The following is a 120,793-nucleotide window of genomic DNA, read 5'->3' on the forward strand; positions in this document are numbered from 1 at the left end:
GGAGCGGGACCCCCACGGGTGGGGGGTGGGGGGGGGTGGGGAGCAGCGGGACACGCACCTGCGGGCTCGGGGGGCACGGGGACACCCCCACAGCACAGCAGAAGGGGGGCACACAGACCCCCCCGGGACCCCCGGGCAGACCCCCAGGGTATGGCCGGGACCCCCCTGCACCCGGGACCCCCCTGCACCCCCAATCCCGGCGCCCCCCCGGCCCCCCCCTACCTGCGCCCAGCGCCCCGCGGAGCAGGCAGAGCACGAGGAGACCCCCCCAGCCCATGGTGGGGGGCGGCGGGCCCGGCGGTGCTGGGGGGTCGGGGGGCTCAGCGCCCCGCCATGGGCCGGGACCCCCGGGAGCCGCGCACCGAGCGGAGCCGGAGCCGGAGCCGGGCGGGGCCAGGGGCGGGACCGGGGGCGGGGATGGATTTGGGAAGGGTTGGGAAGGGATGGAGCCGGAGCCCGCAGCTGGACCCCCGTGCGCCCGAGGGGGCTCGGGAATGTTCGTCCAGCCCTGGGATGGGATGGGCTGGGCTGGGCTGGGATGATGGGATGTCGCCCCCCGCCCCGGAGCGACATCTCCGGGGGGCTCACCCCTCCCCGCCACGGGTTTTTGGGGGCCCACTGAAGACACCAGCGAGGGTCGGGGTCCCCCGGGATGTCCCCACTGCGGGCAGCTCTGGGGTGACCCCGCTGGGGTGGAGGAGGGAGGGCTCTGGGCTGAGCCCACCGGCCCCGCCCGGGTGCGCTGCCCCCCAAGCCCCACTGCAGCTCCCTTATTTGGGGGGCCTGCGCCCCTTCCTCGCCCACCCGGGGCCGCCCATCCACAGTCCCGCAGGGGAGGGGTCCCCACAGCCGGAGGGTCTGTGTCCTTCCCAATCCCCCGGGTTTTCCCTTTGGAGAAGGAAGAGCGGACATTGGGGTCTGGGGGGGCGTGGGGGGCAGGGCGTGGGGCACAGGGTGGGGGGCACAGGGTGGGGGGCACAGGGTGGGGGGCACAGGGTGGGGGTCCCGCTGGCACCAGAGACCCCCGGAGCAGCCCGAGCCTCCAGCTCCCACATTCAGCCAAATCGACTCCTGGCCGCGCCATAATTTGGGCAGCGTTTTGGGGGGCTCCGGCTGCACCCCAGCCCCTCAGCCCGGGGTGCCGGGGCCGGACGAGGCTGCACGACCCCCAAAATGTGCTCCGTGCCCGGGGCCTGCAGAGCGACCCTGACCCCCCATCCCTGCCCCCCGTCCCACGGGCAAAACCGGGGGGCGCGGGGACAATGTGGGGGTCCTGCCGCCCCGCGACTGCTCCGAGCTGAGGAAGCAAACGGGAAAGCAACATTTTTTGGGGATCCCTGAGAGCCGGGTCCATCCCTCTCCAAAACAAAGCAGCGGCCCCAGAGCCGACAGCCGAGGCCGGGGGAGCGGCGGGGGGCGAGACGCGGCCTCCCCTCGCTGCCGGGGGGTGGGGGGCAAACAGAAGGGGTGGGAAAAATACAGTGGGGACCCCCCAAAAAGGTGAGGGAAGAAAAGAGGGGGCACCCGGATTTGAACCGGGGACCTCTTGATCTGCAGTCAAATGCTCTACCACTGAGCTATACCCCCGCTGTGGAGCCGGGCCTGCCGGGGCTCATAGCACCGGTACCGAGGGGACACCGGGGATGGTGACATCGAGGGGACACCGGGGCTGCGGGGACACTGTGGGGACACCGGGGCTCATAGCACCGGTACCGAGGGGACACCGGGGCTGGTGGCATCGAGGGGACACCGGGGCTGATGGCACCGGCGCTGCGGGGACAGCCGGCCACGGACACCCCGTTACCAACACCCCCTGTCCATGGACACCCCGTGTTACCGACACCCCCTGTCACCGACACCCCCTGTCCAGGACACCCCGTGTCACCGACACCCCCGTCCACACAAGCACACACCCACGGACACCCAAAATCCAAGACACTCCCGCCCATGGACATCCCCCACCCACAGATACCCCTCAAACACGGACACCCCTCAATCCGGACACCCCCAATCCCGGGCACCCCCAATCCCAGAGACCCCCAAACACTGGCACCCCCCACCCACGGGCACCCCACAAACACGGACACCCCTAGTCATGGACACCCCCACTCACGGAACCCCCTCCCACCCACTGACACCCCCCCTACAGACACCCCACACCCACGGAACCCCCAAGCACGGGCACCCCACAAACACCCCGCACCCACGGACACCCCCCCAGGGACTCCCCCCCCACTCACGGACCCCCCCACACTCGCTGCCCCACACCCCCCGTGTCCCCAGCCCCCCGTGGGGGGACACGGCCCCCCCAAAACCCCGAGAGCGGCGTGGGGCAGCCCCCACAGGGCTTGGGGGGTGCGTGGGACCCCCCCAAAACTGCCAGAGCCGCCGTCCGGGACCCCCGCGGGGTTGGGGGGATTATCCGGAGGTGCCAGCGGGGGACGGATGGGGACAGTGATGGTGTCCCGGAGCGGGGTCAATATTTGCTCCCAAAGCCGCCGGGCAAACAGGCGGGGGGGCGAGGGGGGGCCCCGGATCCTGGAGACCCTTCCCGGGCACTGAGAACTCCCGGAGCACCGGGAGAAAAGTTTGGGGTCACCCCACTGTCCCTGTGTCACCATTCAGCTTCCCATCTCACCGCTGGGGAAACTGAGGCACGGAGGGACTCGCCCAGGAAGGGTCGCCGGGGGGGGCAACCGAGGGGAGGGGGATCCCCACATCCCTGGAGACCCCCAGCGCACCCCATTCCCAGCTCCTCGCTGCTCTTGGGGACGAATCCCCCCGGAGTGATCCCCCCACCCTCCCCCTCCTCCAATCCCCCCGGGAGCCGGGAATGATCCCGGCCTGGACCCGAAGTGTATTGGGCAGGTCTGGGGGGGCGCGCTGAGCCCCCCGCGTGTTTGGGGACACGGAGGTGACACTGTCTGGGGGATGCGCTCGGGGGGGCCCGAGATAAGGGCCGGGCGATAAGGGCCGGGCTCGCACCCCATTCGCGGGGGCCTCGGGGAGGTGCCGACCCCCGCAGCCCGGGCTGGGCAGGGGGCGGCGGATGGGGGGGGGCACGAACAGGGGGGTGGATGCCAGCCCTGTGCCCACCGCTGCACGTTTGGGGGGTCCCGGCCTTTGTCCCCCCGCTTTTCCCTCTGCCTCCCCCTCATCCTCGCTGTCCCCGCTCTGTTAAAGGGGGAATAAAACCAGGGAATTGTAGGGCTGGGGGGGCACACACCTCAAACTGCACCCAAAATCACTCCGAGCTGTGTGGGGGGCCACGGGACACCCCAAACTGCCCCCACCGCCCCCCTGAGCTCTGGGGGGACACGGGACACCCCAAACTGCCCCCACCGTCCCCCTGAGCTCTGGGGGGACACGGGACACCCCAAACTGCCCCCACCGCCCCCCTGAGCTCTGGGGGGACACGGGACACCCCAAACTGCCCCCACCGTCCCCCTGAGCTCTGGGGGGACACGGGACACCCCAGGCTGTACCCACGGCTGGCGCCGGAGCCAGACTGCCCCGGGGGGGGCTGTTTGCTGTGGGGCTGGTGCCCACCCCGAGGGGAAGGCTGGCAATTATGGAAATCCCTTAACCCCTGATTGCCTCCTCCCACCCCATTAGGCGAGCAAACAGTTTTAGCGGCGGGGGCCGAGATAGCCCGCGGCTACATAAACCTCGCGGGCCGGCCGAGCTGCCACCAGCGCCAGCACCATCATCATCATCATCATCATCATCATCATCATCATCATCATCATGGTGACATCCCCGGCCGTCCTGTGCCTCCTGGCCTGGCTCCTGCCCCCCGCCGCCGGACACCTCTGGGCATGGATGTTCTCCCTGCCCCAGCACTCGCCCGATGCGGCCGCCCTGGGCAGGAGCCCCGGGGCGGATCTGGAGGAGGTGAGGGGGGTCCTGGGGGGCGGGAGGGGACAGCAGGGTGCGAGCAGGGAAGGGAGACAGCCAGGGTGGGCTCGGGGTGGGCACAGAGCAGAGATTGCTGCACGGGTGGGGGCAGAATTTACAGCCAGGGTGGGCTCGGGGGTCGGAGGAGGGGTAGGAGGGTGGTTTGGAGCCAGGGAGGGCTCAGGATTTGCAGCGGGGTGGGCACGGGGCAGGTGCAGGAGCTGCAGAGGGGGGTTCGCGGTGGGGTGGGCGCAGAATTTGCGAGGCACAGGGGTGGAAGGGGAGTTCAGACCCAGAGTTCTCAGCTGGGGTTGCAGCGGGGCGATGAGACCCTCGGAGAGCCCACAGTGTCCTGCTGGGGAGAGGGACACGGGAGGGGTCCGGTTCCGGCCGGGGGTGACACGGGAGGGGTCCGGTTGTGCACGGGGGGGACACCGGGGGTCCGGCTCCAGCCAGAAGTGGACACGGGGGCCCCGGTTCCGGCCGGGGGATGGACACGGGGGGTCCGGTTCCGGCCGGGGGTGGACACAGGGGGTCCGGTTCCGGCCGGGGGATGGACACGGGGGGTCCGGCTCCAGACAGAAGTGGACACGGGGGCCCCGGTTCCGGCCGGGGATGGACACAGGGGGTCCGGTTCCGGCCGGGGGATGGACACGGGGGGTCCGGATCCAGCCAGATGTGGACACGGGGGGTCCGGTTCCGGCCGGGGGTGGCACCGGGGGTCCGGCTCCAGCCAGAAGTGGACACGGGGGGTCCCGCTCCAGCCGGGAGTGACACCGGGGGTCCGGTTCCGGCCGGGGATGACACCGGGGTCCGGTTCCGGCCGGGGGTGACACGGGGGGTCCGGTTCCAGCTAGAAGTGGACACGGGGGGTCCGGTTCCGGCCGGGGGTGGCACCGGGGTCCGATTCCAGCCGGGGGTGACGCGGGGGGTCCGGTTCGGGTCCGGTGCGGCGGGGCCGGCAGGGGGCGCGGTGGCGCCGGGCGGCCCCGGGCGCTCCAGTGGCGCAATCGGTCAGCGCGCGGTACTTATAGGGCGGTACACGAGCGATGCCGAGGTTGTGAGTTCGAGCCTCACCTGGAGCAGGACTTTTATAGGGGTTCGCGCCGCCCCCACCCCTCTATTGCCCCGCCGCCCGGTTTTCTTTTCCCGAGGAAAAATATCCTGGAACCGCTGCGGATGGAGCTCCCCAGAGCACTGCCGTCAGACTCGGCCCCCCAAAATCACCCCAACACCCCCCACACCCAAGCTTGCTTTGCTTTGACGGGGTTTTGCGCCGTTTCGGGGTGGGGGATGAGGTGCGGCCCCCCTGACCGGCCGTGTCCTCCCCTCCGCAGGTCACCCCGTGCAGCCCGGCCACCCCCTGCGCCCAGGGACACTTTTGTGACGAGCACTTCGGGCTGTGCCTGCCCGAGCGGCCCGAGGGTCACTACTGCCGCCAGGACCCGCACTGCGCCCGCGGGCTCGTCTGCATGTTCGGCAAGTGCCAGCAGCCCGTGCCCCCCGGGCAGGACGGTGAGTGGGGGTCTGCGGGGGGGGGGGGGGGGACACGAGGGACAAGCTCTGCGAGCCGGGGGGATGCGGTGCTGAACCCCAGGCCGGGCTCGGAGCGTCCCCTGAGGTCGCTTTTTGTGCCGCCAGGAGCGCGGTGCCAGCGGGACGAGGAGTGCGGGGCCGGCGGCTGCTGCGCTCGGCAGCACGGGGAGCGCGTTTGCCAGCGGCGCCTGGAGCTGGCCCAGAGCTGCCACGTTCCCCCCGGGGGACTCGCCTTCAGCATCAACCAGGTGTGCCCGTGCCAGGCCGGGCTGGTCTGCCGGCCCTCCGTGCCCGCCAGGGAGTGAGTACGGGGTGCAGGGCTGGGCGGGGGGCGTGGGGGGCAGCCCTGGGTCGGGGGGCACAGCTGGGTGTAACCCTGGGTTAAGGGGGACAGCTGGGTGCAGCCCTGGGTTAAGGGGGACAGCTGGGTGTAACCCTGGGTCGGGGGGCATGGGGGACAGCCCTGGGTCGGGGGACACAGTTCAGTGTATCTCTGGGTCTGGGGTCACTGCTGGGTGCAGCCCTGGGTCGGGGGGCATGGGGGACAGCCCTGGGTCAGGGGACACAGTTCGGTCTATCTCTGGGTCTGGGGTCACAGCTGGGTGCAGCCGGGGGGTGTGGGGTGCAGCCGTGGGTCGGGGTGCAGCCCTGGGTCGGGGGGCACAGCTGGGTGCAGCCGGGGGTCGTGGGGTGCAGCCCTGGGTCGGGGGGATGGCGCTGTCACAGGGACTGAAGTGTCACGGATGTCGCCGTTCTCTGTCCGCAGGAAAGCGTTCGAGTACCGGCCGGAGAAGAGCGAGTGGCGGTGCCGGCAGCCCTGAGCTCCCACCCTGTATTTATTGTCTCTGTAAATAAATATACTGTCCCGATAAAGCCGGCCCAGCGCCGCGCTGAGCCCGGCGGGTGCCGCCGGCCATCCCCGGGCTGGGGGGGCTGGAGCCCCCCGAGCGCCCCTTCCCCAGAACCGGGCAGGTCCCGGCTCCATCCTCACCTGAGCCCCTCTCCGGGCCGAGCAGGGGTCACTCCATCGCTGTGTCCTCCCAGCCGGGCCCCCCCGTGTCCCCCCAGGAGGCTCAGGCGTGGGGCAGGTCTCACCGAAATGTTTATTACAAAGAAACCAAGCGAGCGGGGCGAGTCCCCCTCCCCTCCCCACACACACACACACACACAAACCAACGAGAATAAATAAATAAAATACATTTTTGTCGGGTCTTTAAATTAAAAGTTTGTGGAGTGACATAAATACGGGACGTCCCTCTGCCCGCGGGGGGGGGCCCCACTGCCCGGGTTGTGGCCGCCGGGGGGGCGAGCGCTGGGGCAGGGGGGGCTCAAAGCACTTGGCAGGCAGTGACACCGAGTTCCCCCCCCCCCCAACAAAACAAGGGGGGAAACTGAGGCACACGTGGGTGGCGGCTTGGCAGCGGCAGAGCTGGGTGCCCCCCCAAGCCCCCCGACCCGGGCTGGTGATCTGGGTAAGGCAGTGACTCCCGGCGTTGCCCCCAGGGGTGGGACATAAGTGGGACAAGCCCCCGTCCCAGAGGGTTGGACATGGGGTGTCCCCGGCCCACCCTGATGTGGTCACCCCGCAGATTTGGTGGGGGGGGGGGGGCACAAGGGGTGCCCCGGGGCGGGCACAGGACAAGGCAGTGCCCCGGGGGGGCCAAGGGGGGACGGACAGAGGCTCACAGACAAACGGATGGACGGACACGGCTGGACAGGCACGGCGGGGGGGGGTTGGAACGGGGAGGGAGGGGGCGCTGGGGAAGGGGGGGGGCCGGGGCCTGGCGGTCCCAGGACAGCGGGACCCCCCCGCGGCAGGCCAGGGCTGGGCAGCTGTTAGCACAGGTTAGACCCCCAAAACTGGCTCAGATTCACCCCCCACCCCCCCAATTCAGGCAGAGCCCCTCCAAGGCAAACACATGCAAACCGCCCCCCCTCCCCCCGGGCAGGCAGCACCTCGGGGGGCTCAGCCTGGGGCAGCGGGGAGCCCCCAAAGCCCTGCACACACCGCACACGCATGCACCCCTCCGGCAGCGCCGGGGGCTCTGGGGGCAGTGCCGGGCACTGCTGGGGTGGGGGGCAGCTGGCAGGGACCCCCCCCCCACCGCCACGGCCGGCTCCGGGGGTCCCTGCGAGAGCACCATGGAGAAGCGGGGGGCACCCGGCGGGCAGGGCTGGGGACACGCCCGGGGGACGGGGACACGCCGGGTCCCCTTTGGTCACTTGCTGTCCCTGCGGGGCAGGGAGGGCCCGAGGCACCGCGAGATGCTGGGGGGCTGCGGCAGGGGGAGATCCCCCCTCAGCCAAGAGTGGGGCAGGGGGAGCCCCCCGGGACAAAGAGGGGGCTCCCCGTGGCACTGCTGGCCGGGCTCGGGGGGGCACAAGGGCAACCGGCGGGGCTGTCCCGCCCCCCAAAACCAGCGCTGGGGGGGGACCCCCTGCCCGCACCCCCTGGTCCTAACGCATGTAAACGTCCCGGCCCCAGCCCTCCCCCTCGCCCCGGCCCAGCGGCTCCTGGCCCTTGGCTCGGCCCCGCAGCCCCCGGCCCTCCCGCCCGGGCTCGGCCCCGTCCCAGGAGCCGGGGGGCGGCTGGGGTCCGGCCCCGGGGGTGCCCGGCGGCTCCTCCTCCACGGGGTCCATCTCGATGTCCATGCAGCAGGAATCGCCGGGCTCCGAGTCCCGGCTGCCCGGCGCCTCCGAGTCGAAGGTGTCCTGGCGGGACAGGCTGCGGGGGCCCGGGCGGGCGGGCGGCGGGGGGGGTCTGCCCTGCCCGCGACCCCCCGAGTCCCCCGGGCCCTGCCGGAGGCGGCCGTGCTCCCCCTCCGGGTACGGAGCCTGGGTGCGAGAAGCAACCACACCATGCGGGGACGGACGGGCGGGGGGTTAGTGGGGGGTTAGTGGGGGGCAGCCGGGGATGGAGGGGGGCACACGCTGCTGCCCAGCCCTGCCGGTGACACGGTGGCAGCGGGGCACAGCCGGGGGAGGGCACCGGGAATGGGGAGGGGGATGCGGGGCGGGGGGCTGCAGGGCAGGGCGTGGAGCACCAGTCCGGCTCGCTGGAAGATTTAGCGACAGACGACACAGGAGACGTGTCCCCCCTCTGTCCCCAGCCCCGGGGGCGGCTGCAGGACTCCCGGCTCAGCACCGCAGTGGCCACGGTGGGATGGGGCTGTGCCCCCCACCCGGCCCGCCCAGGACACCCCCAAAGCCTTGCCCCCGCCACGGCTCCCCCAGAGAGGTGAAATGGGGGTCTGGAGCCCCGGCAGCCCCCCGGAAGGCACAGGGCGGGTCTTGAAGGGAGCAGATCCTGGGGGTTCCCAATCCCCAGGGCAGCTCCAGGCCTTGGAGGGGGCACAGATTCCCAGGAGACCCCGAATGTGGGGCTGGCACCAGTCCCAGGCAGGGAGAGATCCCCAGGGCTGATCCCAGTGCCAGCCCCAGTCCAGGAACGGGAGCAGGTCCCTGGGGTGACCCCAATCCCAGGAACTGTCCCACACCAGGGGCCTGCAGTACCCCAGGGAGGGGGGCAGAGGTTCCCAAAGGAACAATCCCAGGGATGGTCCCACTCCTGGGGGGGCTGTGGTTCCCCATGGTGACCCCAATCCCATGGGCTGCCCTAAACCCAGGGTCCCCAGGTGACCCCACACCTCGGGACCATGGTCCCCTGGGGTGACCCTGACCCGAGGACAGGTGACCCCAGGGACAATCCCACACCTGGGGAGGGCCACAGTCCCTCAGGGTGACCCTGACCCCAGGACAGGTGACCCCAGGGATGGTCCCACACCCGAGGGGCCGTGGTTCCCCAGGAGCCCCCAACCCCAGAGTGCAGAACAGCCCCCTGGAGCAGGTGACCTCAGGGACCGCCCCACACCTGGGGGGGCTGTGACACCATCCCCGATCCCAGGAGTCCCCCGAGCTTTGGAGGGGGGGAGATGTCCCCGCCGTCCCCTCCGCCACCTCACAGCGCGTGCTCCTCGAGGGGTCCGGGGGGGCTGGGGGTGGCCTCGCGGCCCCAGAGGTTGAGGTTCCTGCGCAGGGAGGTGAGCACCTGTACCTGGAGGTTGGAGACGGGCGCGGGGCTGGCGGCCAGCGCGGCCGTGGCCATGGTGCGGTTCAGCAGCGGGTTCGGGGGGTTGCTGCTGGGCGGGTGCGTGGCCTTCCAGTAAGCCTCCAGGTACTCGGCCAGGTGCTCGCAGGCCTCCTCCAGCTGGTTCTCGTCCAGCACGATGTCAAACATCTCCTGGGGAAGGGATGGGTGCGAGGTGGGGACGGTGGGGCAGGGTGGGGCGGCTGAGTGTGGGGCAGGGACAATGGGACAGGGTGGGGTCCATGGGACAGGGTGGGGCAGGTGGGTGTGGGGTAGGGCCTGTGGGGTTGGGGAGGGGTCCATGGGACAGGGTGGGGTCACTGGGACAAGGTGGAGCAGCTGGGTGTGGGGCAGGGACAATGGGACAGGGTGGGGCAGGTGGGTGTGGGGCAGGGCCTGTGGGACAGGGTGGGGACAATAGGACAGGGTGGGGTCACTGGGATGGCAGAGCCTATAGGACCCAGGGCAGAGTGAGGTCAGGGCCAATGGGACACAGGGTGGGAGCAATGGGGCAGGGCAGGATCTGTGGGGCAGGGCAGGGACATCGGTATGGGGCAGGATCTATGGGGCAGGGCAGGATCTATGGGGCAGGGCAGGATCTATGGGGCAGGGTGGGATCTATAGGACAGTGTGGGCAGATAACGGGCAGGGCGTGTGTGGGGCAGCTCAGGGTGGTCTCAGGGCGGTCTCAGGGTGGTCTCGGGGTGGTCTCGGGGCGGTCTCAGGGTGGGTTTGCTCAGGGCGGTCTCAGGGCGGTCTCAGGGTGGTCTCGGGGTGGTCTCGGGGTGGTCTCAGGGTGGTCTCGGGGTGGTCTCGGGGCGGTCTCAGGGTGGGTTTGCTCAGGGCGGTCTCAGGGCGGTCTCAGGGTGGTCTCAGGGCAGTCTCAGGGTGGTCTCAGGGCAGTCTCAGGGTGGTCTCGGGGTGGTCTCGGGGTGGTCTCGGGGTGGTCTCGGGGTGGTCTCGGGAGGTGGCACCGCGGTGCCAGGGGCACACTCACAGGCGGGCACTGTGCCAGCTTGTCCGAGGCCACCATCTGCACGTTGAGGTGCTTGGCCTGGGACTTCCCCCTGGACTTCACCAGCCTCTGCAGCACCTGGGCAGGAGGGGACAGCCCCGGTGGCCGTGGGGACACGGCTGGACCGTGCCTGGCCCCCCCAGGCCGGCAGGGAGGGGCTGGCGCTGCCCCCAGGGCCCGCACCCACCTTGGGGGAGGTGATTTTGATGTAGACGATGATGGGCGCCAGGGAGGTCTTGGCCAGCTGGGCCGGGTGGTTGATGGTGTCGGCGTCCAGGGCCACCAACTGCAGCGTCCGGGCCAGCTCGAAAATCCGCTCGGTCTCGCTCTGGACCTCGGCTGGGGTGGGGGGGACACGGGACAGGGTGAGGGGACAACGGCTGGGGGACGTGATGAGGGGCACGGGAAGGGGACAGTGGTGCTGGTCCTGGGGCTTGGCCGCCTCGGGGTCACCGCAGGAGGGAGGTGGCACCGGCTGGGCAACCCCCCCACCCCAAAGCAGGCACACGCCGAGGGGACACTGCCACCACTGCCACCACGGTGTCCCCAACCCTCAGACTCTGTCCCAGCGCCTGGGCGGGGCCAGGTGGGGAGGACGGGGGGTCCGAGGGGTCCCCGTTACGTACCCAAGACATCTGTATCAGGAGCAGGGGAGGAAGGAGGCAGCACGGAGGGGAGGAGGAACCCCAAAAGAAAAGAGAAAGAGGAAAAAAAAAAACCAAAACCACAAGAGAGAAGATAAAAGAAGAGGAGAAGGAGGAGGAGGAGGAGGAGGAGGAGGAGGAGAGGCACTGAGTCACAGGGTTGGGGGAGCACAGAGCCCCCCATTAACCACCCCCACCCCCCAGGAGCGGGATGAGCACCCCGGGTCGGGCTGGGGGCTGATACAGATGGAGGCTTGGGGGGTCCCGGGGGTCCCGGGGGGTCCGGGGGGGTCCGGGGGGGGCCGTACCCAGGCTGGAGCGGGTGCTGGAGCGCTCGATGATCGTGTGCTTGCTGGGGTTGTTGAGCACGGAGCGCTTGGCCAGGGAGATGTCGGCTGTCACCCGCGTGATGGAGATCCTGGGGACACAGCGGGGGGACCCCCCCACATCCACAGCCACCCCCCGGGACCCCACCGGCACCCCCGTCCCGACCCCCCACACCCGCGGCTGCTGGAGCCGCCCCCGTCGGGGTTTGCCTGTGGGTTTAGGGGTCCCCCTGTTATGGGATTAGGGGTCCCCCCATGGGGTTTGGGGTCCCCCCATGGGGTTTGGGGTCCCTCCTGTGAGATTTGGGCTCCCTCTCATGACATCAGAGCTCCCCCCCATGGGTTTAGGGGTCCCCCTGTGGTTATAGGGGTTCCCCTATGGGATTAGGGATCTTTCACAGGATTGTGGATCAGAGTTGGGGGGTCCCTCCATGGCTTTGGGGTCCTCCACAGGATTAGGGGCTCTCCACAGAGGTGGGGTCCCCACATGACTTCAGTTTCCCCCCTGTGCATTCAGGGGTCTGCCACGGGATTTGGGGTTTGGGGTCCCCCTCGTTAAATGAGAGTCCTCCCCTCATGAATTTAGGGGTCCCTCTATGGGGTTAGGGGTCCCCTCATGGGTTTAGGGGTCCCCATTATGGTGCCCCCATATGGATTTTGGGGTTCCTCTATGGGGTTGGGGTTCCTCTGTGGGGTTGGGGTTCCTCTATGGGTTTGGGGGTCCCCACTGTGGTGCCCCCATATGGATTTTGGGGTCCCTCTATGGGTTTAGGGGTCCCTCTGTGGGTTTAGGGGTCCCCATTATGGTGCCCCCATATGGATTTTGGGGTTCCTCTGTGGGTTTAGGGGCCCCTCTGTGGGTTTAGGGGTCCCCATTATGGTGCCCCCATATAGATTTTGGGGTCCCTCTGTGGGTTTAGGGGCCCCTCTGTGGGTTTAGGGGTCCCTGGCCATGCAGCCCACCCCCCTCACCTGCCATCAAAGCGATGCTTCAGGAAGTCGAACAGCGCTTTCTGCATCATGTCCGTGACCTGGGGGTGAAGGGACAGCGGGGACAGAGGGACAGCGTGGGGCTGGGGTCCCCCCCGAGCCCCCCCGAGCGCTCCCCCCGGCCCCACTGCTCACCTCGTACCCCTTCAGCGACGGCCCCACGAGGATGATGGGGCGCATGGAGGGCACCACGTCGTACGGGGGCACATGCTCGGTCTGGGGACAGAGCCGGGGGTCACCGGGGCCGGGAGGGGGACGCGGGCCACGGGGGCGGCTCCGGGGTTTGTTTTTGGGGGGCTGCAAGCGGGGGGCGCCCCCCTCCCCCCCCCCCACTCCCGGGGGTCCTGGCGCTACTCACCGACTTCTGCTTCTGCTTCGCTACGTCCCGGGGGGCCGCGGGGGCCGGGGGGGCGAGAGGAGACAAACAAGGCATGCGTGTTACCCGCGGGTAGGGACACCGGGGGGCGCGGGGACACGGGGGTGACCCCCGGGGTGAGCCACGGACACGGGGGTGACCCAAGGGACACCCCAATGTCACATGTGTGACCTACAATGTCACAGTGACAGGTGTGTGACCCCCGGGGTGAGCCACAGACAGAGGGGAGACCCCTGGGGTGACCCAGGGACACACATGTGACCCAAGGGACACCCCGAGGGACACGTGCATGACCCTGTGGGACACCCCAATGTCACACGTGTGACCCAGAGGTGACCCAGGGGACACGGGGGTGACCCAAAGGTGACCCAGGGATGTGTGTGACCCCCAGGGTGACCCAGGGGACACACGTGTGTGACCCCCCAGGGTGACCCAAGGACATGTCTGAGACCCAGAGGTGACCCAGGGACACCCTAATGTCACATGTGTGACCTACAATGTCACGGTGGCACATGTGTGACCCCCGGGGTGAGCCACGGACATGGGGGTGACCCCTGGGGTGACCCAGGGACACACATGTGACCCCCAGGGTGACCCAGGGACAGTCACACACCCTCTCTGGGGTAGATTTGGGTACAGCGGGGCTTGGGGGGTGGCTGGGACCCCCCAGGCCTGCTGGCCCCAAAAGTCCCTGCAGACCCCCCCTGCCCCGCGGAGTGGTTGCGCCCAAAATCCCCCCAGCTTATGGCCAGTTATGGGGGAGGAATGGTCCATTCTCAGTCGTGGGGGGGATGAGACACCGGTCGTGCTGGAACACACCATGCGCACACTGCGGGGGGAGGCAACCGGGAGGGGGGTGGGGGCACGGACTGGTCCATCCCATGGACCGGGGGGGGATCACAGCCATGGGCTGACCCATCCCATGGACCGGGGGGGGAGGCATGGACTGATCTATCCCATGGACTGGGGGGGATCACAGCCACGGACTGATCCATCCCACAGTCCATGGGGGGACACAGCCACGGACTGATCCATCCCACAGTCCATGGGGGGAGGACACAGCCACGGACTGATCCATCCCACAGTCCATGGGGGGAGGACACAGCCACGGACTGATCCATCCCACAGTCCATGGGGGGGATCACAGCCACGGACTGATCCATCCCACAGTCCATGGGGGGGACACAGCCACGGACTGATCCATCCCACAGTCCATGGGGGGACACAGCCACGGACTGATCCATCCCACAGTCCATGGGGGGACACAGCCACGGACTGATCCATCCCACAGTCCATGGGGGGGGACACAGCCACGGACTGATCCATCCCACAGTCCATGGGGGGACACAGCCACGGACTGATCCATCCCACAGTCCATGGGGGGACACAGCCACGGACTGATCCATCCCACAGTCTATGGGGGGGATCACAGCCACGGACTGATCCATCCCACAGTCCATGGGGGGAGGACACAGCCACGGACTGATCCATCCCACAGTCTATGGGGGGACGCAGCCACGGACTGATCCATCCCACAGTCTATGGGGGGAGGACACAGCCACAGACTGATCCATCCCACAGTCCATGGGGGGGATCACAGCCACGGACTGATCCATCCCACAGTCTATGGGGGGATGCAGCCACGGACTGATCCATCCCATTGACAACAGGGGGAGTCAGCCCCGCGTGGGCACAGAGCTCACCCCGTGCTGCAGCGCTGGGGCAGCGCGTGTTCCCCAGCTCCCATGGGGTGGCCCCCCAGCCCCAAGGGGTGCCCCCAGCCCCCGTGGGGTGCCCCCAGCCCCCCGGCAGTGTTAGGGCAGGCAGCGGGTGCAGCAGGCGAGGCGGGGGCCGGCGGGGGCCGTTACCTTCCTAAAGAAGGGGATGCGCTTGTTGTGGGCGGGGGGGGTGGTGACACTGCTCACGCTACTCTTAGGGGAGCGCTGGGTCTCCATGGCCTCCTCCTCCTCTAACTCATCGGGATCAAAGGCAAAGCTAGGCATGTCCAGGCCACCTGGGGACGGCCGGAGCCGCGAGACGGCAGGGAGAGAAGAAGAGCGATAATGGCGATGGAAGAAGGCGAAAATGGAAATGGGGTGGAAGAGGAGAAGCAGAGGAGAGGGGTCCCGGGGGGAAAGACGGGTCACCCTGCCTGCACCCGGGGCGGGGGGGGGGACGGAGGGGTCACCCATGGGGAGGTGGGGGAAGGACCCCCAGGCTGGAGCTGGCGGGGCCGGGGGGACCCGGGACACTCTTACCGCTGGCCGGGGGCGTGGGCCGGCGGGTCCCCGTCACCACATCGCCCAGGCTGGAGCTGGAGTTGTCGGTCGATTTGCTGCGTGGGAAAAGCGCCGAGAGAGCGATGAGGGTGGGATGGGGGGGGGGTCCAGGGAGAGCCGGGCGGGGTCGGGGTGAGCCCCACCTCGAGCTCAGGCGGTTCTGCCTCATCTTCTGCTCCTGCAGCAGCCGCATGTTCTCCAGCTTGACGGGGCTGGGGATGAAGCCCACCTCGCAGCCCTCCTTCACCAGCCGCCCGATCCACCAGTCGTTGTTGTACTTCTGCTCCCGGGAGGGGGGGGAAAACACCTTAAAACCCCCCCGCACCCACCCCAGCGCTGCCCCCCCGCCCCTCCCCAACCCCCCCCAGCCCGCTCCCACCTCCTTGATGTGCAGGAAGTCCTTGGGCTCGAAGCAGATGGCCATGCCCTGCACGGGGACGTCGTCGGTGGCCGAGGGGTTGTAGCCCACGTTGGTGCGCACGGCGAACGCCACCGGCTTCGTCTGCCAACGGGAGAGGGGTCGGCAGCTCCTCCAAAACGGGGAGATCCCACCCTGTGCCACCCCAAACTGGGAGATTCCACCCCTGGTGCCGGGGTCACCAGCCGGGCTCGGCTCCTCAGCAGAGTGGCCACAAGCCCGGCCAGGAGCTAACGAGGGGTTCATTAGCTAATTGCCTCCCCGCAATGTGGCGGACTCTCAGCCAAGGTGAGAACCCAGTTCCACCCAGTAACCCCCACTGCCTTCCCAGTGACCCCGGGGCTCCAGAGGACGGGACACGGCAGGGATGGGGAGCAGGGGGTACCGGGGGGTCCCTGTGCCGGGGCAGGGGGCGCTGGGGGGGCTCCGTTCCCAGCTGTCCCACCTTGGCTTTCTCCAGCTGGGCCATGGCCTGGCGCTCGGCCTCCTTGCGCAGCGCCTCGCGGTCCTCCTCCAGCGACACATCCGAGTCCGAGGGGCGGCTGGTGTAGGACTCAGCCGAGCCCTGGGGCAGCGGGGAGGGGGCTCAGCCCACCCTGGGTCCCCCCAGGACAGCGAGCCCATCCCCGGTTCCAACCCTCCGAACTCCCGGCACGCTCTCGCTGGTGCCGGTGCCCATCACGGTGGCCACCCAGAGCCACCCGGAGCCACCCAGAGCCACCCAGAGCCACCCAGAGCCACCCGGTGCCACCCGGAGCTGTCACGGTGGGGTCACGGCAGGAGAGGGACACGGCAGCTGTCGCCACCGCTCCGGCCGGGAACGTGACACCGGCCCAGCACCCGCTCCCATCCCGCTCCCCGGGGCCTCTCCGAGAGCCGGGAAGGCAGAGGGGACCCCCCGAGTGTCCCCCAGCCCAGGGGGACAGCGCTGTCCCCACCGCGGGAGCCCAGGGCAATGGGGACAGGGCGCTGTGGGGTGACTCGGGGTCACCCGGGACGGGGCTGGAGCTGGAGTGGGATTGGGGACCCCCTGCTCACCCCCCAGGACCGGGGCCAGGGGGACAGTGGGGACACCCAGGGGACCCCCTGCTCACCCCCAGCCCCAGCGGGGACACCCAGGGGATGCCCCAGCCCCGTCACGGTGAGTGACACGTGGGACCCCCCAACGTGGGACCCCCCGGGGGTTTGGGGGTCACTCAGCCCCTCTGCACAGCCCCCCACCCCCAACCACGGGGCTGCGGACCCCGGCAGGGACCCCCTCCCCAAACCCCACGGGGCACAGCCCAGCTGCCCTCTCCCCCTGCCCCACGGAGGGCACTTTGGAGGGGGTCACCGCAGCCCGGGAACGACCCCCTCACCCCACAGATCCCCCCCAGCTGCCGGGACCGACCCCACGGAGCCGAGGGGGACCCAGCCGTGGGGACGGGGGGTCCTGGAGGCTGCGGGGCGGGGGTCGCTCACCGGGGCAGCGGGGTGGTCTTTGCCGGGGATCTCCATGGTGGCAGGGCCGGGGGCGAGCGGGGCGGGCGCAGGGCTGGGCACGGGGGGGCTCAGGTTTCAGCCCCGGGTATATTTAGCCCGGTGCCGGGTAGGGGGTGGGGGCCGGGGCTCAGGGAGGGGGGGCCCTGCCGAGCCACAGCGTTGGGGAGGGGGGGGGTTTGGTGCCAGCCGGGGCTGTGTCCCTTCCCTGTCACCCCAAAAGGGACAGGGGACCCCTGGAGGGGGGGGGACACCCCTCCAGCACCCACGGCAGAGCAGAGGGGCCGAGGGCACGGCCAGCCCTGGCTCGGTGTGACCCCACCTCAGTCCCCGGGGGACAAAGGACCGCTGGGACCCCCCCAAAAGTGCCGGGGGCCCCCTCACCTGGCGGACGAAGCTGTTGGAGGTGGTGTCGGACGAGGTGCTGCCGTCCGAGCGCTTGAAGCGGCTCTTGCGCCTGCTGTACTTGCCCTGGGGACAGGGGAGGGGGCGAGGGGGCAGCGCTGGAGCACAAAACTCCCCCCAAAACTCGGGGGGCACCCCCAGACCCCCCTGCCGGGGATGCTTCAACCCCCGCCACCCCCACCCTGCAGCCAAACCCCGCTCATGGGGGACTCGGGAAGGGGATGGGATGATGGGATCCATGGGATCCATGGGATCCATGGGATAATGGGATGGGATGGGATGGGATGGGATCCATAGGATGGGATCCCTGGGATGGGATGGGATGGGATGGGATGGGATGGGATGGGATGGGATGGGATGGGATGGGATGGGATGGGGTGGGATGGGATGGGATGGGATGGGATGGGATGGGATGGGATGGGATGGGATGGGGTGGGATGGGATGGGATGGGGTGGGATGGGATGGGATGGGATGGGATGGGATGGGATGGGGTGGGATGGGATGGGGCTGCCCCTCCCCGGGGGTCACGGTATTGGGGGGCTGCGACCCCAACCCCACGGGGAGGGACAGGGCAGGGCTGAGCGTGTTCGGGGGAGCAGCCCCCAAACTCCAGCTCCCAGAGCCCAAACGGCCCCCCGGGGGGGGGGGAGTGACACCTCCCCACGCCCCCCTCCGCCACCCCAGTGCCCCAGACCCCCCCAGCATGGGGGGTACCCACCCCAACTCCCCCGCTCCCTTCCCAGGGATGGGCTGGAGGAGGTGGGGGTGTCCCGGTGCCCCCCCTGTGGCAGCTCCCTCCCTTTGAGGGGGGGGGTAATGGGGGGGGGGGGGAAACGCTGGGGGGGGCGGGGCTGTCACCCCCCCAGTGTCCCCGGGGGGCAGCTGGGCCCACCTGCCACCCAGCCCGGGGGTGGGGGGGTCCCCACGCTGGGTATTTTTAGATCCAGCACCCCCCAGGACCCCCCCACATGCCACCCACAGGGCTGGGGCTCAGTGACGAGGCTCCCTCTGCCCCCATCCCCCGGGAGCCCCCACCCCAAAAACTGTCACACCCCCCTCAAGAGCGAGGGGGGGGGGGGTCTGTGCCCAGCACCCCCCACCCCTCTGGGACCAGTGAGGGGAATGTCCCCCCTCCCCCCCAAAGCAGAGGGGACAGGCCGAGGGAAGGGGGGGACCCCGAGAGTTTTCCCAATTCCTAAAACTTTCCCGGTGGGCGCAACACCCCCCCCCCCCAAAACCCACCTGCCCCCCTTGGTGGGGGAAGCCCAGGGGATTGGGAACCCGGGGGGGGGGGGGGCTGGATTTGGGCCCGAGGCTTATGGGGGGAGGACACCCCTTTATTTTTGGGGTGCTGGGAGGGCGGCATCCCCCCGTTATCAGCGTCGGGATTCGGGGGGGAAGCGCTGAGCCCCATCTGTCGCCCCCAGCCCCACGGGGGAACTGCACGGGACGAGCCCCCCGCCCCCTCCGTCCCCTCTGGGGGTGCGGGCGGTGCTGACACCCCCTGGCAGCACCCCCAAATCCCCGCGGGTGTCACCTGGAGCGCGGCGTTGTCCAAGACGTCCATCTGGATGTCCTGCGTGGAGCTGTAGGGGGTCCGGGCCATGCCGCCTTCCCGCACCATGGAAGCGCCGGGCTCGGCGGGATTTTGGGATGGGTGGGTGGGAGGATGGGGGGGAAACCACACAGAGGAAGATGATGACGATGACGATGAAGCTCAGGCCTGGCCCCCGCGGTGACGGAGCGGGAGGAGGAGGAGGAGGAGGAGGAGGAGGAGGAGGAAGGAGGAGTGGGGATGGCGCAGGGGGGTGAGGGATGGGCGGCCGCTCCCGCACCGCCTTCCCGGGGGGATGGGGGATGCGGGAATGCGGCACCCCCGGAGCGGCTCCTTCCCAAAAAAAAGGGGGTGCTGAGGGTCCCCCTCCTCCCCAAATTCGGGGGAGGGGGCTGTTTTCCCCCCCACACCAGCCTTTACCTTTGCGGGACCCCAAAAAAAAGCCGGGGGATCACGGGGACCCCAGGCAGGAGCAGCCCCCATGCCCAAATCGTCAGAGCCCGGAGCGGGATCTGCCAGTTTGGGAATCCAGCGCTGCCCCAAAAATCCGGCTTTTCCCCCCAAAGCCTCCCCTGCGCCACAGGGAGGGACCCCCACACCCCGCTGGCTCTGTGACACTGTGCCAGGCAGTGTCCCCTGTCCCCAGGCGCTCTGGGGACAATCTCCCTGCCCGGGGATGGAGGCACCGATCCCCCCCGGTCCCCAGCAGGACCCAGCTGAGTCCCCCCCGGCTCTGCTGTCACCGCCGGCTGTCGGAAAGTTCAAAATTCCTTTGTGCCCACCCCTCGCAGCCCGGCCCCGCTCCAGAGGGGATTTTCCTGCTCCCGGGACAGCTGAGAGCCAATTTCCACCATCGGCCCCCATCCATCAGCGCTTCCAGAGCGAAGGGAGCTTTGGAGGGGCGCCAGCGGCTCACCCCGGAGCCCCCCGACCCCAATCCTGCTTCTCCTAGGTGGAGATGAAATCCCTGGAGGGTCTGTGGGGAGCCCAGGGGTGTTTTGGGGGGCTCCTTCCAGCCGGGATCCTGCCCGGGGGCGGAGGTGAGCGCAGCTCTGCCTGGCACTGCGTGGGAGAGCAGCAAAATCACGGCACCTCCTCCCCTCTGAGGAGCTGCTGAGGCTCCCCGGGCTCCCCTCTGCTCCCAGGACCAGCTCCAGGAGCGTCCAGCCGTGGATATTCCCGGGAATCCACGGGATGAGGGATGGCAAAGCTCCCCCCGGGGGCAGCGGCAGCATCCCTACCTGAAACTCCTCAGATTTGGGCTCAGGGTGGTTTCCTCCTCCTGGGATCCTCGGGAAGCACCGGGTGGCACTTCCAGAGGGTTTGGGGACACGCTGGGTCCCGCTGTCACCGGCATCGTGCCGTCCCCATCCGGGATCCCAGCGGCGGAACCCCGGGGCTGGCAATTCCCACCCCGAGCCCTCTCCCGCCTCGGGAGCCTCCGGATTTGGCTGTTTGTTTAAGGAAAATGATGAGTCAGTTTTGAAACAGCAAGAGCCTGTGTTTATCCGTGTTTTTCTGGCAAAACGAACCAAAAATCTGTCGGCAGCGGCTCCTCAGCTCGCGCCATATGTCGGCTGCGCCACGGCCGCCAGATCCCCGCGGAACCGTCGGCATCCTCGCTCCAGGGGGGTTCACCAGGTGATTTTGGGGGATAACCAGGTGATTTCAGGGGGTTTGTATTCTCCAGCTGGTGGGAAGGAGGGAAAACAGCTGCAAAACGGTGGATTTGGGGATTATGGGAGGTTAAAAAGCAGCGTTTTGGGTTTAAGGAGGGAATTCGGTCACAGAGACGCTGCTGTGTTTTTAGGCCAGTCACAATCCACACGTTATCGTTCCCCAAGAATTCCCTGTTCTAAGAATCCTTCGACAATCTGTTCCCAGCACTTTTCTGGGTCACACTCGGGATTCTGAGCGGTTTTGGGGTAGGAAAAAATCATCCAGCCTGGCAGTGCCTCAGTTTCCCAACTGCAGAATTGTGCCATGGATACACCTGGACCTGGCTTGTGTATCCATGGAACACCAGGAAGGGGGAATGTTCTCTGACAACTCTCACCAGCCTTATCAAGAGCTTATTTCCCAGGAAAACTTGAGTTCTCTTTTCCCAGCAGCACCATAACCGCTGGAAAAGAGGTGGGACTTGATCCTCAGCTGGAATCCAAGAGCCCAGCTCGTGCTTTGGGGTGAATTCTCGAGAGAGAAGGGAAGACAGAGATCCCACTCCCTGCTAGGAGAAATAAAGTGGCAAAGCTGGTGTTAAACTCGTCCTGAGGAACATCTGGGAGGGACAAACTCTGTCCAGGTGTGTGCAGGTCCAAGGAGGGCAAACATGGGATGGGCCAGGACAGGGCCAGGCTGGTCCCAGGGCAGGGACAGACCTCCCAGCATGGGCCAGAATGATTCCAAAGCAGATTCAGGCCTCCCAGTACAGACCAGTGAGGCACAGCACAACCCCAGTCCTCCCAGTATGGGCCAGACTGGTCTCTGGACAGGTCCAGTTCTCCCAGGAAGGGCTGGGATGAGCAATGAATCCTCAGCCCTGCGCTTCCCAGTGGGGCGGGATGATCCTCTAATCCCATCCTAATCCCATCCCAGTCGATCCCAGTCCATCCCAGTTCATCCCAGTCCATCCCAGTCCCACCCCCCACATCCCCTCCACGTGCCGCCCACGTCCCCACCACGCATGCGCAGCTCCCGCCCAGCCCTTCCCGCCATGCACGCGCTGGCTGTACCATCCCTCTACAGCGGAGGGGGGAGATCGGAACAACCCACGTCTCTCCCACGCGTTCAGGGTGGGTCTCGGCGCCACGCGTGTCCTTCAGATGGATGGTCACGCGTGATTTCACCGCGGTTGTTCCTTTACCTCGTTCCGAGCTGCGCCGAGGCCGCGGGGATGGGCGCGGGGGGGAGGGCAGGGTGGTACGTGCCGCTCTCAGGGGGCGGGGTCAGCGCCGCCGCTGCGTCTCTCCGGTCCCGGCGTCGCCGCCATGAGGTGGGAGCGGGGCTGCGGCCGCTGTTCTGCGGCTAACGGGGGTCGGGAGGCACCGGGGAGGACTCGAGGGGAGCGGGGGAGTGTCCTCAGAGCCGGGGCGGCGGCCGGGCCGTGCTGCTTGGCGGCCCCGGGCGCTGTGATGCGGCCGCGGCTTCCTCGGGCCTCGTGGGAAAATGGCGGAGGGGCGCGACGGCCGCGCTGAGGGGCCGGGGGGGCCTGAGCGGTGTCTGGGGGTGCGGCGGGAGGTGGGGAACGCTGAGCAGGGTGGGCTCGCTGGTCTCGGGCACTGCGGTCCTTGGATGCGCCCCTTGAAGCAGCTCGGGGTGTCCCGGGAGCTCAGGCCGGGAGCCTGAGGGGGGTGAGGAAGTGTCTGAGGGGCAGAGGGGAGCAGTCCCTGAGGGGGGTGAGGGTCCCTGAGGGGTCCCAGAGGGTGTTGAGGGTCTCCTGAGGGGGGATGCGGGACCCTGAACGGATGATGGGGTCCCGTGAGGGTGATGAGGGTCCCTGAGGGGGGTGCGGGGTCCCCTGGTGGAGGTGAGGACGCTCCCAGAGAGGTGCGGGCTGCCCTGGGAGGGGTGACGGTCCCTAAAGGGGGGGGTTTGGTGTCCCCTGAGGGGGTTTGGGGTCCCTGAGGGGCTGCAGACCCCCTGATCCGTGCCCACCCATGTGGCAGTATGCTCCGGCTCCAGAAGAGGCTGGCCTCCAGCGTCCTGCGCTGCGGCAAGAAGAAGGTGTGGCTGGATCCCAACGAGACCAACGAGATCGCCAACGCCAACTCCCGTGCGTGAGGGGCTTTCGCTGTGGGAAAGGGATCCGGCTGGAGCGTGGGGAGAGAGCTTTGGGGAAGCTCGGTGACCGGGAAATTGGCTGAGATTTGGTGAAGTCATCGAGTCTGGGAAAGATCTCCCAAAACGTTTGGTTCAGCCCTTGGTTTAGGTGAAATAACAGTTTGAAGTGGGGTTTTGCACTGATGAGGTGCCCAGTGGTGTCCTCTGAGGTGATGAGTGAGGGAATGGGGATCACTGGAGGTTCCCTGGCAGAAACAGGAGGGAGAACAGGGCTCTGAGGAGGGGGCTGCCTTCTTCCTTCCCCTTGGGGCCGGATCCTGTCCGTCCCCGCGGGGTCAGCGCTGGCCTGGCAGCCCCACGGGAGGTGCCGGACGCTTTTGCAGGGCAGCAGATCCGGAAGCTGATCAAGGATGGGCTGATCATCCGCAAGCCCGTGACCGTGCACTCCCGCGCCCGCTGCAGGAAGAACACGCTGGCCCGGCGGAAGGGCCGGCACATGGGCATCGGTGAGTGCTGCATCCCGCTGGGAATGGGGGGAAATGCCCCCTCTCCCACAGCTCCTGCCGCTCACACACCCCGGGGAATCGTCCCCCTGAGCTTGGGACGGCGACAGAAAACCCCTGGGTTGTGTCTGTGGTTGTTTCTTTGAGCTGAGGAGAGCGATGAAAGGCTTTGGGATGAGTGTGGGGTTGAGCTGGCAGGAATTTGGGCTCCCTCTCACCCCGTTCCCCCGCTCCAGGCAAGAGGAAGGGCACGGCCAACGCCCGCATGCCCGAGAAGGTCACCTGGATGCGGCGGATGCGGATCCTGCGGCGGCTGCTCCGGCGCTACCGCGAGTCCAAGAAGATCGACCGCCACATGTGAGCCCTGTGCCCCATCCAGAGCCCGGAGTCCTGCCCTCCCTGGGCAATCCCAGTCATTCCCTGGGCAATCCCAGCCATTCCCTGGGCAATCCCAGCCATTCCCTGGGCAATCCCAGCCATTCCCTGGGCAATCCCAGCCATTCCCTGGGCAATCCCAGCCATTCCCTGGGCAATCCCGGCCATTCCCTGGGCAATCCCAGTCATTCCCTGGGCAATCCCAGTCATTCCCTGGGCAATCCCAGTCATTCCCTGGGCAATCCCAGCCATTCCCTGGGCAATCCCAGCCATTCCCTGGGCAATCCCGGCCATTCCCTGGGCAATCCCGGCCATTCCCTGGGCAATCCCAGTCATTCCCTGGGCAATCCCGGCCATTCCCTGGGCAATCCCGGCCATTCCCTGGGCAATCCCAGCCATTCCCTGGGCAATCCCAGCCATTCCCTGGGCAATCCCAGCCCTCCCTGGCCATTCCCAGCCGTTCCCAGCCTCGGGAAGGCGGGAGCTGGGCAGGAGTTGATGTCCCCACCCCGCCGGGCCCCGCAGGTACCACAGCCTGTACCTGAAGGTGAAGGGCAACGTGTTCAAGAACAAGAGGATCCTGATGGAGCACATCCACAAGCTGAAGGCGGACAAAGCCCGCAAGAAGCTCCTGGCGTAAGCGCTGCTCCAGACTGGAGTTGGATTGTCAGGAATAATTCCCACTGTGGGTCATTCTGGGAGGGTTCTCCATGGAATCCATCCCAAAGTGGGCAGGGCTGGCCGGGGAGCAGAGAAATGTGGGGTTTGTGCTGGGGTTTTGTGTTTCACTGAGGGTTTTAGAGAGGTGGGAACTGGGAAATTCCCCGTCAGCTGCTGGAGTGGGTGAATGATTGACCAGGGGAGGGGAGGGATTGCAAAATCCTGCTGTGTCCTTGGGGGGGAAAAGCTGAATCTCTTCACTTCAGCAGAGACAGGTGAGCCCAAAACAGCTGCAGGCAGGAGTGGGAGAGGCTGGGATGGGCTGTGGGCAGTGGGGCAGCAGGACCCCGGGGGGATCAGGGACAGGCTGCTGTGAGGTTGTTCCGAGCGTTCCTCACGGCCCCGACCCCGCAGGGACCAGGCGGAGGCGCGGCGCTCCAAGACCAAGGAGGCGCGGAAGCGCCGGGAGGAGCGGCTGCAGGCCAAGAAGGAGGAGATCATCAAAACCCTGTCCAAGGAGGAGGAGGCCAAGAAGTGACCGCGGGCTGTGCCCTGCAGCGAGCGTTCCCCAGCCCCAGGCTCCCAATAAAACATCCCGGACTCTTCCCGCCGAGTCTCCGTGTGTGCAGCGGGGAGGGAACAGGGAATTGCTGGAAATCCCTGGCTGGGACCCTTCCCCACAGCCCCGGGACCCCCCAAAGGCTCAGGGAGGGTGTGGGGGAGCTCTGGGGGGCTCAGCAGAGGGGAAGGACCTGGGGCTGGGAGGGGCTCACAGCAGGGACCCCCCCAGAGCTGGGCCCAGCCCCCCAAACTCCCCCAGCAGCTCCTTGGCAGCTCCATCCCACGCTGGGAACGGCTGGACAGACGGACACGGCCTGGCCTGAGCCCTGCCCCTCCCCGGGGGTCACCGGGGGGGTCACCTGGGGGGGGTCACCCACCCCGGGAAACAGAGCTGAGACCCTCGGGGCTCATCACAGTGATGGGACCACCCGGGCTGGGGGCGCTGGGTGCCCCCCCTGTGTGACACTCCTGTGTGACACTCCTGTGTGACATTCCTGTGTGACACTCCTGTGTGACACCCGTGTGACACCCTGTGTGACACCCGTGTGACACCACCTGTGTGTGTGACAGCCCCTGTGTGTGTGACACCCTTTGTGTGACACTCCTGTGTGACACCCGTGTGACATTCCTGTGTGACACTCCTGTGTGACATTCCTGTGTGACACCCGTGTGACATTCCTGTGTGACATTCCTGTGTGACACTCCTGTGTGACACCCGTGTGACACCCTGTGTGTGACACCCTGTGTGACACCCGTGTGACACCGCCTGTGTGTGTGACAGCCCCTGTGTGTGACACCCCCTGTGTGTGACTCCCCCGTGTGACACCCGTGTGACACCTGTGTGTGTGTGACACCCCCTGTGACACTCCTGTGTGACACTCCAGTGTGTGACACCCCCCGTGTGTGTGACACCCCCTGTGTGTGACACCTCCTATGTGTGTGACACCCTGTGTGACACCCCGTGTGACACCTCCTGTGTGTGTGACACTCCTGTGTGACACCCGTGTGACACCGCCTGTGTGTGTGACACCCTGTGTGTGTGACACCCTGTGTGTGTGACACCCTGTGTGTGTGACACCCCGTGTGTGTGACACCCCCTGTGTGTGTGACACCCTGTGTGTGTGACACCCTGTGTGTGTGACACCCTGTGTGTGTGACACTCCTGTGTGTGTGACACCCTGTGTGTGTGACACCCTGTGTGTGTGACACTCCTGTGTGTGTGACACCCCCTGTGTGTGTGACACCCTGTGTGTGTGACACCCCCTGTGTGTGTGACACCCTGTGTGTGTGACACCCTGTGTGTGTGACACTCCTGTGTGTGTGACACCCTGTGTGTGTGACACTCCTGTGTGACACCCGTGTGACACCGCCTGTGTGTGTGACACCCTGTGTGTGTGACACCCTGTGTGTGACACCCCGTGTGTGTGACACCCCCCGTGTGTGTGACACCCCGTGTGTGTGACACCCCCTGTGTGTGTGACACCCTGTGTGTGTGACACCCCGTGTGTGTGACACCCCCTGTGTGTGTGACACCCCGTGTGTGTGACACCCCCTGTGTGTGTGACACCCTGTGTGTGTGACACCCTGTGTGTGTGACACCCTGTGTGTGTGACACCCCCTGTGTGTGTGACACCCTGTGTGTGACACCCCGTGTGTGTGACACCCCGTGTGTGTGACACCCCCCGTGTGTGTGACACCCCCCGTGTGTGTGACACCCCGTGTGTGTGACACCCCGTGTGTGTGTGACACCCCCCGTGTGTGTGACACCCCCCGTGTGTGACACCCCCCGTGTGTGTGACACCCCGTGTCATGTGACAGTGTCCCCCCGGAATCTGACAGCCCCAACCCCCCCGGGGGGGACACAGCAGCCTCCCACCCCCACCGTGACCCCTGGGGCTCTGCAAACGCCCTTTTCCTGCCCAAAAAGAGCCAAACCTGGCAGAAATTGAGGGGGTTGAAACGGGGGACGCACAAGGGGGGGGGACAGAGGGACTGGGGGAGCCCTCTGGTGTCCCCCCATTGTATGGACAACAAACGGTGCCCCTCCCTCGCCAGTATTTACTGTCAACAGCCCAAACTGGTCCCAACTGGGCCAAACTGGGCCCGGCCCCGCTCACGTCACCCCTCCCGGTGCCGATAAAATGGGGGTGGGGCCGCCCACCTGTCCCTGTCCGGTGTCACACTCTGCTCGCGGGGTGTCCCCCCCTGCTCCCCACACCATGCTCTTCTGGCACGGCCAGCCCGACCACTACTGGTCCAACCCCGGGGACATGTTCCCCCTGCCCAGCTCCGGGGTGCTCAGGTACCCCCCACACCCGCTGCCTTTGGGGAAACTGAGGCACGCCCGAGCGCCCACCCTTTTCGGGGGGTGTTTTCCCGCAGGGACCCCCCAGTCCTGCCCTACCTGAAGCAGGAGGAGCCCAACGGCATCTCCACGTCTCAGCCGCCGATCCCGGCGTTCCAGTACATCCTGAGCGCCCCCACCTCCCCGGCCGTGCGGCACCACGAGGAGACCCTCACCTACCTCAACCAGGGTGAGTCTGGGGGGGCTGGGGAGGAGGGACCCCCTCGCTGAGCGCTCAGCTCCTGCTGCGGGCCCCCTCCCCCAGGACAGTCCTACGAGATCCGCATGATGGGAACGCCCCGGGGGGACCCCGCCGAGGGCCGCAGGATGGTGAAGGTGAGCGGGGTGGGGACCCCCGGGATGCGGGGGAGCCTCGGGGCAAAGCTCCGGGCTGAGGTCCCGCTTCAGTCCCAGTCCGGACCCACCACAGTCCCAGTCCAGCCTCATCTGAGCCCCAGCTCAGTCTCCTTTCAGCCTCAGCCCCAGTTCCACCCCAGCCCAGACCCATCTCAGGCTCAATTTTGCCCCAGTGCAGCCCCAGGCACATTTCAGCCTCATAGACCCAGTTCTGCCCCAGTCCAATCCCAGTTCTGCCCCAGTCCAATCCCAGTTCTGCCCCAGTCTCATCCCAGTTCTGCCCCAGTCTCATCCCAGTTCTGCCCCAGTCCAATCCCAGCTCTGCCCCAGTCCAACCCCAGCCCAGCCGCGCTCCTGCCCGGTGTCCCGCGGGGCCGTGGGCTCAGCCCGTGGCCGTGGCCGTGGCTCCGGCCGTGGCTGACCCCTGTCCAGAGCGTGGTCCGGGTGGTTTTCCATGACCGCCGTCTCCAGTACTCGGAGCAGCAGCAGCTCGAGGGCTGGCGCTGGAGCCGCCCGGGCGATCGGATCCTCGACATCGGTGGGTGCTGGGGCCGGGGGGGTCCGGGGGGGGCTGCGGGGGCAGCGCTGACCCCCCTCCCGCAGATATCCCGCTCTCCGTGGGGATCCTGGAACCCCAAATCCACCCCACGCTGCTCAACACGGTGGAATTCCTCTGGGACCCCTCCAGACGCACATCCGTGTTCGTGCAGGTGGGAGCCAGGCCCGGCCGGGGCTTTGGGGGGCTCGGGGGGGTTCTGGGGGGGTCACGGCGCCCGGTCCCGACCCCACTGTCCCCCCGTCCCAGGTTCACTGCATCAGCACCGAGTTCACGCTGCGCAAGAACGGGGGGGAGAAGGGGGTCCCCTTCCGCATCCAGATCGACACCTTCGGGGCGGGGGGCAAGGGGGACCCCCCCGAGCACCTGCACTCCGCCAGCTGCCTGGTCAAGGTGTTCAAGGTATCGGGGCGGGGGGGAACCAGTGCTCCCAGTGCTCCCTCCCAGTGCTCCCAGTGCTCCCTCCCAGTGCTCCCAGTGCCCCCCCACTCCCGGGATCCAGCGCTGAGCGTGGTGCAGCGCAGGGGGGGTGGGGGCTCGGCGGGCTCCGAGTGCCCGCGGGGGTCCCGGGAGGTCCCGGGGCCGCCCTCACCCCCCGGCACAGCCCAAGGGGGCCGACAGGAAGCAGAAGACGGACCGGGAGAAGGTGGAGAAGCAGCCGGCGGCGGAGCGGGAGAAATTCCAGCCGGCCTACGAGAGCACCGTGCTGGCCGAGGTGGGGCCCGGCCCCGGCCCCCCCATGGGCGGGGATACCCCCGGGACCCTGCACCCATCACCCCCCTCCCTCCTCAGTGCCCCCCCTGGCCGGACGCTCTGGGTGCCCCCCGCAGCCCCCCGGGCACCCCGGGGCTGCCGTCCCCGCACCCCTTCAAGCTGCTGAGCCCCGAGAGGTGAGCGGGGACCCCTGGATTCCCCCATTTCCCCGCTGCTGGGGTCCCCCTCTTATCCCGGCCACCCCCGCAGGGTGTGCGTGTCACCCGCCGGCGCTGCCGAGGGTCCCGCCGAGAGTCCTGGCGAGGTGAGGGAGCCGCCGGTGCAGCCCCAGAGCCTCCCCCGGCCCCGCCAGGAGGGGCTGAGGATGTGCCCGCTCGGGTCGTGCCCCTCTGAGCCCCCGTTGAGCCCCCACAGGCGCTGAACCCCTGCGCATCCCCCCTGGAGACGCAGCAGTGGCTGCTCCGGCGCCGCTTCTCCGCCTGCGCCCGCGTCTTCGCCAACTTCACCGGTGAGACCCCGGGCCGGGCTGGGGGGCAGAGCCAGACCCCCCCTGTGCCGCCCCCTGAGCCTCGCTGTCCGCAGGCGCCGATCTGCTGAAGCTCTCCCGCAGGGACCTGATCCAGATCTGCGGAGCCCCCGACGGGATCCGCCTCTGCCACGCCCTGGCGGGCAGGTGGGGCTCCCCGCCTCTTTTTGGGGACCCCCGGGAGGCTCCGTGGGGCCCGGCCGCGTCCTGCGCCCCCGCCAGACCCTTCTGTGCCCCCTCAGGTGCCCGCGGCCCCGGCTGACCCTGTACGTGGCGCGGGAGCCCGGCGGGGCCGAGGGTGCGGAGGATGCGGGATCAGGTGTGGAAGGGCTCAGGTGTGCGGGGAGGGGGCTCAGGTGTGCGGGGAGGGGGTTCAGGTGTGAGGGGACGGGGCTCAGGTGTGCGGGGAGGGGGTTCAGGTGTGCGGGGAGGGGGCTCAGGTGTGCGGGGAGGGGGTTCAGGTGTGAGGGGAGGGGGCTCAGGTGTGCGGGGAGGGGGCTCAGGTGTGCGGGGAGGGGGCTCAGGTGTGCGGGGGGGGGGCTCAGGTGTGCGGCGGCGCAGGGATGGAGGGTGGGCACTCCCAGCCCTCATCCCACGGATCCCATGGATCCCATCCCTCTCCAGGGCTGTACCAGGAGCTGCACCTGGAGCAGCTGACGGTGGCCGAGCTCACCGGGAAGTTGGCGGAGCTGCTGGGGCTCCCCCCGGGGCAGATCCTGCGCCTCTCCCGGCAGGGACCCGCCGGCATCCACGTCCTCGTCAGCGACGCGGTGAGGACACGGGGACAGCCGGGGAGGGGCCGCACAGACCCCGCAGCCATCCCGGCCCCTCGGGGGTCCCAGCGCTGGAGCAGGAGCGGGCCCAGCTCCCCCCGAGCCCCCCCCGAGCTCCCCCCTGTCCCCCGCAGATGATCAGGAATCTCCAGGACGAGACGAGTTTCGTGGTGGCGATCGGCAAAGGTAGCGCGGTGGCCGCGGGCGAGCGGGGCCGGGCAGGGGGCGATCGGTGGCCCCGGCTGAGCCGCGTTCCCCGCAGCCCCCGGCCCCGACGGCTTCCAGCTGCTGCTGCGGTAGGAGCCGGCCCCGGAGCTGCGTCCCCCGGCCAAGGGACATCGCGGCAGCCGGAGCCGAGCGGGGACCGAGAGGACCGAGGCTGGCACAGTCACCAGAGCTGTCCCCCCGTCCCTGCCAGCGCGGCCGAGCAGGGCCCGGGGGCCGGACCCGTCCTGTCCCCGCAGCCGCCGCGTCCCTCCCCGTGCCCCCTTGGTTATTAAAGGATGGGGGAGCGGCCCCGAGCCTCGTCCCTGCGGCGCCCGCTGGGCTTTGGGGTCCCCAGGGTGGATTTGGGGTGCGGGGACACTCCCTGGGCAGGGCAGGGACACCAGGGCAGGGCAGGTCCCGTCCCAGTCGGGAATGGATTATTTTAAACAGCGAATCCTTCCCTGAGCCCCGCTCGGGCACCGCCGGCGGAGCGGGACCGGGGACGTCCTTGGGAGGGAACTGCCGGGGCAGAGGACGGGCTTGGGATAAACAAAGGAGAGGAAGGACCGGGAGGAGCCGGAGGACGCGGGTGAGGAGCTGGGACAGCCCCGGAGCTGCCACCACAGCCACGGGGACACGGGGAGGACACGGAGCCCTGGAGGGGACAAGGGAACACCCCCGACCCTCCCAGAAACACTCCGTGGGGATCCAGAGCTTGGTCCCACCGGCCCTTTCCCCTCCGCCCCCACCCCCAGAGATGGCCCGCGGTGTCACAGGGACCAGGGCCACCTTTCCCACGGGAATTTACACATTCACGGGACTCGATGGCGTTGTTACACGCGCAGGGTCGAGACAAGCACAGAGCACGCGGTTTAAACAACATTTCCCAGCCCTCTGTGTCCCGCAGAGCCAGGGAGGGCACGACAAGGCCCAGCTCCCGTGTCCAGCCCCCCGGAGACCCCCGAGGGCCCCGGCTCGGGGATGGGGTTTGCACAGAGGAGGGGGCTCGCAGCCCCTGGGACCCCCGGCCGGGCTCAGCTGCACCTCTGGGGACAGAGGATGAGGCACAGAGAGCCCCGGGCGCGGCACTGCTGGCACAGGGCGGCGTTCCCAGCCCTTCAAAAATCAACCCCAAACTTGCCCGTGAGGTCAGCCAGAGCCCCAGGGCAGCGACAGGGACACGGAGCTGATGGGACACTGCTGCTCCCGGGATGGGTCCTTGCAGGGGCCAGGGGAGGACAGAGGGCTGGGAAGGCACGGACTGAGCTGGGAATTGAGGAGGAAAAGCGGCTTCTCCTTGATTTTCTCCATCGTTTTAACCCCAAGCCGCAGCACAGGAGCCTCTGCCAGGCTTTGGCACAGAGGGAGAGGAGGAACCTTGACCTGGATGCCAGAAAATAAAGCAAAAGGGAATAAACCCCCCCAAAACACCCCCAGGCCCCTCAAGCACACAACTCTTCACCAGGAGCCAAAATGTTTTAAACCTCATTTGCCAGGACACTGTAGCCAAGAACCTTGTCACACTGATCCCAATCCAGCCCTATCCTGCCAAAAACCCCCCAGTTACCCCCAAACCCACGGCAGCAGCAGCCAGCCATGAACAAGAGAGAGAAAATCAAACAGAAATACAAAGGGAATTACAGAGATGTGCAGAAAATAGGAATTTCTTGGTTTGAAACCCCTGTGACAGCACTTTCCACCTTTCCCATCCTCACCCTGCCACAGGATCGGGATAAAAGGCGCTGCAGCGTCTCCAGAGCCCAGAAAATCCTCCTTTGGTTGCACTGGATCTGCTCAGCCTTGCTGGAGGATTTTCTGTCCCAGGCTGTTTCCCTGGGGGGGTCCCTCGGTCCCCGCTCCCCTCGGGGCTCCAGGGGCAGCTGCTGGAAGGCAAATCCAGGCTCCAGAAAATCCTGCAGGGAGGTGGGGACAGCCCAGCCTCTGCCCCAGGGCTGGGGGACACAACCACGGAGGATTCCAAGGAAAGGGAATGAAATCCAAGGAGCTGCCCAGCCCAGCCGAGGCTGGAGGAGCGGATTTGGCACAGCCAGGGAGCTCGGAAATGGGATGGGATCCTCATCCTGTCCCTGAGCCCCCAGGGACACCTCAAACACCCCAGCACGGAGCGATTCCCTGGGGCTCCCACCCGGGAAGGGCCCCAGGCTGGAAGGGGCTCGGAGCATCCCGGGCCATGGAAGGGGGCCCTGGAGGAGCTTCGAGGTCCTTCCACCCCAAACCATTCCATGACTCCAGGGAGACACTCGGAGCACCCCGAGACCCCCCCTCGGGAGCTGCCCCACGCAGGGGGTGGATTTTCCTCGACCCAGTGATTCTCCCAGAGAGACACGGCTTGGAAAATGGTGTTTATTGGTATTTATAAATATAAACATCAGGAAGAGTCCATTTGAAGACGGATAATTGACTTAAAAGGACACTGTCAAGAAGTTTGAGCTACCTTAATGCTGTCACCCTGGTCTGCAAACAGAAAATAAATTGCTTTGGGTTCTGTGTTCCGGAGTTTTCCCTGGAAAACTCTGCTCTGTTACAAAGGGATCAGCCAGCCAACAACGCCCTGGCTCCCAAATCCCGCTCTTCGCTCTCCTCTGCCACCGTAGGAACTAAACAAAAGTTGCTTTTGTTTTATTTTTCCCAGAGTTGTGCAAATCCTGTGATTGCCGGGTGACCCGTCCAGTCCGTCACCACCATCTTCTGCCACCCCGAAACCTGGAGAAAGTTCTGGAAATGAAGGCGCCTGAGGAGAGGGGGAGAATCCACAGCGCTAAAGAGGACTTGAATAAATATAAGGGATTAAAAGCCATCTACAGGAGGGCATTGACAGTATCCTTTTAACCCCGGCAGGCCGGAGTTGCTCCCGGCAGAGCGTGAGCGCAGACCGGGGCGCTGCGGGAGATGAAGGGGGTGCAGCTCCGGGGGGAGAACGGCGCATCCTCCTTGGAATTCCTGGTGGGAAAGCTCCCTCCCAGCCCCTGGAGCAGCCATTCCTGCTGCTGCAGCTGCTCCTTCCCCAGCAGGAGCGTCCTCAGAGCCCGGGGGAAGCGTCGGTGGGCACGGACAGCGGGAGAGACGGACACGGACCCGCCCCAGGCTGACCAACCCTGCCCCCTCAAACCCTTGGGATCTGCCCAGCAGTTCCACACCTGCAATTCGGTCAGCCCGGGCTCCCCTGCACCCATTTCTGCCTGAAACACCCCAAAAAAAGCAGCCAGCGACCCCTCTCCCTGGCCCTGGCACATCCAAAGCCCATCCCGGGGCTCCTTCCACACTTACCTGTGCAGGGTGGGGAGCTCGGGCGGGATCCCAGCCCTGCTCCCCCAGGGAATCCTCAATTCTTCACCAGGGCAAGCAAGAACCTCTGCTTTGCTTTTCCTCAGGGAAAGGATGGAGGGAAAGGACAGGAGGAGGGAGCTCACAGTGGCTGGAACACGGATTAGAACTTTCTCCCTGTACTGAGAATTATATATTTGTATATATAGATATATATTATTCCCTGTATGGAGAATTGTATCCTTGTCATTGGGATAAAACCTGGATTTGGGATAAATTTGGACACCCAATCCCTGATCAAACATGTCAGGAAGCCCAGGAGAGCCCAGCCTGGGATAAAACCTGGACTTGGGATAAATTTGGACACCCAATCCCTGATCAAACATGTCAGGAAGCCCAGGAGAGCCCAGCCTGGGGTGCAGCTCACCTAAAATCTTCCTGACAGCTCATCACAGGCTCAGGCTTCTCCTGGGAAAAGAATTCCTTATGTATTCTTTGCTTTGGGCTGGAAAATCTCAAGAAATGACTGAATCAGAAATTTAGAAAAAAAATTTAAAGGGAGAAAAAAAAAAAGAAGAAATTGAAAAAAACAACCAGGATTTGGGGAGGGTAAAATATGTGGCATTAGAAACTCCAAGGCCTATCACACAATTTGGGAAGAATCTGGGAAGCCTCTGAGCTGGATGCCACATGGGAAAGAAGAGCCTTCTTCATGTGAGCATCATCAGGGTGGGAACAGGGAAGCACAGGGGAATCCTGGACCACTGGGAAATCCTGGACCACTGGGAAATCCTGGATCCCAGGGAAATCCTGGATCCCAGATAAATCCTGGATCTCAGGTAAATCCTGGATCACTGGGAAATCCTGGATCCCAGATAAATCCTGGATCTCAGGTAAATCCTGGACCCCAGGGAAATCCTGGACCCCAGGGAAATCCTGGATCCCAGATAAATCCTGGATCCCAGATAAATCCTGGATCTCAGGTAAATCCTGGATCCCAGATAAATCCTGGATCCCAGATAAATCCTGGACCACTGGGAAATCCTGGATCCCAGGGAAATCCTGGATCCCAGATAAATCCTGGATCCCAGATAAATCCTGGATCCCAGATAAATCCTGGATCCCAGGGAAATCCTGGATCCCAGGTAAATCCTGGATCCCAGATAAATCCTGGATCCCAGGGAAATCCTGGATCCCAGGGAAATCCTGGATCCCAGGTAAACCCTGGCTCAGCAGCTGCAGTTTCATTCCCTCCCTGACAGAGGGACACAGACCTTGTTGGGGTTTCCAGGTTTGTTGGGGTTTTTCCCCCCGCACAACGGCTGCGGGGTTAAAGCGTGTTCCTCTCCTCTCCCCACTTCCAAGGACCTCGGCTCCTTTTCCAACCTCACCAGCAGCATCAGTCCCTGCAGGCTGGGCTCCCTCCCCTCCTTCCCACGGGGTTTTTCCCCGGGGTATTCCCAGCAGGAATGGTTCAGGATCAGGCCGATCCAGCCGGGGAAACGCGGCGCAGCTCCCGTGGCGAGTCGCTCATCCCGCCGGGCCGGGTGGGATCACAGGGGGGGTGTGGGTGGCTACAGGGCACCCCGGCCCCGCTCGCTGGCCCTGGCAGATGACACTGGGATCGCCGGTGTCCCCCGGGATGGCACGGGCGTGGTTCCAGCCCCGCTGGCCGGGAGCAGCTTCCAGTGTCATAGGATGATGCAGCATCTGCAGAAGCGCTGTCGGCTGCCGCCCACCGAGGGCGGGGGGGTCACCGGGGCGAAGTAGGCGTGGACTTTGATGTTGGGCAGGTGGGTCTGGAAGGGGAAACACAGGGAACGAGTCAGGGACACGCCCGGAGCTCCTGGGGCACAGCCACAGGTGACAGGGTGACACGCTGGGGGCACCTGGGGACAGGGAATGAGGCTCCTCCCGCCCCGGTAATTGGGAAGTTTTGGGGAACTGGTGGGATCCTCATCCTTGGAAGTGTCCAAGGCCAGGCTGGATGGGACTTGGAACGAGCTGGGATAGTGGAAGGTCCCTGCCCACAGCAGGGGTGGGACTGGATGGGCTTTCCCAACCCAAACCACCCAAAGACTCCATAATTTTATGGTGTAACTACAGATCCATATTCTGTTTGCAGACAAAATGTTGTTTACACCTGGAGAAATGGACTTGGGAGGGGATCCTGGGAAGAAACTCCTGCCCGTGAGGGTGGGCAGGGCTGGCACAGGGTGCCCAGAGCAGCTGGGGCCGCCCCTGGATCCCTGGAGTGTCCCAGCCTCCCATTGAAAACATCCAACCCAAACCATTTCAGGACTCCACAGCTCCAAATCCATCGCTGATGGTTCTCACCGCCCTTCTGAGCAAGAGCACCAGGCCATGATGATGGTGATGATGATGATGATGGGCACTCAGCTCAGCCCTCCCTATGGACAAACCCCCCCGATCCCAGCGCTCCCCTGTCCCTGCTCACCCTGAGTCTCTTGATGCCAGCCCGTGTGATCTGCTGGCAGTCGTACAGTTCTATCCTCTCCAGGCTGTGGCAGCTCTTGAGGTGCTCCAGGGAGGCGTCGGTGATCAGGGGGCAGTTGTCCAGCTCGATCACCTCCAGGCGGTCGTGGGCGCAGGCGCCGTTCCCCAGGTGACGGATCCCGTCGTCCGTGATCAGCTCGCAGTGGGATAAACTCTGCCCCCCCAAACAGAGGGGTCAAACCCAGCTCCTGACACCCCAAAACCAGCCAGGAGCTCGCTGGGGATGTGAGAGGGTGGTCTGTGCTTGGTGGGTCTGGGCTGGCCTGTGCTGGCTCCTTGCACTGGAGCCACTGGGCTCCGTGGGCTTCTGAGGACTGATGTGCTTCCAAAGGGAAAACTTCCAGTTGGAGGGGGGAAAATTCCTCCCTGGGAGGGTGGGGAGGCCCTGGAAAAGGGTGCCCAGAGCAGCTGGGGCTGCCCCTGGATCCCTGGCAGTGTCCCAGGCCAGGCTGGAGCAACCCATGGAAAACATCCAACCCAAACCATTTCAGGTCTCCACGAGCCCAAATCCATCGCTGATGGACGGACGGGGTTTGGAGCAGCCTGGGACAGTGGGAAGTGTCCCTGCCATGGGAACAGGATCATCCTGAGGGTCCCTGCCCTGGCTCCAGGGGAAGGCAGCCCTGGAGGGATGAGACCCCAGGGGGGCACAGAGATCCCAGCACACCTGAGCTATCCAAGATCCCACCTTTGGGACACCTCTGGCCTCTCCCACCGTGGGAAGAGCCCTGGCTCCGGCTCCCAGAAGCAGCAGGAGCACCACAGCCCCCCCTCAGGGTGGATTTTTGGGGGATTCAGCTGGAAAGTCCTCAAGGAGGAAGCAGGGCCTGAGCCAGGAGCTGGAAGTGGTTTTCCTGAGGGATGACTGCACTGGAGAACCCCCATTCCCACATTCCCACACCTGCCAGGAATCCCTCATGGCACAAACCCAGGGCTGACAGAGACCAAATTCCCAGAGATTCAGCCCCAAAGGAACTTCCCAGAGCCACTGAGCATTCCAGCTCCTTCCTCTCCCACAGATGGACAGACAGCAGATCCCACTGGGAATTCTGCTCCCAGGAAAATCCCCACAACCCTTTTCCTGCCTGGTGTGGCATTCCTGTGAGCAGCAGGGCAGGGAAAAGAGGCTCCTCAGGGTCAGGTTTCCAGCAGAATTCTTCCAACTTTTCAGGGAGTGATTAAAATCCCTTTGTTTGGAGAAAGGAAATGCTGGGAATGTCCCTTGGAATACTCACCAGGACCTGCAGCCGTGGACAGTGTATGGAAAGCTGGATTAGTGTGCTGTCTGTTATCTGGAAAAGAAGGAAAAACCCTTTCAAGTTGGTGCTGGGGCACAAGGACAAACTGCAAAACTGCAGGATTTTCCCTAATCCATGAGATTTCCCCACTCAGGAATCCATCTCCTCATGGAAATCTGCCCTTGGAGAACTGGGATGCAGAGGCATCACTGGATTGTTTTTAAATTCCTGCAATCAGCTCCCCAGCGTGTCCCAAATGTGCCTCTGGAAGGACAAGGAGAGCTCAGATTCCCTCCCCACTCCCTATGGATTTGTGTTCCTGCTTTTCTGCAGGAAGAAGGAATCCCACACAAAGGTTCCCAATCCCAAATTCCCAGGTGAGCTGCCTGGGGTGGATCTGTGCCCTGGCTCAGCTTCGCTTCTTCCTTTTTGGGGTTAATTCCCAATCCCCTCCTGCCTGGGCTGATGTCATTCCCTCTTCATCTCCCCAATTTCTGCCCAGGAAATGCAGGATCCAGCTGTTCCCAAGAACCACAATCCCATTCCCTTCGTCTCAGCCTCAGTTTCCAATCTACCCTGGGGCTTGGAGGTTTTTCTCCAAGGGATTTTGAGTCAATTCCACCCTTTTCCCTGTAAATGCTTCAGGACATTTTGGTTTCAATCCCCCGAAATCATTGCTGTTCCACAATTTTCCACATGGTTTTCCAAACCAGGGGAAAATCCCATTATTTTTAGCAAGATGAGTTTTCTCTCTGGGATTTTCCCTCAAAAATCTGGGATTTTCCCTCAAAAATCTGGGATTTTCTCTCACAAATCCATTATTTGACCCAGCAGCTCCCACTATTAAATATTTATTATTTATAAGGATATATAAATATAAAATGTAATAGATATTAAAAATTCTATAATATACATAAAAGATATAATATTTATATAAATATATAAATATATAAAAATATATAATAGTAAATATATATATTTCATATTAAATATTTTTTATTTACAGCACTGTTCCCATGGAATCCAAACCAATGATCAAAAATGATCATTCCCAACATTTTCCACTCCAAATCCAGTCACTCTCCCCACTCAGGATTCCACATTAAGTTCTGATTTGGAGGAAAATCTCATTTTCCACCAATTTTCCAAACTGCTGCAAGAGAAACAGCCTGAGCTGGGATTTCTTACCTGGACACACTCCTCCAGATCCATTTTTTCAAGCTCATGGCAATTCTAGGAATAAAGAGAATTCCAAACATCCGGGGTGAGTGTAAAGTCCAGACAGCAAATATAAATATTAACAAAAAAAATTAAAATTTTATAAATAAAGATAATTAAATTATATTTTAAATATAAACAGTATATTAAATATGTTAAAAGGATAAATGTAAAAAGAGAATATAAACATACAAACATATAAAAAGAAATGCACAAATAAATATAAGTATAAATATAAATATAAGTATAAATATAGGTATAAGTATAAATATAAATGTAAACATAAATGTAAATATAAATATAAACATAAATATAGGTATAAATAGAAATAGAACTATAGGTATAAATAGAACTATAGGTATAAATAAAAATATAAATATAGGTATAAATATAAATAAAAATATAGGTATAAATATAGGTATAAATAAAAATATAAATATAGGTATAAACATAAATAATATAAATAGAAATATTAAAATGTAAATAATATAAATATAAATATAAATATAAATATAAATATAAATATAAATATAAGTATAAGTATAAATATAAATATAAATATAAATATAAATATAAATATAAATATAAATATAAATAAACCACCACAAAGACAATTTGCTTTCCAATTTCACTCATTTATCAGGTTTTTCAATCATGGAGAGTAAAGGGAGTTAAATTTAGGGTCACTTATAGACAAACAGCAAAGTTTATAACTAAAATATTTAACATTTCCTGTGGTTTGGATACAAATCCTCCCAGGTGTGCGAGCCAGGACGATCCCAAAAAACCAAATTTTTGAATTTAAGCTTCCACCCCAAGGAAGTTTTCCCAAATCTCCTGTGTTTGTGGTTTTTTTTGCCATGAGAAGGAAGGGAAAGCAGGAGAGGAAGGAGGGCTCTTACCCTGGCCAGGGTGGTGAAGCCCACGTCGGTCAGCTGGGAACACCTCGCCACTTCCAATATTCTGCAGGACACAAGAACCGTGGTGGAGCCCCAGAATCCCAGGAAAAGGCTGGGAATGAGCTCTGGAGTGCAGCCCCCTGGCCAGGGAGCGTCACCCGGAGCAGGGGACACGGGAATGGCTCCAGCCAGGGAGCCGTTATCACTGGGATATCTGTATGGATCCGTGGGATATCTGTATGGATCCGTGGGATATCTGTATGGATCAATGGGATATCTGTATGGATCAGTGGGATATCTGTATGGATCCATGGGATATCTGTATGGATCAGTGGGATATCTGTATGGATCCGTGGGATATCTGTATGGATCCATGGGATATCTGTATGGATCACTGGGATATCTGTATGGATCACTGGGATATCTGTATGGATCAGTGGGATATCTGTATGGATCAGTGGGATATCTGTATGGATCAGTGGGATATCTGTATGGATCCGTGGGATATCTGTATGGATCAGTGGGATATCTGTATGGATCAGTGGGATATCTGTATGGATCAGTGGGATATCTGTATGGATCAGTGGGATATCTGTATGGATCAGTGGGATATCTGTATGGATCCATGGGATATCTGTATGGATCCATGGGATATCTGTATGGATCAGTGGGATATCTGTATGGATCCATGGGATATCTGTATGGATCAGTGGGATATCTGTATGGATCAGTGGGATATCTGTATGGATCCATGGGATATCTGTATGGATCAGTGGGATATCTGTATGGATCAGTGGGATATCTGTATGGATCCGTGGGATATCTGTATGGATCCATGGGATATCTGTATGGATCAGTGGGATATCTGTATGGATCCGTGGGATATCTGTATGGATCCATGGGATATCTGTATGGATCCGTGGGATATCTGTATGGATCCGTGGGATATCTGTATGGATCCGTGGGATATCTGTATGGATCAGTGGGATATCTGTATGGATCAGTGGGATATCTGTATGGATCAGTGGGATATCTGTATGGATCAGTGGGATATCTGTATGGATCCGTGGGATATCTGTATGGATCCATGGGATATCTGTATGGATCACTGGGATATCTGTATGGATCAGTGGGATATCTGTATGGATCAGTGGGATATCTGTATGGATCAGTGGGATATCTGTATGGATCCGTGGGATATCTGTATGGATCCGTGGGATATCTGTATGGATCCGTGGGATATCTGTATGGATCCATGGGATATGTATGGATCAATGGGATATCCGTATGGATCCTTGGGATATCCGTATGGATCAGTGGGATATCCGTATGGATCCGTGGGATATCCGTATGGATCCGTGGGATATCCGTATGGATCAGTGGGATATCCGTATGGATCCGTGGGATATCCGTATGGATCCGTGGGATATCTGTATGGATCAGTGGGATATCCGTATGGATCAGTGGGATATCTGTATGGATCCGTGGGATATCTGTATGGATCTATGGGATATCTGTATGGATCCATGGGATATCTGTATGGATCAGTGGGATATCTGTATGGATCCATGGGATATCTGTATGGATCAGTGGGATATCTGTATGGATCCGTGGGATATCTGTATGGATCAGTGGGATATCTGTATGGATCAGTGGGATATCTGTATGGATCAGTGGGATATCTGTATGGATCAGTGGGATATCTGTATGGATCCATGGGATATCTGTATGGATCCATGGGATATCTGTATGGATCAGTGGGATATCTGTATGGATCAGTGGGATATCTGTATGGATCTATGGGATATCTGTATGGATCCATGGGATATCTGTATGGATCAGTGGGATATCTGTATGGATCCATGGGATATCTGTATGGATCAGTGGGATATCTGTATGGATCCGTGGGATATCTGTATGGATCAGTGGGATATCTGTATGGATCAGTGGGATATCTGTATGGATCAGTGGGATATCTGTATGGATCAGTGGGATATCTGTATGGATCCATGGGATATCTGTATGGATCCATGGGATATCTGTATGGATCAGTGGGATATCTGTATGGATCCATGGGATATCTGTATGGATCAGTGGGATATCTGTATGGATCCGTGGGATATCTGTATGGATCCATGGGATATCTGTATGGATCCGTGGGATATCTGTATGGATCCGTGGGATATCTGTATGGATCCGTGGGATATCTGTATGGATCCGTGGGATATCTGTATGGATCCATGGGATATCTGTATGGATCCATGGGATATGTATGGATCAATGGGATATCCGTATGGATCCATGGGATATCCGTATGGATCAGTGGGATATCCGTATGGATCCGTGGGATATCCGTATGGATCCATGGGATATCTGTATGGATCAGTGGGATATCCGTATGGATCCATGGGATATCCGTATGGATCAGTGGGATATCCGTATGGATCCGTGGGATATCCGTATGGATCCGTGGGATATCCGTATGGATCAGTGGGATATCCGTATGGATCAGTGGGATATCTGTATGGATCTATGGGATATCTGTATGGATCCATGGGATATCTGTATGGATCAGTGGGATATCTGTATGGATCCATGGGATATCTGTATGGATCAGTGGGATATCTGTATGGATCACTGGGATATCTGTATGGATCAGTGGGATATCTGTATGGATCAGTGGGATATCTGTATGGATCAGTGGGATATCTGTATGGATCCGTGGGATATCTGTATGGATCCGTGGGATATCTGTATGGATCCATGGGATATCTGTATGGATCAGTGGGATATCTGTATGGATCCATGGGATATCTGTATGGATCAGTGGGATATCTGTATGGATCCATGGGATATTTGTATGGATCCATGGGATATTTGTATGGATCCATGGGGCAGTTTTATGGATTGATGGGATCTCCTCCCACACAGGTTTTTCTATGGATATTTGAGATATTCCTAAAGATATCTGAGGTATTCCTATGGATATTTGAGATATTCCTATGGATATCTGAGATATTCCCATGGATTGATGGGATCCTCTCTCAGATGGGGTATTTCCATGGATATCTGAGATATTCCCATGGATTGATGGGATCCTCTCTCAGATGGGGTATTTCCATGGATATCTGAGATATTCCCATGGATTCACAGATCCCCTCCATCCCTCTCCTCCCCACCCACAGAGCTGCTCTCCAGAGGCTCAGCCTGACCTGCTGCCTTATTCCCAAGGGTTTATCTTCCAAGGGTTTCCCAGAAAAGCTTCCAGCAATCCCTAAAAGTTTGCTGAGGATAATTTACACGGAGCAGCCACTTCCATTCCAGAGGGCCGCAGAAAAATGGGAATTAGGCTGAAACATCCACCCAATGCTGGAATGAGGTGCTCCCAAAAACCTTCACAGCCTCGCTGAGGGAAAGGTTCTGGGAAGCAAAATCTCTAATTTGCACCCCAGAGACAGATCCCAGCGTGGAAAAGGTGAATTCCCAAAAATCAGGCAGGTGAACATGAAATATTTCGTATTTAAGGCACCGATGGAGATGTTTGAAGCCTTTCAGGGTGAATTGCTCGTTCCTGTGGGAGTGGAGAAAAATCCTGGCAGCTCCTGCAGCTCCACAGGGGTTCCCTCCACAGTTTTAACCAATTTCTCTGCTTTTACAGGAAAAAAAAAATCCTCCCACGTTCCTGAAGTGCCTTTTGTATTCCACAGGATGGAGCTTAATCCTCTGAGGCTGAATGTAAACACAGGAACCGCTGGAACTGAACTGGAATTTTACCTTTCCAACCCCGTTTCTGTGCACTTTGTTCCCAAATTCCTAAAATGGGACATCACAGGGAACAGCTGGGGTTTGTTTTTCCTTGGAAGACATAGGTTTGATGTTGTTTGATGTCTCCCTGTTTTCCCTGGATTTGATCCAATTGCATTTGATGCCATTTCTTTGAGGCACTTGGCTGTCAGGGTAATAAAAGTCTCACTTTTCTGCCCATTTTTCTGGGTTTTAGCAACATTTTCCAGAGGAAACACATCCTAATTAAAAAAAAAAATCCTTAAAAAAGCCAGGAAAACCAAGCAGAGGATGGGAGCCCACCCTGCCAGGCAGAGGGGGAGTTTTCCCAAATTCCACCTGCTACAAAACCACCAGGAAAAACCCGTTCAGCCTCAGGGTGGAAGGAAACATTGGTTAAACTGGAATTTTTTTTTCCCCATTTCCCGAGACAGAAGTAACCCAATCCCAAATTTTCATCATGGATTCACATGGAGCCTGTGGGCACCACGCTGGGAGCTCTTTTAACCGAGTTTAAACCCCAAGAATTTGGGCGGACAACTCAAAAATCACAACCAGCCTCTTCCAAACACTCGGGGATAAAAAACCCCGAAAAATGCGGAATGTGAAATGGTTCAGACAGCACCTGGAGCCTGTGCTGCGTGTTCCAAGGGGGAAATCCTGGGAAAACTGACCGGAGGCGTGGGCAGTTCTGTCCCAGGGCGTTGAGGATGGCGTCGGTGATGTTGGAGCAGCCGGAAGCGCACAGGGACTGCAGCTTGTGGCAGCCCCTGCAGATGGTGATGAGCCCGTCGTCCGTGATTTGCTGCCAAGGAAACCACAACAGCCTCAATCCCGGCAGGATTTCCCTCTCTCCATTCCAAATTCCAGCTCTTTTGGCCCAAAAAATTCCAGATTCCTGCTCTTTCGGCTCACTGGAGCAGCAGAGGGAGGATAAACCTCACTGGATTTGGGAATATTTGCAGGGAAAGGTTTTGGAGCTGGGCCAGGTGAGGGATGGGGGAAGGTGCTGGGATTCCTGCAGGGCTTTGCAATTCCTGCTTGGAAAGATGCAGGGGGTCTGTCCATCCCTGTCCCTGGACACTGGGGGTCTGTCCATCCCCATCCCTGGACACTGGGGGTCTGTCCATCCCCATCCCTGGACACTGGGGGTCTGTCCATCCCTGTCCCTGCACACTGGGGGTCTGTCCATCCCCATCCCTGGACACTGGGGGTCTGTCCTGCCCCATCCCTGGACACTGGGGGTCTGTCCATCCCCGTCCCTGCACACTGGGGGTCTGTCCATCCCCGTCCCTGCACACTGGGGGTCTGTCCATCCCCATCCCTGCACACTGGGGGTCTGTCCATCCCCATCCCTGGACACTGGGGGTCTGTCCATCCCTGTCCCTGCACACTGGGGGTCTGTCCATCCCCATCCCTGGACACTGGGGGTCTGTCCATCCCTGTCCCTGGACACTGGGGGTCTGTCCATCCCCATCCCTGGACACTGGGGGTCTGTCCATCCCCGTCCCTGGACACTGGGGGTCTGTCCTGCCCCATCCCTGCACACTGGGGGTCTGTCCATCCCTGTCCCTGGACACTGGGGGTCTGTCCATCCCTGTCCCTGCACACTGGGGGTCTGTCCATCCCTGTCCCTGGACACTGGGGGTCTGTCCATCCCCGTCCCTGCACACTGGGGGTCTGTCCATCCCCGTCCCTGCACACTGGGGGTCTGTCCATCCCTGTCCCTGCACACTGGGGGTCTGTCCATCCCCATCCCTGCACACTGGGGGTCTGTCCATCCCCATCCCTGGACACTGGGGGTCTGTCCTGCCCCATCCCTGCACACTGGGGGTCTGTCCATCCCCGTCCCTGGACACTGGGGGTCTGTCCTGCCCCATCCCTGCACACTGGGGGTCTGTCCATCCCTGTCCCTGCACACTGGGGGTCTGTCCATCCCCGTCCCTGGACACTGGGGGTCTGTCCATCCCTGTCCCTGCACACTGGGGGTCTGTCCATCCCCATCCCTGGACACTGGGGGTCTGTCCATCCCTGTCCCTGGACACTGGGGGTCTGTCCATCCCCGTCCCTGCACACTGGGGGTCTGTCCATCCCCGTCCCTGGACACTGGGGGTCTGTCCTGCCCCATCCCTGGACACTGGGGGTCTGTCCATCCCCGTCCCTGCACACTGGGGGTCTGTCCATCCCTGTCCCTGGACACTGGGGGTCTGTCCATCCCTGTCCCTGCACACATCCAGCCCAGTCCCCGTGTCAGACTGTGATGGCACGGACACAGAGCCCATGCCAATCTATTTTTTGCCACAAACACCCATTTTTGGCCCTGCAGAGCTGCTGTTCCATGCAGGCACAGCGCCGCTGTGGGCTCAGTTCCGCACGGGGACGAGAGCAGAGGCCTGGCAGGAAGAACTTCCCCAGCTCATCCCGCAGACGGGGTCAGAGGGAAGGGAGAACACCCTGCACACAGCCAAGGTGTGGGGCTCGGTGTCCCTGCAGTGCCACCAAGGGGCTGCTGGTGACAGATGACCCCTGTGCAGGGGGACGGAGCACATTCCGGCCGGGAATGCCGCGCTGGCCGCTCACCAGGCAGGTCTGCAGGTTCAGGGTCACCAGCTCGGGACAGTGGGCACCGATGAACTTGAGAGCCTCGTCCTCCAGCTGGAAGGGAAAACACAGGGACGGGAGCTGGGAGCACTGGGAATTCAAACTGGGAACACTGGGATTTCCTCTGGGAAGGAGGGAAAGGCAGCACAGGAGCAGCAGCAGGAGGAGTGCTCCTGCCTTTTGCCCCATCAGGAGCAGAGCCTGGCCCCAGAAATGCTTTGGAATATTATTTTTATTTTTATTTTAATTATTTATTATTTATTATTATTATTTTTATTATTATTATAATAATTATTATAATTATTATAATTTTATTATTAAAATTATCATTTTTATTACAATTTATTATAATAATTATCATTATTATAATTATTATAATTATTATATTTTATTGTTATTATTGGTATAATTATTATAATTATTATATTTTATTGTTATTAATATTGTTATTATTGTTATTTTATTTTATTATTATTATCATTAGTATCATTATAATCGTCATTATTATCATTATTATCCTTATTATCCTTATAAGTAATTATTTTATTATTATTATTTTATTATTATTATTTTTATCATCACTATTATAATGTATTCTTTTTTATTATTTATTATTATTTATCATTATTTTCAGTCTTACAAAATTATCACTATTATTCTTACTGTGGCCATCGTAATAAAATATAATAAAGGGAGATATTTTACTTATCAAACTTCTTAATGATTCCTCAGGTAAGAGAATAAAGAAGGATTAAAGAAAAGTCAGTTTAAAGAACAAAAAAGTGTAAAAAAGGAGGAAAAAAAAATCCCTTTCAGCATTTATATATCCCAAAATACAGATTTTGGGATATATAAATGTATCTATTGTGGGATAATAAAATATAATAAAATATATTTATATTTTGGGATATATAAATATATAAATGTATCTATTTTGGGATAATAAAATATTTCTATTTTGGAATATATAAATATATAAATGTATCTATTGTGGAATAATAAAATATAATAAATATATTTCTATTTTGGGATATATAAAAATTGTATGTATTGTGGGACAATAAAATATAAGAAAATATATTTCTGTTTTGGGATATATAAATATATAATTGTATGTATTGTGGGATAATAAAATATTTCTATTTTGGGATATATAAATATATAAATGTATGTATTGTGGGACCATAAAATATAATAAAATATATTTCTATTTTGGGATATATAAATATATAAATGTATGTATTGTGGGACAATAAAATATAATAAAATATATTTCTATTTTGGGATATATAAATATATAAATGTATGTATTGTGGGACAATAAAATATAATAAAATATATTTATATTTTGGGATATATAAATACATAATTGTATGTATTGTGGGATAATAAAATATAATAAATATGTTTCTATTTTGGGATATATAAATATATAAATGTATCTATTGTGGAATAATAAAATATAATAAATATATTTCTATCTTGGGATATATAAACACTCTCCAGATCCCTGGGATGTACCTGAGGGAATGGGATTGTGCTCCCAGGGCTGCAGAGGAGTTTTCCAAGGAAAAAGAGATTGTCTGATTACAAATCCAAGGCAGGGGGAGGGAATTCCATCAGCAGCCAGAGGGAAGGGCTGCCATGGAACCTTCCCAAGGCTGGATCAGGCCATGGATCACAGCAGCCTCCTCCAAAGGAAAACTGGGATCAAAGGATTCTCCTGCTCCACCAGCCATTCATTCCCTGTCCCACTCCAGCACCAGACCTCCAACACCACGGGGATTCTGGAGAAGGGAATAACCCAAATCCCTGGATTTCCAGGGCCATTCCCACTTTTCCAGAGGCGTACCTGGGTGCAGCCCTTGAGGGACAGGGCCCGCAGCCCCCCGCAGCCCCGCACCAGCGCCTGGATCCCGTCCTTGGTCACTTGGTCGCACCAGGAGATGATGAGCTGTTCCAGCAGCGGGCATCCCTCGCTGGGGACACAGGGACACACATGGAAACGCTCATTTACCTCGGGAAAAATCCTGCTCCCAGCCAGGAGCTGCGGTATTCCCATTTCTGGGACACCGGGCAGAGCCCAGCTCCAGAGGGAGGGATGGCTGGAGGATCTCAGAGGTCTTTTCCAGCCTCAATGATGCTGGAATTCCATGGGAAATCCCTGCTGCCGGCTCCTACCTCAGTGCTTTCAGGGACAGGTTGGTTATGGAGGTGCAGGAAGCCAAATCCAGGTGCCTGAGTTTGGAGCAGAACTTGCTGAGGCTGGTGCAGGTGCTGGAAGAGACACACGGGGACACTCCTGCAATGGATTCATCCCAGACCACGGAATTCCCATGGGATGGGCAGGCTGGGCTGAGGATGGAAGCTGTGGATCCCTGGAAGTGTCTCAGGCCAGGCTGGACAGGGCTGGGAGCAGCCTGGGGTGGTGAAAGGTGTCCCTGCCATAGCAGGGTGGGAATGGATGGGATTTAAGGTCTTTCCAAGCCAAACCATTCCATGGAAAACCTCCCACACCCCTGGAGCTTTCCCTTAAAAAAGAGAGGGAGGACAGGAATAGCCAGAGAAGAGGGAAGGGTTTTACTCACGCATCCGTGATCTTGGTACAACCATTGAGGTTCAACACCTCGATGTTCCTGCAGTTCTGGGCAAAGGTCCTGGGGAAAGGGAAAACAATGGATTTGTCAGGCAGTGGAATTCAGATTAAAATTTTACAAAATTCAATTTACAAGATTTACAATCTCAAAGAGACTGGGGAAGAAAAACAGAGAAAATCAAGAAGGGAATCAAGAAGAAAATGAAGAAAATTGAAAGAATCAAGAAAGAAGAAAGGAATCCAGAAAAACGAGAAGAAAATCAGGATGAAAATCAATAAAATAATCAAGAAAGAAGAAAACCCAGAAGATCAAAAAAGAAGTAATCAAGAATAAAATAATCAAGAAAACCAAGAAGAAACCCAAGAAAAAAAGAGAAGAAAACCAAGATGGAAATCAGTAAAGAAGAAAGGCATCTAGAAAGAAGAGTCAAAAAAATCAAGAAGAAAATCAAGAGAATCAAAAAGAAAATCAAGGAAAAGAAAAGAACCAAGAAAAATCAAGAAATAAGAAAATAATCAGGGAAAGAATCTATAAAGAAGAAAAAAATCAAGAAAATCAAGAAGAAAATCGGGAACTAACCCAAGAAAATCCCTGATTTCTGCTGCCCCACCTCCTGCCCTGGGATGTCCCAGCCTGGAGGCACCCAGTGCCCATCACCCTCACCCCTTGGCTTTATTCTCATGAGAAATGAGAGAAGTAACTGCTGGATGAGGTTAAAAATGCTAAATTCAGTGACAAAACCCCAATAAATTATTTTTACAAATGGTAAATTAAATTATAAAAATGATTAAAGAAATAATAATAATAAGAAGAAAATTGATAAATTAATAATGTCTGTCCCTGCTCTCCAGGTTTTGACATCCTGAGGGTCCTGCAGGGATAAATTGTCCCAGTCCTGGTTTTTCCAGCCCGTTCCAAAGGTGCAGCTCTACCTTAAGGCGTTGTCCCCCACTCCCAGGCAGCCCCGCAGGCTCAGCTTCCGCAGGAATCCCCCACATCTCTTGGAAATGTTCTCCACCACTCGGCCCTGGGGGAGACAGCAGGAGCCACCTGAGAACCCCAAAGAGCTCCAGGAAGCTGAAGTGAAGGTTTTGCAGATAAAACAATGATTTTAATTTAATTTTAGTGATTGAAAACGGTGCTAAGGGAATAAAAATGCTGTGGGGATGGGCTAAGGGAGGGGGAGGGAGAATTATTCAGCTTCTGAAGATGGAGAGACAAGGAGCAGTCACCTAAAGCAGGTCAGATAAAGCATTTTGAGAAATTTCCTCTGGTTTGGAGCTCCTGGACATGGGCTCAGACTCCCTAAGGAAGGGGAGAGCAGCTACAGCCCGGATTCCCAGGCACAGCCAACAGATAAACTCCAATTTCTACCCAAAACAGAGATGAGAACCAGCCCACGTGTTTTGCTCCTGTAGGAAATCCAACCATTTGCACTCCAGAGATCCAGAAAAGGCTTTTTAATTTCTGATCTGGATCCAAAGACCCCATTACAGCCAGGATTTACCTTTCCCCTGGGACTGAAGGGCAAAACCACTGGAGGATATTTGTACCAGAAACTCAGAACCTTCCCCTGCACTTTGGCTGTTCCTCACAGAGCAGGAGCATCCCTCGGTCCTTCCAGGACTAACTGGCATTTGGGACCTCTGGGAGATGAGGATTTTCTTCTTTTCCAGTCTAAAAAACCCCAAATCAGGCTCAACACAACCCCAGCATCAGAGAAAGGAGCTGGGTGAGCTCAGGGACACCACGGGAGCGCCCTCGACCTCCACAGCCCTGCAAAAAGGCTGGAAAAGCTGAAACACTCCCTGATTTGGCAATTCCTCAATCAAATCTAGGAATTCTGCTGGAATTCGAGGAGCCAAACGTGTTTCTGTCAAGAATTTACATGGATTGATGGATTTAACTTCAATCAATTTACATTTCCATTTCACGTAAATCCATTTACAGCAGAGCCTGAGGATTCCAGGAGGCCCAGCAGGAACTTTGAGGTGAGGTACAACAAATTCCAGAGTTTTGTTTTCAGAGGGGAAGCCTGGGCTTGGGCAAGAGCACGGCTTTGATGTGCAGGGACATGAAAACCACCCAAAAAGCACTGAGGAATGGGAAAAGCCTGGTTTGTATTCCCAGCCTCTGCCTCCTCCCATCTCCTCAGTCCCACCTCCTGCCACTCCACACATCAGGAACCCTGAGAACTCCACTCTAAATAAACAATTCCAGGGTTTTTATCCTGGGTCCAGGATTTTTAGGGCACGTTATGAGGTGAAGGATTCATTATGAAGATCCAAAATCCATTTCCTTCCCCCAGGGCACTCAGACCCTGCTGAGGTGGCAGTGACCCCTTCCTGCTCCTCATCCCTGTCCAGGAGTCCCTTCCTCCTCCTCATCCCTGTCCAGGTGCCTCTTCCTCCTCCTCATCCCTGTCCAGGTGTCATTTCCTCCTCCTCATCCCTGTCCAGGTGTCATTTCCTGCTCCTCATCCCTGTCCAGGTGTCATTTCCTCCTCATCCCTGTCCAGGTGTCATTTCCTCCTCCTCATCCCTGTCCAGGTGTCATTTCCTCCTCCTCATCCCTGTCCAGGTGTCATTTCCTCCTCCTCATCCCTGTCCAGGTGTCTCTTCCTCCTCCTCATCCCTGTCCAGGTGCCTCTTCCTCCTCCTCATCCCTGTCCAGGTGTCATTTCCTCCTCCTCATCCCTGTCCAGGTGTCATTTCCTCCTCCTCATCCCTGTCCAGGAGTCCCTTCCTCTTCCTCATCCCTGTCCAGGTGTCATTTCCTCCTCCTCATCCCTGTCCAGGTGTCATTTCCTCCTCCTCATCCCTGTCCAGGTGTCATTTCCTCCTCATCCCTGACTCTCAGCTGCCCAAAGGGATGATTTCAACACTTTCCTGCAAAATCAGGGCTGGATTTCCCCCAAAGTGGCAACTTTCACTCAGCAGCTGCTTGATGCCTCCGTCTACCGCAAGTTAAAGCCACACATTCCCCATTTCCCTTCAATGTGAAACATTCCCCATTTCCCTCCTCCAGTGTGATTTAAACAGGATAAAACACCCTGATAAGAGACTTAAGGATCAGGTTTTTCCTCATCCCCCTTTCCTGCTCAATGTAATTTGAATTTTCAGCCTCCACCCCCACTGGTGCTGAAGAATCCACATCCCACGGGTTCAGCCACAATGGAGCAGCTCCAAAGCTGCATCTTTTAGGGACAGGACCCCGAATCACCTTCGCTTCAATTTCAATTTTTGGTATTAAAGATGCAAACACTGCAGGCCATGCTTCAACAGACATTCAGTCCTCACCTTCTTATCTGAGTGCAAGGAGGAGTAGCTTAAATTCTCATCCATAAAAGCAGCAGTTTTCCCCCAAAAAATCAACCTTTTCTACCGATTTCTGTTTTCAGAACAGACAAAAACTACTTTCCTTCCACTGCTACCCTTAAGTCTTGCTAGGGATGTAGAATTCTGTCCATTTTCAAAAGCTGAATGGATTGCCAAGACTTTTAAAAGACTCCCTGAAGCTGAAGAACTGAAATTAATGATTTCTATCTCCAGGGAAGGCAGAAAGGGTTATGCTGGGAGTATGAATCCATTCTAGGCTGTAATTACATTTTAACAAGAAAAAAAAAAAATGGGTTTGTATGTCAATTATACCTCAATATCCCTCTGGAAATCAAACAGGTCAATTCGCTGCCAGTTACTGCCATCCAGGGCCAGAACATTCCATGCCTTTATCGGGGGAAAAAAATGTAAATGTGTGGTTAATATGAAAAAAAAAAAAGGTCAGTGGGGACCTAGTCACAGAGAAACAACATTCTGTTCCAGGTGGGAAAGCAACAGGTAATTCCTGCAGGGAGAACTGGGCAGGCACAATTCGGAATTCCGAGTCCCCCAGCCAAGGAAGAGCTGCCCTGGCTGCTCCCACTCCCTTGGGAGGTGCAGGTGTGATCCAGCAGAGCACCTGGAGCTTGGGAATCTTCACATTCCTGGCTGGGATTTACTCCCAGAGGACACAGGTGAGCCCCCCCTGCAGCTGCAGCAGCGACGAAGGGCTTGGTTTGTCTTTAAATCACCAAAATCTGCCGTGGTTCCTGCCCCAGAGGAGGAGCAGGAACTCCCTGAGCTGTCCTCAGCCAGATGGGGAGCAGAGAGCTGGATTTATGTCAGCAAGGTAAACAAGTGGAGCTTGTAGTAACCAGGAGCCAGCCTTGTGCAAGAGGCAGGGATAAACACAGGGGGATTTTCCATCCCAAATCCCAGCTCCTCCCCATCACAGAACACCAGTTCTGGGGCAGGAGTTAGTGCAGAGCCACAACAGACGACAGAACTGAGTGTTAATTGATTTTTTTTGGGTTTAAACCTCACTGCTGATGTTTATTTTAAGGTCTGGTTATGGCCAGGAGAAAAGCAGTGGGAAATGCCCCAGTGGCTGCATAATTCCATGGGCAGAAATGTTCCAGAGCCTTCCTGCACATCCCTGCAGGAACTCCCCGTGCTGTGCCATGGAATGCTGTGCTCCCTGTGCAAACAGGAGCTGGGACAGCCCAGGAGAACACCCTGACATGGGCAAAGAACCCCTGACAGCCCAGGAGAACACCCTGACATGGGCAAAGAACCCCTGACAGCCCAGGAGAACACCCTGACATGGGCAAAGAACCCCTGACAGCCCAGGAGAACACCCTGACATGGGCAAAGAACCCCTGACAGCCCAGGAGAACACCCTGACATGGGCAAAGAACCCCTGACAGCCCAATCTGCTCTGCTGGATTCCCGCTGGGAGCTCTTCCCTGCACAACCTGTGTTCTTCAGGTGACAGCTGGAATGCCCAGACACCACACAGGGTATTTTTAAATGTAATTAACGATGTTGAATTTTTTTTTTTTTTTATAATTCCAATGTGCTAGGAGTAATTAAATCAGTTTGTGGTTGAGGTTTGGAGCCAGCATCGATGGGTCTGTGCTGGGTGACACCACCCCACCCTTGGCTGTGCTGCTTCCCCTGGGAGTTACCAGTGGCAGGAAAAAGCACCTGATAAATCTGGCAGCTCCAGAACCTTCCAGCCCAGTTGGAGGAATTCTCCCAGGCAAATAATCCAGGCTGGGTTTCATTAACTGAAGCCCACAAGGATAAGAACAACCCCTCACTTTAATTCCGTGCTTACTCCAGCTACATCCAAGGAGAAAATGAACTTTCATTGACTGTGCAGCATCTTTGTGAATTATAATTCCTGTATTTCCACCAAATGTACTCCCATTCACGTATTTCCACCACACAATGTCATTTGGGGCTCATCCCACATTGGGGATTTCAGCAGGGTGAGCTCCCTGAACAAACCCAGAATGAGGGGAGAGTTCTGGGCAAAACATCAGCTCCCTCCCCTTTGTACCTGGGACACTGGAAAATGCTATTCCAACCTGGAATTCCCCTTCACTGGTGCTATGGGAATTTTCCAGGACTTCCAGGGGATGCTGAATAAGCCCAGCTGAGTGGCACAAAGCTCCCTGGCCCAACCCCCATGGGGAGGGCTGGAGAGGGAGAATTGTCACCCAAATCCAGCCCCCTGCTAAAATCCACCAGGAAGGAGGAAGGTTCTTACCCTGGAAACTTGAGCACAACGACACAGAGTGACCACATCCAGGAAAGAGAAAATTCTGGAACAGAAATAAGAGGTACCTTATTGGTTATTGACATTTAAAACAAAAGGGGATGCAGAAAACAAAGGGGAGGAGAGGAAAAAAAAAAAGGACTGGGGCAGCAAAACTGCTTTGTGATTCGGCTGAAAGCTGAACCGTGAAAGGAAGTGCAGAGGCAGCACTTCCCAAATGGAAGCAAAACACGGCCATGGAGCCACTGGGAAACAGAAACCTCACACCTTGGAATGGTTCCTGACCCCAAATCTGTGACTGCTCCCCCCAAGTGACCCTTGCAGGAGCCCCACGCTGAGCCAGGACATGGAGCACCACCAGGGATGCTGGGCTGGCTCTGACTCTGCACAGGAGGGACTCCAACACTCCAACACCTTCAGCAACAGCCCCAGAAGTGGCAGTGCCACCCCTCATTCCCATCCCAGGATCCAGGCAGGGCCACCCCTCATTCCCAGCCCCAGAAGTGGCAGTGTCACCCCTCATTCCCAGCCCCAGAAGTGGCAGTGCCACCCCTCATTCCCATCCCAGGATCCAGGCAGGGCCACCCCTCATTCCCAGCCCCAGAAGTGGCAGGGCCACCCCTCATTCCCAGCCCCAGAAGTGGCAGTGTCACCCCTCATTCCCAGCCCCAGAAGTGGCAGTGTCACCCCTCATTCCCAGCCCCAGAAGTGGCAGTGTCACCCCTCATTCCCAGCCCCAGAAGTGGCAGTGCCACCCCTCATTCCCAGCCCCAGGATCCAGGCAGGGCCACCCCTCATTCCCAGCCCCAGAAGTGGCAGGGCCACCCCTCATTCCCAGGTTCAGGATGGACACAGTGCCACCCCTCATTCCCAGGTTCAGGATGGACACAGTGCCACCCCTCATTCCCATCCCAGGATCCAGGCAGGGCCACAGCCCGGTTTCGGTGCCTGGATTATTCCCAAGTTCCCCAGCAGTGATTACAGGAGCAGCTCTGCTGTGAGGAAAGGCTGGGATTGCTCAGGCTGGGGAACAGGAGCTGCAGGGTGACCTAATTGTGGCCTCCCAGTACCTGAAGGGGCTACAGGAAAGATAAAGCAGGATTGTTTCCAAGGGCCTGGAGCGCCAGGACAGCGGGGAATGGGGATAAACTGCCAGAGGACAGGGATGAATGGGATACTGGGAAGAAATTCCACCCTGGGTTTCCCAGAGAAGCTGCCCCATCCCTGGAAGTGCTGCAGACCAGGCTGGGATGGTGGGAGGTGTCCCACGGTGGGGCTGGATGGGCTTTATGGTCCCTTCCAGCCCAAACCATTCCAGGATTCTGCACTGCCACCAGTGGCAGAGCCAGACGTGCTCAGCCAGGAGGGACAATGACACCGTGGTCACTCCTGAGTGTCACCCTGGGCCAGGGCACACCCCAGGACTGCCAGGCTATTATTGGGACAAAGGAATTACACAGCTGAGAGTGCCAGGATTTCCCTGGGGATCACACCCCCCGCCCAGCTGTGGATGCAGGAAGCACCGAGCCCATGGAGAGCTCCCAATCTGCACCAAAACATCAATAATGTATAAAATTCAAAGGGATTTCCATGTTGTTTTATGGTTATTCAAACAATGGTGTCCCAAAACAGACGAGGTCAAGCAGAGGGTGGGAGGACATCAAGGTCTCGTTCCCTTTGGGAACAATTATAAAACTGGAGTTTTTGCAAAGGTAATGCAAGAGTTCAACCACAATATGCTTTAATATTTTAATTTCGTATTTTCAACTTGAAGGCCACCCGAAAGAGAAGGCAAACGTTGTCAGCCACAAGCATCCTGAGAAGCAGGGATGGAAAAAGCCCTTCAGAAACCCCAATACTGGGGGAAAAGGCTGTTCCTAATGAGAAATGCAGATTATTTATCAGAACTCTGATGCTAAAGGCATCACACAGCAGCACTCAGCTAAATCAGGATGAACAGCCACGCTCCCCCCTGTGTTCATGCACTTCCCAGGGATTCTCATGGATCCAGGGAGTTAAGGGGTTAAGATCCAAGGGGTTCAAGGCACTTCTGATCTTATCACGAGACAAATCTGAGTGATCTGACAGTGGAGAAGAGCCCACATGCACTTGAACGCTGTCTGGAATCCCAGATTCTGGATTTCAGAGCAGTTCCATCCTCCCTGCCCACAGACAAGGCTCCCCCTGAGCCTGATGTCATTTCTTGGTGTCCAAGGGTTTATTCAGCACCATGTCCATGCACAACAATACCAGGAAAGCCTGGGAAATGAGAGAAGCTGGGGAAAATTCTTACTTTCAAATTCCCATCGTAGGAGTAAATAAAACTTCAAGTTCTACTGGTCACTCACAACGGAATTTTTCTCTATTTTCATTAAAATTCCCGATTCCATGGGAATCCCAGACTGTTAATAACCACCTCATCAGGGCTGGGAGATCTGGGATAAATTCTCCTCCACTTCCTGCTCCTCCCTTCCCAGAAACACACAACAACAGGGATTCACCCTGGCCAAACCCTCACCCCTCTCCCTTCCCCAGCACGGAGAGCTCAGCTCTGAGGAGCTCCAGAGACTCTTCCAGTGTTCCCTTAGCTCCTCCTGCACTTGTCCAAGACACTGAGTCGACAATTCAGCAGAATCAGGCTGCAAAAAGGACTTTTCCACAGCAGGCACTCCTTGGTTGTGGATTTTCATCACTTCAGAACCGGATCCAGCTGCTCCCCATGGAGCAGGAAGAGCAGCAGGAGCACAGGTAAACTCCTGCAGGCACCATGGCCCGAGCTGAGAATTCCCCTGCAGCCCTGAGGATGGGATTTTCCCTCTCCAAGGAACTGCTGGACAACACTAAAATATCTCAAACCCCACAAATAAGCAGTGACTGAGCTGCAGCAGCAATACTTGAATGATTTTTCCCAATTCTTCATTAACAGGCCCAAAGGCACCGTGCTGGGATTTATTTTTCCACCCAAACAGGATTCCTGTCCTGCTCACAGCTGCCTGGTGGACCCTTTTACAGCAGTTTTTATTCTTCAGAATCGACAGTGGAGAAAATAATCCACAAAATTAACTTTACCATCCAAGAGTGATCACAGATGAAGGCAGACTGAGCTTCCCCAACAGGAATTAAATCTGGAATTGCAGCAGATTAAATTGTCTCACTGCAAAGGGACTCCCTGTGCGTATGATTTTGTCTGAACAGCTTAGCTCTGCACAATTTGGGTAAAACACACTCACTCTGAGCAATTTTCAGGTTTCAACCTCTTAATCCACTCAGGGGTTTCTAGGACTCCTCACTTTCCCACTGCTGCTCTAATTAGATTAGGGTTAAGACTCTCATGAAATCCCTGCATGCTGCGGGCTCTGAGGTGAGCCAGCTTAGACCTCCAGCCTGCTAAAATTACCCACCCCAATTTCTGCCAGTGAAGCCCCAAATCATCCCAGTTCAATTCCAGTTCCACCCTGCTCCCACTGGGCTGGGCAGGGGCACGGACACCACGGCTCCCCCCGGGCACAGCTCCAGCTGCCGAGGGATGAATCAGCGTGTGGGGATGGCACAGCCAGGGCTGGGGATGTGCTGGGCAGGGCTGGATGGGCAGAGCACGGAGGCAAAGCTGATTAGGCTGGGAGAGAGCTGCAAACTGCCTGACCTGCCTGTGACCCAGCAGGAATAGCTCAATTCCCGCAGCCTGATCCTGCTCCTGGCCAGGCAGGAGCTGTGCTGCAGCCCCACGTCACACTGCGAGTGGAAACATCTTCAGGAGGGCAGCAGAGATCTCCTCTGCCAGGGGAAATCCAGGTTTGGGGTTGGAGTTTGGCTCCCAGGACTGGCAGGCGGCCTCAGGGAAGGAAAGCACTTTTCCAACAGCAGTGGGAATGCAGGGGAACAGGGACAGGCTGTTCCTCTGGGGACACAGCCACAGCTGGAGCCAGCAGGGACCACGGATTCAGCACTGGAGTCACTGCCCAGGGAGGAGCTGGGGCAGCCAAGGAAGGAGGGGACAGTGGAGGGAGTTCTGCTTTCTGCTGCTTTGTCTCATTGCTGTGGGTGTGAAGGTACAGCCACCTCCAGGTGTCACCTCCTGGCTCTCAGCTGGCAGGGGACAAAGCTGGAGCAGGCACAGCAGGGCCAGGACATGGACTGGTCACCACCTGCTGGGGCTGTCCCATCCCTGGGAGTGTCCCAGGCCAGGCTGGGATGGTGGGAAGTGTCCCTGCCATGGCAGGTGGAACCAGACAATCCCATAGATCCTCTCCAACCCAAACCATGCCGGGATTCTGTGACCTCTCCACCCGTCCTGCTCTCTGGACACACAGGACAAACGTTCCTGTTCCAGGTGGGGCAGGACACGATGTCACTGCTGCACCCTGGACACGGGACAGGGCCATGTCCCAGGACAGCCCTCGGGAGCAGCATCCCTCCTGGTCCAACCCTGCGTTTTTAGGGATAACAAAGGCTGCTGTTCTCCTCTTTCACATCCTCCTCCTCCTCTTTATTTTGCCTAAGTGCAGCTTTCACTAGGGGACCCCAAAGCCGTCTGAGAGTGCCCAGAGCAGGGACAGGACTTCACAGAGCAGTGCCCAAACACACCAGCCTTTGTCCTGCACACAGTGACACCCATTTACAGGAGATTCCCGCAGAAAACCCATCCAAGCTTCTCTTTCAAAGGCTGCACTGTCAATGCACAGTAATTAATTTTCACAGTATGCTAACAGTGAATTCCAGCTCTCCAAACCATTACTTATGAGCTTTAAACATTTATCAACTCCCCGTTTCCCCTCGGTTCCACCTGATCCTGAACAATTCCCTGCTCTACAGCAGGTTGGGATGGTCAGGGACAGCAGGACACAACAGGCACAGACATTTCCACGGGGCAGGAGTGTGGGAACTCAGCCACACTGGGGCTTTTCCTGATGCAATTCCCTGCTCTGTGCAGGACCATCCCTCCTTCCTACCACAAATCCTTCTCCATTTGTCTGGCAGCGTTCACGGAATCCCAGAATGGCTTGGGAGGACCTTAAAGCTCATCCAGTGCCACGGCAGGGACACTTCCCACTATCCCAGGTTGCTTGGAACCATGTCCAGCCTGGCCTGGGACACTCCCAGGGATGGGACAGCCCCAGCAGGTGGTGACCAGTCCATGTCCTGGCACTGCTGCACCTGCCCCAGCTTTGTCCCCTGCCAGCTGAGAGCCAGGAGGTGACACCTGGAGGTGGCTGTACCTTCACACCCACAGCAATGAGACAAACCTCAGCCTTTGGCTCCACTCAGGATCCTTCCCCTTCCAGCTATCAGAAACCTCACCCTGGCTCCAAGCAAGGTTCTGCTCCTGGGGAGCCCGAAACCCTCACGCTTCTCCTTCCCCTGAAATCCATGCAAAATCCCATTTACATTCCATCACCCAACCTTTTTCTCCCTGCCCTATTCCCCACATTCCCAGTGCCACACAGATTCCCTGCCTCACTCATCAGGGCTCTTCACAACCTGTCCCCAACCCACCGCTGTCTTGTCACCTCAGCACAGGTTGCATCTGCTCCTGTCAGAAAATCAACTCAGGAAATCATATCAGAAAACACAGAAAGACAATTTTTTGCTGCTCTTTTGCTGCTCCACATCCCAGCCATGGTTCAGGACAAGCACAGCAGCTGCCACCTGTGCAAACTCCTGCTGTGGAGGTTGTGACTCCATCCTGCTCCTCGTGCCCCTCGTTCCCAGCTCCTGGGTTTCACACAGGGATCTCCACACCCATTTCCTGTGTCCCAGGCCCCAATCCCAAATATCCACCCTGGCAGCAGGGAAGGCTCCAACAGCCACACTTTGTGCTCTGGGCTGAGGAATACTGGAACAAAAGAAACAGGAATCAGATGGGAAACAGCAGCTGAATCAGGTGGGAAACACCCATGGAATCAGGTGGGAAATACCCTTCCAGAGGAGGCAGTGCACTGAAAATGAGAGATGCTCATCCTTTTTCCGTGTTTCTTTCATTCCAGAGGTGAACCAGCAGCATTTCCCTGAGTCACGCTTGCCTCCCAAGACTTCACTGTCACCCAGTGTTGACAGAACCAGTTTCTTGCAGTGTAAGAACGCTGTTGCTGTTAATAATTCAAGCTTCCACCTGCCTCTGCCTTCCCCATCTCCAGTCCAACACCTGAGCTCAAAGCACTGACAAACTCAGCTCTACTTGCAGAGCCTGAAATGAGGCACAATCACCCCCACACTCCCCTCCAGAGGGGCAGCAGGAGAGGGCAGAATTATCCACAGAGATTTTAAAGGACTTTCCAACCCTAACGATGCACAAAGTCTGATCTGTTTGGTGTTTGCCAACGGGACCATCCTGCCAGGAGCTGAACATGTGGGACAGGACAAAGTCCACTCGAGTGTAACTGGAGCAGAGGGATTCACTTTTGCTTTAAATCCTCAGAGAAGCAGAATCCTGTTCTCCACATCAGCCTCACCAGGAGGATTAATGAGAGGATCCTCACGCTCATTAAGGACCTGATTTAAAGTTCCTCCATTCACCAAACAACCAGCAAATCAATCCAGCATTTAAAAGCCCAAAACTTAATCCCATTTAGCACAAACTGCTGACACAGACCTTTGACCTGCCTCTGTTTGGGTCTGGCTTTATGAGTGACCCAATCCAAGCTCACGATTTGGGAGCAGAGCAGCAAAATCCTGGAGGCAAATAACAACCCACCGGTGGCCAGGGAGGACTCACCGAAGCAGCAGCTCTTTGGGCAGTTTTTTGTTGATTGCAGCTTCATCGTTGTTTGAGAACATCTGCAAACACAAAAAAATGGCATAATTTAGCCACAACTCAAGGGAACAAACGCTGCTTTACCCCAGGGAAGAAGTGGTTGGTTAAAGAGGTTGTTTCCAGGTATCTGGACCAGTAAATTCCTAACAGATAAACTCTGTGCTGCAGCTTTCCAGCTCCTGCACTGGACCACAGCTGGGTGGAGCATTACATCAAAATATCTTAAAGCACAGTGCAAGGATGCTCTGTGGATTGAGAGGTTAAATATAAACTGAGATCTGCAGCTGCTCCAGTGAAGGAAACAATAATTGGGATGTGGCTGTGAGCTGGGGAGGCTCCCTCAGCACTTTGGGGGCGCACCAAGGCACAGACACGTCAAAACTGGGAGGTTTTACAGACCAAACATCTGGCCAAGGGGCTGGAAGGGAGAGGAGGAGGGGTCCAGCAGCCCAAATATCCACCAGAGGTGGAAGGTGCAGGTGCAGCAGGGTTGGTTTCTGTGATGGAAAAGGTGAACAGAGAAACAACAAAGTCTTGCAGAGCCCAGAACGTTCTCCCAGCCCTGGGGAGCTCTGGGACAAACAGGACTGATGTTTAAACCACCAAGAATGGTTTAAAGGAGTTGTGACCTTTGGTGCTGCACCAGGAGGAGCTGGGAAAGCTCCGTGTTCTTCCAAGGCAACGAGGCCAGAGCCAGCTCCTGTATCCCTCCAAATCCATGGAAAACACCTGATGCACCTGGGATGGACTTTGGGACCAGGTAAAAGGATCTCAGACACTCTAAGAACAAGAGAAACTTCTCTTTTCCAAGGAATGCCAAGGAAAACAGAGAGCAAAGCCTCACAGGGCTCTTGAGAAGAACCTAAATAAAAACAGTTCTAAGATTTGGTATTGTCTTGCCTTGGGGAAAATCCAGCACATCCCAAATATCCTGTACCAAGCATGGATCCAGCATATCCCAAATATCCTGTACCTGAGCCTGGATCCAATCCCAACACATCCCAAATATCCTGTACCAAGCATGGATCCAATCCCAACACATCCCAAATATCCTGTACCAAGCATGGATCCAATCCCAACACATCCCAAATATCCTGTACCTGAGCCTGGATCCAACCCCAACACATCCCAAATATCCTGTACCTGAGCCTGGATCCAACCCCAACACATCCCAAATATCCTGTACCAAGCATGGATCCAATCCCAACACATCCCAAATATCCTGTACCTGAGCCTGGATCCAACCCCAACACATCCCAAATATCCTGTACCAAGCATGGATCCAATCCCAACACATCCCAAATATCCTGTACCTGAGCCTGGATCCAATCCCAACACATCCCAAATATCCTGTACCTGAGCCTGGATCCAATCCCAACACATCCCAAATATCCTGTACCAAGCATGGATCCAATCCCAACACATCCCAAATATCCTGTACCTGAGCCTGGATCCAATCCCAACACATCCCAAATATCCTGTACCTGAGCCTGGATCCAATCCCAACACATCCCAAATATCCTGTACCTGAGCCTGGATCCAATCCCAACACATCCCAAATATCCTGTACCAAGCATGGATCCAATCCCAACACAACTTCCCATGAAATCCAATGAGCTGCCACTAAATGGCCCTTTAAATGCTCCAGCTGGTGATGGAAAACTGGGAATTGAGGAACACCATCACCCCCAGAGAACACCAAACCCCAGGATTTTAGTCACACTCTGCGCTCCCAAATCCCAGTTTGCTTTTGAATTACCCCAAGGCTGCCAGAGCATGGTGCCAAAGTGGGAATTCTCAAACTTCCTTCCCAAAATGTCAGTCAGCAGAAGTGTTGCTCCCCCCACAGACCCTTTTATCACTTCCCACCAGGAGTATCACAGGTCCTGAGCAGAAGCCAGCCTGGCAGCTCTCAGCCCAATTTGCTGATTTAATATAATTAAACAGAGCTTTTGCCATTCCCAGCTTGCAAAGGGCTCTTCCTTCACATCTCCAGGTGACTCTGGAGCCACAGTGGGTGGGAACACACATTCCCAAGGCTGGGAGAGCAGCACCTGCACATGCTGGGGCAGGACCAGTTAATTAAATTGATTAGCTGATTGGTTAGATCAAGGAAATCATGGAGGGAGCTCTAATGGAGGAGGAGTGCAGAGGAATTATTCATGGGAAAACAAGATGTGATTCCTTTCCCCCCAGTCACAGGAGCACACAGGCATATCCAAACCCTTTCCCACCACTGTCCAGACCTTGAATCAGGATTTTCCTCCCCAAAAAGGGCTCAGAGAAATTAAAGGAGCAGACTTCCACAAAGGAACCAGAGCAGAACAAGGGCAGGAAGGGTTAAAGCAGAGATTCCAGGAGCCTCCACCTAATCACAGAGAACTCTGCCCATCAAATCCCTCAGCAGGAAAATCTCACCTCAGTCCCGGCACAAATCCCATCCCCAGACTCGTTTCTGCAGGAGTTTCCCTTTGACCAGCACTAATCTAAAGGAATGTTTGTTTTTTGTCTTACTAAAAATAGTCCTTGGACTTAAACCGTGACAGGGCCCAGGCAGGATGGGCTCCATGGGAGAACCTCAGCTCTGGAATTCTCCCTCCCCTGGAATGAGCCAGGATCCATCTCCAGACCTATTTTCTCCAGCCTTCCTTCAAAGCCTGAGGCTCAGATGGCAGAGGCTGGGTGAAAACAGGCTGGAATTGGGATTTTGCTAAGTCATGGCAGCACGTACAGCTAAATATACCACGGACATGGGGACCTTCTGGCAAGTCCATACAAAAATAAAGCTCTGAAAAAATGTCAGAGGCTATTCTAGACTTCCAGGCTTTCAAAATGCTTCATGGGATAAAAAAAATAAATACCACAAGTTTGCTTCTCCTAACGTCTCTTTCGTCTTCTTTAACACCAGGTGTTGTCCAATAGAAGAAATTATTCTGGACAGGACACAGAAAACCACATTTTTTTTTGTGTGTAAATTTTCAATTTTACAGAATCACAGCACAGAATCCTCCACCGAGGAGCAGCTTTGCAGCCAATATCCCACATGGGATATCAGGAAGGAATTCCTCCCTGTGAGGGTGGGGAGGGGCTGGGATGGAATTCCCAGAGCAGCTGGGGCTCTGGAAGTGCCCAAGGCAGGGCTGGACAGGGTTTGGAGCATCCTGGGACACTGGAAGGTGTCCCTGCCATGGCAAGGGTGGCACTGGTGGCCTTTAAGGTCCCTTCCCACCCAAAGCTGTCTTGATTCCACGAGCCAAGAGGTTCCATGGATTTTGGAGCCTGGTCCGTGGCACAGGCACCCCATATCCCCTCTGGAAAACCCATTCCAGGGCCTCAGCATTCTCACAGGGAGGAGTTTCCCCCTAACACCCAATCCAGGATTGGATTTTTATCAGTGAGAAGCCATTCCCCTTGTCCTGCCCCTGGAATTCCTGATGGAATTTCAGCTGCCAACACGGTGTCAGCCTGACACCGAACCCAAACACTTTAAAGCAGAAAATTCAAAGCTGGATGGAGAAAAAGGGATGAAGACAACTCAGAGCTTCGGGGAATTAGTGGCTGCAAGGCTGGAGGAGGCACCTGAGTCGGTTGAGACAGAATTATCAACCTTGATGTTGACTCCAGGGGAAAAAAAACCTGGATCTGGCACTTCTGGAGAGCCTGAGGGTGCCTGGGAAGCACCACCACAACACCAAGGGAGACACAGAGCGGGGAAGGGTGAAGGTGATGTCTATTTCTGTATAAAAACCACCCTCAGAGGTGAGCAGGAAATAAAAGCCAGAAACATTCCCAGAAACTCAACCAACAAAGCACTGCACGTCTCTGTGTTAAGCAAAGCTCACACCGAAGAAACAAAGCAGAATTTAAAACCATAATCTACGAAATATTGGTAAATATTCTGATTTTAAACCGCTCCAGCTTGTTTGCTTGTGGGACAGAAACTGTGTGAGGTGACAAACTTGCAGGTAATGGTGTGCTGAGGATGAAACTGGAGCCCACTGCCCTCATGGGCCCTTCTAACTCAGGATATTCCAGGGTTCTGCAAGCCCTGATACATGAGGAAACGCTGCCCAGACCCTCCACAACTGCACATAACCACAGGAAATGAAGCAATTCAAACCAAGCCAGAAAGCAGGCTGCAATTATTAATTATTAGAGAGCAAATAACGCGCTCTGGAAACTGGTTTTAGGTTGGGAAAGGCGGGGAATCAACCAGTGATGGCAGAAATCATGGATTACATCCACAGCTTGAATATTTTGGAGTTTATAGCCCACCCAGTCTGCATCAAGACACTTTGGAGATTAACCTTCCGAGCTCCAAAAGAAATTTCTGCTCTGAAAGCTCTGTGTGAATTTGTTCAGAGTTTAAACCCTGAGTCTGAGATGCACTGGGAGGTTCCTCCAGCTGTAAGGCTGCTGGCTCCCAGCCCAAATTCCAGGATTTCTGGTAGAATTTGTACCAATTTTATCTGTAATGGTCCACATGGAGATGAACAAGCCCAGTACAGTCACTGACACAAGACAAAACTCACAGCAAACCTCACCCACAACTCCGACCGAGTAAAAAACAGCTGAGCACGAACCACGAAACAACAGGAAAAATGTGGAATTCACTCTGCATTTCTTTTGGAAAAGCTCAGTGAAGCTTTGAGACGACTTCTTACAAACATGCTCAGTATGTACTGACACCCTGCCTCGAGTTCTGCTCATTTTGGGCAAAAATTCCTCCGCTGTGACAAGGCTCAAATAACAGAGACATGAGAGACGTCGGTTCCCTTCCCAGGACAAGATTTCGGGAAGCAGCAGCTGGAGCAGGCTGAGCTGCCTTCCTGGAGGCAAAGAAAATATTACGCTGCAGAGATAAGTCACAGTGAAGTGACAGCGAAATCCGAGGGCTCCTCGGAGGACGCCATCCAAAGAATGAAGTTGTTTACATCCACAAGCAGCTCCGACCGAGGGAATTTTCCCTCCAGCCTGTAGTTACACAGGGAATTTTATTTAAAAACCCATCCAGTTTAATCTGCATGAAGTCTCCAAGGAAATGGCTGGCTGCTGGATGAGGCCAGGCTGTCACAAGCTCCGGCGTGGCCGTCGGGATGCTCCGTGGGGATCAGGAGAATGCGGGCTCTGCCCTCCTGCCCCGGCCTGGCTCCCAACCAGAGCTCTGCTCAGGCAAAATCCTGACTAAGCAGAACAAACAGAAATAGATCCTGGCCAAAAAGGCTTATTACAGGCTTAATATTCCTAAAAATAGCTGGATAGGCAGGGGGCTGGATGGGCAGCGTCGCATCGCCGCTTCCTCGGTCGCTGCTTGGTTGGGAAAGTTTAAATTCCTGCTGGGATGAAGGAGCTACCTGAGCCCAGCCTGCATTTGGGACACATTAAATAAAGAGCCTTTTTTGAGGTGTTCTGAACCAGTGATGATCCAGACCTCAGTCAAACCCTACAGGAATGGAGCCCGGGATGAAGCTCTTCCCACTGCACATCCCTGGTGCAGAATTGCCCCAGAGGGAAATCCCTCAGTGATGGGTGACAAAGGGACAAGGTCGTGCTGCTGCCTCCGGAAAGGAAAACTCCAGAGGCACAGGTGAGATACCAAAACCCCACTGATTTCACAACTCCCATTTCAGCTGCCACGTGTCTGTATCCCACTGAAAGAAACCCCTCCAGAACCTGCTGCCAAACGGGCACATTCAGCTGCTTTTTGTCCACCTGTTTTGTTCTCCTCCCCCAGTCCTGGCTGCCAGACGGTTCTCCCCAAACCAACCATCCCAAACCACCCCTAAACCCTCCGTGTGCTCAGCTGAAATCACAGTTCCATCCCTCCCAGCTAACCCCGAGTTACCCGACGGCCACCGGCGGCATCCGAGCGGCTCCTCCGGGTGGCCCTGGCAGGAGCTGGGGACAGCTCGGGGAGGCAGCAGCTCACAGTTAACCAGCTTTGATTCCCCACGAGTTGTACCTGGAGCTGAATGAGAAAACAGCCCCCCAACGTCAGAGGGATCACAGGGATGGGGCGAGGGCTGGGCAGCACCAACCCCATTCCTGCTGCCAGGGCTGCTCCAGCCCCTGCAGGAACCTCAGCACCCCACAGGTGACACCCGAGGACTCGGTGAGCCAGCAGATTTCTGATGGAAAACGGTGTTGCTTTCTCACACATACCCACCAAGGTTCTAAATGTAGAGCACTGTCCCTAAGAACAACATCCAGACCCAAAAAGAACAAGTATAAATAAGACAAAGACTTCCTGACATCCCCAGGACAGCCCATGGCACAGTCCCTCACCATAAAACACCCACTAGCACTATTTTTATCTTGTCAGAAGCTCATTTTAGCAGAGCAACAATTTACTACAAATACATTTAGAATGGATTAAAAAAGAATCAAACCCAAAATCTGAGACATGATTCAGTATTTTCAGCCTAAACCCAAGACTTACCCAGCTCTCTGAGGCTCATCACAATTCAAGTAAGCTGCTTTGATAAATTATAGTTCTGCCCCTCCCCAACACCTGCAATTCTGTTATTATTACTGGTAATATTATCATTATTACTATTATTATTATTGGCAATAGGGTGTTTTTTTTTTACTGCTGGGTTTGTATCCAGCTATTATGTAAGAAGATGCTGGGATCATTGGCATAAATATTGGGAAATAAAGTCAAATGATGGCGTCTTAAATAAAAAAAATCCACCTGAGCTGAGGTGTGAAGGGCATGGGGGGAGTTTGTCCCAAAGGAAAACTGTGGGATGAGGAGGGGATGCACAAACCCCAAGCAGAGGGGGACTGGCCCCTCCTCAGATCCAGGTTTCACCCCGGATCAGGGAGGGTAAAACCCTCCCAGGGCTGACTTTCCCAATGGTGTGACTCAAAGGAAGCTCCCAGCCAGCGAAAACAGTAATTAGTGCAGTGTCCCAGGCCCCAATTAATGACGGTGTCCAAAATAAATGGGATGTGCCCGTGGGTGCCGGCTCCCAGTCCCTCTCCCGTCACGCAGGCACAGCTCCTGTCCCCACCCAGCCTCCCCAAAATGTCCCCTGGTGCTCCCAGTGGAACCGGGGATCCCTGTGCTGTTCACCCCCAGGAAATCCCTCACTGGAGTCAGAAATGAAACCATGGAATGGTTTGGGTTGGGAGAATCCTCCAGTGCCACCCCTGCCATGGCAGGGACACCTCCCACCATCCCAAGCTCTCCAAGCCCTGTCCAACCTGGCCTGGGACACTTCCAGGGATCCAGGGGCAGCCACAGCTGCTCTGGAAATCTGTGCCAGGGCCTCCCCACACAGAAATTTCTTCCCAATATCCAAATCTCTCCTCTTTCTATTTAAAATCCTCCCCTTTTCCTTATCTGTGTGCCTGTGGAAGAAAACCTGTGTCCCTGGTGAGGAGTGGAACTGGCTGAGCTTTAAGGCCCTTCCAACAAAAAAACATCCTGGGACTCTGTAAAATCAGATGGGTCAACATTCCCATTGTCACCCAAGCCACTGACACAACTCCTGGCAGAGGGAGAAGGAAGAAGCGAATCCTATTTGGAGCAAAAAGAGCAATAAAAATGTGGGACAGCAGCTCTGTCTCTCGGGTGACACAGGCTGAGGCCAATTTTCCTGGTGAACCCTTCCCACTCTCCCTGGGGCCTGGGCCAAGCCACTTTTGCACAACCAATTTGATTTTTGCTTCCCAATCTCCCCAAATCCCTCTTCCCTCTACACAGGCCAGCAGTGGGGGTGTGAAACACAACCTGTGGTTTATATCCCTTCCTATCTCATCATTTCAACAACCACTTTGAACCAAATAAATTAAGAGTTTATTATTCACCTGCCCAAATGAAGTGAACAGGAATATGGAAAATCCATCAGCTTGGACACCCCCCTCCCCAAATCTTTATTTTTTACAGTTTTTCTCATTACCTATGAGCCATATTGTTACATCCCATCCAAAAAAACCCCCCTGTTTCAGCTGTGCCACCTCCGGTGCTCCCTGGGTTATGTCACCAACAGTTTCTCTTCCCATATAAAATCAAATTCCATGGTGTTACATCAGTTTTTGCAAGGAGAGTCAGAGCAAAGTTATCCCTGCTCCCTGCCCTGTTTGTGTCCCTCTGTTTGCACAACCTCCATTCCTTGGAACAGTAAAGCCCCAGCCAGGAGCACAAGGAGCAGCCCGGGAAAGGGAACAGGGACAAGCCCAAAAGGATCAGCCCTAAAGCCAAACCCCCTGAAAACACAGGGACAGCGTTTCAGAGGCAGGAACACAGCAAATCTCAAAATGGGATTATTCAGTTTCTCAACACAGATAGGATTAATTCACAAAGGCAACTCAATTTTGGAGCATTTGAAGTTTTCCATCCAGCTTAGCTCATTTCACATCTCTACAATCAAAGAAGACCTGGGAACCACAGAGGTTCAGAAGGCTCAGAACTCCCTCACGCTGAGCACCCTGAATCCACAGCAGAAATGCCAGGGATCGCTGCATTTCTCAGGCTGAAGGTGCTCACAAGGCTCACCACAGACCCTCATTCCTCAGAGACATCCCTGGAGTTCCCAAAATTTCATTTCCAACGGACACACACACCCCTCCTGCTCACTGGAGGGTTTGGAGGCTCCCAGAGGAAGCTGGAAAGGACGGAGATTTTTGTGTGCTGCTGTTTTTGAGGATGTAGAGGAGACTACATGGATGGTTCAATCGGGGGAGAAGAAAAAAGAAGGAGAATTACTTAATCCTGACAATGTGGCTGAGGGAAACCCAGGACAGATCCAGGGGACATCCCAGGGCATGGGAACATGGACAACAGAACTTGGGCCTTGCTCAGGGAGCCCTCTCAGAGCACCAGGGGTCACTCAGAAGCACCAGGAGATGCCTCCCCTCCTCTCTGCTGTTATTTGGCTGCTCTTCATCAGGCAGGAAGCAGAGAAATCCCAAATATAAGCACGGATTGGGATCTGTCGGGGCATGTTCTGCATTAAACCGACACCACAGAGAATTAGGAGTCAATCTGGGTAATGTTTTCCCTTTTTGTTTGCTTTGCTGCAGTAAGTGGTGATTTTCTCTGCGGTGGCCACACCTCCTGTAAAGGGACTAATCCGAATATGCTCCGGGGGCCGGGCATGGCATTCCCAGGAAAAAGAGAATTCCACTTTTCCTGGAATCAGAAGCCCACAAGCAAGTCCAGTTTAAGGGGCTCGGCCCATATTCCACACCACGTTTTATTCCTACAGTAAGGAATTATTATTACTGACCCCCCTCACGACTGGATTTGTGAATTACCCAACAACAATGGCTCAGGAATCTGTTTACGTGGCTCCACAAAAGACAATAAACGAAGTGCAAACCCAAGCCAGCCTCCCCCTCCTGCAACTCACCCTTCATTTCAAGTCTGAAACAGACACAAAATGTTGGCCACAGCCCCTGATCGGGCTGGTTTTACCCCAAAATGAGATTCAAAGGCCCTGCTCAGCCAGGGAAACTGCCCTGGCACTATCGGAGGAAGAGGAGGAAGAGGAGGAAGAGGAGGAAGAGGAGGAAGAGGAGGAAGAGGAGGAAGAGGAGGAAGAGGAGGAAGAGGAGGAAGAGGAGGAAGAGGAGGAAGAGGAGGAAGAGGAGGAAGAGGAGGAAGAGGAGGAAGAGGAGGAAGAGGAGGAAGAGGAGGAAGAGGAGGAAGAGGAGGAAGAGGAGGAAGAGGAGGAAGAGGAGGAAGAGGAGGAAGAGGAGGAAGAGGAGGAAGAGGAGGAAGAGGAGGAAGAGGAGGAAGAGGAGGAAGAGGAGGAAGAGGAGGAAGAGGAGGAAGAGGAGGAAGAGGAGGAAGAGGAGGAAGAGGAGGAACTCCCAGTCTCCAGCCGTTTCTGCCCCATGAAATGTGAACTCTCACAGACCCTTCCCTTGCAAAGCACAACCATTACAAACTGGTTTCTAGGAAGCAGAGAGGAATTTCCACCCATTCTGGAAAATAAATCCATTTCTAAGTGTGAACACACATTTTGGAAGCTCTTCTGAGCGCCATAACCTCAGTGGAATGAAAGGATTTAATGATGGATTGAAAGGAAAACAGCTCTGAAAGTTTCCAGGTGAGTGGGTCAGAGATAATCCGTGCTGGGGTAATAAAGGATGCCTTGGATTTATGATCATGGAATGGTTTGGGATGAAGGGACCTTAAAACTCATCCTGCCACAGGCAGGGACACGTCCCACTGTCCCAGATTATCCCTCTCCAACCTGGGACACTTGCAGGGATGGGGCAGCCACAGCAAAACACAAAACACAGCAACCAAAAGAGCCAAGAAACAGGATGACGTTTAAAGGCATTTCTTGTAGCTCAAAATAAGCCTTTCTATAACACACCAACTCCTCCTGTATAAATATAGGTTTGAAAAATTAATTTAGGCCTCAAAGGCTCCTCGAGCATTTTGCTTGTTTTCCAACTCGTCTGTTTTTTACTATGAGAAGAAAATAACATTCCAGCAAAGGAAAAAAAACCCCACCCAAAACAAGCCAAAGTTCTTCCCCACTCTTTTTTCCCCAGTGAATCGGGTTCATCGTGTCCTGGTGCAACCCTGAGGAAAATCCTCCCAAAACTGGAATGAACTCCAGCACTGCAAGATGAAGGCTGAGGAAGAAAAGGATGTGGATGCCCTATGAGACATTTCCCCCCCAAAATCTGCTTTTACTCTTTGCTCTGTAACCAGACAATCTGCAGCAGCGCAAAATTAAAAAAAAAAAGCTCTCAGAAGTTAAAAAAAAATAAAAAAACCCCAAACTGTGCAGGCAAGAAGAGCCCAGAACAGTAAATACAATAACCCTGGATAATGCAGGGCTCGTGTGCAGGATCCTCTCTGGAGTTCCCAGGGTGAGCCCAGTGTTTTTAGCACCGGATGCTTCAGAAACACGAATATTACAACGTTCAAAAAAACCTGAGCCCACCCCCAAACTCACACTGCTGCAGATCTCACAGGGATCTGATGGAGGAAAAAAAACAATCCCACGTGCAGTATGAGACCACCAGCATCTCCTGCACCTTCCTCAGCTCCAGGGCTGAGGATTTCCACACGGAGTTTTCACTCTGTGAAAGCAGAGCCGCCTCCGTTTACCATTAACCAGCATTTTCCCTGGATCGCCATCCCACCCCTCTCCACCAAGGGGGAACAGCCACGTCTTTACCATTCCAGGCTCTTTTTTGTCCTCCACGCGGGCCGGGCAGTCCGGAGAAGGAGCGGGCAGGGATTTCCATCCTCCGCAGCCTCTCGCAGCGATGGGAAGTAAATCCCGCCGCTGCCCTTCCTCCCTACCCCCCTCCTCCTCCTCCCCCGGGAAGACAGCTGGGACAACAATGCGGCTGGAATCGCCCTGGCTCCACACTCCGCTTTGTGCCATGTCCTTTCAATAGATCTCATTGTTTACCCTCCGCTCCTTCCGTCCTCTCCATCCCCCACCTCCCTCCAAGCAAAATTTTTTCCCCCGGTTACTGCCCCAAAAAATGAAAAGCGGCGCTGGGCGCACCTTTCCCCCTCCCCGAGCGCCCCCCCAGCTCCGCTCCCCAAAGGCTCTGGTGTTTTCCAGGCGCAATTTTCCACATCTCCTGCTCCATCATCAACTTCGCTGCCAGCGCTCACGCCCGCAGCAACACGTTGGCAGCAGCTCTGTCCCTCCCGACCCCTCCCCAAAATCCCCCCGGGAGTTTGGAGCAGACGGGGGAATCCCCAAAATGGGGCGGGGGAGAAGTTTCAGCCCCCCAAACTCGGCCCCCAGCACCCACAGATCCTCCCCAGCCCCATCCACAGCAGGGATGTTTAAATCGAGTTTAAATCAGGCGGGGGAACCCCCTCCCCGGAATGGATGGAAGGGAAAGAAGTTTCACACCAACATCCCCCAAATCCGGGAGCCCAGGCCTGAGCCACCCCCCCTCCACCCACAGACACCCCTGGCAGACTCTCCCCAGCTTCCCTCACACTGAGCCCCCCACGGGACACCCCCAAAATGGGGAGAAGCTTCACACCGGCACCCCCCAAACCTGGGCGTCACAACCCTGAGCCTCTCCCCGTCCCCACAGTCACCCCCGACCCCCGCCCCATTCACAGACCCCCCCAAAAAACGAGTTAACATCCATCGACGGAACATCCGCCCCCGACAATGGGGGTGTGGAAGGGAGAAGTTTCACACACGGGGACAGAATCAGAACCCGTCACCCACGACCTCCGGCCCCCATCCCAGCCCCATTCAAACACACCCCGCCGTGTCCCCCCCCGCCCCGGTTTTCCCCAGGGCCGCGCTGTGCGGGGCGGAATCTGAGGGCGCTCGGGGGGGGGTCCCTCACACACAGACCCCGCGGCCCGGCCCCCCCCGCGCCTCCTCAGCCGGGCCAGGCCGGGCCTCCCCCCGCGGGGCCGGCCGGGGCCTCACCTCAAAGCGGCTCTTAGTGACCCCGTTCATCTCCCTGCGCATGACGGGGCCGGCACGGGGGCGGCGGGGGACGCGGGGCCCGGGGGGTGCGGGGGTGCCGGAGCGCGGCCTCCGCCCGGCGCCGCCGCCGCGTCCGCTCCGGCCTCAACTTCGACCCAAAACAAAAACACTCCGCACCTGCCAGCAACGCGAGCGCTGATTGGACGGCGCGGCCGGCGGGGGGGGGGCGGCGGGGAGGGGAGGGGGGGGAACGGGAGCGGGACCGGGGAGAGGGAAGGGAAGGGGAGGGGAGGGGAGGGGGGAGAGGGGCGCAGAGCGGGGTGGGGAACGAGGGGTTTGGGAGCAAAGGGAGACCGCGCGGGAAGCGGGAGAGCCCCGGGAAGGGCAATGGGGGAGGAAAGGGGGATGCGGAGAGGAGGGGGACGGGAGCGGGGCTGCCGAGGGGGGAGTGAGGGGCGAGGGGGATGGAGCACGGAGGGGGGTGAGGGGAGAGGGTCGGGGAGCGGGACTGCCCGGGGGGACCGAGAGGAGGGGGTGCAGGACCGGGGCTGCCTTGAGGATGCGGGACCGGGGTTGCCCCGGGGAGGGCGGAGGGATGGGGAGGGAGAAGGAAGGTTGATGGCGGGGGTGGGGGGACACACGACCGAGGCTCCCCCCCCCCCCCCCCCAACCTACCCCGCAGGCCGCCGCCCCCATCGCGCCGCCGCGGGGGTCCTCCCGCCCCCTCCCCCGGTGCGGAGCGAGGGTCGCTGCCCCCCTTCCCGGGGGTGCGGGACCCCCCCGCCCCGCGGCTGCGGGGCCCGCAGGATCCTCCCCCCGGTGTCCGGGGGGCTGCGGGGATCGGGGGTCCCGGGAAGGGAGGGGGGGGCGTCCCCCGCCCCTCCGCTCTCTTCCGGGAGCGGCGAGTTCAACCAATCAGCGCCCGGCGCGGGAGTGACGTCATGGTGATGTCATTCTCGCGGGAAAATCAAGCGTGGCAGGGATGCCCTTGTGACCCTCCCCCCCAGCACGGAGCCGACACCGCTTTGTACCAAAGGGGTTTATTTGCACGTAAATAAACACGTTCTCTGCAGTATCTCCAAAAAAGTCGAAATTCCACTTTCCGCCCAAAAAAACTGCCGCGGGAGCCGGGATATTTACAATTCCAGCGATTTTCCAGCCAGGGATTTATGTACATCATGATAATCGAGGAAAAGAACCAGTTTCTTTTAATCTCCACGTTCGCTTCACCGCCTGAGATTAAAAGGTTTGGCTTATATTTAATTTTCACTTTATTTTATCTTTCTGAATACTGAAAGATGTAAAATAATTGAGAATAAGCAAAAATATTCCAAAAATAAACCATTTCTCAGAGCCCGAGCACTGACACCCCAAAGCCTCTGTGTGGTCACACACACCTCAGCTCTCCCAGGACTGACGTCATTGGAAGGGGACAGGGCACCAAAATGGGGTGAAAAGCTTTAAACTGGGGACTCATGCCTCCCGCAGTGGCCGAAGGAGACGTTGTTCCCTCTGTTCCCGCCTTCCACAGGGGGAATTTTGGATACTGAGCTTTGGTCTGGGCGAGGGGAGAGGAAACGAGTGCAGCTTGTTCCTTTAAAACAGGTTTTTGTGTCGATTTTGCTGCTGAACGGGGACTCCCAACTTTTAGCATGCTGCACAGCAGGAAAACACGGCTCTGGCTAAGGACAAGTGCAGGGAGCCATCCTGGGGGATTCCCAGCCCGGATTCCACTTGAAAAGTGCTTCCTTTGGAAGGCTGGTTGTGCCCTCGGCACAACTCGGAACGGATCGAAGGGGTTTTCATCAAAAAACCGGATTAAATAAAAGCAGGAAAGAGGAGCAGGCAGGCCTCCAGAGGCTGAGCTGGCACCATTCCCAACAGAACCACTGCAGCAGGGTCTCCAGCTGAATTCCTCTGGGATTCCTGACATCCTCCTTGCAGCACCCCGCAGCCGCACGACCCCGACACCGCGTCAGCTGCCGGCCTTTGCTCCAGGTTTGGATTTAGCTCCCATTTTCCTATCGTTTCAAGCTCTGGTGAGAGGGAGGTTGTGGCGTGCAGGACACCAGAAGCAAGGGATAAATACTGGAAAATACGAGGAGGGAAAGTTCTCCAGAGTTGGGAGAAATTCAGGCTCCCACGCTCTGCAGGAGCCCTGGGATTAAAGTGGAGGAAGGGGTGAAAAATCCCTACAATTAATGGGACAGTTGCCGACCTACTAAAAAGACTTTCCAAAAAGCTGGAAACCAAAGAGCTTTCCTGGGATATCCCTGGGGTCAGCCCAGGATGGGAAATTTCAGTGGTTTAAAAGAAACTCAAATCCTGGACATCTTTTCACGCTGCATCCCCAAAGGTGAAGCACAGCCTCATTCCCACGGGGAAATCCTGGCCTCCAGCACCGACAGCAAAATCCAGCGGGAGCAGGATCCTGCTCAGTACATAATTCCAAAGGAGATGTGTTTGCAGAGCTCCTGATTTCCCACATTCCTCTTCAGTGAATCAGATGAAACTGCTTTTAAAAATAAAACACTCTCCTGAGTCTCTTTTCCTTTCAGGGACCACAAGATCGGCCTGGAGAGGATGCCTGAGTCATGCTCCTAATTCCAGCCAAAAGGGGGAAATCCATCTTTTAAGGAAATCCACACTTCTGCTGCAGCTCTGATCCCAGCTGAGCCACTCCGGGACTGTTTTCCAAGCAGGACACGGCCTCCTCAGCCCGATAATCCTTCCCAGGGAAGTGCCCTGGTGTGTGACCACAATTCCCAGCTCAGCAGCACGAGGAGATTCCAGGGAAGCTCGTCGGTGCAGACAGGAGTCCCTTTTCCACTGAGATTTGCTGGAATGTCTCCAAAGCTGCAGAGCTGCCCAAACCCACGGGCTCTATCCAAATTGGGGGAAAACAAGGAGCAGATGTTCCCAGATGGAGGTGAATAAATAGGTAAAATAAACGGGGTGGCAAAGGCAAGGCAGCAGCAATCCCTCAGAGCTGTGAGCCGAGATCAAATCCTGATTTCCACGAGGAACCAGCGCCCAGCTCGTGCCAGAGGCACCGTGCTGGGCTGGGCATTGAATGAAGGAATGCCGTGGGAATAAAATAAATTAAAAACTTTGTGGTTTTCCTTCTCCCAAAGAATTAAAACCAAGCCCTAAAACGTTTCCTAAAATAATTACTTTAAAACTTCCTACATCCAAAAGGAGCTTATCCTGAATGGGAAGAGGGCAGAGGGACTGGGATGTCCCAGACCAGTCTATGTCTGTTTGCCCTGTTTGGGAGCTGCTCTCACATTCCCACACTCGGCTTCATCCCCGTTAATTCCGACAGGGATGATAATACTCATAAATTGAGGAAGAGTGGAAGTGCCCACAGGATGAAGGCCACAGCCTGGCTGCTGGCACTCACATCCTTCTGCACAGACCTTGGCGGTCTGAAAATCTTGGAAATACCTCGGAAATACTTATTTTTCCCCTCTCCAAACACGCCCCGTCAAGATCCGCGTGGCAGGTTTGGGATGAATCCTTCCTTCCTTCCCTCCAGGATTTGCAGACAGCTCAGCAGGGAGAATTAATTACCAATTAGAGCAACATCCATGAGATCATCATCCTCCTCCCCGATCAGGAACTCGGGGCTGGCCCGGGAAGGCCGCTCGGCCGCGAGGATCGCGTTGCCGGCCATGGACAGAGACTGATCCGCCGAGATCGGGGACTTGGACCAGCTCTCGGGCTTCATGCCGTGGGATTTCTTCTTGTCCCTGTCCTTATCCCGGTCCCGCTCTCTGTCCCTGTCTTTGTCTTTCACTTTTTTCTTCTCCTTTTTGTGCTTCTTGTGTTTCTCGGCGCTGTACTCGGGCAGGGGCCGGATGCCGTCGTCGGAGCTGGGGCTGTTCTGGTAGGATTTCTCGGCGATGGAAGAGCCCGACTCGCTCTCGCTGTCGATGTTCTGGGGGGTGTAGGCCGGGGATTTGCTGTGGCTGGGCGAGCAGCGCTCGTGTTTGGGGGTGGAGCCGCTGATCAGGGGGGATCCGTAGCTTTTGGAAGAAGCCATCTGAGGCCTCAGGCCGTCCCCGCCCCCTTCCCCGGGTTTCTGCAGAGTTACTTTGGCTTTAATGCTGGGGGAACCACCATCGTGTTTGCTGATGATAATTTTGGCCACTCCAGTGCTTCCAACGTTTTTGGAATCCGAGTTCTTCTTGGAAGAGTCAACAGATCCTCCCGAAACAGAGACCTTGGATTTCTCCTTGTCGCTCTTCTCCCGCTTTCCCTGGAACTCCCCTCCAGACATGTTGTGTTTGGAGGACATCGTATGGCTTGAGGAATTGGAACTCGGCCCCATCTGTCCATCCATGGGGTCGTCTCCGCCAGGCCCGCTCGTCACCACCCCGTGCTTCAGCTTGTCGATGACTGCCGTCAGAGATGGCTTCTTGTTTCTGCTCGGGGACTTCCCTTTGGAGCTTCCGTGCTGGTTCTGGGATGAAGACATGGAAGACCCGCTGGACGAAAAGGAAGATGAAGATGCCGTGGAGGAATTGGACGAGGGAGGCGGTTTCTGTGACATAGACCCGGAGGATCCCATTCCTGAAGACGATTTCATGCTCGAGCTCGATCCAGTCCCAGACATGTGGGACCCACCAGAACCTGAACTGATGGGTGACTTCGCTTTAGATGACGGGGGCGTGCCTGGGACAGGCTTCATGGGAGAGGCGAGTTTGTCAGAACCCCCCGAGGGCCTGGAGTGGGACGGGGAGATGTTTGGTTTGCTCATGGAAGGGTTCATGAGGGACGATGGCTTTCCTTGAGGTTTCATCTTGGTGCTGCCGGAGCCGGTGCTGAGGCCGTGCTTGGTGATGGGGGAGGATCCCGGCTTTCCCACCGACTGGGCCGAGCCCTTGGACTGACCCGAACCGGAGCCGCCTTGGCTGGAGTAGAGGCTGCTGCTCATCTTTGAGCCAGAAGACCCTTCTGATTTGCTTTTAATTTTGCCTGAGGTTGAAGAGGAGGAAGAAGAGGAGGAGGAGGAAGAATGGCTATGATGGCTTTTGCTGCTGGAGGTGACAGAACCACTACTCGTGTACTGGCCGTGTGAAGACGGTTTGCCAACAGTCACCGTTCCTTTTGGGATCTGAATGGTTATTTTTGGAATAGGAGGAGTAGCTACCCCAGGAGGAGTCTGGGATCTGCCAGAACTCCCCGGAGATTTGGACCCACCTGTGCTTGCTGGTGGCGTGAAGGGCCTGTTGGATGAACTGTGGGATGGAGATTTCCCATCCGTCTCCTGCTTCTTCCGCTTTGGAAGTTTCTCTTTGCTTTTGCCATCGCTGGATGGCGTCCGGCTGCGCTTCCCTGGCTTCCCATCTATCCCGGCACCTGCCATGGCGCTCCCAGACCCATTGCCTTCCTTTACCCGTTTCTGAGACTTCTCTTTTCCTAAATCCCCCGTGTTCAGCAAAGGGCTCTGACCTCCACTGTGGTGCTCCATGATGTCAGAGGACCCCAGTGCTTTGCTGGCAGCTGCAATAATACTAAAATCCACCGTATCGGATGGAGCGCTCCCCTTAAATTTATTTTCCCCCCCGTCAGCCCCCAAGACTTGCACCCCCAAATTAGTTAGAGCCTGGGGGGCATAGCCCTTGAAATCATCGGTGTCCCCGCTCTGACTGCTCTCATCGAAGTATTCCTCCCCAAAACCACTCTGGCTCTGACTGTTCAGCAAGTCAGGGTTGAAATCTACCCCGTCTGGAAAAAAATGGTTGGAGGAGTCGCTGTTGGGGCTCACAGCGGCATCCGCGATCAGGTCTGCGGGGTCTGTGTAGGGGTTCTCACCGCTGTTGGTCTGAAAAACATCGGGGTCAAAGAGGGCACTTTGTGAATGTCCTGAACTAGAAGAGTCTCTGACTGGAGTCCCAATGGGTGGGCAGTCCTCGGTACCGGTGGGCAGCTTGGAAGCCTCCTCCGCTATATCCGAGAGGATGTCGGTGACATCGGCCCCGATGCTGTCCGAGCTGGACAGGCGAACCATCCTCTGGATACTGGGCTGAGCGTGGGGGAGCGCCTGGGGGTAGGTGGTGGGAGGAGTGCTGCACTGGCTGGGTGCTGGAGTAATATGAGGGGTGTCCAGAGTGTCTGCAGTCATGTTGACATCAAAAATGGGGTTCTGGGAGTCAACATCCATGGAAAAGAGCTCCCTCTGGAAATCATCCTCAGTCTGGTGCTTGGGCTTGTCGGCTGGCATGCGGGATTTTTTTTTCTTTTGCTTATTCCCCCCAGGGCCCATTTCCATTCTGGGGGAGCCAGAGGAAGAGTTCTGCCTTTCCAGAGGGCTGCTCCCATACAGAGTGGAGAAATCCTGAGGGGGATTCTCCTTAAGAAGGTTCATGAGCATGGGGTGGTTCTTGGTGTTGCTGGCTGGTGAGGATACTGGTGGTGGTGTGTGGTGGGGGGGGGTTGGACTTGAGCCAATGGTAGACCCCACATTCCCTGTGATCTGCAACAAACTAGTGAGAATAGGGTTCTGAGACACTTTGCTGAAGTCCTCCCCATGGCCCACCGAGTCATGCCTCTCTTTCATGCTTATGCTCATGTTAAACAAAGTAGTGATGGGCCCCCCAGGAAAAGTGTTGGTTGGGGTGGTGGTCCCACTCATTGGGTTGCTGCCTGTGGTCATGCCATACCCTGGGCTGCTGGCCGGGGGCAGGTTTTTCTTCACCATGTCTTCAACTGTCTCTGCAATGAGGGACAGGGCTGGCGTGTCGGCTTGGATGGTTTCTGCTTTCCTACGGATGGCTCTCATGGTGACAGGGATGGACATGCACCTGCAAGACACAGCATGGGGTCAGCAAAGGTCACCGGGGAGGTTTCACACCCCCAGCACTCGAGGGAGAGCAGCAGGTCCAGGTTTTGTGTCCTGCTGTTCTGCTTGGATCCACGCTTATCCCACCACTCCCAGCCGGCCACGAGACACGACGCACTTGTAATCACAGAGAGAGAATGAATCAATTATCTCTATAGCTGACAGGTCATTATCTGGCAGTTAAAAAGATCAGGATGCAATAGCAGAATCATGGAATGCTTTGGTTTGGAAGGGGCCCTAAAGCCCATCCAGTCCCACTCTCTGCCGTGGCAGGGACACCTCCCACTGTCCCAGGCTCTCCAAGCCCATCCAGCCTGGCCTGGGACACTGCCAGGGATCCAAAGACAGCCATAGCTCCTCTGGGCACCTCTGACAGGGCTTCCCCACCCTCACAAGGGGGGATTTGCTCCCAATATCCCATCCAGAACTACTGTTGCAGTTTAAAGCCATTCCCCCTTGTCCTGTCCTCATGAAGGAATCTGGGTTGTTACTCCAGTTCTGGCAGAAAACACCTTTAGCTGAACTTGGCAAACCGGATTTCCTGCAACCTTATAAAGATCCCAGGATGGGACTGGAAAAGCTTAAAGCCCATCCAGTTCCACCCCTCCACCATGGGCAGGTTTTTGAGCCCAAAAATCAGTGATAACACCACGTTCTCCTCAGGGATAACAAGTCTATAACGTGCTGAAAGCAAAACCAGTGGTTGCCACTCAAAAGGTGACAGGAGAGTTGTGCCCTGTGAATGTCCTGCTCTGTTCTGGATGTGACAGAGGCGAGGGAACCCGGATAAAAGTCACGTGCAAACAACAAATTTAAAAATAAGCAGCTACACTTCAACGTTTGGCATTGAATTTTCAGCATGGCTCTGAGTTCTTCTCTTAAACAAGCACAGAACAGCTCCAGAGCTGCTGGATAAACACGAGATGGAGCAGAGCTCATCTGTGTGATTGGGAGCGTGAGGTGGGGGAAAATCCCAGCTTACCTCTGAACAACCTTGGCAATGAAATCATCTGTGCAGATGAGGGCATCGGACAGCCCTTTGTACAGCTTACAGTTGACATGGCTGGAGTCCTGCACGTCCATCACCACTGCAGGAGAGCAGGGAGAGATCAAAATCCTGCACACAGGGCCAGGAAACCCTGCCAGCCTTCCCAAAAACGCTGCTGCTGCTGCTGCTGCTGCCCCTGAGCCCACTTACCACACACCAGGGAGTCGTTCACAGGGTGCTGGAAGGATACACTGAAACAGGAGTCAGAGAGAGGACAAACTTCAAACTGCAGGATCCCAGGAGAATCTGAAAGACACGGGAGCTGTTAACTGAGGGAGCAGCGGAGATGAACCAGAGCCTCAAAACACCCACAGAGACGGCAAAGAAACACGGGAAGCAGCAGAGGCCTCATTTCTTACGAGGAAAACTCCCCAGAGCTCATCATTCCCAATTCACATGCCTCTGGAGGTGGCACCCACCTTCCTTCAGGACCGTCCTCTTGACACAGCTGCCGATGAGGGTGTTGTAGGCCACCTGGTGCCGGATCAAGTTGAGGATGAGGGGCACCCTGCCGGGGTGCTGGAAGGCGATTTTGCTGATCAGAGTTCCCTGGAGGCTTCGTCCGTCCGGGAGAGGAGCGTCTTTGTTCAGGAAGTAACAGTGCTGCTGTCCTGGAAGGGCCTGACAAACAATCCCTGCTTTAGCCCAGCTGGGTACCAGGGGATAACAGGCATGCCCTGACACCACATCACCTTTCTGGCTGACAGGGACAAACTCTGACAACATTTTCCTCCCACTCTGAACAAGGAAAAGGTGATTTTTCTTTTTACTTCTAGCTCCTCAGAAGCAGTACTGCCCAACAGCATTCACTGCTCCCACTAAAGCAGTTTCACACTTTCACAGAAAGGAGATTCTCTCCTTTCTGGGGAGAGAATCCTCTGGAGTCAACACTCATCCACAGATTTAAGGATTTCTCCCAAAATGCTGCAATTCATTCAGCCACGCATCACTGGAGAGAAGGAAGGGATGGATGCTGGGAAGGCTCAGCCCCTCTGCTCTCCTCCCTGCAGCTGCACTCCAACAGCAAAGCATCCTTCAACACCCAGTTTTCCTCAGTACCATCACAGAACCATGGATTGGTTTGGGTTGGGAGGACCTTAAATCCCATCCAGCACCACAGACTGGGACACTTCCAACTATCCCAGATTGCTCCAAGCCCTGTCCAACCTGGCACTGGACACTGCCAGGGATGGAGCAGCCACAGCTTCTCTGGGAACCCATACCTGAATCCTAATGCTTGAAGAACAAGTTTTGTCTGTGAATAAATACATTTTGTTTATCCCACTTGCAGGACACCTGAAACCCCCCCGAGATGCTGCTGGGGAGGTGTCCCAGGCTGGCTGGGAGCGCACACTTACGGCGTAGAAGCGCATGTTGTGGTTCAGGGGCAGGGGATCGGCCTCCTTGGACAGCTCAAACTGCGTGATCAGCTCGTAGAGGGGCACAAAGGTGGGTGGTGTGTCCAACAGTGGGATACCTGAGGGGACAAGACAGCCTGGAATGATGGCACCTGGGAGCCAGGGTTTTCCTGGGTGGGAAAACTTGTCCAGGTTTTACTGAAAACCCCAAGTAACTCCCCTGGCGCGTGTTAAAAACCACCAGTATTTACTGACAGAAACGAGGGAACATCAATAAAACCCTAGAGATGTGTCTGACAGGTCTGCAACCCACCTGTGCAGCTCTGGAGTTTCTGGATGAAAGCTCGAGACACTGGAATGGGACGTGGGAATTTCAGGAAGAAACAAGCGGGCAAGTCCACGCTGTTGGCACTGGTGATCGAGGAGAAAGATGGAGTTCTGGAAAATTGAGGGTACAAAAGGTCCTGTGAGCTGCAGGCCTTCTGCTGTCACCTGACACAACGTTTATGTTTGCTCCAATACACACTGTTACACCCTAAAAATGAAGGCACTGCTCAGAAGCACCTGCCAGCCCTGAAACAGGGGTTTTTTAGCCCAAAACACATGTGGAATTCCCATCACGCTGTGACAATCCCCCAGCTGAGTGCTGGCCTCGTGCCCTGCCCTTACCCTTTGCTGTCCACGGGGTGGGAGCCCATGATCAGTGGAGCAATCGGAAGTTTGTGCATTGCCATGGTTCCCTCGACCGTCACCGACACGTTCATGCCCAGCGAGCGAGGAACTGCGGGGGGAAGCAGGAGAAGAACCCAACAAGGACGTCAGCTGATGGGAGGGAAAAAAAAAACCCCACCAGTGGCAAGTTTTGTGGATGAAATATGAATTAAATATATTCTCCATCCCTGAAAGTGTTCAAGGCCAAGTTGGATGGGGCTTGGAGCAACCTGGGTCCCTGCCCATGGAACTGGATGAGCCTTAGGGTCTCTTACAACACAAAATATTCTGTGATTCCATAAATTACCACTCTCGCTTCCCCCACGAGGCACTGAGCTCACTGCTCACCTTCAGGACCAAATAGACAACAGCCAAACTCACTGTTCTACCCATTTCCACCCATTTCCCTCCGTTTCCACCCATTTCCACCCATTTCCCTCCATTTCCACCCATTTCCATCCATTTCCATCCATTTCCACCCATTTCCCTCCATTTCCACCCATTTCCACCCATTTCCATCCATTTCCACCCATTTCCCTCTTGCCAGGTGCACCAATTGTGTCACTCTCAAAATATTTTCCAAATGCATTTGTGAGTTTGTAGTTTGCTCTTTGCAAAGCAAAACAAATAATGATTTTGGATAATTTCCCCCTTGTTTTTCCTGACAACTGGAGCTTGGTTTTGGCATTGTAACAAGAGCCAGATGTCCATGCATATAAAAACAATTTTCCAGTGTGATGGGAGAGGCTGGATGGGGCTCTGAGGAACCTGGGATGGATGGAAGGTGTCCTTGCCCATAGCAGGGGATTGGGTGAGATTTAAAGTGCCACCAAACCCAAACCATTCTGGGATTCTGTTTTTATTCTGACAACAAAACGTTTCACAAACGTTAAAATGAGATTCACTGCAAGGGAAAAGGCTCTGCCTGCAAGCTCTCACCCCATGACCCCACAGGAGCCCAGCTCCAGCACAGCCACAAGGTCCAGTGGTCACCTGGGGCCAGTGTCACACCACAGGACAGCCTGTGATTGTCCTGCTGGACAGGGTGACAGCAGAAGGGAGATGAAAATCTGCTTCCTCCCCTCCTTCAGGCAGCCCCCAGCAGTTCCACAGCTGACCTACCATTGTTCTCGTGCAAAACCACAGGGGCTCCAGTGCCATCCTCAAATAAATCATAGGGGGAGATGTAATATTTGAGGTTCATCAGGAGACCTGGGGGAGAGAAACTCCTGGTGAGGCATCCTGAGAGGTCAACCTGATCATCCCCACCCCACAAAGCCACACAAACACCCAAAGGCTTTTTTGTCCCTCTTTTACTTTATTATTTTCCATCAGTTAATGTGAAACAATCACCCATACTGGGGGCCAGGAGCAATTAAATTTTTGTTAATTCCTTTTTTTTAAGAGTGAATCACGGGTACCTCCACTCCTGGGGGTGAGATAGCCAACACTGCCATGGAGGATCTTGTCCAGGGGGTTTGCGTTGGTGGCTTGCCTGCAAGAGAGGCAGTCACAGTCTGAAACAAGCCACAGCCACACCTGAAGCCAAAATTCATGTGCTGAGACTAATTTCAACTCCAAATTCACACTTCTGGGACCCAAAGAGGGATCCTAAACTTCACAAAACAAAAGCTGCTTTACCCTCTGCAGCGTGGCTGGTTCATCACTGAATCTACAGCAGTGAAACGTGGCCAAAGCTTCCCCAATTTAAAACACAGAATCACTGAATCCACCTAGTTACAAACTTGTTATTTTGCCTTTTAGACTCTCTTCCAACCTAATCCTGCAGTTAAAAATGAATTTCTCAGAGCTCTAAGCATTTATAGATATTTACAAAACCACACAGACACCACAAACTTACCAATACATCCCGGCCATCTTTTGGAGATCCAACTCCAAGGACTGCAGAGCCAAGTACATTTTAGTTTTAAGTTTGCTTAGGGAAAAAAAAAAACAATAATAAAACATAATGTAAGAAAACTTGAAAGGAATTGTGCAGTGCAAATCTACAAATCTTGGAGGTTGGTTTTTTTTTTATTTTATATGTGGGGATATAAATAAATGTATTCTAGACTTTTTATTTCATTTTATATATGGGGATATAAATATATCCTGGACTTACTTATCCCCTGGCAGCTTATACAGGTTCACAAGTCCTCTCAAATGCTTTGAAAACTCATCAAAATTTTTCTCTCTGAAAAGAAAAAGAGAAGAAAAGTTATCAAGTATTGAAATTAGTAACAGATAGGTTTCATTTTAAAAAGTGACATTAATAAAGATGCTAAGCCACTTAAAAAAATACTTTTAAAAAACACATGAAAAGGTGTTCTTTAAATGATTCAGCTTTAATGTGCTGTGGGCTTTGAAGAAACCTTGCACAGCAGCCAGAATCACAAGATCTGAGCCAAAGCCAGAAAATCCCCTGGAGAAGTGAAGACACTTTGTGGGGAAGGAGCAGTTGTGAAGAATTTTGTGTTTCCAGACATCAGATAGCACCAGATCATTACAGCAAAGAGAAAGCTGTGAGAAAACACAACAACCCACCCCTGTCACTCACCTCAGATGCTGCACCAGCTCTGGACAGCTCTGAAAAGGAAAGAAGACACAAGGATGTCAGTGTGGAATGCAGCCACTCCAGGCTTTGTGCAGCTCTGCAGCTGGGGAATAGCAGGACAGGGAAATTCCCAAACATCAGCTTTTCCTGGGAAGCCACACAGCGTTCACAACCACGCCTTGCTGTGGATCTGCTTCTGCTCCACAAGCCCTGCTGGGACAAGCAGCAGCTAATAACATTTCCTCTTCAATTATTAATTTGAAATAAATCTCTCAAACTGTGAAGCTGTAGGTTGAAAATCTGTGAGCTTACACAGGGATACCAAAGATGGGCTGATTTGAGGAGAGGCAGATCAAACACCAAGCTCAAACTCTCCACGTGAAGAAGGGCAGTAAAACCATTTTCTCCCAGCATTCCACATTTTAGAACTTTCCATTCTCAGATCTGAGCTTCCTAAGAGAAATTTCCCTTTCCCTTGGAAACACAGCAGTAACTTCCACAAAATTCTCAGAAACATTGAGCTAACTTCCTCAAACAATTTTGCAAGTTGTGACTCCATAGTGTGCATTGATTAGAAAATCCCAGAGGAGCAAACCACTCCGTGGAAGGTTTTACTTCCCACTAGAACGAGCAGCAAGGCTGGAACTCTGGGTCAAAGGGAATGTTAAATAAAACCCATTTCCTCTGCTCACAATGAAGGGAGATAAACAGGGATCCAAAAAGCACAATTCCTCTTTCCCAAGAATACACACCACAGGGTTTTCTCCGTGGTGAGCCACCTTGACATCACAGAGCAGCCCCGTAGGGTCCAGCTGCACTTCCACATAAAACATGTCTGAGGTGATGTAACACTCGGTGCCGTTCGCACTCAGGTGGGATCCGAGGCTTCCAGAGCAAACACAACAAAAACTGCTGTGAGATGAACAGAAAACCCCCAGAAAACCCCACAAATCCAGCACACAAAACCCCCAGAAAACCCCACAAACCCAGCACACAAACCCCCAGAAAACCCCACAAACCCAGCACACAAACCCCACAATCCAACATACAATACCCACACAAACCCAGCACACAAAAACCCCCCAATCAAAGCACACAAAATCCCACAATCCAAGCACAAAACCTCCTCAACCTAAGCAAACAAAATCCCCAATCCAAGCACACAAACCCTACACTCCATCACCCAAACTCCACACTCTATCACACAAACCCCACAACTCATCACACAAACTGCCCAATCCAAGCACACAAAAGCCCCCAGTCCAACACACAAACCCCCCAGTCCAAGCACAGAAAATCCCACAATCCAAGCACAGAAAACCCCCCAATCCAAGCACCACAAGGCTCTGGTGTGGGCAGGGAACCAGCAGAAACCCTTGCCATGAGTCAAAGTTGGAGACTCACCCGTTCTGCCTGGCGATGGACTCCAAGCGATCGGTCATGGCAGGCAGAGATGACACTGGATGGAGGGAACAAAAACCAAACTTTAGGGCAATGATCCAACATTCCCTAAGGAAAGAGGCACCAGCAGTAAACCAAATCTCAGCTGGTTACTCCCTCCCATGCCTGCTCACGCTGTCCCATGTGCAACTACACAGGACCATGAGGGTCTGCGCAGAGAAACCCAAATATTCCCAAACTGCAAGGAGAGAATGGAATTTCTTCTGCAAGTGGGATCCAGGTACGGGCACTCACAGAATCATGGAATGGTTTGGGTTGGGAGGGACCTTAAAACCCATCCAGTCCCACCCCAGCCATGGGCAAGACACTATCCCAGGTTGCTCCAAGCCCTGTCCAACCTGGCCTTGGACACTTCCAGGGATGGGGCAGCCACAGCTTCTCTGGACAAAGAGAGGATTTCCCCAACAAAAACAGCACAGCCAATCCTGACTGCCCTGCCTGGCACTGAGCTCAGCGTGCTGATGAACCCCTGAGCACCAGGAACAGTGTGAAACACACCAACAACACCCTGTGTTTTTTATGGAGCACTTCCATAGGAATTTTCCAGCCTGCAGCAGCTTGTGGAGAGCACACAGGGAACACACCAACCTTTCAGGGCCTTCTGCAGAGTCTCCAAGCAGCTCACCAGGTGCTGGTGTCCCCCCGAGTTCAGCACCACTCGCTTTTCCTTGGGCAGACAGAAGGAAAAAAAGGTCATTTTCCCTCATCCCTCAGTAGGAGGGAATTACGGCAACTTTTGTGCAGGTAAAACAAAAGCTTTTGTTTTATTTAGGTTTATTAGGTTTTATTTTATTGAGGTTTATTTAGATAATTAAAAGCAGGTTAGATTTCATCCCCAAATTACATCATTCCTGTAGGTGAACAGTATCTGTCTGCAAGCAGATTAAAAATAATTGATTTCTTTTCTTGTAAGCAACTTGCTCAGCTGGAGGAACGGAATGCAGCAACTTTTCATAGGTCTAAGCTGAGAGTTTTAGAAGAGGTGACATAAAAATAAAGAGACAAGTAAACTTTTAACACCTGAGTATGGGCAGGCTTTGCTGCAGCTCTCCCTTGCCTCCCGCTCCTCCTTCCCCCACCCAATATTTCAAACACGTTTTTGACTAAGCCAATACTGAATGTGGAGTGTGACTGAACAAACTGCTCCACAAAACAATATCCTGGGAGGGTGAGTAGCAGAAAATACAAGTTTGACTCTTTTCCTGGCATTGAGCTGGTAATTAATCTGTAATTAGTGGAGGGAAAGGCACATCAGGCAGAGATGGTTTGGACATTCCCCTGAGTCCCGTGGGGGCCCCCAACCACAGTGATCCAGGAGAGAGAGAAGTGTTTGTTGACACAACAAAAACACCTTGAAGAGATCTGCGAATCCAACACAAAATCATCACCAGAGCAGCCCCAGGCAGCTCCTGCTCAGAGCCCAGCAATCCTCACCATGACCTGACGGACCAACTTCATGGTTTCTGTCCAGGGCCGGTTCTGGCTGTACTTGGCGTGGAGCCTTTCCAGGAGGGAGCTCATCTTGTTCAGCTTCTCCGCCTCTGTGAGACAGGAACGTTCAGGAAAGAGAATGAGCCAGTATTGGAAGTTTTACGAATCAGTTTAGGAGTACAACATTTCCCACCTTTAAGCTGAAGATGACTTCAAAGAATTTACTTACTGCTGGTTTAACCCCAGACCTCCAGGTGAGGTAAATGTTATGGAATATCCCAGGCTGTTAAAACTAAAGGACCATGAAAATCCTGTGGAATGCCTGTGTGGAAAATGCCCAGCTCCTGCTCTGCATGATCCCTGAGTGATGTGGCCCCAGCAGGTTCAGTTCCACCAGGACAGGATCCCCAGGGTGTAAGGACGGTGTTTCCCTGGGGCAGGAAACTGAGGGTGTGGGAAACATGGGGTTAAAGCAGTGAGGTGGGGTTTTGTGTCCTGGATTCCCCCTCTGCTCTCTCACCCAACTTCTTGAAAGGTCTTCACACCTTCCATCATCAAAAACCTCAACCAAGTCATTCCAATTGCCAGCTGTCACAAATTCTGTGCTCAGACACACTCCTGCCTCACAGCAGGACTCAGAGCAGTGGCCGCAGCTGTGCCAGGGAGGTTTAGGTTGGATTTTGGGAAAGGTTCTTCCCCCAGAGAGTGGTTGGGCACTGCCCAGGTTCCCCAGGGAATGGTCACCAAGGCTGCCAGAGCTCCAGGAGCACTTGGACAACGCTCTCAGGCACAGGGTGGGAGTGCTGGGGTGCCTGTGCAGGGATGGGAGCTGGACTTGGATGATCCTGTGGGTCCCTTCCAGCTCAGGACATTCCATGACTCCACAATTAGCTCAAAGCTGAGGGCTGGCGTGCTCCAGAGCCAGGACACGGCTCCATTGCTGGGAGGGGATGAAGCAGTGGGTGAGTGACTGGAAGGTGACAAACAGAACCTGGCTTTCAGGAACACTCAAATCCTGTATTTTATCACCAAGAGACAGAGTTTTCCACGCTTCCATGTCAAAAAAAATCCTGGTGGACATCATTCCAGAATAAACCCTGCCACTGACACCGGAGGGTCCGAGACAAACGTGACATTTTAGTGTCACCTCACAGCATCCTGTGACTTCCACCTGCCAAACTTCTACGGTTTGGGTTCCTTACTGATGCTCTCCCAGCCCACAGACTTCCCGCTGAACCCTCCAAATCCACATATAAGATAGGAATGAATGTGTGCTGGATGTTTCAGAGTCTCCTGCTCTGGAGACATTCCAAACCCACCTGCTCCAGGTGACGCTGCCTTGGCAGAGGGGCTGGACTGGATGATCTCCAGAGGTCCCAGCTGTTCTGGCATTTTGTTTTCAGGCTCTTTATACCTCTCAGCTGCATCAACACAGGATGCTGGAGGTGGGAAGGGACCCCTGGAGCTCATCTGGTCCAAGCTCCCTCTCCAACCACCAGCAAGTTGTCCAGAATCCCAGGAGAGAGTTGCAAGGGATCTCTGCAGATCAGCCAGCCCAATCCCCCTGACAAGGCAGGAATGTGCCCAGGTGGCTGTGAAACATCTCCAGAGAGGGAGACTCCACACCCTCCCTGGGGAGCTGATCCAGTGCTCTGACACCCTCCTGGAAAGAAGCTCTTCCTCGTGTCGAGGAGGAACTTGTTGTGTTTGAGTTTCTGGCTATTGCTGCTCGTCCTGCCGCTGAGCAGCACCGAACAGAGTCCGGCAGCATCCTCTGACACGCCCTGGAGATCTGTACGGATTGACGGGACCCCTCTCAGCCTTCTCTTCTCCAACCAGGCCCGGCTCCGCGTTCCCTCCTCATCGCAGAGATGCCCCAGACCTCAAACCAGCTTTGTGATCCTCTCCCGTTTCACCTTCCGGGGCGACACCTCAGCCCCAGCCCGGGGCTGCCCAGAGCCGCAGCCGCGAATCCACAGGGCCCCCCTGGTTCCCTCACGGGGCCGGCGGGAACCCCCGCGTCCCTCGCGCCGTACTCACCCTCGGCGCTGCCCGGTGCTGCCTTCATATTGCAGATCGGGGGCCGGGATCGAGAGAGGAAGAGGGACTAGGAGAGGGATCGGGAGCGGGCGGGGAGCGGGGGCGGCGGCCGGGCCGCCCTCGCCCTCACACGGCGGCGGGCGCCGCCCTCGCTGCGCCCCCGGCTGCGCTCCCCCGCTCTCCCGGGGCTCCGCCGCGCCCGCGCGCGCAGGGGTGGGCGTGGCCCGATCGGCAGCACGCCCCGCCCCCTCAGCCGCCTGGAAGCGCGGCGGCGGTCGCTGTGGAGCCCTAACGGAGCTTTAACCGCCCGTTAGCCGGTGGTGCGCCGGAACGGGTTCGACAGCGACCCGCCAGCGGCTTTAGAGCGCAGCGCGGCGGAGCGGGAGAGCGGCGGGAAGCCGGGCCGGTGGGGCGGCGGCGCCGCCATGGAGCTTTGTTGCGGGCCGGGCGCTAGGGGGCGATGTCCCCGCCCCGCGCCCCAGTAAAGTTCGCTGGGAAGCCGCCGGCCGCGCGATACCGCGGCTCTCGCGAGAGGACGAGCGCGCGCCCCCGCCCATCTCCGAGAGGACTCGCGGACGAGGAGGACTCGCGCTGAGGGAGGGAGGGGTGGTGGCGGCGGCACTATCGCGAGAGTTGCGGGCGGGTCTCGCGAGAGTTAGCGGTGCCCCCGGACGGCGCCGCTCCGGTTCGGGCAGAGCGCGGGGGCCGGGCCGGGGGCGGCGGCGGCCCCGGGCCCCTTTGGCCGGGGACCCGCGCCCAGGCCCCGCCCCCGCCGCTGAGGCCGCGGGCAGCGCTCCGGGCCCGGGCCCCGCCTTCCCGGGGCGCCCCCGCGGCCGCGCTGCCCGCCGGGCCTGGGCCCCTCGGATGAGGCGGTGAGGCCGCGGCGCTTCCCCCTCCCCTCCCGGGTCCTTCCCCCCTCCCCTCCCCGTCCCTCCCGCCTCCTCCGGGGCCTCGGGCCCCGCTCCCCATGTAGGAGGGAGGACCGAGGCCGGGGTGGATGGTGCGAGGGGCGGGCGCGGAGGGAGTTTGAAGTTCGGGGCTTTCGCGGAGTCCCCCCCTCGCCGTTCCCGAGCGCAGCGGGGGAGGAATGCCAAATCCGGAGAGACATGGGGGCAAGAAGGACGGCGGCGGGGGGTCCTCGCAGCCGGGCAGCGGGAGCTCCAACAGCAAGGAGAGGCACCGGGCGGGCTCCAGGCACAAGAGGCACAAGTCCAGGCACTCCAAGGAGTCCCCGCTGGCGGCCCAGGAAGCGGCGGCGCCCCTGGGAGCGGTGATCAAGCCGCTGGTGGAGTACGATGACATCAGCTCGGACTCGGACACCTTCTCGGACGATGTGGCCCTCAAGCTGGACAGGAGGGACAACGAGGAGAGGAGGGCGGAGAGGAGCGAGAGGGCCCAGAAGCACCGGCACCACCAGCACAAACGACTCCGGGAGCTGATGAAGAGCAAACAGGCGGAGAAAGACAGGAAGTTGGAAAAGAGCCTGGATGCTTCCAGCAGGTCCACCAAGGAGAGGATATCGGGATCCTCCAAGAGGCTCCTGGAGAGCGAGGAGCACCCCAAGGCGCTCTCCTCCAAGAGCAGCAACAAGGAGTCGCGCTCGGCCAAGGCGCACAAGGAGAAATCCAGGAAGGAGCGGGAGCTCAAGTCCAGCCACAAAGAGCGCAGCAAAAGCCATCGGAAAAGGGATGCTCCCAAAAGTTACAAAACCATCGACAGCCCGAAGAGGAAATCCAGGAGCCCTCACAGGAAATGGTCGGACAGCCCGAAACTGGACGACAGCCCTTCGGGAGCCTCCTACGTGCAGGAGTACGACCTCAGCCCGCCCCGCTCGCACACCTCCAGCACCTACGATCCCTACAGGAAGAGCCCCGGCGGCTCCTCACGCCGCCAGTCCCTCAGCCCACCCTACAAGGAGCCCGTGGGCTACCAGTCCAACGCCCGCTCGCCCAGCCCCTACAGCCGGCGGCAGCGCTCCGTCAGCCCCTACGGCCGGAGGCGCTCGTCCAGCTACGAGCGGGGCAGCGGCTCCTACGGCGGGAGGTCCCCGAGCCCCTACGGCCGCCGCCGCTCCAGCAGCCCCTTCGCCTCCAAGCGCTCCGTGAGCCGGAGCCCCATCGCCAGGTGCGTGTGCCCCGCCCTGGGAGCTGGGAAAGGGTCGGGATGGAGCTGGGAATGCGAGGAGAGTACGTGGAGGGAGTTTCAGGGAAGATGGGGCAAGGCTGTTGAGGGTTTGGGGTGATGGGATAAGGGAGGGTGGGTTCAGATTGAAGGAGAGGGGGTTTGGGTTTGGGGTATTGGGAAAGAATTCTTCCCTGTGAGGGCCTGGCGTGGGTTGCCCAGGGAAGTTGTGGGTGCCCCATCCCTGGAATTGTCCAAAATCGGACAGGGCTTGGAGCAACCTGGGATAGTGGAAGGTGTTCCTACCCATGGGATGGTCTTGAGGGCCCTTTCCAAGCCAAACCATTCCATGATTTGGTGATTCCTTTCCTCCCCACTGGTTCCAAATTTGGCCACGGAGTGACGTGTGTGGAGTTGCTTTGGTTAGAGCCTTGACAATTCCCTTGGAAATGGAGTTGACACTTGGGGAAACGCCTCTGTGCGTGGCGGGAGGCAGCGTCCATGTTGGCTCTGGGCAGGGAGAGAGGCTGGAAGAGCTCCTGGGATTAAGTTACACCCACCTCTGGAGTGGCCTCTGCGTGGAGAGGCTCCAGGAGCGGGATCTAAGGCGCTTACCTGGCGGGAAGTTCAGCCACGGGGAATGTTTTCACCTATTTCTGGAAGCCTTTATCTGTTTACTGCATGTGGGAGCTTGATCCCGCTTTTCAGGAGGGCTGGTTTGGGGTGGATTTTGCTCTTTCTGAACTGACTTGTCTTTTCTTTCCCCTTGGATTAGAGACAACCATGTGCAAACTCCATCTCTCAGCCTAAACTTTCTTTTCTCAGCACTAGAGTTTCTTCCCTTCCCTTCTGAAATCTGGGCAGTCTGGAAGGGCGAGGAGCAACCAGCTGGATTTTGGCTTACCTCTAATTTTCTCTCTTTTTCTCCTTTTACTCGGTAGCTTTGCTACAGAAGGAAACAATTATTTCAAGGTAGCTCTGTGTGTTTTATTTCAGGTGTTCATTAATCATCCTGTGACATAGTCTAATGTTGATTTTTCTTTCTCTAGCCCTGGCTTGCGTTCAGTGAGTTTCCAGTTGTCTCCATGGATGCTGTGGAGCTTTGCTTGGAGCTCCATGGCAATTCAGATGTGACCTGGAATGTAATAGCCATAGGAATGCTCTGCTCCGTGGTTGCTGTGCTGCATCCTCCAGCTCAGCACTTCCCAAAGCACACGGGGCTTTTGGAATTTGGTCTTTGTTACTAAAACTCCCAACTTCAGGAATGCTGTCTTCCATGGAGAACTTGCCTTTGTCCTTGCTGGCAGTTCCGTGTTGGTTTCAGCCCCCCTGGAAGGTCTGACGTAAAAATCTCCGTATTCCACTGTGATTTTACAGTGAAAATTTCCTGCAGGCTGCTCCTCCTCTGCCCTGTTTTCTCTGTGTACACCTGGGAGGTTCTCAGGGACAGGCCTGGATGGTTTTCTCCTCCTTCCCTTCAATCCTTGTGCTGCTCTGCCACATTATTTCCTAATCCTTTGGAAGAGTAAGGGTGCAGTGGTGGGAGGTGTCTGTTCGCTGATACAGCTCTGAGTTGTGGCACTGGATAAATGTCCAGTCCTGAGCAGGGAGAAGCCATTGGGAACTGCAGAAAACTCCTAAGATTTTTTTCCCCCAGGTTACTCCACTTCAGAGCACTTTGTGCTGCTTCCCTGAACTTTCTGAGCTACTTTTTAAGGATATCTTTGACTCTTGGCTAAATGCTGGACCCCAAACCAGATAAGTTCCAAAGGTTACTCACTGTTTACACTCAGCTTGTACCAAACTCTCTGAACCTCTGGCTTGATAACTTACTCCTCTCTCTTTCCTGGGCAGATAACTCACTGGCTGTGTGAGGTATTCCAGCCCCTTTGGAAAACACCTGCCTGCAGTGGTTGTAGTAAAGGAGCAGAGGGAATTTCACGTGTTTTCCATGTGTCAGGTGATGTCTTGAGTTGTAATTCACACGTTTAGTTTTGCTTTGTGCCGCTCCCAGGCTGCAGTGTGAGACTGGAGGGGAGGAACTCTTGGTCAGGAGTGTCCAGGAGACAGAGAGGGGCTCACCTGGGGGGGCTCAGGGCTCACCTGGGGGTGCTCAGGGCTCACCTGGGGGTGCTCAGGGCTCACCTGGGGGTGCTCAGGGCTCACCTGGGGGTGCTCAGGGCTCACCTGGAGGGGCTTGGGGCTCACCTGGGGGGGGCTCAGGGCTCACCTGGAGGCTGGGGAAGCTCAGGGCACATCAGTTGGGCCCTCACCTTGACGAGCTGCTGCTGAGTGTGAAAGGAGGCAGCTGACTCTGGGCAGTGACTGAGCCCTTCTGTGCTTCCTGTGGAGGGGCAGGAACATTTTTGGGAGCAAAAACCTCTTTAACTGGCACACTCAGGCAGGGAACACCTGACCACGGCTTGCATTCCTTCGGGATTTTCTGGGACGCTCCATTATTTCCCCTGATTGACAATATGGGGTTTTTTTTAGTGCATTCTGTGTTTTCTTTCATCTCCATGTCCAAAATACATCGTTAGGGAACTGCACCCGTGTGCTGTGCTGGTTGGAGAAAACCCAGAGTGTTTGCATTTCCAGTGGAAAACAACTCACTTCCCATCGAGGAGGAAACCAGGATGATTTGGTCAGTGGGGAAAATAACAGATGTGCTTTGCCATTCTGAGTGGCAACTGTTGTCACTGCAGCTAAAAGAAGGAGATGGAATTCCAGAGTGCCTCAGCTTGCTGGAGGTGGGATGTGTGAGTCTGCATGTGCTGGGTCCTTGCTGTGGTGGAAGGTTGCTGGGCGTTCAAAAATAAGAATTAAAGCTTGTTTCCTGAGCAATTGGCACAGTCAGGCTTCCCAGATAGGATTTTCTGCTTTATCCTTAACTCTGTGTTGTTCAGAGCAGATAAAATGCTGAAATGTCCATCACTGATCCTGGGTGGATGACATGGAATTGTGTGGAGTGGGGCTTTGCAGGTTACCTCTGCTGACACCTGTTAACCAAGGCCATCTCAGCATGGAAGGTTCTAGCATTCCCTTCTCCAAAGACCATCCCAATCTTCTGATTGTGTGACTTAAGTCTCATAGTGCATTTTAATTTGGCTTTTTTAGATGAAATAGTTTCTTTGTTAATTCACAGCTGTCATGGTTGGTATCTTTTATTTCTGTTTTCCAGTTCTGGAGGGACAGCAGGGTGGGTTTTAATCCCGGAACATTTTTATCCAGAAAGAGGAAGGAATATGAGGCTCAATTTCCCCTCATCCCTCCTGGATAACCTTGACAAAGCAAGTAAGGTGTGGAATGTTACACCAAGGCTTAACAAAGGTGAAAGGGGTAAAAGTGCTATTAATTGGCTGCAGGTAAAGCCACAAAAATTATTCCAGAGGATGGAAATGGTTTTCTTCCAGAAGCAAAACCTGCCTGTGCATCTTCTGTACTTTATTGCCTATTTTTTTTGAGTTATGCAGCAGTAAAAGCCCCCTGAGGTGCTGTGTTGGTGTTTTTGGGGCCGTTGCTGCTCTGAGGATGGGAGGTGAGGTTTGCTGCAGTGCTGGTGGAGCTGGGAGAGCAGGAAAACTTCTGGATGTGGGAGCAAAGCAGCTGTGAACACCAGCCTGGAAAACGGGCTTGGAAGCAGCAGTTGGTCCCTGTAGGGAATGAGTGAAGAGAACTGGGAGGGGGAACAGCTGGATTTATCCCTGGTGGAACAGAGGAATGTGCAGATTTGCTGCTGGAGGATCAGGAAGTCATTCCAGCACTTCTCATCCTCACCTGGTCCAGGCAGGTGTCCCTGGTGGCTGTTTCTAAATTAGCACCATTAAATAAGGTGAAATTTGACTTTTGGAGAAGTTTACTTTGGCTCTGGTGAGTGATCTGGTTTGATTGCTCTGCGTCCAGCTGGATTAAATTCTGGTGAGGCTGGGTGCCCAGAGCAGCTGTGGCTTCCCCTGGGTCCCTCTCAGTGTCCCAGGCCAGGTTGGATGGGGCTTGGAGCAGCCTGGGACAGTGGAATTTGTCCCTGCCATGGCTGGGGTGGGACTGGATGAGCTTTGAGGTCTCTTCCAACCCAAACCATCCCATGATTCCACAAATTGGAGTAACTCTTGGGGGTTAATCATGGGGCAGGATAAGACAGGGAGGCAGGAGAAGGGGAATTGCAGCATCTTGAACAATCCATCCTGGATGAATTGCAGTAGGGAACATTAACCCCAACACTGTTTGTGGTTGCAGTAGGTGACATCCTACAGGATTCACTGGGAATGTTTCCCATAAACAAATGTCTTGGAGCTGCTGGAAAGGTAACTGCTCTCCCAGCTCGTGGAGACAGGCAAACTGCAGCCCAGACTGTGAGTTCACTGAGAAACCTTGGAAAAAGAGGTGATCCCAAGGCAGCATTCCTGGGACAGAGCAGTGTGTCGAGGAGGGAAGCAGCTCTGTGGCTGCAGACCCTGATTGTTTTTCTCCTGGTTGCAGATTTATTTTGCTGGGCTAAAGGTAAGGCCTTACCTCCAGCCCTGGTGTTCTTGGACCACTGTCAGGATGAGGCTTGGGGTTGTGCTTCCAGGTGGGAGAGAGGAATGCTGATCCTTGGAGTAGGGATCTCACACCCCCTCGGGAGATCCTTCACCTCCCTCACTCACAGCTGCTCCTCCTGCAAGGTGCTGCTGCTGCTGTTGGGAGAGGAACTTCCTGTTGTCTCACTCCTCCAGTTTATTTTCCAAATGTTTATTGTCTTGGGATAATACTAATTGGTGTTGTTAATTGTGTTCTGAGTATGGTTACAAGGGAGCCGGTGTCACCTGCGTTTGAGCTGCTGCAGTTAAGCGTGTTTTATAACTACAGTTTTGAGGGAATTCCGTGTTTTCCACGTTAGATGTGTCCTGAGTAAGAAATCGTGGAGTGTTCTTTCTGTTACAGTATTTGTAGGGTCTGAACTCAAAATTTTTGATTGTCCTGTTGGCATCAGAGCCCACCACACCACTAAAGCCTCGTGCCTCACCCTGCCCAATCCTCATTCCTCCTGGAGTGGAGGGAACAGTTCTGGCTTCTCAGGAATTTTCTGTGGGCACTGGAAGCATCACTTTCCACTTCCATTTTGGTGTTTATCTGGTTTCCCCATCGATTTCCCCTCTCTCCCGAGCAGGTTCGTGTGGGGGGATCCCTGACTGTGGGAGGTGTTTCCTGCCTTGCTTCTCTCCCAGCACAGATTTTCCGTGATTATTTTTGCACACACACCTGTTTTAGAGCCTATTCTTTGTACAGGAAGACCAAGAGAGTTAAAATTCCTGGGTTTTATTTTTCCTTCAGGTCACACTAGGCAAATTTGAGTTTTGATGGCAGTAAAAGAACCAGGGGGGTTAAAAGGAGTTTGAAGTGCCCGATTTCCTGAAGCAGCATTCTCTTGAGGACAGAATCCATGCTTTCCTTTAAAGTTGCACAGAATTCCTGTGAAATATTCCCAAACTGCCAGCTCATCCTCCTGACTGCAGTCTCCTGTTGGGTGTGTGAGCTGTGATCTCCTCGTTCCCCTGGGGCTTGTCCAGCCTTGATCCTTCCCTTCTCCTCCCGCTGTGACTGGCACAAGAAGGGAGGATGACGACGGTGTCAAACTGGTCCTGACTGACTCAGAAACTCCTTTCAGTCCTTTGAGTCTCTCCTGGCAGGTGCTGTGGACTCTCTGAGCTGAGCAGTAATGGATTCAGCTGTCGGTGAGTAGCTCAGAGGGCGAGAGAAGCTCCGTTTCATTTCTCCCCATGCCGTTCTCTCCCCAGGAAATCCGTCAAGTCCCGGAGCCGCAGTCCTGGCTACTCGAGACACTCATCTCACAGCAAAAAGCAGAGGTCTGGCTCCCGCAGTCGCCATTCCAGCATCTCCCCGACCAGGCTCCCGCTCAACTCCAGCCTCGGAGCAGAGCTCAGCAGGAAGAAGAAGGAGCGAGCGGCCGCGGCAGCCGCTGCGGCCAAGGTGGACGGGAAGGAGGCGAAAGGCTCCCCTGTTTTCCTGGCTAGGAAGGAGAACAGCTTGGCTGAACTGAAGGAGGCTGGGACGGAGTCTAAAAAGGTCACCAAAACTGTTAAATCTGAGAAAGCTTCGGACACGGACTCGGTTAATTTGCTGTACGCGAACGCAGAGCCGAAAGCCCCTGCGGAGACAACGAAATCCAAGGCAGAGGAGAACTCGGAGAGGAAACATCCTGTTCCAGTTAGGGATTCCAAACCCACGGGAACAAAAGACTCGAAGCCTGTAGCGGTGGTAGAGGACCTGATATCTCCAAAGGAGACAGACACAGCGGAGAAGGAGATCCCACCCCCTCTCCCCACCATCAAATCCCCTCCTCCACCTCTGCCCACCACCACCCCTCCGCCTCCCACGCCGCCGCTGCCGCCGCTGCCTCCGTCACCCGCTGTCCCACCTTTGCCTCCAGCCCCAGTGACTCCTGTTCAGGCCCCTCCTTCGGCCCCAACGTCTTTGCCATCTTCTTCCCACCCAAGGACGTCTACTTTATCCTCTCAGGTGAACTCCCAGTCCTCTGTCCAGGTGGCTACAAAAACCCAAGTGTCTGTGACGGCTGCTATCCCACACCTGAAAACTTCCACCTTGCCTCCGCTTCCGCTCCCCCCTATTTTAGTTGGGGAAGATGACTTGGATAGGTAAGGTCACACACAGAGCATCCCCTTTGCATTTAAGAGCAAAGCCTTGAATAAAGAGGGTTTGTTTTTTTTTTTGGGGTTTAGTTTTATGGTTATGAGCTTATCCTGCAGAGTACAAGCGTGGTGCTGGTATGGAGGAGTTATCCCGGGGCTGGTGTAGGTGTTGGCCCTGCCAGGTTTGTGTGGAGAGTTTTATGATTTCGTGCAGGTTGTTGCCTCTTAATCTCTGTGGGAAACAAAAAGGTTTGGCTGCTGCTTGGTGAGGGTTTCACATCACTCCTTGCTTGTGTTTATTACAGGGATGGAACGTGGATCTGGGATTTTGCCTCTCTGTGTTGGAGCTGTTTGCACAGTTACTTCAGAATTACTCTTTTTTTGTTGTTGTTGTTTGCTTAATTCTTTAGAAACTTGTACTCAAGGAACAGGAAAAAGTTTAACAATTCCAATACAAGACCACAAACCAGAGCTGTTTCTGTTCCAGATTCCCCAGCCACACAGGCCATGCCCACGTGTAAAAACCAGCATTGGTTTAACTCGAGTCTTGTCTTAATTCTTGAGTAATTGATGCAATCCTTTCTTGCTTGACAAGTAGGTGTTGTTTGTTTGAAAAAGTTTAAAAATGAGTGAAACTGCACCTGCTTCAACTTAATTTCCTGATCATTTCTGATCAAAACATGCAGATTTGGCTCTGTCCTGTAATTGTAGCTCTGGCTGGGCTGGGGGTGGTTGTGGCTTCTGTGATGAGCTTGTCTGAAAACCCCACTCTGGGGGTTTCTTTTGGTGGGAAGAAAGGAGCAGAATATCCAGAATGGAGTGGAGAGAAAAAACCAACAAATCCAAATATTTGTTTTTTATCTCCTTTTCTAGCTGTTAGCATGTTGGCAGTGCTGTTAACTGAAGGTCATCAGTGATATTTTTCTTTTTTTTTACTTGACCTGCTTAGCTTGTAATTCCCTAAAAACTCCTCAGTCTTCACAGCCATCACTAAAAATGTGCTGGGATTGGGGAGTAAAGCACATTTTTAGTGACCAGTGTGGTATCCCACAGTTGTGACTCCATACAATCACCCTGTGCTGAAGTGTTACAAATTCTGAATAATTGAATTTATTCTCAGGGGTGATTCTGGTATTGATGGCAAGCAGGGAAATGTTCTCACTGCCTCCAGCCTAAAAGTGAGGCTGCTGTGTGTTTGTTGCCTTCCCTGAGCAGTGTGATGTTGTTCAGCAATTACTGGTTTTAAATGTGTGCTGAGCAGGAGTTTTGAGCTGCCTGCTGATTTTCACAGCCCAAACGTCAGGCAAAGCAAATCCTGCTGCACTATTCCCTCTTTTCCAATCCCAGGAGTTTTCCTGCAAATTTCTATTTTATTTTTTTGAACCACTCACACCTAGAGCTCTTTTTCTTTTTTACCACCCAGGTGTGGCTTAGCTCCGTGGAAGTGTTTTATGCCTGACCTCAAGGCTGGGGTGATGAGGGTGATGCTCAGTAAATGGCTCTGTGTGGCTTTTTCCCAATAAAAGGATGGGAAATCCCTCTTGTTTTGCTGAGTCTGGTGGCAGTTCCATGTGGCCCTGACTGTGCAGAATCTCACCCTTCACCAGTTGCCTTCGTTTTTAGGAGCAAAACTCTTTGAGCTGGACTTTTGCTGAGCCTGGGGAACATTCCAGCCCCAAGCCCATGGCAAGTACACGGTTGGAAATCGGGCTTTGAAGTGTCCAAGGGCAGAACACACCTTGTCCAAGTGGTGAACCTCTCCAGAACAGCCATCTCCTGGAATGCTCTTAGGCCCGGGTGGTTCACCAGGAGAGGAGGAAATTTAGGAAATTTCTGTTTAGGAAGAATTGGTACAAATTTTATCCTGGTTTGACACAGCTCTCCAAAGGTGCCGAGCTTGTGCAGCTTCCTGGGCACACAGCAATCACCTGGTGGCACCCCCGGTGCTTTTGGGGTGGCACCCCCGGTGCTTTTGGGGTGACGTCCCCGGTGCTTTTGGGGTGACGTCCCCGGTGCTTTTGGGGTGGCAGCCCCGGTGCTTTTGGGGTGGCAGCCCTGCTGGTTCAGAGGAGAGGAGGAAAGGAGCTCCACAGAGGTTTTGTTGTGTTCTTGCTGTTCACTCTTGGTCTTCTCCCTGCTCGGGCAGCTCTGAAGGCTCTGTTTGGTTTCCTCCCCCTGGTGACCAGCCCAGGGGTCCTGGGGGAGCTGAGCTTAGAGGAACCAAGTGCTGATGTGCAAATAGAGAATTGAACAGATAAAAGGCAAGAAAATGGGAATTTTGGGTAAAAGGGCAAGAGCTGGGCACTGCAGGTTCACTCTCCAGACACACCTTTGTCCTTCCTGCTGTGGGCTTACAAATAAGTTGTTTTTGAGAGATTTCTGGGCACAGACTGAGTCTTTTTGTGGTTTAGTAGAGAATGTGGCAGTGTTCATGGCTGGACTTGATCTTTTCCAGCCTTAACAATTCCATCTGATTCTCTGTAGATATTTGAATACAGTTTTCCTGCTCCTAAGGATTTTGCTGTCAATGAGGGGAGAGTTTCAGCCCATCTACCTCTCCCATTTCTGGCATTTTTTGTCTTCCTCCTTCCTTAAGTAGATTTCACAAGAGATTGTCGTGCAGATTAGACAGCTTCTAATAAAACAATTGGGATAAAACGACCTACTTCCATCAGTTCATTTATTCTGAAGTGTTAGACCTGATGGTGCAGACTCCAAACCTGCTCCCTGCCCTAAAAACAGACCTGGGAAGGCTGTTTGGATCTCTTGATTTATTTTTTTCCCCTTTTCCTGGTGAATCAGAGATTTGCATGGAGAATTCGTGACTACTCAAACCTAGGAATTCTCCTCGCTGAATACATGAAAGAGAAAGTAGGTTCTGCTCATGCAGCTCCTGCCAGCCTAAACCAAACTCCTGATGCCCTTGGTAATTGGATTTTAAAAATCAACTTTTGGTTCCTCAGCAGCGTTTGGGAGTGAAAGCCACATCTCAGTCCTTGCTAAGAGGTTAAAAGTCTCTTGTGGAGGAAGGTTTAACTCTGGGTCTGTGTTTATAGTGGTCCTCACCAAGTCAAGCACTTAATTTCATGGTGATAAATGGAGTAAATAGAGGAAGTGGAGGTCAGAAAGTGTGTGCTGGCTGCTCCCCTGAGCTGCCTCAGAGGAAACTCTGAATTACTGGTTCTGATCTGTGCAAATTGGGCAAGTTCTAGTGCAGACCTGTGTGTTCATTTCGTGATGTGCTCAACTCTCACACTTCTCTCTCCTGGTGTTATTAGCATTGTAAATTTAAACTGTCTCATTTTATATTTGAATGTGCTTATTTTGACACTTAAACCTCACATTGTCAACCAGAGCTGCTGTCCTGCAGCAGCTTTTTTTTTTTTTTTATTTCTTGAGTTGGCTGTCGAGTCTGACTTTTGTGTTGTATTAACTTTTCGGAGTTTAGTCCAAAAGAGATTCTTCCTCCAAAACCTGTGAAGAAGGACAGAGAGCAGAGACCACGACACTTACTCACGGACCTCCCGCTCCCACCAGAGCTCCCTGGGGGGGACCCATCTCCTCCCGACTCCCCGGAACCAAAGGCAGCCACACCACCTCAGCAACCCTTCAAAAAGAGACCAAAGTAAGGCTGACTTCTTTTTTTTTTTTATTATTTATTTTAATTTTTTTTTAAATTATTTTTTAATCTTTGAGTTTCTCAGGTCCCCGCACTGGTTTGAGAGCTTTTTATTGAGGGAAGTGAAATAAGAGAGGAAACAAGTTCCTGTTTCTGTGTTATTCAGTGTAATGACTGTTTCCTGTGAGTGGTTTCACATTTGGACCCTCAGCTAAAGGCAGCTTGCCCCATTTATCTGAGAATTAAAGGCAGAAGTTGCTGGAGTGTGTCATGTGTCTTCAGCCACATCTACCCCAAAAGCTCTTTTCTCTTTGATTTAGCCAGAAGAAACCTCTGGATGAGCATCTCTCTATAAAGCTCTGTTGCTTTCAAAAGCTGGTTGTTCCAAAATGGGAGATTTGGATTTTTCATGCACTTCATGATTGAAGTGTTGGCCCTGGAGCTGCACTGGCACAGGGTGTCCAGAGCAGCTGTGGCTGCCCCACCCCTGGGAGTGTCCAAGGCCAGGTTGGAGGGGATTTGGAGCACCCTGGGATAGTGAAAGGTGTCCCTGCCCGTGGCAGGGGGTGGCACTGGATCATATTTCATGTCCCCTCCAACCCAAAACATTTCTGGGATTCTGTGATTCCATGTTCAAGGCATAGAGAACTCTCCCTGATAACAAATTAAAGCAGTTGTTGAGGGAGCAAAATCCCCTGATGTTTTCAATAAAAACCAAACCTCCAGCACCCTGCTGGATATCCCAGACATTTATTTTTGTCCTGCTGTAGTGTGATGATGCCATCCAAGATAATATTTCTGTTCAGCCTGGATTGGGAGTAGCTGGGATTACACAGCAAAAATACATTAAACTCAACATTCCAATTCCTGGAGCGCAAAGCCAACGGTGCCTGAGCTTTGCTTTTAGGGATTAACCCAGTGGAAGCAGGTGTTTTTTTGTGGGATGACACTGAGCTGGAGCCCTCAGGTGTGTCACAGAGCTGTTCCCTCCTGCAGAATCTGTTGTCCTCGCTACGGGGAGAGGAGACAGACGGAGAGCGACTGGGGCAAGCGCTGTGTGGACAAGTTCGACATCATCGGGATAATCGGAGAAGGGACGTACGGGCAGGTGTACAAAGCCAAGGACAAGGACACAGGTGAGGATGGCTCCAGGTAAATTCCACTGCAGGGCTTTGTCTGGCTCAGCTCCCTGCCAGTGCTGCTCCACAGTGAGAAATACCTGCAGAACCAGAAGGGGCTGCAGCCCCGGGAGAAGCTTTTCCAGGAGGGGCAGAAGAGCAGGAGCTCTGGAATCTCGAGTTTATCCCTGTTGTTAAGTGTGTGTATCCCTATTGTTGAGTTCAGCGTCCAGGTTCCTGCTCTGCTGGTGAGATCCTGTGCCCTGGGGTGTGGATTGAGGTCTGGTCAGAAGATTGTGGTGGCCGCAGGTGCCAGATGAACCCCTGCTTTTTAAATTGTCAGACTTTATTGCAGCAGAGCTTGTGAGAAATTCCAGGGTAAACTTCAGTTCCCCCTTTCTGCTGGAGCAGGTTAGGAAAAGCACAGGTGAGAACTCCTAGCAGAGCAAATGAGCTAAAACGAGCAGGGAGGTAACCAAAGCTGCTTTTGCTGTCCCTCAGTGGGGCATTTTCCATGCTCAGGGCTGCTCCCAGCTGCCCTGGGAGTGCAGGTGAGCAGGCTGTGACCCCGCTGTGCCCGGCAGGTGAGCTGGTGGCTCTGAAGAAGGTGCGCCTGGACAATGAGAAGGAAGGATTCCCCATCACAGCCATCCGCGAGATCAAAATCCTGCGGCAGCTCATCCACCGCAGCGTCGTCAACATGAAGGAGATCGTCACGGACAAGCAAGATGCACTGGATTTCAAGAAGGACAAAGGTACAGCTGTGGCTGCAGGGGTGGTGTGCATTCACCACAGGTGAGATGCAGCCCCTGGGTTTAGTGTAAAACTCTGGAGTCAGTTTGCTCCTTTGTGTTCCTCCTCCAGGGGTTGGATCTGGGTCTGGCCTCACCCCAAAGGACAGGTTGCAGCTTCATGAGTTGATCAAAGGATGATTGCATTCCTGCAGAGTCACAGGAGGGCAGTCTGAAAAAAAAATAGCCTTTACAGGGTCACTTTTAACACTGATTAGTGGCAACAAACTTATTAATAGTGTGAAAAGTTCTTTGTCCTCAGTCACTGTGTAAAAAGTTTCGGCAGCCCTCTGGCTCTTGTTTGGGATCTTCTCTTCCAGGAGAAGAACCCAAACACAAATTCAAGCCATGCGTGGCAGTGATCCCTCAACAAACTCTCTTGTAAAAAATAACCAAGGCATGGAGGTAAATGTGTCCAGAGCTTCAGAGGAATTGATTCTGAATGTTATTTAATTTCAGATGTCAGCTTGGTGAGGCTGCTTTGTTGTTTGTTGGGAAAACAAAGGAGGGAAAAGGACACCCAGTAAGCCCAAAACAGCACAGGGCTGCTAAAACAAAAAACAACTCCAGCAGAATTGTGCACAATGAAGACTCTTTCAACAATTTAATCTCCTTTTTTTTTTGTGCCTCTCCTTTTGTTTTCATCCATTTCTCTGTTTATTATCCCAGGTGCCTTTTACCTTGTGTTTGAGTACATGGACCATGACCTAATGGGGCTGCTAGAATCTGGCTTGGTACATTTCTCAGAGGACCATATCAAGTCTTTCATGAAACAGTTAATGGAGGGTCTGGATTACTGTCACAAAAAGAATTTCCTTCATCGAGACATCAAGTGCTCCAACATCTTACTGAACAACAGGTAACCTGGGAGTGGATCCTCTTGCAGATCCCTCCAAGCTCTTTTCCCTGGGTTCAGCTGTGAGCACACAGCGTTGTCCTCACCCTCAGGAGCAGGAGGTGTGAGAAGAATCTTGTCCATAATTACACCCAAATGTCTGAATATTCACCTAAAAAAACTCTCTGGGACATTGGCCTGTTGGGGGAAGGGTTTGTGATGCAGATGACACTGAATTATTTGTGATTTTTCTTTTTTTTTTAATTTTTTTTCCCCAAACTTTGCATTTCTTTGAAGCATTCAGTCAGAACTGGAGAGTTAAGCTTGGCAGTAATTCTACAAATGTGGCTTTGTCAGGCTTTTCTGCTTCAGGGGTGGGTTTCCTCACCCTTTAACTGGGGTTGAAGTAGGAGTTGGGTTCTGATGGGTCCCTTACAGTACATTCCATAATTGTGTGGATTAACTGATTTTTTGTTTTTTGTCTTTCAGTGGGCAGATCAAACTTGCAGATTTTGGGCTCGCCCGGCTCTACAGCTCGGAGGAGAGGTGAGGAAAAAGGAAAAGGGTTTATCTGGGTGGGATGAGCTTCCTTCTTCTTAGTATCCACACAAGCCCTCACTTGGAAGTCCTGACAGATGATTTTCAGTGGTATCACCCAGCTCCAGCTGTTGGACAAACACACTCCTGGCTGGTTTCAATAACTTTTCATTAGAAGAGCAGCTCAGAATGAGCCAAAACTTCTTCTCTGCTTGCCTTTGACCTGCCCTGGAGTGGGTTTTGCTCCAAGATCAGTCACCATTCAGTGATGGCAGCCTGCTGAGGGTCAGGAATTTTCAGCCTTGGGTACCTACAGCAAGTTGTGATTCCTGTAAAATCCGTGGTGCCTCCTCAGCTGTTTTTAACTCAGCCTGGTGCTCTGCAAGTGCAGACACTTGAAACCCCCCCTGCTGCCACCAACAGGTGTAAGTGCAGCTGGGAAGTAAAAACAAGCAGTTTTTCAGGGTTTTGTGGCTCTTGGGATGAGTTTTTATTTATGTTTTTTTTGTTTTGCAGCCGTCCCTACACCAACAAAGTCATCACGTTGTGGTACCGACCCCCAGAGCTGCTGCTGGGGGAGGAGCGTTACACCCCTGCCATCGACGTGTGGAGCTGTGGGTGAGTCCTGCCGAGCTTCCCTGCCTCTGGAAGCAGCTCCTGAGCATTCCTCTGGGAATTCTGCTCCTTGGTTTGTGCCAATTCCCACAGCTGGACGTGTCCCAGGGTGTTGGGATGAGACAGGAATGCTTCCCAGTCAGGGGCAGGGGTCTGTCCCCTCACTAAAACCACTTAGTAAAAACTCCTAGAATGAGGTTTGCCCTGGTTTTGAAGTGAGAAAGTGTGATAAACAAATTTTTTACTATTTAAAATGCAAGCCAACCTGATATTGGTGTACTCCTGGGATCAAGAGGGGTGACACATGTGCTGCTCGCTCCTTCAGTGTGTTTTTTGGAGAATTTTTCTCTCAACTCTTTAGGTTGCTGTTTGCCACTGATTGGTTTGGGGTTTGGTTTTTTGGGGGTTTTTTTTCAGCTAAAACATTTTTAAGTAAAAATTTCAGGTTTCAGGAAGTTTGAGTAGCACAGGAAGCCTGGGGAACGAGAGTCTGGGCAGTTCAGCACAAAGATGGAACATTTCTCCAGGTGATTGAGAGGCAGAGACTGGAGGATTCAGCAGTAGAACTGAGGCTGGATTCCCCAGAGCGTGCACTTCCCACTGGGATGTTCCCAACTAAACTTCAGCAGGCTTTATAAGACAAAGAGCAGTTGGGAAAACCAGTAATTAATCATAATTAGTGACTGTGAGGCCCAGTTGCTGCTCAGTTCCTGTTCCACACGCACGGGGTTATTCCCATTGCAGCCTGCATCTCCCAGCTGCCTCTGGCACTGATTGCTGCTGGCTTGAGGAGAGATGTGGAGGGCTGCAGGAGCCAGGGGTGCTGCCTCTCTCCTCTCCTTCCCTCCCAGCTGTTGGAGAGCTCTGTGTGCACAAACCCAGCTCCTCTGCTGGCCCTGACAGCCACGGGCAGCTGGGCATGGCTTGGGCCAGCAGAGGGAAGTTGGAAATGCAAACAAAAGCTGAAGCTGGGAGGAAATGGGAGCTGTGGCTCCTGTCACACTGACACATCCTCCTTTCCCTGCAAAGAGTTAACGTGTCAGGGGCTTCCTGCTCCAAGCAGCCACTTGCAGGAGGTGATTCCCAGGGCTGGGGACTCCTACACACAGGTCACTTTGTCACTACAAGCCCTGATGCAAATCACTCTCCTCAGGCAAAGCTGCTCCCGAGCACAAGCGCTGCCGTGTTCAGACGCTCATCCCCAGGGTTTGCTGTCGTGACCTCTTGCTTTTCCTCCTTCCAGCTGTATCCTCGGGGAACTGTTTACAAAGAAGCCTATTTTTCAAGCCAATCTGGAACTGGCTCAGCTTGAATTAATCAGGTAAAGCTTTGCACACGCATGTCTGCGAGGGGAGGTGCTGCAGGAGCTGCTCGTGCACACAAGCAGCGAGTTAGGAGAGCTCTTGTTCTCTGACCTGCCTGGAAAAACAGGGCCAGGAATGCCTGGGAATGCAGATGGGAATAGTCAGGTGTCCACACCTACATCAGGTGTGTGGTTGCTGATTGATGTACCCTCAGTGAACCTTGCTGTGTGTTGAGTCCAAAAATTACGAAGCTGAATTAATTCTCAGGCTGGAAGTTTTAATCCTGGAATGGTTTGGGATGGGAGGGACCTTAAAGCCCATCCAGTGCCACCCCTGACATGGACAGGGACACCTTCCACTGTCCCAGGGTGTTCCAAGCCCTGTCCAGCCTGGCCTTGGACACTTCCAGGGGTGTAAACTCCACAGCCTCTCTGGGCAACCTTTTCCAAAACCTCACCACCCTTATTGTAAAAATACTAAAATATAGTGAGCTTGGAAAGTTTAAAGTAAGAAACATCAAAATTTTAACATTTGTAGTAAGGAAAAAAAAAAAAAAAAAAGTCATTGTTTTGAATGGTTTATAAACTCAAGCTCAGCATTTTCCTTTTCCTGATACCTCCCTTTTTCAACACCTCACCTGAGCCGTGCCCAGCCCTGGGTTTATTCCTAGGGGATGTAGATGTTTTCCCTGGGGTGGGTGGCTCTGCTCCTCCTGGCTGAATTCCACCTGTCTGACTGTGCTTCCCCGCTGCCCAGCCGGCTCTGTGGGAGCCCCTGCCCAGCCGTGTGGCCAGATGTCATCAAGCTGCCCTACTTCAACACTATGAAGCCCAAGAAGCAATACCGGCGGCGCCTGCGCGAGGAGTTCTCCTTGTGAGTCGTGCTGGGCCGGGCTGGGCTCCCTGTCCCCTCTCCAAACACCTCATCCCCCTCCAGAGAGGGGCTCCAGGCTGGGAGCTCTCCTGGAAGGGTGGTGTCTTCAAGGGGATGTTGTCTGGGTTTGTCTCGTGCTTCTCGTGGTAAAAATCAGAGTGGAAATGTTATGGGATGTCCTGAGCTGGAAGTGATCCACAAGGATCATCCAGTGCAGCTCCTGGCCCTGCACAGACCCCCCCAGCACTCCCACCCTGTCCCTGAGAGCATTGTCCAAACACTCCTGGAGCTCTGCCAGCCTTGGGGGCTGTGCCCATCCTCTGGGGAGCCTGTTCAGTGCCTGAGCACCCTCTGGGGGGGAAAAACCCTTCCCAAAATCCAGCCTAAACCTGCCTGGCACAGCTGCAGCCACTCCCCACACCTGCTGGTGCCTTTGAGCTGCTGCATCACAAACAACGAACTCTGCATTCCCCTTAGGTGTCCTTCTGACACTGAGCTTTTCCAGACGTTTTCCATGACCTCATCCGTGTTTCCCCGCTCTCCCCACAGCATTCCCTCGTCTGCCCTGGACCTGCTGGACCACATGCTGACGCTGGACCCCGGCAAGCGCTGCACAGCAGAGCAGGCCCTGCACAGTGACTTCCTGAAGGACGTTGACCTCAGCAAAATGGCACCTCCAGAGTAAGTCCCAGCTGCCATCCCCCACCGTGAGCTTTGGGAGGGAGACAAGGCGGTTTTTCCAGTCAAAATCATGATTTCTGGGGTTTTCTGTCGACTCTGCCCTTGTATTTGGTGATGTGGTTGAGCAAACGGCTTTTCCTGTGCTGTTGTTTTTCTGCCTGACGACAGGCTGGGTTTATAAATCCCAGTTTAATGTTTGTGAGATGCTCTGAAGCTCTTCTGGAAGATGTGCAGTAGATGTAGCACACCCCTGTCTCTGCCCTGGGCCTCATTAAGGCTGTGTGTTAATTGACTGCCGGGGTTGAGCAGTGTCACTCAATTTTCTGCCACTCCAGTCATGCAGGTGATAAAACTTTGGTTTGTGTGCAAGTGGAGCCACAGCTTTTGAGATCAGTGTTTCTCAAGGAAAGGCCTTTCCTAACACTCCCAGACTCCCAGAGCTCGGTGGATTTGCACTCACTGGTTTTGTGTTTCCTGCAGTGAGATCCCAGTGCAAAGTAAATGATTTTTACACTGCCTCTCGTGGCTCTAGGACCTACCCCTTGCTGTGACAGCCTGGCTGCAGTCAGGGATCATGGAATCCCAGGATGGTTTGGTTGGAAGGGACCTTAAAAATCGCCCAGTCCCACCCCTGCCATTCATCTTTCACTAGCCCAGGTTGCTCCAGCCTGGCCTTGGACACTTCCCAGCTTCTCTGGGAAATCCATTCCAGCCCTTCAGCACCCTCACTGGGAGGAATTTCTTCCCAATATCCCTTCCCGAGTCCATTTCTCCATCTGTACAAGCGGAGCAATGTTACATGGATCTAGAAAGTTGCATCTTGGAATGGTTTGGGTGGGAAGGAACCTTAAATCCCATCCAGTGCCACCCCTGCCATGGGCAGGGACAAATTCCAGCATCCCAGGTGTCCCCAAACCCCATCCAGCCTGGTCTTGGACACTTGCAGGGATCCAGAGGCAGCCACAGCTGCTCTGGGATGTGTTCTGAGGAGCTTCCCGTGGGTTTTGAGGCTTTCCCTTGTTTTCCCTGCCGTGTTTCTCACTCGTTGCTCTCTTGCAGCCTCCCCCACTGGCAGGATTGCCACGAGCTGTGGAGCAAGAAGCGCCGGCGGCAGCGGCAGAGCGGGATGGCCGTGGAGGAGCCTCCGGTATCAAAAGTTTCTCGGAAAGAAACTACCTCTGTTACCAGCACAGACACTGTGAAAAACAACAGCAGTCCTGTGCCCCCCCAGCCTGCCCAGCTCAAAGCAGAGCCTGGTGCTGCAGATGCAGTAGGTCAGTGCCCACCTGGGTCTGGAAAAGGCTCCCGGTGTGTTCCCTCCCTGGGTGTGGGAGGTTTGTGTCTGTTTTTTTAAGCCAGTCTGGTTCTTTCACCTCTAATTCTGCAGAAAGGGCATTCCAGGCTCTTCTTGTCCTCATTTCTTTTATTTTTTTTTTTTTTTTTTTTTCCCCTCCTCTCTGTGCTGTGAAGACGCAGAAGGTTCTGTCTGGTCCTCAGAAGTCACTGATGAGCTGACTGTGAATTTGTTCTGGGCTGTGTTATTAGTTCTAAAAGAGGCTGAATGATGAAAGGAGTCGTTGAGTCACTTCAGCCAGTGGAGGAACAAATCATAGGAGTCATAGGCTGGAAGGTGGAGCCATGTCCAGGGTGTGCAAATGAGCTGAAATTTGATCTTGTTGATAAATTATATGAAGATGAGGTGTGGGAAGTGTCAGGCTGGTGGGCAAAAATTAACATTATTGCACTTTGCTGCAGAAAGGATCGTCCAGACTGGCAGGACCTGGACTTGTGCACTGTTCCAAGCAGTGACCAACCCTCCTGTGTCCAGAAAATAGTTGGAGGGGAGGAATGTGGATTTACACAAAGCTGCCCTGATTGTTCTGTAGAAGCCTTACAAAAACCCAGATAGGGGCTGAGGCTTCCTTTGTGTCCAATGCCGTGCTGACAAGTAACGGGGAAGACAGTTCTTGCTCCAGGGAATGCACAATCCATGTGTTCAGTGAAACATGGCAGATGGACAAAAGGTGGTGCTCGGATTAACAAACAGCTGGGAAAAGAATGTCCCGTTCTCCATTGCCTACCAGCAAGAGAAGCTCCATTTTAAGCTGCTGAAGCCAAAGCCTTGCACCCTTATTCCCAAAAAGTTGCAGCGTCGCTGGCAGTGTGAAGGGACACCCTTGTCACTTGTCACTGGGCTGCGAAGGGAGGTGATGCCGCTCCCAGGATGTATTTTAGGATAACCTGGATCCTTGCAGGTCAGGACAGAGTCCTGTGATCCCAGGCCAGCTCCCAGCAAGGAATTGCCTTCTGCTTGACCTAATTCCTTGTGCTGTGTCAGGGAACACGCCCTTCCTGCATCCCGAAGATCTCCATCCTGGAAAGCCTTCCTGCAGCAGGAAGGGGTGATTGGATCTGTGGGGATCTCGGGAGGGGCCGTGCTGTGATTGTTGTGCTGTGGGTTCAGCGCTTCCCTTTCCCCCTCACCCTCCCCACCATGGCCTGGGACACTTCCCAAACCCGGGAGCAGAGCAGTGGGGCTTGGCTGAGCTGTTTGTGAGCAGCAGCCACGTGTGCTGTGTTTTTGGGGAGGTCTGGGGGCAGTGCAGCAGCAGCAGCAGCAGCTCTGTGGGTGCAGTGTGTGTGCAGTACCACGGGGTGCTGCTGCCGTGCCGCCGGAGCGGGGGCTGGGAGCGCCGGCACCGCATCCCAAAATCCTCCTCAGCGAGCATCCCTGCCTCCCCCGGGCTGGGGACACGGACTGGGGGTCCCCAAGTGCTGGGGGACGTGGAAAAGGAGTCCCCAAGTGCTGTGGGATGTGGAAAAGAGGTGTTCCTGGCTATGGGATGTAGAAAAGGGTTGTTTAGTGCTGCAGGATGTGAAGACAGGATGTTCCTTGCTGTGGGATGTGGAGAAGGGGTGTTCAGTGCTGGGGGATGTGGAAAAGGGGTTCTCCTGGCTGTGGGACATGGAAAATGGGTTTTCCTTGCTGTGGGACAAGGAGAAGGGGTGTTCAGTGCTGTGGGATGTGGATCACGGCTGTGGGATGTGGGGAGCAGGTGTTCCTGGCTGTGGGACATGGAGAAGGGCTGCTCCTGGCTGTCAGATGTGGATCATGGCTCTAGGGCATGGAGAAGGGGTTTTCCTGGCTATGGGATGTGAAGAAGGGTATTTATTGCTGTGGGATGTAGATCATGGCTCGGGGACACAGGGAAGCTATGGGACGTGGAAAAGGGGTGTTCATTGCTGGGTGTTGTGGATTGTGGCTGTGGGACATGGGGACCAGGTGTTCCTGGCTATGGGATATGGGGACCAGGTGTTCCTGGCTGTGGGATGTGGGGAAGGGCTGGCCCTGGCTGTGGGATGTGGATAAGGGATGTGGGATGTGATGAACAGGTGTTCCTGGCTGTGGGATGTGGATATGGGATGTTCCTGGCTGTGGGATGTGGATATGGGATGTTCCTGGCTGTGGGATGTGGATATGGGATGTTCCTGGCTGTGGGATGTGGATATGGGATGTTCCTGGCTGTGGGATGTGGATATGGGATGTTCCTGGCTGTGGGACATGGGCACCAGGTGTTCCTGGCTGTGGGACACGGGGAAGAGCTGTTCATTGCCACGTGCCGTGCCAGAACCCCAAACCTCACGTCCCCGGTGGTGCTCCCCGTGTGTCCCGCAGGCCTGGGCGACATCACCCAGCAGCTGAACCAGAGCGAGCTGGCCGTGCTCCTGAACCTGCTGCAGAGCCAGACCGACCTGAGCGTGCCGCAGATGGCCCAGCTGCTCAACGTCCACTCCAACCCCGAGATGCAGCAGCAGCTGGAGGCTCTCAACCAGTCCATCACGGCCCTGACCGAGGCCACGGCGCAGCACCACGAGCCCCCGGCGGCGGCGGCGGAGGAAGCCGCGGAGGAGCCGCCCGCGGAGGTGGCGGAGGAGCAGCAGACTCCGGACGCAGGCAGCGCTCAGGGAGACATGCAGAACGTGCTGGCCGTTCTGCTGAGCCAGCTGATGAAGAGCCAGGAGCCTGGGATAACCCTGGAGGAGAGCAACGGGGAGAAGAGCAGCGAGCAGCGGGGGCCCAGGAAAACCCCGACGAGGCATCCCGAGGACAGCACAGGTAAATAAAACACGCCTGATGCGAGCAGTGAGAGCGTCCCGGCTGCTGGTTGAGCTGCAGCCAGGAGAGAGGCCTTGGAGTGTTGGGAGAGAGGCAGCAGGGAGGGGATGGGAGGAGGGAAGGGGGTAGGATGTGGTCGGACATCAGGAAAAAAGACCCTTGACCCCGTCCCCGTGGTAAGTACTGGACTGCTCAGGAGGTTGAAGAGCTGCAAACAGCCCAAACAGGCAAATAAATGCCCTAAAATCCATGAGTGTTCTACTGTCAGTGGGTCAGTGAGGATGAATTGGAGGTTTTGGGGTTTGCCCAAAAATGCAAGGGAAGTTTGGAGGGTCAGTTCTTCCTCAAGCCCCACAGCAATCAGTTTAGACATGCAGGGAGTTTTTTTTTTTTGCACAGGATGCTGCTGCGTCTCTGCGTTTTTTTCCCCAGCTCTTTTTCACCATCCCCTCCCCGCTCTCTTAAAAAAAATATATATATCTATAAATAAATAAACCTGCAGAGATGATTTTAAAGAGCTGAAATAGCGGTGAGTGCTGAAGGGAGGGATAGTGGCAGCTGTGTAGGTAAAACCTGAGCATCCACGAGTGCCTGGTTCTACCTGGAGCTGATTTTTGAGCCCTGAAAAACTCAGCATCTCCTGAAGCTGAACCCAACTGCTGCTTCTTATAGTTTAAAAAAAAAAAAAAACCCTGCTTGTGTCAGTGAGCTCTCGGATTTCTTTCCAAAGGTGAGTGTAAATGTCTCCATGTCTTTTTTTTTTTTTTTTTTTTTTTTTTTTTGTTTCTGTTGATTTTTTGAATTTATTAGCATCAGCCTGTGACGACCTCACCAAATTGTAGAAGCGCCTCCTGAGTATGTCTCAGACTCTCCGGGGAGCCTGTTTTGGCCCGATCCCACCTCCTGCAATGTAGCTGAACGTGCTGTGTTCTCGTGCCTTCAACACCCGCCCACCACGAGCCAGTTGTGATCGTGCTTTTTTTTTTTATTTTATTTTATTTTATTTTTTTTCTCCTCCTTTTTTCCTTTTTATTTTTTTGTTGTTGTTGCCCTAGTCCTGGAAGATAACTAGGTTACTGTAGAGCAGATGGAATTCGATGCCGTTGTTCTCTGTTGATAATTCTTTGGAATGATTTGCTGTCCCCCAGATCAGCTTGGCTTTACAAATTTTACCTGAAGATTGTTTGTTTTGTTTTTTGTTTTATTTTTTTTTTTTCCCGTTGTTGTTTTATTTTTCTGGATTTCAATACAATCTAGTTTTCAAAGTGGACTGACGGATACGGGTGGAGGGGTGGTCCTGGAAGACTACTGGTTTTCACAATAAAGTTTGACCTTTTTAATAACCAGTTTTGCCAATGATTTGAGGATCTGATTCCAACGAGGTGTGCACGGGCTCTGCCATCGCCAGTAATTCCTTCCCCCGTGCTCAGGTGTGTCGCAGGGCTGCTTTTGGGGAGCAGGTGGTGTCCCCTCCCTGGTGTCACCTGTGTCACCCTCAGGGGACGGGCAGTGCTCTGCTCCCTCTCCCTCCTCCCAGGCCGGGACAGAGCAGGGGGGGCCGGGGGTCACCCAGCTTTGTTCTTCCAGCAGGGAAACGAATCCTGATGTGGGGAGGAAATCAGGGGTGACGGGGGAGCGGGGGGAGGAAGCAGAAGGCTTTTCTCGTGCTCAGGACAATGCAGATACTCGGGGGGGGGGGGCGAGCTTCTTTTGACTCTTGGCAAGGTGGGGCAGCAGGGCTGGGGTGGGTGGGAGGGACAGGGTGCCGTGGGGACACCCAGGAGCTGGCAGCCGTGTGCTGGGCTGGCTTTTGTGGCTGTCCCATCCTGGAGCCGGGGCCGGGCGGTGCCGCATCCCTCCGGCCCCGGGGAGAGCTCGGGCCGGCTCCACATCTGCCTCCTGCTCGGAACCAGCCTTTGACCCGGGAGTTCCCGGGTGTTGGGACAGCTGTTACCGGTGAGCTGGGTGCTCAGAGCCGGGGCCAAAGCGTTAATGAACGTTGTTAATGAACGTTGTTAATGAACGCTGTTAACGTTGTTAGTGAACGTTGATAACAAACGTTGTTAACGAACGTTGATCTCCCAGCCAGCGTTCAAACTCTCCCTCCGCATCTTCCCAGAGCATCCCAGAGCGGGCGGCCTCGGCAGGGATTGGTTTGGTTTGCTTAGAAATGTCTTTGTGTCTGTTTGAAACGGTGTTTAAAAGAAGTCACCCTTCCACAGCGTGTCCTCCCGGCATTGTCCCACCAGAGAAGAGACCCCCCGAGCCCCCCGGACCGCCGCCGCCTCCTCCGGTGCCCGAAGGGGATCTCTGCGGAGCAGCCCAGGAGTTGAACCCGGCCGTGACGGCTGCGCTGCTCCAGCTCCTTTCCCAGCCAGACCCGGAGCCGCTCGGCCTCGCCGCGCAGGAGCCCCTGGCCCCGCCAGCCCCGGACTACGGCCGCTCCCACCCCGCCAGGACTTACAGCACCGACAGCTCCGAGGGGGGATTTGGTGCCGAGGAGCTCAATCCGGGCCAGACTCTGCTAGAACCTTCTGCCCAACCCCTGGGGAAAAGCAGGACCTTCTTGGGCTCCGTGAGCCACCTTGGGGAGAGCAGCAGCTACCAGGGCACGGGCTCGGTGCAGTTCCCGGGGGACCAGGACCTGCGCTTCGCCAGAGCCCCCGTCACCATCCACTCGCTCGGGCAATCCTTCGCCAAATCCGAGGGGAGCAACAGCAACGCGCTGCTACATCCAGAGGCCAAAATGCAGAGTTACGGCGAGCTGGGGCCGGGAGCAGCCGGCTCCAGTGGGGCAGGAACGGGTCACAGCTGGGGTGCCCCAACCCAGGCACCGTCTTCCTATGGGAAGACATTCCGAGGGCCTGGCCGAGTGCCTCCACGGGGGGGCCGGGGCCGGGGGGTTCCCTACTGAGATTGCTGGGATTCCCCCCTTGCCTCTCCTCCTTTAGCCACAGGACTTGATTTTTATTTTTATTTTTTTTTTTATTATTCCCTTTTTAATTTTTTTTTTTTTTTTTGGCCAGAGCAAGGTCTCGTCCGCATTTCAGCTGCTGCAGAGCTCCCTGGGCATCCCTCCCTCGCTCAGGAGCTGCCAGAGGGTCCCCAGTGGCCTCCCGTGCTTGGTTAGTGACAAAAATAATCCCAACCCCCAGCAAACTGAGCCAGGAGAGGGGGGGATTGATGGAAAAGTAGGAATGGAAGGAAGAAGGAATTCAAAAAAATGCTGTTTCCCCAAGCTGGGCACTGGAGTTTGCCGGTGGGTCAGGGAGGGCTGGGGGGAGGCCGCTTCCCAAAGCATTTTTTATTTTTTCTGTCGTTGTTTTGTTTGTTTTCCCCATTTCCTCAAGGCAAAAAAAAAAAAAATAAAATAAAAAATGAAAAAGGGGAATTTATTGCTGCAGAGGCACCTGGATGGGTTATCCCAGTAGTGGGGACCTGGGATGTGACACTGGTTGTGTTTCATTTCTTTGATGTTTTCTTTCCATAAAACATCCAGTTTTCCCTCTGCTCCAGGGCCAGTCCTGTCCCCTGTGACAGCAGCCTTAGTACATTGATTTTTGGGAAGGGTCTCCAGGTGTTGGATCCCTCCTGCTGTAACTTGGCAGTGAGAATTGTCTTTTTTTCTTTTCATTTTTTTTTTTTGGTGGATTTTTTTTTTTTTTTAATTTTTGTTTTTTTAAGAGCCGAGGAGAACACCTCCCTGAAAAAACGGGGATTTGTCATTTGTGACTTCCAGAACACTTCAAGAATTAAAAAAAAGGAAACAAAAATCCCAACACCTGGTGGGATTTGCCACCAGATGGGAGTGATTTGTCCCCGGAATCCTGAGCTGGTGCTGCCCATCCTGCCAAGGTCGGTTGCATCTCAGCCCTTTGAGGTTTCCCAGGTGTTCCTGTGTCATTTCCATGAGCATATTTCTATTTTTGTTGTTGTCAAGGAAGTATTTACGATGGATTTTCTCCTCCCACAGACCCTTGCGCTGTTTATTTCAATGAGACTTAAAAAGAGATGAATAAAACAAAGGTACCTATTTATCAGCTTTTTTTTTTTTTTCCCCAAATAGGCCTTTCCTATGGAAAACATTTAATTTTAGAGCCGACAGTTCCGGAGTGTTAAAGGGGAGGGGAATTTTGGGGTGGGCTGAGAGATCTTCTTGCTACTAACAGGATTTAATTTCTATTTTATACAGAGAGATAAATTTAAATAAATGCACCTGAACAGGTGATGCTTCTCCACTTGGGGAGATCCTGCCTTACCCAGCTTTGCCGTGGGAGGAAGCAAGGGAGAGAAATTAAATATATTGATAATATTTTTTATTTTTATTTGCTGGTGATGTGCAGGGACTGGTGGCTCCCAGCACTGAGGGGCAACGTTGTTTGCAGAATTCCACTGGAAATTTGTAGGGGTTTGGGATTTTTATTATTTTTTTCTTGTTATCGTTGGCTTTGTTTTGGTTTGGTTTTTTTAAACTTAGTTCGTACCTGATGTGCAGAGAGAAGTTCTGTGAGACACTGAACCCACCAAGGGGCTTTAGAGGGGTTGAATTTCACAATTTTCCCTTTCCCTCTGGGCTGTCATGGAGCTGCTGTTCCTTTTCTTCCCAATCCCATCCCCTTTGGAAGGAAAAGTCTCGTTCCTGTGCTGAATCCTCTTAGGAAGCCGATGCCTGTTTATTGTCTCTCCAAACTGGCACATTCCCAGGAAAGCTGCTGGGAACGAGCCGTCCTCAACCTCCTCCTGTCGGTGTCACCCCAGTTTGGGGGTGCTCAGTCCCAGTCTGGGGTGCTCAGTCCCAGTTTGGGGGTGCTCAGTCCCAGTTTGGGGGTGCTCAGTCCCAGTTTGGGGGTGCTCAGTCCCAGTTTGGGGGTCACCAGTACCAGTTTGGGGTGCTCAGTCCTAGTTTGGGGTGCTCAGTCCCAGTTTGGGGGTCACCAGTACCAGTTTGGGGTGCTCAGTCCTAGTTTGGGGGTCACCAGTTCCTGTTCGCGGTGCTCAGTCCCAGTTTGGGGGTGCTCAGTCCCAGTTTGGGGGTCACCAGTACCAGTTTGGGGTGCTCAGTCCTAGTTTGGGGGTGCTCAGTCCCAGTTTGGGGGTGCTCAGTCCCAGTTTGGGGGTGCTCAGTCCTAGTTTGGGGGTCACCAGTTCCTGTTCGCGGTGCTCAGTCCCAGTGTGGGGGTCACCAGTCCCAGTTTGTGGGTGCTCAGTCCCAGTTTGGGGGTGCTCAGTCCCAGTTTGGGGTGCTCAGTCCCAGTTTGGGGGTGCTCAGTCCCAGTTTGGGGGTCACCAGTTGCAGTTTGGGGGTCACCAGTACCAGGTTGGGGTGCTCAGTCCTAGTTCGGGGTGCTCAATCCCAGTTTGGGGGTCACCAGTCCAAGTTTGGGGGTCACCAGTCGCAGTTTGGGGGTGCTCAGTCACAGTTTGGGGTGCTCAGTGCCAGTTTTGGGGTGCTCAATCCCAGTTTGGGGGTCACCAGTCCAAGTTTGGGGGTCACCAGTCGCAGTTTGGGGGTGCTCAGTCCCAGTTTGGGGGTCACCAGTCCCAGTTTGGGGGTGCTCAGTCCCAGTTTGGGGGTCACCAGTCCCAGTTTGGGGTGGCCTCTCCCAGCTGGGTCCCTCTGGCACAGCTCCAGCTCCTGTGCAGGGCTGGGAAGGGCCGGCCCTGGGGGCTCCTGTCCCAGCTCCGGCCAGGGATGGACATTCCAGGCATCTGTCCCTGCTCCTGCCAGCTGTCCCCAGGGACCCTCGGGGCTCCTCTGGAAGGTGATTCCTCCATTCCCTTCTCCGAACCCCCGACCTCTCCAGGCAGGGACTGGTTATTCCTCTCCCAGTGGTTTTTCCTAACTGGTCCCAGCAGGAGCCTTTCAATCCCTGCCCGCAGGCTCTGGGGGTGACCAGCCTGGCCGGGGCCTGGGGGGCTGTGCCACCACTCCTCCCTTCCATCACCTCCTTCATTTCCCCACATTTTATATTTATTTTTTTTTTCAATTTTTTACAATGCTCTGCACAAGGAAGACAAAAGGATTCACGGAGTCGGGTGGGATTTCTGCATTTGGAAGGATTCAATCCAGACAAGGGTGGGAGAGGGCAGCTCCCCTCTCCTTCCCCCATCCCAGCTCTGGGTTCAATCCCAAACTCTCCCGCTGTAGCAGTTCCCAGCAGAGAAGCCTCTGCTCAGACTCTTGCTGTACCTCTCCCGAGTTTCCTTCGGAGACCGAGCGCGCCTTTTTTCGGTTGTACCTTTGTCTCTGTACAGATATTTTGTAATATATTAAATTTTTTTTTTTTCTTTTCTTTTCAGTTTATAAAAATGGAGAAGTGAAGATTGGAAAATTAAATATTTCCTGTTACTGTATCTTGCTTGCCTTTTGCTCCGTTGCTTCCCGTAGCCTTTGGAATCACACGGTAACTTGTGTTTTCCTTGGAAAGCCTTTTATTCCCTCCCGGTGAGAGGGGTGGGATTTGGCATTGCCAACCTCTGCAAGCCCCCAAATTCCACTCTCTAATTAAGCTCCAAGCCATCATTAGCCCTGGGTTTCCCCCGGCTGGAAGATGCGGTGGGGATGCCCCAGCTGGAGCAGGGCATGGTTTGGTTGAGGTGTGAGAGAGGGAGGAACGGTGCTGCAGGAATCGCACAGGGAAGGATTGAGGTTGAGATTTGGCCCCAAACCTTCTGCCAGCTCCTGGCAGCCCTTTGGGCACCGGGGAGGACCCCGGAGGGGATGGATTGTGCTCCAGCCTGAGCCAGCAGGGCAGGGAGAGGGAGCTGTGTCATCCCCCCATCCATCCCTTCCTCCGCGCAAACCCCTCCGTGCCGTTTCTCTCTGCTGCTCCCAACCC

General features: G+C 55.6%; 8 protein-coding genes and 2 non-coding genes across 25 annotated transcripts in view; 5 read left to right on the top strand and 5 right to left on the bottom strand.

Annotated features, from left to right (window-relative positions):
- The window catches only part of PLXDC1 (plexin domain containing 1), a 24,104-nt gene extending 23,732 nt beyond the window's left edge, over positions 1–372 (bottom strand). For both annotated transcript variants that reach the window (XM_014260155.2, XM_014260156.2), the window contains exon 1: positions 223–372. In XM_014260155.2, coding sequence (XP_014115630.2) covers positions 223–277 — 55 coding nt within the window. In that variant the 5' untranslated portion in view covers positions 278–372. The remainder of the gene's footprint in view (positions 1–222) is intronic.
- Positions 373–1,515: 1,143 nt separating this feature from the next.
- On the bottom strand, positions 1,516–1,587 carry TRNAC-GCA (transfer RNA cysteine (anticodon GCA)). Its single transcript has one exon. It is a non-coding gene; the product is annotated as a tRNA-Cys (tRNA).
- Positions 1,588–3,693: 2,106 nt separating this feature from the next.
- Positions 3,694–6,456, top strand: LOC102109505 (dickkopf-related protein 1-like). The gene is made up of 4 exons (XM_014260169.2): positions 3,694–3,894; positions 5,235–5,412; positions 5,539–5,734; positions 6,200–6,456. The coding sequence occupies exons 1-4, from the start codon at positions 3,748–3,750 to the stop codon at positions 6,252–6,254; spliced, it is 576 nt and encodes a 191-aa protein (XP_014115644.1). The 5' UTR covers positions 3,694–3,747; the 3' UTR covers positions 6,255–6,456.
- On the top strand, positions 4,893–4,982 carry TRNAI-UAU (transfer RNA isoleucine (anticodon UAU)). Its single transcript is given in 2 exon segments — positions 4,893–4,930; positions 4,947–4,982. It is a non-coding gene; the product is annotated as a tRNA-Ile (tRNA).
- Positions 6,457–7,252: 796 nt separating the features above from the next.
- CACNB1 (calcium voltage-gated channel auxiliary subunit beta 1) lies at positions 7,253–20,350 on the bottom strand. Of its 4 annotated transcripts, none has more exons than XM_088067918.1 (15): positions 20,250–20,350; positions 18,991–19,176; positions 17,432–17,518; positions 16,014–16,133; positions 15,530–15,652; positions 15,294–15,430; positions 15,130–15,206; positions 12,854–12,873; positions 12,631–12,711; positions 12,478–12,536; positions 11,488–11,597; positions 10,723–10,874; positions 10,518–10,613; positions 9,488–9,673; positions 7,253–8,268 (listed from the first exon to the last, which is right to left on the bottom strand). In XM_088067918.1, the coding sequence occupies exons 2-15, from the start codon at positions 19,075–19,077 to the stop codon at positions 7,891–7,893; spliced, it is 1,713 nt and encodes a 570-aa protein (XP_087924044.1). In that variant the 5' UTR covers positions 19,078–19,176; positions 20,250–20,350; the 3' UTR covers positions 7,253–7,890. The 4 variants fall into 4 exon arrangements, with proteins under 4 accessions (XP_087924044.1, XP_087924043.1, XP_087924045.1 ...); XM_088067917.1 differs by lacking the exon at positions 12,854–12,873 and adding an exon at positions 14,740–14,885 and having other exon boundaries at positions 7,254–8,268; XM_014260151.2 differs by lacking the exons at positions 7,253–8,268; positions 12,854–12,873 and adding an exon at positions 14,740–14,885 and having other exon boundaries at positions 8,334–9,673.
- A 1,581-nt stretch (positions 20,351–21,931) lies between these two features.
- RPL19 (ribosomal protein L19) lies at positions 21,932–24,931 on the top strand. Its single transcript, XM_005531409.3, has 6 exons — positions 21,932–22,000; positions 22,674–22,780; positions 23,172–23,294; positions 23,528–23,648; positions 24,192–24,302; positions 24,741–24,931. The coding sequence occupies exons 1-6, from the start codon at positions 21,996–21,998 to the stop codon at positions 24,862–24,864; spliced, it is 591 nt and encodes a 196-aa protein (XP_005531466.1). The 5' UTR covers positions 21,932–21,995; the 3' UTR covers positions 24,865–24,931.
- Positions 24,932–27,071: 2,140 nt separating this feature from the next.
- LOC102109863 (transcription factor CP2-like protein 1) lies at positions 27,072–30,599 on the top strand. Of its 5 annotated transcripts, XM_005531511.2 has the most exons (15): positions 27,072–27,189; positions 27,270–27,421; positions 27,497–27,567; positions 28,021–28,126; positions 28,192–28,298; positions 28,394–28,546; positions 28,749–28,859; positions 28,937–29,034; positions 29,108–29,162; positions 29,273–29,366; positions 29,441–29,531; positions 29,627–29,703; positions 30,009–30,154; positions 30,292–30,343; positions 30,420–30,599. In XM_005531511.2, exons 1-15 carry the CDS (start codon positions 27,107–27,109, stop codon positions 30,455–30,457), a joined length of 1,434 nt encoding a protein of 477 aa, XP_005531568.1. In that variant the 5' UTR covers positions 27,072–27,106; the 3' UTR covers positions 30,458–30,599. The 5 variants fall into 5 exon arrangements, 4 of the variants coding, with proteins under 4 accessions (XP_005531568.1, XP_087924188.1, XP_087924187.1 ...); XM_088068062.1 differs by having other exon boundaries at positions 27,497–28,126; XR_015774664.1 differs by lacking the exon at positions 30,420–30,599 and having other exon boundaries at positions 27,497–28,126; positions 28,394–28,859; positions 29,627–29,650.
- Positions 30,600–32,714: 2,115 nt separating this feature from the next.
- FBXL20 (F-box and leucine rich repeat protein 20) lies at positions 32,715–74,065 on the bottom strand. 3 transcript variants are annotated; one of them, XM_088068159.1, is made up of 15 exons: positions 73,919–74,065; positions 60,816–60,877; positions 54,095–54,149; positions 52,153–52,227; positions 49,435–49,529; positions 48,494–48,562; positions 48,087–48,182; positions 47,758–47,884; positions 45,885–45,959; positions 43,979–44,109; positions 39,525–39,585; positions 38,593–38,637; positions 37,402–37,458; positions 36,108–36,320; positions 32,715–35,448 (listed from the first exon to the last, which is right to left on the bottom strand). In XM_088068159.1, exons 1-15 carry the CDS (start codon positions 73,937–73,939, stop codon positions 35,341–35,343), a joined length of 1,290 nt encoding a protein of 429 aa, XP_087924285.1. In that variant the 5' UTR covers positions 73,940–74,065; the 3' UTR covers positions 32,715–35,340. The 3 variants fall into 3 exon arrangements, with proteins under 3 accessions (XP_087924285.1, XP_005531467.2, XP_087924286.1); XM_005531410.3 differs by lacking the exon at positions 73,919–74,065 and adding an exon at positions 73,244–73,321; XM_088068160.1 differs by lacking the exon at positions 73,919–74,065 and adding an exon at positions 72,005–72,021.
- A 1,169-nt stretch (positions 74,066–75,234) lies between these two features.
- MED1 (mediator complex subunit 1) lies at positions 75,235–90,827 on the bottom strand. Of its 3 annotated transcripts, XM_014260173.2 has the most exons (18): positions 89,973–90,662; positions 88,657–88,763; positions 87,811–87,889; positions 87,166–87,220; positions 86,514–86,646; positions 85,765–85,793; positions 85,330–85,401; positions 85,069–85,143; positions 84,629–84,702; positions 84,330–84,419; positions 83,166–83,277; positions 82,810–82,934; positions 82,497–82,615; positions 81,558–81,759; positions 81,289–81,384; positions 81,073–81,178; positions 79,912–80,052; positions 75,235–79,734 (listed from the first exon to the last, which is right to left on the bottom strand). In XM_014260173.2, the coding sequence occupies exons 1-18, from the start codon at positions 90,121–90,123 to the stop codon at positions 76,809–76,811; spliced, it is 4,692 nt and encodes a 1,563-aa protein (XP_014115648.2). In that variant the 5' UTR covers positions 90,124–90,662; the 3' UTR covers positions 75,235–76,808. The 3 variants fall into 3 exon arrangements, with proteins under 3 accessions (XP_014115648.2, XP_005531468.1, XP_014115647.2); XM_005531411.3 differs by lacking the exon at positions 89,973–90,662 and adding an exon at positions 90,694–90,827 and having other exon boundaries at positions 75,235–80,052; XM_014260172.2 differs by having other exon boundaries at positions 75,235–80,052.
- A 704-nt stretch (positions 90,828–91,531) lies between these two features.
- Positions 91,532–120,298, top strand: CDK12 (cyclin dependent kinase 12). 4 transcript variants are annotated; one of them, XR_015774649.1, is made up of 16 exons: positions 91,532–92,817; positions 98,592–99,470; positions 102,913–103,089; positions 104,080–104,219; positions 104,786–104,956; positions 105,662–105,851; positions 106,317–106,373; positions 106,881–106,982; positions 108,223–108,300; positions 109,040–109,156; positions 109,706–109,837; positions 110,897–111,111; positions 113,514–113,954; positions 116,177–117,809; positions 117,928–117,980; positions 120,255–120,298. XR_015774649.1 is itself a non-coding variant. In XM_005531412.3 (14 exons), the coding sequence occupies exons 1-14, from the start codon at positions 91,781–91,783 to the stop codon at positions 116,866–116,868; spliced, it is 4,428 nt and encodes a 1,475-aa protein (XP_005531469.2). In that variant the 5' UTR covers positions 91,532–91,780; the 3' UTR covers positions 116,869–117,971. The 4 variants fall into 4 exon arrangements, 2 of the variants coding, with proteins under 2 accessions (XP_005531469.2, XP_014115662.1); XR_015774650.1 differs by lacking the exon at positions 120,255–120,298 and having other exon boundaries at positions 116,177–117,079; positions 117,639–117,970; XM_005531412.3 differs by lacking the exon at positions 120,255–120,298 and having other exon boundaries at positions 116,177–117,971.
- Positions 120,299–120,793: the final 495 nt, after the last annotated feature.

The sequence above is a fragment of the Pseudopodoces humilis genome, chromosome 29 (genome assembly GCF_049639895.1).
Source record: "Pseudopodoces humilis isolate 2021_Gansu_Grassland_sample_001 chromosome 29, ASM4963989v1, whole genome shotgun sequence".
In the NCBI taxonomy this organism is placed as follows: Eukaryota; Metazoa; Chordata; class Aves; order Passeriformes; family Paridae; genus Pseudopodoces; species Pseudopodoces humilis.

Coding starts and splice junctions, on each gene's coding strand:
- LOC102109505 (XM_014260169.2), top strand. CDS start 3,748: ATGGTGACATCCCCGGCCGTCCTGTGCCTCCTGGCCTGGCTCCTGCCC. Junction 3,895..5,234: donor CCGGGGCGGATCTGGAGGAG/GTGAGGGGGGTC, acceptor TCCCCTCCGCAG/GTCACCCCGTGCAGCCCGGC. Junction 5,413..5,538: donor CGTGCCCCCCGGGCAGGACG/GTGAGTGGGGGT, acceptor TTGTGCCGCCAG/GAGCGCGGTGCCAGCGGGAC.
- FBXL20 (XM_005531410.3), bottom strand. CDS start 73,285: ATGCGCAGGGAGATGAACGGGGTCACTAAGAGCCGCTTTGAG. Junction 45,960..47,757: donor CCCTCAAGGGCTGCACCCAG/GTACGCCTCTGG, acceptor TTTCCCTTCCAG/CTGGAGGACGAGGCTCTCAA. Junction 36,321..37,401: donor GTCCACGGCTGCAGGTCCTG/GTGAGTATTCCA, acceptor TTGGGGGGGCAG/AGTTTATCCCACTGCGAGCT.
- CDK12 (XM_005531412.3), top strand. CDS start 91,781: ATGCCAAATCCGGAGAGACATGGGGGCAAGAAGGACGGCGGCGGGGGG. Junction 99,471..102,912: donor GGGGAAGATGACTTGGATAG/GTAAGGTCACAC, acceptor TTCGGAGTTTAG/TCCAAAAGAGATTCTTCCTC. Junction 108,301..109,039: donor GCTCAGCTTGAATTAATCAG/GTAAAGCTTTGC, acceptor CCCGCTGCCCAG/CCGGCTCTGTGGGAGCCCCT.
- LOC102109863 (XM_088068061.1), top strand. CDS start 27,107: ATGCTCTTCTGGCACGGCCAGCCCGACCACTACTGGTCCAACCCCGGG. Junction 28,127..28,191: donor CGATCGGATCCTCGACATCG/GTGGGTGCTGGG, acceptor CCCCTCCCGCAG/ATATCCCGCTCTCCGTGGGG. Junction 29,367..29,440: donor CGTCTTCGCCAACTTCACCG/GTGAGACCCCGG, acceptor CGCTGTCCGCAG/GCGCCGATCTGCTGAAGCTC.
- CACNB1 (XM_088067917.1), bottom strand. CDS start 19,077: ATGGTGCGGGAAGGCGGCATGGCCCGGACCCCCTACAGCTCCACGCAG. Junction 15,653..16,013: donor CCCAGCTGGAGAAAGCCAAG/GTGGGACAGCTG, acceptor TCCCGTTGGCAG/ACGAAGCCGGTGGCGTTCGC. Junction 11,598..12,477: donor AAGCATCGCTTTGATGGCAG/GTGAGGGGGGTG, acceptor CTGTGTCCCCAG/GATCTCCATCACGCGGGTGA.
- RPL19 (XM_005531409.3), top strand. Junction 23,295..23,527: donor GGGCCGGCACATGGGCATCG/GTGAGTGCTGCA, acceptor CCCCCGCTCCAG/GCAAGAGGAAGGGCACGGCC. Junction 23,649..24,191: donor AAGAAGATCGACCGCCACAT/GTGAGCCCTGTG, acceptor CGGGCCCCGCAG/GTACCACAGCCTGTACCTGA.
- MED1 (XM_014260172.2), bottom strand. CDS start 90,123: ATGAGCTCCAGGGGTCCCTTCCCACCTCCAGCATCCTGTGTTGATGCA. Junction 82,935..83,165: donor CACCCCGTGGACAGCAAAGG/GTAAGGGCAGGG, acceptor TCAATTTTCCAG/AACTCCATCTTTCTCCTCGA. Junction 80,053..81,072: donor ATTGCCAAGGTTGTTCAGAG/GTAAGCTGGGAT, acceptor TGTGTCTTGCAG/GTGCATGTCCATCCCTGTCA.